The 131003-nt window shown below is 44.4% G+C and overlaps 1 protein-coding gene across 6 annotated transcripts; it reads left to right on the forward strand.

Moving 5' to 3' along the window:
* The first annotated feature begins 9650 nt into the window (after nt 1-9650).
* LOC114062413 (calcium-activated potassium channel subunit beta-2) lies at nt 9651-108018 on the forward strand. Of its 6 annotated transcripts, none has more exons than XM_027893778.1 (5): nt 9651-10219; nt 91478-91588; nt 97600-97770; nt 100095-100290; nt 105866-106885. In XM_027893778.1, the coding sequence occupies exons 2-5, from the start codon at nt 91533-91535 to the stop codon at nt 106148-106150; spliced, it is 708 nt and encodes a 235-aa protein (XP_027749579.1). In that variant the 5' UTR covers nt 9651-10219; nt 91478-91532; the 3' UTR covers nt 106151-106885. The 6 variants fall into 6 exon arrangements, with proteins under 6 accessions (XP_027749579.1, XP_027749583.1, XP_027749581.1 ...); XM_027893780.1 differs by lacking the exon at nt 9651-10219 and adding an exon at nt 35614-35625; XM_027893777.1 differs by lacking the exon at nt 9651-10219 and adding an exon at nt 57352-57859 and having other exon boundaries at nt 105866-108018.
* Nucleotides 108019-131003: the final 22985 nt, after the last annotated feature.

The raw sequence follows: 131003 nt of genomic DNA on the forward strand, positions 1-131003 counted from the left end.
CAAAAAAAATAAAATGGTCAGTGACTGGAATTAGAAGAGAAAGTAATGAAATTAAAACATGATTATTATCAAAGGCTCTAATAGGATACCAGAGTCTAGCTGAAAGTTCACACAAATTTGAACTTAGTGGCAAAGAAAACCCCACTTAATTTTCTCTGTTTCAAAAACAGTTTTACGAACCTAATAAGGAAATTTTAGCAAATCTGATTATGCAAGGAAAAAGCTCTTGTCATAATTAATCCAATTCAGAAATCAGATGTCAGCAAATGGGGAAATTTCCTTCCCATTTATATTCCTGTCAAACCACTGAAATCAGAAGGGCTTCAAGAAAGTTTAAGACTTCCTCTGTAAAACTATATTGCTTGACAGTAACTGGGCTCATACTTATATTAAGATCATCATACTCAAATATCATTGAGTGTTATTATTCAATGGACAAAAGATGTCTGGAGAAAAATCCTATATCAAGATTGCTGTTTTTGAAGTAAAATGCATTTGTACATCTGGAGACAGGAATTGTAGCAGACAGTAGTAGTTATACAGTAGAGAATATATAATATATCATACCAAATACATAAATGCAGAATCTTGATCCTCTATTTTTTTTTTTAAATGGCTATATTAAAAATTAATGGGGTGAAATTTCTTCACAGCATCTCAGATATTTCAAGGAATATTCTAGTAGCTGAAATATTGAGAGGCTACTAAAATAAAACACATGAATGACTCCGGGCAGACAATGTCTTTTTGTTCAGTGGCTGTGCTGCTCTTGACACAATAGAGCAGTCCTTGGAAAAGAACCCTGAAAGGACTGAGCTGGCCAAAGTAATTAATGCACATGATTGTTTTCTTTGCAAAAAAGAGGAAAGAAAAAGCACATCTTCACCTTTTGGACTCAGACCTGTATTCCTCATTCTGGTGTGTGGGAGGGACATCATTTGCAATCAGTGTAGTAACACTGGGTTCCTAGCTGGCACCAGATCAATGGTCCTTCATGTTCTCCTGCATTCAGCCATGCCAAATTCTGGTTGTCCCCACTAGCACAGGTAGGAGTAACTCAATCGACTGCTGGGGAGTTGCTCTGTATTTACACAGGTGGAGCTGAGAGCTGAATCATGTCACCACTTCTTTACCCCTTTGACAGGTATAATTTGGATTCCTCTGTCCTGAACTCCTACCTTGACAAATATGCCGAAGGGTCTCATCTCTGACCTCATACACAAACACAGCCCCTGCCTTGGCTTCCCCTGTGTTTCATACAGAGACAAGAGGAGCAGCAGTGGCACTGCTGGCTGCGCATCCTGCACGGGCACATACCCACACCACTGCCCACCAGGGCCCAGCTCTGCCCCCCACCAATTCCTGTTTGGAACTGCCTTTTACCAGATATTTTAAACCCTGAGACCTCTCTGCTCACACGAGCTTCCTGACCCTCCCCTATCACATTGAACCTGATCAGAGCAGAGGTTCTGCATCAGACCAAGAGGGACAGAGATACTTTGCTTGTTTGGTGGATTTGCTGCTGTCAGCATTAGGGAGACAGCTGAGGGCCTGTTATTCTATTGCAGTTATTCACTTGCACTCTGCAAACGGTACAATCTGCCTGGAGAGCCAGGCAAGCCCTCCAAGGAGTGGCCTTTCCTTTCCTGAGGGATTGCATTGCAGCTTGCTTCTGGAGGCTGAGCTCTGCTCAAGCCCAACAGCCTGGTAGGGGTTAATGATCCAGCTGGGAGCACCAGCCAGGATGGCAAGCAAGAGCCAGTGAGCAGCAAGGCAAGAAGGGAGAGGGATGGTTTAGTCATCTGTGCAAAAAAATAATAGCAACTCTGGGGAAAGAAAGAAAAGTAAAAAGACATGGTGTGTATGATAAAAGGGACCCTTGGGATGTTGTTCTTGCAATACCAGATCCGTCATGCTTCCCCCAAGGGGTATTGCATTTCTGGGGACTGGGGTTTTTTTTACTACTTTACTGCACCAAGAGGTCTTTGAAATCTAAGCTTGGAAACCAAGCGAAGAAAATACATCCTTCCTGCAGTGGCTGCGGGTGGGAGGAGAGAGGATTAGAGGAGCAAGGCAAGGGTTAGAGCTGTGGTGTGTGAGCCTGTGAGGTGCCTGTGAGGCACACCGGGGTGCTTTTATCTTTGAGCACAGGCAGCTGAGGCCAAAATGCACCCACAGAGCCTGGTCCTGCAACATCCTGCGGGTCACGCTGGAGCTGGGACATTAGTTGCAAAAGTACAGACTTTCTGGAACTGTTTTTCCAGGTTTGTTTTATTCACACTATGAAAACGTAGCTGGTTTCTGTGCTCTGGAGCTCCAGCTGGGAGCCCCTGCAACAGGCATTTGTTATTGTTGGACAAATTCTCATGCAGTGAGGATATGGCCCCTCAACCCAGTAGGGATGAACTCTATAGCTTGCAGTGTGTTCTCTGTGCCTCCCTTAAAGTCCACAATTTCAAGTCAAGGTTACCTCTAAGAGTCTGAAAATAGAGCAAGTACAGACACAAAAATTTAAAGAATCTTCTTAAAACTTTTTAGAGCAGAGAAAAGGTCAGATTACAGGTGTATTTATGGACAACATGTTCCACTTTTTTTCTTTTTCGGTTTTAAAAACTCCCAGAAGTGGAGAAATAAGGAAACATTACTTCAATAGCCCTAATGAGCATAAAATAATTTCAAACAGATGTAAACAAATACTGTTAGGTAATTAAAACCGGAGATAACTGACTGGCTAAATTCCTCTGGAGTCCTCTTAACTTCAGCTTCTGATGATACATTAATATTTTTGCATATGCAGAATTGAAAAATGCATCAGAGAGGATGGAAAAAAGGAGATTTGTTTTATCAATGAAAAAATGTGTGTTTATGCCAAAGGAGTATCCCTGTAGCCTGTCTTAAAAGCAAAGCTGCATCATTCTGCCTATTTCCTCTTGGAAAGCATCTGAGTGGTTTCCAAATACCATTTTTTCACCAAGCCATTTATTCATAAGCACGTTCTGTGTCCTCAGCTGCTGTGCTGATGGGGAAGAGGTGGCAGCTTTGTACAGGGGCTGTAAGCTTTTCTTCGTGGAGAAGAAATAACTCTGTACAAAACCTACATATATTTGAAGATGTATGTTCAGGGCCAAATGTTGCCCTCAGTGGTATAAACTCTGAACAACTCTAGTTCAGTAAATACAGTCAAATCCCTCTGGTCACTCCAGATTTACACAGGAAAACTGAGATTTTGAGCCTTGGTGAATTTTTGGTGTTCACAACCATAAATCCTGTGCTGGTAGCTCCAGTGGCAGCCACAGAACCTGAGCCCCTCTGAGACCCTGCTGCAGAATATAGATCAATAAAATTAAAAAGTGGCGTCTTGTGCAAGGTTTCTCCTGTCCCTGCCAGCACACATTTCCTGCAAACAGGCTGGGCTTTGAATTTAGCCCAGGTAATGTCCCTCCTGCTCCCTGGCTGCTGTGAAGCTGCCACCAAAATTCTCCTGCACCCTTCAAGCAGGGCTGCATCACCCTCAGCACTCCACGTGAGAGTCCATGGTGATCTCAGACAGAAGAGCCAGGGGACATTGTGCTTTCAGGAGGAGACCTGTGTGACCATACAGCATCAAACACCCTGTGCAATGTGGAGGCTACTTAGGCAGTTTTAGGCCCTTGGTATTCTGAATTTAAAGTTTATCAGCGAGACAGCAACAATACAAGCTTAAGAGGGCTGCATTTCAGTTGTCTTGCTTCAGTTCTCAGGCAAAGCTCACAAAAGACTTTTTAGAGGGAAGAGGATTACTCTTAGTTTACAAATGGGGAAACTGAGGCAGAGTGTAACAAAACAGCCTCTCCACTGTAGTGCTCCTGGACTGGCTCTTTACCTCTCTGCTTCTGCTATTGCTTCACTGAAATCCCCTCACTGGGGCATGGCAAAGTCCCCTTCCCTCCCCCTTTGCACACTCTCTCCACAACTTGATCTTTCACTCCTGGAGTGCAGAGCTCAGTATACAGTACCAAATCATCAAAGAAACCCAAATAGGCACCTCACTGATGCAAAGAACCTTTCAAAAAGAGAGAGGACAAAAATAGAAGCATGAGCTTCATCAGAGAAGTGACTATTTCACCAAAGCAAAGCAGCAGTCGAGTAAAGAATAAAAGGGAGAATAGATAAAAGGAGATACTTGAATCCTGAAGAAAGGAGAGCCCTGCATAGCAAGTGATTTGCAAGGGGTGGAAAAATAGTCAAAAGACTTATCTAGCAATATCTTGCTAAAGTTGCTGAAGAAGTAATATTAGCATAGGAATAGGAAAGCATGGACAGAAAAAGCAATCAAGAGTTGGAGAAACAGCCAGGAACTGTGTGTAAAATCAGAGAGCATCTAAGCGGCCAATTTGGTGTTTCTGTGAAAGTTGAATAGCACAAAACATTATCCATCACAATGCAAGGAAATCACAGTGGCACCAATTGGAGCAGTGCTTCAGGAAATTATTGAACAAGCAAAAAACAACCTCTGATCATGGCATTCCAGGAGAGGAGTAAATCTGGAGAATTGCACAGAGCTTAGACCAATGTGGCCTGCAAATGTTTGAGCAGTAATCCATTGCTTAACAAATGGGAAAGCAGCAGGCAGCAATTGCTGCTCAGCAGAACTGCTCAGAGCAGGAAACCATCTCTGCCCAAGAGCTGCGCACAAAATCAGGCTCTGAAAGCACTGGTACTGAGACCCAGACTGAGGAGAGTAAAAGTGCTGAAGTGTGAAATCCTCTTGGAATTAGTCAACGCTCGCACTGGAGACTGGTCTCAGCAGCTGGGTGTGCATCCTCAGATACATATTTTACCAGCCTTTAAGCAGTAAACATTCCCTGGGCCCAGCAAGCAGCATTGTGTAAGCAGCCTGTTTTGTTGGATTCTGGTTTGTTGCTGTTCAAACCTACAGTCAATCTTCAGTGATTTACTGAAGAGGATTGGGCACACCAGAAATCATTTTATTTCATCATCTCCCCCAAAAGAATTCAATAGTTTACACTACCCATTGTCATGAAAGATGATCTTCGAGTCTGGATTATCCCTGCAGGCAATTACAGTAGAATGCCTGACCTGTATCTCAGCAGAAAACACACCAAAGTCAGCGGTGTGGCCCCTGTTTGCAACAGGATAAGCAGTCTAGAGAGAAAAAATTATTTATTCTGATGTCTTTGCTGATAACTGTCTTAGATATATCCCATCTCTTCTGCTCCTCAATACCCCAGGACTAGACACTGTTGCAGAATGTGGAAGCTTTGATGTTTCTGAAAATTAGCTGTGCTTTAGGATATATTTGCTCTAGGTAACATGCTAACTGGCAAGCATTAATTAACTGGTACATCTAGAAGTGCAGGAAGACAGTAGGCTGCTGAAGATGGAAAAGAAAGTGAAGGAAGGGTTAACCAGCCTTTATTTTTGCCGGCAAGTATACATACTCTCTTCCCCATCCACCCCCATAGAGTATGAAATGCAGCAGATGTTTGGAGAACAGCTCCCCTGATCTATCAGCCTCTATATAAATGAAGGTTGAATTAGTGAAGAAGAAGGCAGAATAATGTTTACCAGAGAAGAGCAAGAAGATTTCCGACACCTGGGCAACTTAATGGTGGCAGATGGCAAAAGCTGAAGGCAAAGAGAGGGAGCGATGTGCACCAGCAGCTGGTGAACAAATGGGGAGGAGAAAGGCCTCTGCTGAAACTGCACAGGAAGATTTTAATACCAGCAGTTCTGTAAGAATGATAGCGTTAATATGCAAAGAGGAGCCTGTGTTTTAACTCAGACAACTATCGTCAAAAGTACCCGATGGATTGTCAGCCAAGGAGATTTTCACAGCAAGAAGCCATCTATTTGCATCAAATACTGTCAGCCTGCAAAGCAGCAACTTCTGGGTCATTTAACAACACTCCAGATGTAGTTATTTTCTCTTAGGCAAGTGGCTCAAAAAGAGCTGTGCAAGAAAAAGGCAGAGTTGGCATATAAAGGGGGACAATCAAGCAGCATGTGGAAGCGATTAGCTAGTCAGTGTGATATAACTCAGTGAAATGAACACTTGGGTGTCCTGTGATTCTCAGCACAAAGGAGACTGCAAGACTGTGGCCAAACACAGGGTTGCATTCACACAGGTGCTGCCTGCTCCACCTCAAGAAAAAACAAAAGGAAACCAGACAGGGCTGCAAATATAGGGACTGACATGAATGGTCTTTCTTGATAATTCTTTCATTTAAAAGACAGAAGTGGGATTAATGCATGTAGCCAAGATAATTGTTAGGAATTTATCTTCCCCCAGAGCGGTCTCTTTTTAGGAAATAGCTGCAAAACTTGGTTCTGAGTTCAAGCTTTACAACACCTAAGAGTATCTAGATGTGTATGAGAGAATTTGGGTCTTTTTGAAGGATCCTTTTTCTCGTTAGACTGATTTTCACTTCCACTGTGATTATACATACTGAACAGAACCTGTTACCTGCCCTGCACATCACATTTGTAGCTCTGCCAGGCTAACACTGCACTGAACACTGACACTCTACAGAGACCCAGCATGGAAGAGCCATCAACAGATCATTCCTGCAATTCTTTAATGCGCGATTCACACCAAGTATCTATGGATTAGTGAGACTACCTGCTGCTGTTTCAAAAAGACTCAGCAAGTGGGTAGAAGGAATGCTGTCTGATAGGTATGCAACTTCAAAATATATTCATACTGTTCCCAGAGAATTTGTGACCACGGTAGAAGAAAAGGTTATTGTAAGTGCAACCTGCAGTTTTAATTATATCATGCACTTCCCTTTGCAATTAGAAATGTGTATTTGTAACTGATAGTTACACTTTCTAGTTACATGTCTATCAAATTCATGTTATAATTAGGATGACTCACAATGAAATTATGCATTATTTCTCTGTTCATTATATTGTTTGGCTTACAGTCAGCATGCAAACTACAAATCTCCTAAATTCCTCCTGTCCTTCATCCTCCTTGGCCTTCTCCTAAGCAAATACTGGTCAGAAACAAATAGAAGGGCTTTAAATTGTTGTAACTCCCTTGCAAGCAATGGGTTTTCTCAAAGAGGGTCCACTACTGCACAGCTGAGCAGCAACTTCCTCTCCTACAGAAGTCAATAGGATTTTCTTGATGGAGGACAGAGTGAAAGCTCATGTGAGCCCTCTGTTTCCCTGGGCAATCCTACTTCCCCAACATCCATACAGTCCAGGAAGATAGCAAATTGCCATACCAAATCAGATCACAGCTCCATCACTCTGTGTAACTTCTTGCCATCAAGGAGCAGATTGGTGTGCTGGAAAAATGCAACAGCAGTAGAGCCACAGTAAGAATAGGGAGTACATGAGCCCCATCACTGATGGCAGCTGCTGTTACAGCTCACTGATCAGAAAAACCCTGAGGAAAGGGGGAGTACCATGGAATATTTCCCTAAGACTGAGCAATGTGGAACTAATTAGCCCCTATAGGATTTTTCTGATCATTCCCTGTTAGCCTACACCTACCTCACACCTAGAGCAGTTTACCCCTTCTTCAGTTATCACCCAGTATAAGAACATATCTACCAGTGTTTGATTTCGCAGCTCTCACAGACAGTTATCACCTGTTGGCCACCAATTATGAGCAACTTAAACTTACTGCAAAGGATTGAAGCCTTTGGGATCACTGTGGCAGAGAGGTCCCCAAGGGAAGGGGGAGCTGGGATAGTCATCCAGTTTTTACAGACCTTCTTATATTCAGCATACATAACTGAGGAACTGTGAGCATTGAGTGGCAATGATCACCTGCTTTAACCTGTCATTGAACACACTCAAAAGATCATCAGCAAAGTCAGGACTCAGACCTGGACATCCACAACAGGAGTCTAATGTCTCTTGAACTGTTGTGTTATCTCACTTACAAATCAAGAGCACAGCAAGACAGAAGTATATTGCTCAGGACAAGAACTTTTCTTACTTTTCCATTTTCTTTTTCTGCCTTAGGGTGAATGTAGTGCACGTGAAAGACACAAGATAGGTGACAGTGAAAAAATTCCTTAAATTATTCAGAAAGCAGGTATTGTTCTGGCAGCCACGCTAACAGTCAGTGTGTAATTGCCCACCCTGAGATTTCATGCCCACAAAATTAAAAATCTCCTTTGCTCTCACCAGTTCTGGGAGAAGCTTAAGCTGCTCATAATACCCCACTGTAAACTGAGAAACAAAACTGGAGCCCTGAGCCCTCCCCTCCAACACACTGACTGTGTAAGTACAGTGGGTGAAATGGCAAATACGGGCAGGGGAAGCACAGAGAGCAAAGGCAGCTCTGGTAGGAGCAGCATTGGTTCAGGGGTAAATGTCACACTTGTGGTACCCCTAAATGTCTCCACCAGCATTTATGGCTGACTTGCACTATCAACAAGCTTGCTTTAACTCACAGTTTCGATGAAGATCAATGCAGAAGGAGAGACCTGTCACCCCTGCTAGACACGCACACTGACACACTGTTTGGTAAAGCCCTTGGCGGTGGGGACATCTGGTGTGTTGGTGGCAGGATGGGAAGAGGAAAAAAAGAGGGGTTTTAAGTTGGCCACTTCTTCCCCTGAGAACAAGGCAGGACATACCAGCTTGTTCAGCACATTCTTGAGGCCTCCCCTCATGCAAGGGCAGCTTTCTCATTGTCTGCAACAGCCATCAGTGCAAAGGACCAACACAAACCTGAACCAGAGCTTCTCCAAGGAAAAAGGTCACACCCTACCCAGCCCTCAGGTCCCAGCTATTCAAAAACCTAATGCAAACCTGCCATTTTTTTAGTGCTGTCTTAACCATTTCATTCCCAGAGTGTGAGGGAGCCATAGCTGGGTTTTCACTGTGATGTGCTTTACTCCTTAATCTCTCCAAACATCATTCATTTCTGAGGTGTCTTCATGTATTTTCATCTTGAGCCAGGGGCTGTGAACTGGGTGCTACTAAATAACCAGGCAGGTGCTGAACTAGCAGCAAAAGTACTAATTCCCCACTTGTTGTCTCCCAGCCTGCCTTGGCACCAGGTTGCCTCTCCAGTCCTCCAACCGTGTGCCATTCTGCTGGCAGAGACACATCTGTGCTGGTGGCTTTTACTTTTGTCCACTAGGGACCACACTGAGATCAGCAAGACTGAACTGACAGCAGATGTTAACAAGTCCTGATGCATCTTGACCTGGTCTGGTTATTAGCTGACAACCAAGAAGAAAAAGGCTCCAAAATCTCAGCAGAGCACTAATATCTCTGACCTGGGTTTTGGAGATGTTCATGGTTTTACTGAAAACATCAGTGTCCTGTAGCATCCTCTCTCCTCTCCTCTTCCCCACAGCACAGACACTTCCAGTGCTGTGCATCGGTGTCGTTTCTCTCAGCCATCATTATCCCAGGTGCTGCTTACTGAGAAATTTAGATTGCAAGACCCTGGCATCTGCAAAGGGCATTTTGCCTTTCGGGAAGAGTAGTGCACATCTGTGGCTCTGTACATACAAACCACAGCTCGGTCCATACATGCCCGTGGTTCTCTTTGTGCCACATCTGCCTTTACAGAGTTTTAAGAACTTTCAGCTTCCAATCGCTACTTCCACCAACTCCTGCGCCAGCCTCAGCTTGCGGCGGGGGCGGATGCTGCCGGTTCATCCTGCCGTTCGCATCAGTCAGGAGAGCTACGGCACCTTTCGTTCCCGGGAGTGATTTTCCCTTTAGTTTCAAAACAATGTGTGAAACCCTGCTCTGCAGAAACAGTGGCCTCAGTAAGTTTAAGGATGACTGAAGCTATTTACTCTCCCAGGGAGGTTTAAAAACTACGGAGGGATGAATGGGGTTAGACCTATCGCTGCACTGCCAGCAGCCATCCTATTACAGCTCTGAATAAAAGCAGGAATGGCATGTCTAGCCTAGGTTAATAAACCCTACGGAGTGCATGCCTTAAAAGCACTACGAAACAGCCTTAAGTCAGCTGGAGAAAACTAATTTCAGGCATGGCTGTCTAGTGTGCCTGTCATTCCTATTGTCCTTCCAAACTATTTCAGACATTTTGAGCAGGGAGTACTAAGCGATGAGTTAGCAGGGGTTGTGACATTAATGGTCAAAAAAAGGTTTAAGCATCAGGAGGAAACGATGACAGCGCTTAACAACTGGTGGCAGTTCGGAGGATTCCGCTGGATCTCTGTTTAATAATAATTAGGCTTCGCCTCGGAGGAAGATGTGACAACTATCGGAGGTAGGATTTGCGTGGGAAAACAAAGGGAGTGTTGCTGTTTGGTGCCCGTTGTTTGTGCTCTGCTCCGCGGCTTTCCGAGCGCAGCCAGGTGCAGCCGGCGGCGGCGAGGAGGGGTCGGTGGGATAGGGGGAGAACCGAGGGTGGAAATACCGGGATAGTTCTGTGTTTTATGGCACAAATGCCTCGAGGACAAATTGGCTCAAATCTCTCTGCCTGCTGAGTGTGCATTCCAGGTTGCGCTTCCCACGGAGTAAAATACATAGAAGGTCGTGCAGAAAACACTTCACTGTTTTTCTGCCGAACCAGCCGGGCTTTGAGATGGGAGAAGGGAGAGGGGGAATCTGCCCTAAAATAAAAGGGGAAGAGGAAAGCTGTGGAGCCTTTAAGATGAGGGAGACATGCTGTTAATGTGTAAATTGTGCCTGGAGTGCCACCGATGTCATTTGAAAGGGGGAAAACAACCAAGGCTGGGGGTGGGAGGAATTTTCCGGGTGAGTTTATAACCTATTGCAAAGAAAAGGCGTGATGTGTCCATCCATTTTGCATTATCAAAGCTATCTCTGCACTGTTGTCATTGTTTCGCTGGACAAGAACTGTAGTTTCAGACAGAGAAAGGTATGGTTGCCTCCTGTGTCACTGCCAGCCCCCTGCCAACCTCCTCCCCCCGGGATACCAGTGTGGGGAAGGATCTATACGACCTTTAGTTGGATGCTGAAGGGGTCGTGAGCAAGGGCTGAATGAACACGCAGTAGTAGAACAGGAAAGCTTCCCCTTGATAAAGCTTGTTTTCCCCAGCCAGAAGTCCAAGAGGTGACAGGCAAAGTTTTTTATGGTGCGCCTCTTTAGCAACACTAGACAAGAAAATGTCCGAACATCAAAGATTCGGGTCTGTGTGGCCAAACAGGGCAGTGAGATCTGCACGGGGTCCTGGGCAATGCTGGGCTGTGAGTCTGTGTTTTTGTCAGTGCTCCTGACCCTCGCCAGGATGAGCAGTGGGAACTTGATGAATGAAAATCTTATTTCCATGCATATGCAGAGTTCTTATCATTCGGTGTGTTTGATCTGAGTGTGATGTTCCTTGTGCTGATGAATTGTTTCGACTTGTTCATTAAAATTTCATTTTAAACAATGGAGAGACTTCAGAGTGAGTGGTATTTAGCAACAATAAAATGTTCTGTTTGCAGAAATGCTCCTCACAGGAGCTATTAAAAATGCACTTAAAGAAGCTGATAGTCATATCTTGCAGTAAGAGGTATGGTGTCACTTGCTGTGCTAAATTTTAAAATTAGGGATATGATGCCATTTTAAATCTACTTTAATGTGGGTGTCATTAAGCATACTTTACAATACTGGTGTCAAAAGCTCACAACTGCTAGAATTCTGTTAGACTGATTGTTTTCATTAAATCTTCATTAAAAAAAAAAAAAAAAGAATTCCTATATATCAGGGACTTACCAAGTAATTTGAATTTACTCATCCTAAGTAATGTTCCCTTTAAGGAGAACTTCAGGGTACTATACTGCATTGTAAATAGGTCATGATATAATTCATTTAATAACAAAACACTGATGAAAACAACAAAAGTGCTAAATGCATTCAGTCTAAGTAAATACAGATTGTGCCAAAGAGAAGCAATATTGGATCAGGAATGGTAAGAACTGCTTTTAAGAAACATAAATATTCTCCTTTTGATCCAAGCAACAACTTTTCACTCAACTGCATTACTTTGCATTGCAAATTTTGGGGGGAAATCATTTCAACCTGTGTTACATACACTACTGAGTACATAATGATAACAGTGAAAACTTTCTTCCAAATAAATTGTTCTAGCTGTTTGCAGTATGAATCAAAGAGACATTATGCAAAGATATTAAATCTGTGTCAGGAATGAGCAAAGCACGTGAAAATCAAGTGCATGGTTTTTCTTCGCCTCACTTTTGTCCAGAGGCTTAGATAGTTTTAGTTTGTTTTACTTCAGTGTCTTTCTGAGGGGAGGGTCTGAAAGGGTAAAACCAGGAGGAGGTGGGAGATTGTGTTCAACCTGTGCCCAGCCACAGACTTCTCAGGGGGACTTGGGCAAATCCCCCAACCTCTTTGTGACAGGGGAAGGGGAATAGCCCTGCCTTGTAAATAAGAGGAAGAATAGTGTGGTAATGATGCAATGAAAATACTGACTTGTGGTGCTCAGGGAATGAGGCTGAAAACAGAGCTCCAGATAAGGCAAAATGCAGAAGGAGGTTAATATTTCAGGCATTTTCAACTATAAAGTAAGACATAACACAAATCCCATGATCCAAAACTAAATCTGCTTTCAAAACTATCCCAGACAAATTTACCTCTTTCAAAAACTTCTGCCAGCAGCAAATACCCATTTGTCTGAGAGCCTGTCAGAAGTGACTCCAAATCTCTCATCATTCCATCAATGTACAGCAGATAGTGAAGCAAACTACATCAGATTGATTCACTGTGCTGAGGAATGATTTCCCTGTATTCTTCAGAAGCTCAGTGAGTACTTTTTGCCATGAATCTCCCTTGCCTTTTCTGCTTATGAATTGTCTGTGGAGGTCATACAGTTTTCTAATTTATTTATCTGATATTATTTGGGGCTTTCTTCAGCAAATAACTCTTGGCTTATAGATCTTTTGGGAATGGCAAATGTTTGCAAATTCATGTTGCATTGCTTGGTTCAGTCCTGTGGTGTTCCTTGATTAGCTGATTCGTACAGCTAACTGGCAGAAAACGAATTGCAAATTTCACAACCAAGTATAGAGTTTCATACTGGATTTCCATCACACTCTGAGCAGTCAGGTTTAAAATTCATGTCTTGCAAGTAGTCATAGGAGCAACACATAAGCACTGAAGTGCTCCCACCAGACAGATGTGAGAGCCAGGTTAAACAGCTTTCAATTTCTTATGAATATTCATGAAAAGTGTTTGAATTCCTGCAGCTCTGTTAAAATGAATAGTCGGCATCATCCATCAAGCACTGCATGGGCCATTCTCCCACAGCATTTGCCATGTCCCCACAGTCTCCACAACTCCCCTGTGCAAGTCCACAGTGCCTGTGGAAACTATTTGTGCAGCCAATTTAGAAGGGAAAAACACCAGAATGGAAACTTCTAAATTTTCCAGATTGTAGCCTCTCCTGTTGTGCCCGTCTTGCACATTGTGTGACATGAAGACAGCCAACAGGGAGGACAGCAAGGGAGAATCAACAGTGATACAGGAGAGAAAACACTGAAAGAAGGGAAAAACAAGGATGGCCACCGGCAAGGGGGGATCAGCAGCATGTGGAGCAGGTACATAGAGATGAACATAGCAGGAACACGTAACACACAAGTACAATTTTAAACAATGAATCTAGTGAATTTGGATCATTAATTTCAAGGTTTATGGTCTTATCAGTCTCAGCCCACAGCAAGCCCTGGAGCTGTTGCTCCCAATCCCTCCCTGTGCAGGTGCTATGTGGGTGCTCACCACAAATCCAACCATGCAAGGGCACATCATGGTTTAGCTTTTGTCATGCAGGGGTCTGATGACACGCCACAGAGTTATGGAAGAGTTGTGAAAATAACAGACAAGAAGAAAACTAGCTAAGTAACTAATCTGATGCATGTTTTAAATGAAGTGAAAACCAGTAGGGCGAAGAATTCCTGTCAAATGTGTTTTTTTTCTCATGGGTACAAAAAAAAATTCAGCTGTCAAAACACCAAGCTCTTTTGACTCTGAAACAAATGAGGGAGAAAAGGTTATAAAACATGAATACATTTGCCTTTTGAATTATTTTTGCACTGTACTTATGGCATATCGGAGGAAATCTCAGGTCTCCCACTGAGCTCTATTGTCCAAATACTTTATACAGAAAGTCTGGTGTGCGCTGAATCAACAGCGTTGCTGTGACAGCACAGACCCAGCCAACAGTTATGCCCCCATTATGTGGACATTTTTTAGCTGTTCAGTGAATTTAAAGTCCACTGATCCTAGATACCTTTATTTATTCTAAAAATAGAAATGGGCCTGAATTGGAAGTGCCGTGAGTCACACAGTGAGAGTCACTGCGGGCAACACACGTGAGGTCACATTCTATCAGGGCACATGTAACACCACGTTAATACCGCCTGGGGAGAGTAAGAGAATGAGGAGAATTAGAGGAACTAAAACCAGAGCAAATACAGAGGATCTTTGCTAGGACAAAAATTGACTCAATGTAGTCTGGAATGAAATCCTAACTTGAAACTCTTTCTAGATACTGCTAAAATTCATATGAGGTCTTCAGATACCTTTTCTTTCTTAATTATAAAGCTGTCCTGTTACCCATTAACTAACCTCCATCTCTGCTTGTGCCAAATGGGATGCCCCAGCCAGTCCCAGGTACCCAGCAATTTTGCCTGAATTCAGTGTTCCTCCCACTCTGCGTGTCCTAAATCAACCACTGCCAGAAGGGTTTTGAAGACCAGAGGAGCCAAAAGAGCATTTGTCCCACTTCCCCACTTCTCTTTTAGAGGAGCAGAGCTCAGAGTGGGACTGAAGTTTCTGCTTTTAAGCCCAAAGTGGTTCATCTATCCAAGGTAGCCATCCTGGTGGGAGCCCTCCACATAGTACTGTCCTTGTGTGCCTGCTTAGGCGTGGTACCAAAGAGGGGACAAAATAACACTGCCTGCCTTGAAGAAGCGTAGCAGAAAACATTCAATATACTTGGCTGTGTTTTACTCATGGACAAGCTATTTTCCACCTCAGCAGAGTGGTACTCCTTACTGACAACCATTAGTTATTTGCAATTTTAGATAGGCCTTATAAACGTCAGGCACCTGAGTGAATAAATAATGTTTCAGAGCAGTAACTTGAAATAAGTCAAACTAGAAATGGTGAGAAGACCTGGAGCGTGGTCCCGTTGGGACTCCCTACCACTTCTAATTAATATCTGCTACTTAAAGCATCACAGCCCATGGTTAAATCAAAGTCAGAGGGAATAAAGGAATATTAAATCCTTCTGGAGATGTGTCCCTCTCCATTCACAGAAGATGGTGTGTTCCTCAGGGCTACTGCCAAATACACTCACTCTCTGACCTCAGTTAAGAGTTTATGGAGATTTTTGGGGGGACAGCCCAGGGAACTCATCAGCCAGGCTGCCCTTGCAGCTTGCAGCTTCCCTAGGGCTGGCTTTGCCCCTTGTTCACCCACTGCCTTCCCATTCTCATCCAGTCATCCCCTCATGCACCTTCCCAGTCTCTGCTGGCCCTCCAAAGAGACAGTTCAGCTCATGAAACCTTCTGAAAACTGTGCTTTGGTTTTGACTCCTGAGGGAGTCCAGCTGGGAGTCAACAAGCATGAGACCTGATGCAAGAAAAGCAGGAGAAGAGCATAGGCAGGTGTGAGGTGTGGGGAGCAAGGAGCAGTCACAGTCCTGGCACAGCTGAACAACCCTAAATTGCTCTGTCTTAATGACCTGGTGAGACTGCTGGAGAAACAGGCCTCAGACAACCAGATGTTGACCACAGCAAAGTGTTGCAGAGCCCAGGAGTTATAAAAGAACTGAAGGACAAAAAAGGACAACAGTTTGTCTGCATTCATTGGTCTCTGATCGTCAGGGCCCATCTGGTTATTGGTGAGTTGTTTTTAGGCTTATATGTGGAATTCCAGAGCTGCTGTTGTGGCAACAGGGAAATAATTGACTGGGCTGTGAAAAACAGTCCTTGTGGAGCAGGTGTATGGAGGAATGTTGTGATTTGGAAAAGTTTACTGATCTGGGAAATAAGAGTTGTGGAAAGAAAGCCTAAGTGGAAAACGTCAGTTCAAACAGGACATATTTCAATTCCTCCGACAAAGCATGTACTTCAAATCATAGGGAACAATAACCCAAGCAGGGAACAAAGGATGTTCATCGGTAATGATAGCCTTTTATTAACTGGAGAATCTGCAAATGAAAGGTGCCCTGACTTTTGAAAATCCTTGTTAATTGTGCCCCAGGTATACCAAAACCTTCTGACAAATTCCCCCTCTTTATTTGCTTCCATATAACAAGTTGATCTCTTTGAAAGCTCTGCTGCTTTCCTAATTAATAACTGCATGAAACACGTATTTCCCCCTCTTGCTAAAAGCAGCATGGGACACACTCTCTGGTTATGAAATATCCCAAGAAATCCCCAGCAAAATCTTTTTTGGTTGAGTTTAATTAATATGGGTTGGGTATTTTGTGTGCAGCTGATTTGGGAGGATTTTGTCACAGGTAAACAAGCTTTGGAAAAAAATTGCTTTTATCTCTCTTTCTGTTTTAGTCATATTTCAAGTGGATTAGTATAATCTTCCCTCGACCAAACTCCACGGCCAGTCTATTCCATCACTGTTCTAATATTATAAAAAGAAAATGACTGAAAGCAATTAATTAAGTCACTTCAGAAATGCATATGTGGATGCGCTTATTCACTAAGAACTCACAAAATAACTCTGCATTTAAAAACAATTTATCTGGTGCATTAAGCGTGAACAAGATGTCTTTGTTAGGTGCACCCGCCTTTTTAAGGTTCCCTACATGAATATGTTCATCATGTAGATATCTGCAGCAGCAGCTCAGCCAGAGAGAATCCCTTGTTAAACTAGGTTTGAGTTTCAGGTGGGTTTTCTTTTTTGCTGTGTGATAAAGTTGATTGATTTCAAGTGAAGAGTCTTTCCCTGCTGGGACCTGAACTGTCAAAAGCCATCACTGAACCTGCAAAATTCTGTCATAACACCAGAAGCCCGAACTCTGCTCCAGAAGCATCAGAGTTCAGGGAAAATTCCCAGTAATTGACAGCAGAAGTTTTCTTAGCAAAGATATTCTGCCAGACTGAGATTATTTTGTGAACATACAGGCACCCACCTGGGGGACAGTGCTAACACAAAAAGTAAACTCTATTGATGTGAGTGAATTCATCATCAGCAAGACAACACAAGTGGCTTCACACTAAAGCCACACTAGGCTATTCATAAACTCTTTAGGTCCTTCAAAAAGGCGAATTCCCATGTTGTGAAGCATATTTGATTTCTTAGGAATAAAATAAAACCTTTGAATTTCCTTGAATTCAGGGTGAGGGATAAGGAAGTCAGAACTCTTGACCTCAAAGCTGTGTCTGCCCTTAACAAAACTCCAGCACACCTGTGCTGTGAATGCAGATAAATGCTGGCATCCAGCACAAGGTGCAGAGGTTCTCCTGGCAGGGCAGGAAGAAGTTTCCTCTGCAGAGGAAAAGTGTTCCTGTGGTGAGTATTTATCCACAGAGTCAATGCAGCAGCCCTGCTAACCCGCAAGAACACTTCCCTGGCAATTTAAATATTCCTAGGGAGTTTCCTAGAAGATTTCACAAACTCCATTTCTTCTTTGAGCAGGAAATCTTGAACCGAGGAATTTTACTGTCCCTCTTCATCTTCTATTAAAACATGCTGTTTGTCTACTCTTTCCACTCTCTGTTGTCCTGTCTGTGTTTAAAAGCCTCACATATCACAGCCTGCTGGTCACTAGCCAGGTATCCAGATGGTACTTATGTACCACATTGATAGGTGCCTTAGAAATAGCAGGGAGAAAGGGGGGGGGTGGGGGAGGGGAATATCAGTGGGGACTTCAGATGCTCTTTTTGATAAATGGCAATTGTAGATCTAATTAGCCAGTTGCCTCCTTTGGAAAAGCTTTGGAGAAGCAACAACAGTTGCACAGAGCAAACACACCAGGAGACGTCTCTCACTGTCAGGTTTTAGCTTTCATCTCAGAGCAGGGTCCGTCTGTCCATCCCTCTTCTTTGAAAGACACCAGATTTTGTCCAGGTTTGAAGGTTTCCTCTCAGAGCCCATCACGATACTGCCTTAGCACCACTACACTGTGACAACTACTTTTACACAGACAACTGGTTTCTAGAATAAAGAGCAAACAGTGCTCACCTTAATTGTGTGAGTATCCCTCTGGCAGTAATCAGGCTAATTGCTTCTGTCAGGCCAGCAGGATTTGGCTCTAAATCAACCACCAAAATGATTATAGCATAAGTGCAGGAGTTCCTTTACAACTCCAAGGCCCTCTTGTTAAACATTATTTACATCTCAGAAATTCTGTTTCTTTTCTCTCTTCCATTTCGCGAGGAGAAAGGTAAAAAAGTGTCAGAACCCCCCGGGGCAGTGGGGGTCTGAGCCCTCCACGAATGCAATGGCAGGGGAGACAGGTCATTTCAGCCCTTGCTGAAATGCCATGAGAAGTCTGCCCATGGGAACTCCCAGTTGCATCATGTCTGGGGATCTCACCAGCATCTGCCCAGGTATGGCACAAAACTGCAGAGCAACCCCCAAGAAAGGAACCATTGCCTGAATCTGCTCTAGCTGCATGTTTGACTTACACCTTAAAGCATGAGATAACAGATCCTTGAAAATATGTAGCTTGCTAAATAAAACTAATAGATGGTCTCTTTACCTGCAGAAATTTCTAGGTGTTTTTTTTTAATCCTATTAAGCAATTTGTGTGTATCACATGATGAATATTTTAGCAGAATACAGAAGTTCCAGCAGATTCATTTTAGCACTAGGCACTGGAGGGGACAGGGAGTTAAAATCTCTGAAGCCAGCTGGTACATGGCATTGGACCCTCCCCTAACAATGGGACCTGGGAAAGGACCTGATAGGAAAGGCTTGAAATCTCACTTCCACCAAGGGATACATGGGACAGAACCAGCTCTCAAGGGTGAGACCTCCAATCTGTATTTCAGAGAACTGTGCCTCTTTCAATAGTGTTTTGGTCCATTTTGACTGTTTCCATGACCACCAGTCTTGGGAAGAGCCCCAGGCTGGGCTGTGGTCGGTCAGCCTGTCCCAAAGTAGATTGTGACCCTCAGCTGGAGCAACAGCTCAGGTCCACAACCCTGAGCCTCTGGGGCCTCCAGTGAAAATCCCAGCTTGCTTATGGAGTTTAGGGGCCCTGAGGAGGAGGTTAGTAAGGTGGTCAAGAGACCACATTCAGCACCTACAACCTGCCTTGGTCCTGCTGAGCTGTTCAAGTTCTCCCAGTGGAGCTAAAGCTTTTTCTAAGCAGTTCCAGTCCGTTGCCTCCCCTCTTACAAAAATCTCTACACGTCTCTAATCATTTTCTCTGTCAATCTCTGCACTCTTTTTATATCCATTAAAGACTTTATGAGATAGGATGACCAGAAATGAAAAAAGATTCTGAGGATAGAGCATGCCATTGATTTATGCTAATGGCCCTGTAATAATATTTTCAGTGTTTGATTTCTTTTTCATTCTGTACACAGCTAAAATGATGATTACTTTTCCATGCCTCTTTCATTTATTGAACAGCCACTTACGTTGGGCTCCACAGATTTGTTCTCAGGTCTGTCTCCAAAGCAGTTAAAATATAATTAATTTAAAATCCACCGACACATAAGGAGTTGAGGTGATTCTTTCCAATCCATCTTACTAGGATTCATCAATGAATTTCCCCAGCTGTCATTCTTCTTGTACATTTGTCTTTGTAAGCTTCCTCTGACTTCACTAGCTTTGACACATTTAACAACTGCTAATACTAAAAAAACCTCCCTCTCTGCAATTTCTATTGAACTACACCATAAGCCTTACAAGCCCCCAGATGTGCATGAATAAATATCATAGTCACCTGTGACAGCATCTTTAATGATTTTAACATTTTTTACTGTGATAACTTTCATCTTTTATGCATATGTCAGGGATTTAAAAAAGCAAAGTGTGCCAAGATATGTTGGAGTTTATAAAGGAAATCAGAGAATTTTGATTTCATAATAGATTCTGTCTTGAAATATTAGGTGTTAAATCACCTTACCCGAAAATGATTAGAATATGAAAAGCGTTCTTCAGTGGTGGAGGGGAAAAAAACTCTGACTGCTTTTATGATGGAGTTTGATAACCCAACAGAAGGGATTATACAGGACACTACCAACAATAGCCAGAGACTGAGCATAAAGAGGGTTTTATTCCTGTTTGTCAGCTAAAGATGAACAAAACCCAGCCCAATTCTCATCTCAAAGTTGATACAAAATCAAACACAAGTATTTCATCAGAGGTCTGACAAAGTCACTTCACTTTCTTCTGTTTATTACAAGGTGGCTGTGCCCTGCCTTATTCTGGCTGGTGGGAGACAGAAATACAATATCACAAATTTGGGATCTGCTGGAAGCTGGAAACACCAACAATAACAACACTTTATCTTCAAAGAGCTGCCAGAATTAAGGGCTAGATTTTTCAAAGCAGCTCGGCATCAAGAGTGCCTTCAGACTTCCTTGAGAAGCAGAGAACAGAAAACAGGGGTGCTGGTCTTTCATTTCCAGCCTACAAAACAACTAACAGCCATCACACCTTTGCCACAGGTCAGCAAGCAGGCGATTTGTGGGCAAGTGATTTTATGTGAAGGGATTTCACAGTTGTAAATAGTTGCATAAACCTGTTTTTAAGTGTCACCTAATATCAAAAGCCTTTATTTTTTTGTGATGAAACACATCATGAGCTGCTGCAGGCACAGGAGCACATCCCCAGCAGGAGGTCTGAACCCTTGTGTTCAGCTCATGAGACCGTACAGCAACACTGATGTACCTTCGTGCGTGACACGAAGCATAGCGGAGTTACTGAACTAATAAGCACGGTTTTAGCTAATTGACATATTTATTATTGATGGGTGTGACATGGTAGCTGATTAAAGCCTCGTGTTGTGCCAGGTGGAAAGCAAGCCTGTAGCCATAAAGATCAATTAAATGCATTTAGAGGTTGTACATGCGTGCAAGAGGCAGCCCGAGAGTGTGCTGGGCCATGAGCTCATGTGGGGCCTTGCACAGGGAGGGCTGCACAGACCCCAGCAACTCAACACACACTCACACACACGTTCTCTCTGGCTGCTTCACTTTCCTGAAGGCATATTTCTGAACTCTTTGCTGTGAGCAGCTGAGAGGAATGAAAGATTGGGACAGGAGCAGCTGCAAATGAATTGCTGTATCACAGGTACTGAATGATGATTTTGCAGCTCTCTGTAGCTGGATAGGTGATGACTAATACCCTGGGGTGGAGAGAAGGAGAGCAAAGTGGTCTGGCCAGGGAAGTGAAAGGTGGAGGGGTAGTTAGAGACCCCACCATTTTCTAGCTCTTTCTCTCTGGCAATTTTTTTTCTGGGTTGTGTATTTACAGCATCACAGTAACTGGACCATCAGCTTATCTTTCAAAGAGCTTGTTGCCTGCCAGTAAATTGCAGTATGTATAACAGCATAAATACAGCAGAATGACATTTTCATTCATGAGGTTTCATAGTAACTAGAGAAACAAACCTTCCCTCTCTGAAGCAGTATCTGTCTTTCAGATTCCCTAGGTCACTTTTCCTGGGATAGTACTTTTTTCCTATTCCCTTTTGTGGTATTTCACATGTTATATTTCTATCTTTCAACTTATACTTGACTAGGAAACATTGCTTATCCAAACAGAGTTCCTCTTCTTCTCTAACTCATCTTTTTCATCTATAAGTTATTTTATTGCCAGACACGAAATAACAGCTACAAATTGTATGACAGCATCTCCCCAACTCCTGAGATTTCAGACGTGTCTTACACTGTGGTATCTCTTTCAATAAATCTCTGTGAATAAGACAGAACATGTGTTGCAAAAGAAGTGTTTTATCATAAATTAACCCTCATTTCTTCATGTGGATTCTAGAGATATTGTCAAATTACTTCAACTTCTGCTAACTCCTGGCTGTCTTTACTATCCATCCGCACGATTGAAAAATCAAACTAACAGGATATTATGTGTGAAAAGATGTTTTTTAACATAAGAAAATGAAACATAAAAATAAATGCTGAAGACAATAAACTTCAGAAATTGAAAAGCTACAGCTGTCAGCCTTATCATCAAGAATGGCAGCAGCATCACAGCTAAAAATGAAAATCCTCAAATTCAATGTTCCAGGATGCCAGGTATTGACTGTACCAGCCCATAGCAAAAACTGATCCCTACTCAGCGAAGGGTTAGTGTTTCAACTGAAAAGGTGTGAGAAAAGGAATTGTGTTTTCTTATTTGAAAGCAGACGAGCGAAGGCACAGAAAAATTGCCTGTATTGTACAAAAACACATCAGAAGCCTCAAAGTTAGCAGCCAGTCTCCCAAATCCCAGCACAATGACTAAACCCCAATCAATGTTTCCTACTCCTACATCATGGAGTCATGCCCATTTTTGCTTTGTTGCCCTGGGTCAGTGCACCTGGTGTGAGAGCTGCTACCCAAGTAAGACAAATGCTCTGCCTAGACACAATCCTGTCTTCAGATCCAGCCAAGAACAGCCTTCCAAGGAAGCTACAAGAAATTCCTTAACTGCTAAATGCAGGATAATCTACGCCAACGGTGGTCTTATCCTGACAGAGATTAACTCCAAGCCTCAGAGCATGAATTTTTATGGGGTTCCAAAATTTAATTTATTAGTGCTAAGTATTATTACTCAAAGCAGTCTCACTGCCCACAGACATGTCCACTCCGTCTCAGGAATTGCACTCCCACGCCGAACTGTTAGCTTACCTATTTAATTAGTGCAATTATTGGTGATGGACGTTAGAGGATCATATAAAACCCAGAGGCTCAGCAGTTAATGAGCACCACCAGGTTAATGAAGGAGGAGAGTGGAGAGGAGCACAGCCTATTTTTGACTAGTCCCAGTATTCACGAGTAAGATCTTAGAGGAATGTAAATAACGCTGAAACGCTGCCAGCCTCGCTTCCCTGGATTTCTGAATTGCTTTCCTTTCCCTGTTGCCACGCCAAGTTTCGAATTTGCTTTGTGCCAAACTTCATACAAACAAATTTGCAGAAAATTCATTTCAAAGTCCGACTTACGCTAGTAGAAGCAACAACCAAACGTGAAAGGAGAGTGTCTGAGCAGTAGGGCTATGGCTGCTCTTTCTGTGATCACTTCAATGCAGAAGAAAAACAATAAAGCCAGATCTGCTTTTATCTCATCACAGCTAAGCCCTGGAATTTGCGTAAACAGATACCAAATGCACCTAAACCTCTTAATCAGCTCTTTTCCTTTTTTTCTTTTTCCCAAGCACACAAAGGAAAGTCTAGCTTTAGGGTAGGAAGAAAAACTTTTTTGTATTCTTATAGGAATACTTTGAACTCCCTTTTCAAGGTTCATTTTCCCATTACAGGTCCCAGAAACTCACATTATGCTCCAGTTGAGATCAGCTGCATCAGGCAGGCAGCTGAAAGAAACCTGTGACAAGAAACCCGTGTGGAAAAACCATTATTTTTATAGGCATGCTTCTAAATTATTATCAAACTAGTGAGAGCCAAAAGATTTTGTTTTTCCCCGAGTACCTGAAGTTACAAGGATGCCCAAAATGCTTTAGAGATGAGCAATGGGGGAAGCAGCATGCAGGTGGTCTCTGGCCACAAGTAGCAGAAGCAGCTCCTCGGGGATTAAATCATCCCTGTTTCCACTGGAGCCATCACCTCCTGGGGAAAGGCGAGGCTGGCCAGAAATCTTTAGGCAATTAGAGGTAATTAACACAGCTGGAAATCCATGCCAGGCTGCTATTAGTGAGATACTCAGGGGAAGGAAGGGACAATGAGTCCAGACTCCGTTTTTCACTTTCTTGAGTGGCTTACTCAACAGAGACATATCAGTGGGAGACTCATCTCCCCTTCTTCTCTCCTGGCTCAGGAAAAACTCCCCAGGGTGCGAGTCATCCACCCCATTTGCACTCACCCATTTCCTGCTGCTACCACTCCCTGTCCAGCTGCCTCCAAATATCCCAGATCATCCTTTGCCCTCTCTGCTGCCTCCCATGGTTTCACTAGGAGAAGGATTCCTCCCCTCAAGCCCAGGTTGCCATAGCCTGGAGAAGAGGAAATGTATGTCCAAGACCATGAACACGCTTTCTCTTAGGTACCTCATCAGACACATACAGATGTAAATCAAGCATAAAAGCAAGGCAAGGACTGAGGCAGGACTGTGGTGTTTCAGGGATACCCCATCCAAGGGAAGGCGAGCTTTGCTGCCAGCCACGTTTCACAGGTCTTAGAGAATGCGGCGCTTCACAGACCTCCTTTTTTCCCCACTGCCCAGCATGAAACAAAGCTGTGTGTCATTTACCCCAACAGCAGCTGCAGCTCATTTGGAGACAGACCAGTTTTTCAGATTTGCAGTTGCATTCATGGACATTTGGTCTTTTTGTAAACAGGTAACAAGTTTGGGTCAGCTGGGGATAGGCCAGGGCAGCTTCTTTCCCTGCAGTAAAACTCCCACTGCAATGAACTCAGGCTTGTCCTGAAACCAGCCTGGGCAGAGGGACTCCAAATATGATAACTCAGTTGTCAGTGCCTTTCAAGATACACAGAACTCCCAAAAATTTGTTGGTTTTTTTGGTTAAGAGAACAAAAATGGCACAATTCCCTTCCTCACAGGCAGTAACTTGACCTTGCTCCTTCAACCCCTGCTATGCAACCCTTCAGAAGCAGCAAACAATCCAAGAAAATCACTAGAAGCACCCCAGGCAGCCTCTTCCAGCATCTCCTTCACTGTTAGACATCTGGGCAAGACGATCTTGCTGCCAGCAAGGACTGGCTCAGCTTCCCCCCACAGCAGAGCTGGTGCCTGCAGTGCTGGACTACCCACCCTGGCTGTGATGGAGCCCAGGTGAGGAGCCATCAGGGCACGGCACTCACTGCTTCTCACTAACCAGCACTGTGTGATTTTGCCACAGCAATTGCTCTGCAGTCCAGCAGATAACGATTTTTGGGCAGTGCAAGCCATGCAGCTGCTGCCAGGCAATCACTGGTCATCGCTCTGACACAGCCAGGCAGGTCCTCTGCCAGCCCCTGCTTTGCCCCACTCAGCTGTAACTCACCTTGGCACGCACTTCTCTTCACCGTCCTGTCGTGCAGAGACATAGGTAAAGAGCAGATCACTTAGGTAAAATTATTCCTCTCTCCGTCCATCCCATTTTCCCTCGCTACATCCTTCCCCTGACCACAGTGAGTAGCTGATCTTCAGCAGCACGTGCCCTGCAAAGGCAGGCAGACATTTATAGTGCCACTCAAGATAAGTTAAGGCCTTTAATCTTTCAGAACAATTTGCCTCGCCAGCTGTTCACTATCCAAGTTTGCTCCAGCTAAGACTCTCCATTATCTAAATGTCTGAAATAACAGTGCACTTAAACCCTGTTCTTTTGCTCTAGTTCTAGATAGCAGTGGAATATATAAATATTTTCAGCCCTTCCAAAGTTGCAGGGAGGGTGTAGAACCACAGAGCACAGCAAGCCCAAAGGGAAACCCAAAGCCCACTTTCGGGCAGTGCCACGGCAGCCCACTGGCTGCAGAGGATGGGTCTGGGCAGTTAAATAATTCCTCTTTTTTTGGGCATCAGCCTTTCCTGCCCAACCAGCACCATGGAGCTGACCAGTGAGGAGCACAAAGCGAGTCCCTAGTCCTGAAGTTGTCCACACAAGAATAATTGCAAATATAGAACTCCCAGAAAATGGAGTTGACAGCATGAAAATGTCAATTCAGAATTCAGTGGGGGGAAAAAAAAAAGTGTAAATCACTCATTTTTAAGGACATGACTAGTCTCACTAAGAAGTACATTTAAAGTAAGATTATTTGGACTAGGGCAGAGAAAGGTCAGTTAATCCTTTTACTTGGAGCACGTAGTTATTCCCTAGGATGTATTTTTTCTTGTTCCATGCAAGCCTTCGTATCATAAGGGTCCCAGTCTTCAGCACAATTAAGAATTATTGAATTTTCATTTCCACTGTTGCTTTGATCTCACCTTGCTGGAGAAAATTCAGTTTTTAGCCCCATTTATCCGCAGTATTAATTTTTCCATTGGCTTTACGGAAGCCATCAATTTACTGACTGGCTTTTCTCATGATTTGAAAACATCATCTCAGTAACATTATTATCTCCCAACCATATTTCACAGATATTGTGAAACTGGTTTATACTGATATCTTACTTAGCATCTGCCTGACAGGACAATTGCAGGGAAATATTGCCGGAGATATAGGGCCATTTTGCTATAAATAATGAGCTTTAAAGCTTAGAAGGTTGTTTTCCTTAGAAGGAATCATAGCAGAGTCCCTATGCACGAAATAGCCACTTGCCATACACAGGCTGAGGTACAAAGTGCCCCTTAATGCATGAAATAAATCCTAGAGAGTGACCAAACAACAGCTAAATTCTGAGCTGAAGTTTTTCATGGCTCTTTGAATTATCTAATTTGCCAGAAGTGAGTGACTGCTTCTGGAAGTGTACTATAGCTAATAATGCATTCCAGAGTTATTAAGGTTTATCATGTAAATCTTTATTTGAGTGCTTTTAAAATGCATATTACTTTCTTGATAAACTATGATGGCTCCTTAGGAGCCGTTAATACAAATTAGGGCGCATACCACATGTAGTAGAAAGCCTTATGGAAAGTACTTACTCCACATGCAGAGTAATCAGCTTTTAAATTATATTAAATACTGCAGCTGCAATGTTTTCCCCTTGTTTCAGGGATCAGATCACTTTTGTAAAATTGTTTTTTACTAAATTTCACTTCCTGGCGTAAAAGCCCAGTTTTCAGTTGTGCAGGCAGGAGGTGAGAAGTTGGAGACTGACAAATTGCAGGGAGGGGAAGATGAGCTCCTTTCATTTGCACCAGTTAGAATTCCCCAGACACTTTTTATAAATAATTTCCATAATCTAAAAAATATGCTGCCTTTGATCAGAAACCTCCCATGTACATGCAGAGCAGAGTTTCTTGCTTATTATTTCTACCTCCAGGTCCTTATATTTGGTGCCTTTTTACAACATACAACAGCTGCCTCTGCCTTGCACAGCAACCTCACTGGGGTAAATTTATTTTCCACAGGCACAGGGAGCTTGGGTGTCTATTTACCACACCATAGCACCACTGCAAACACCATCCCCATCTGAAAAACCCCACCCTGATGTATGTTAAAAGAATAGGATGAGAGAAAGAAAAGTTGCATTGACTTCATCTGGAGTCAGGTCAAATCACAGCATTTCATCACCTTGGCCTCCTTTGAGCTCCTTCAAGGCAAAATGAGGTCTTGAGCCAGGCACGCTCTGCAAGGCAAAAGCAGGGGGCCTGGAAACAAGAGGGCTTCTGGGGGAGTGCTGTAAACATTTAGCTCAGCTATAATTACAGATGGTTTGTCTAAAGGAGATCTTTGGCTTGAAGTAACAACTCAGAAAAATCTGAGTAAAAGCCCCAGAATCTGCCCCATGTTGGGGAAAACAACCTTGTGATCACTGTGAGTGGCACATGATCTTTCACAGACCAATTGTCACAGGTCAAGGGGGGATGTCTTTGTATGTGTATTGTGACACATAGAAAAACTGGATAAAAACTGTCTTCATATAGAGAAAAGACCTGAGGATGGGTTCTGTTTTGCTTTCATAATGGAAGAATCCCCAAACCTGTCCAGGAAGTGTCCTTGCAGCTCCATTCCCACACCCCAGTGCTCCCACTGGGAGCTGAGTGCAGGAGGCAAGCAGCCCTCCTGGCTGGGTATAGGATAATGTCACTTTGCAAACTATTCCTGGATCAAAATAGCCATGAAAAGTGGACAAGAGGGGAACATGGACGGCACTTGGGGAGCAGGAGAGCTGTAAGCTGCTGCTGAATTAACTCAACAGGATCTACAAAATCAGGGAGAAAACTCTTCCTCTCTGGCAAATGCTGCCTTCTGATCATCAGTTACAATTTTTGCAGGCTTCTGTATTGTCACAACTTGGTACCAATTACGCATTTGAAGACAACCTGCTGGCAAAAAGCTGTTAGCATTCCCTGCCATATTTCTGCTCATTAGATTGCAACAGGTAGCAAGAGACTACGGAAAGAGGGTTTGTTTATGTCTTAAACCTGCAGGTATTCATCTACAAAGCTCCTTATTCATCAGTGATATATCATGCAGGTCTTGAGCACATCCTGTTCACACATATAAGATCTTCTTGACAGACTAAGACAGGCAGGATTTGGAGAGAAATTCTGTTTTTTAAAAACAACCTCAAGCAAACTGCCCGTATCAGATTCAGTTTCCATTGCTCACATTTTTTGAGTCCCATCTCCATCATTATCGCATTCTGACTGAAACCTCATGGTTTTAGACTTTGGCAAGCTCTGTTGCAGGCAAGATAATTGAAACGTGTTAAAACCTTTTTCAATGGCTCCTTATTCTCACACGATCCATGAGGAAATATCTGGAGTGTTTTCCTTCCCTGAGGCTCTCACCTCTCATTATTTTCTTTCCTATAATGAACTAACTTGCTCCAAGTACAAACTTTTACCTTCCCACAACCTTTCTGTGAGAGAAGTTTGGCTTTACTATGGCAACCGTGTGCATCAAAGGTCGGATCCTTTCAGACTTACATTTCAATCTCTGCTAAAGGAGAGAGAAAAACAGACGTGCCAGCAAGATCCAGTTTCTACAGATGTTGGTGTGACCTGTTTGTGTATTTATGAGGAGGACTGGACAGAGTAGGCAGATGCAGTGTCAGATCAGCTCTGCCTGTCTCACAGATGTGGGGCAGACGGCTCTGGACATGCTCCAGGCACGGGGCACTAAACAGAATGGCTGTCAGAACGATGTTGCACTCTCCTTGTGTGAAAAGCAGTGCGAAGCACCAGCTCCCTCATTGTTTCTTGCACGGTGAGGAGCAGCACTCAGAGAGATTATAGTACAACTGGGAAGTATAGATGAGGTGATAATTTATATGGTAATGTCCAATAATAACATATGTGCCCTCGTTCTCATATATGCCGAGACACTCTCAGAGTTTATCACTTCCTGCACTATTTTAGTCGCTGCACAGTCACACTCTAGGGCCTTCAGTTGCCAGGACATATTGACTTTTTTTTTCCTTTCTGTTAGACTGAGCAAGCATTTGAGCCGTGTTCCATTAACCCAGGCCTGGGAGGTGGATTTGGCATAGGATGCTCCTGTTGCTGCCATATCCAATGCCTCCAGTCACTGGCACCGTGCCTGGCTTCGATGTGGAGCGGGCAGCAGGGCTGTGTGAGGCAGTTGTAGGCAAACAGACCAGAGGGCTGTAAAACGAACACCTAAGTGGTGGGGAGAGCATGAAAGCTAAAAATACCCGCTCTGTGCCCACAGCCGAATATGGAGCTTGCATCAGGCAGACTTTTTCCTGTTGTTCCTTACCCCAGCTCCAAGCCATCTCTTCCCAGCACCTTAGCCAGCCACACTCAGCCACTGCCCTGGTGGTTTGGGAGGGTCACTGATGCTCCTTTTTATGGTCCTCTCAAATGGAGGTGGCAGACAAGCAGTGCAGCTCCAAGGCTGTTGGCAAGTGCAAGCCAAGAGTGCTGATAGGCACTTTTCCAGCACTTTCCCACCTTGCTTTCTAGACCCCTCCAGGTAGATCAGCAACAGACTGAAAACACTTGAGTCCCACTTCCACACAGTTCCAAGAGGATAGGGGTACTGGAGAGAACAGCAGAGGGAGAATTACCCTGCAAAACATCTAAGATGATTACCATTTAATATATGCTGTTCTGCTAGAGGGACTCACCACTGTGCAATGGGCTGTGCTCTCCCAAGAACGTTTTCTTTAAAGTGGATTTTGTAACCATGAAAGGGCAGAGATGGGTGTCCTCCCAACTGTTTCACACAGTGACTCCATTCAGCCACAGCAGACGGGGAAGAGAGGTACAAATTCAAGCACAGGCAGAAGCTAAATTTCATACAGAGGTGTCCTCAAAGAGCTACCTGTTAGGGAATTATTTTGTTTCCTTTCTCTGCAGTGCTGCTGTGCCTTTCATTTGAAATTATTGAGAGGTGGAGTTAAATTTACAAGCAACAGGACATAGGAAAAGTTGATAATAGCCATGGGCTCAATCTATAGGGATTGATCCTGCCAGTGATTGAGCTGCCTTCCATTAAACAGCTGAGAGCAATGCTGGGTGTTCAATTCACCCTTCCAGTGTCAGGGTTTTTTTTTTACACAAACTTTCTCTCTGCCCTCTCCAGGACTGACAGAATATCTGTCCATATCATTAAAGACTTAATTTCCTTGTTTACTGTAGCAATCCAACACACTAATCAAGGAGATGCAAAAATTTCTTGAGCAGACAGTCATGGCGACCACAATGTCCCAGGGGCATTTCTGATGAGACTGTGAAGCCAAAGAGGTTTTCCACTTGGTTTTAGAGCTCCCAGAAATGATCTCAAAATGTTAAAAAATTCTCCAGACCTGCTAGTCACGGCAGTGCCTGGCAGCCTGCTTTAATTTTCCTGAGTGGGTGAGCTCCATTTCCAGAAGTGCTCACACAAATTCAGGTTGCTGCAATAGTCCCTGAAGAGATGAGATGGTCTTTCAGGAGGACAAAGCACTCTCACTTGCTATTACACATGATTTTTCCTCCACCTCAGACCTCTCCTGTCAGCATTGCTATCCCCATAAAGTCTGGTCTCGTCAATCTACCTGAGGTATTTCAACTTCTCTGACCTGTTACCAATCAATTAACTAATTAAGAAGTTTCCTCTCAAGCTAAAAATCAAAAGCTCAGCAATTATTTGTTATTTTAAACAAAACACCAAAACAGATCTCCTGTAGCCTGTTAAAACTTCCCTGAGGTTTCAAAAGACCTTCTTTAAAAGCTGTCACTCATCAGAGATTGTATTTAACCATCTTCAAAGCAGTGTGTCCTCCAGCAGCAGCTCACCAGGTGTCATCCCACAGCCACATGCACAGTGCTTGGGCTGGAGGAGGATCACATGTGTTTTAAACCACACATTTACTCCCCGGTAATGAGGGGTGCAGTGAAATGCAGCACTGAGAGGGGGGAAGGCAGGCTGAAGTCACTGCCTTTTGGCCAAGAACATGGGTCTGCTGCATCTGGATGTTGGCTTCAGCCCCCTTTTTTGTAGCAATGAGTGCAGGGAAATGGTGGGAATTGGATCACAGAGAGACAAGAAATTAGTAAAATCCCATGAACAATTGGGACCAGGTATATCTCTGAAAAACACCTCTCTGAGGTTAGCACTGGGTAGCTCCAGCCTCACCAATCTCAGGTGATATATGACTGAAGTCTGGTGTGCAAGGCAGCCAGCCAGGAAGGGGAAATCATTTCAGCTCAGGGTTATTTCTATTTTTAACCTTTCTGTGTTTATTTCTGCATTTCAAACAAAAATGCAGTGCAGACAACTGAACTGAAGGGGTAACTGCAGTTACCAGGAGTGGTTTCAGATGCAGGTGAAGCTGCAGGAGGAGACATTTCTTAAGTGGAAAAAGTCAGCCATAAGCAGTGAAATTAAAGCCCTTTTACCCATCTGGTAAAACCCTTTCCAGGCAGTTCTGGGACAATTTAGCAATAGTTAGGAACCACAGAGGTGCATTAGGGAACCTGCGTTCCATCTGATACTTTTTAGGTCAGCTCTTGGAGATTTATGTCAGAAAAAGAATTATTGGCCAAATATAGCTATTTCCCCCCCACTTTTTTAGCAATCTTACTCCTGACTGAGGAGTAGCTGGCAAATGAAGCGGGTACCCTCCTATCCATGGGAGAGGGTTCACCCAGGCAGTTACTGCAGACAACTACACTGTAGCAAGTAGTTAGCAGTAATGAATAATTAATGAATAAATAATGTATTTGTGTCTCAATACCCCAAGGTCTTTGGGCACCTTCACAGAAAATAATTAAAACAATAGATTACAAATAAGATGACAAGTCCCCAGGCAAGTGGATGTACATAAACCCACAGTAAAAACAGAGAGGACGTGAAAGCGATGCAGGAACCAAAAACTTCTTGTACTTTGTTCTGCAGACTGCACAGTTTCTGATGGTGCACCGTGCCCTGCCCTGGGGTGGGAAGAAGCCAAATCCAAAGGCAAATACCAGCCCTAGCAAGCAATATTCATAAGCCTTACTATTAAAAAACCACCTAAACACTAAAGAATGATAACTAGGAAGGGAAAGCCTGAATCCATGAATGCAACCAGTGTGAGATGCAGGTAATTCCTGGTTGTGTCTCCTGTGAGGGTCTTTTTCAGCCAATCCTCCAGCAATTCAAACAGTTTAAGGGGCAAAGAGCAATTCTTAAGTATTTCCAGATTTGTGCCTCTTACACGGTATTACAACTACTGTCCACGTATTACAACTACTAATAGATGGGCCAGACACCATCATTAGTGGAGAGCAGCCCAGAAGCAGATTATATATACAGACACCTTTGATCTTCGGGGTAGTCAGAGCCATCCACAAGCACAGGCTGAATTGGGAATTAAAGCGAGCAGCCACTTCTCCCTGCTGTATACAAACACACAAACTGTTTTCAAAACCCTTTCACACCTACTTGAATAGCAGGAACTCATTAGCAAAACACAACAGGCTAAAAGCATGTTTTTCCAAGCAACCCGGTGGAGTCACAGGGAAAGGTTTCCAGCTACCGTTTGAGAAGCCACAGGCATTACATTTGAATAAAAGAATTCACTGATCTGAATGGTTATGAGCAAGCAAAATTATTCTGGAGGTTGTTAAGTCTCAGGGAGCAGAAGGGGAAAGTGGTTGTTTGCAATCTGGAACACCTCTGTCCTTCCTGTGCAGATGCTCAGATACCTCTTCCTAGATTTTAATTTCTCTCTTGACGGTGCAGTATAAAGGTCCCTGGAGGCTAAAACTTAATATTAAATACTTTCAGTTACTTATGAGCACTGCAAAACCAGTATTTCCCCTCTGGAGAGAAAGAAATATTTGTCATATATGCCCCTATATCGAACCTACAGCATTATCAAATACCATGTAACACTTTCAGCTGCACAGCAGTTGGGCAGTGCTGCCACGTTACTTCATCTTAAGCATGAGAAGAAATCTCCCACCGACTTAAGCTCGGTGATCCACCTGAAAACTAACCCCCCCATATCTCTAAAGGCAACTCATCTTGCCACTCCTTTAATGGTACTGGGTGAAGCAGCAAAGGCTGCAGAGCCAGAGGAGGAGGATGGGGCAGTTTCCTTCAGCAGTGCCCACAGTTAGTTCAGCTCCAGTCAGTCGGGAAATTTCACCTTGGTTTTCATTGCTTACCTCATTCCATTCCCTATTACATTTGTAATTCTCTCAGAGAAGCTCATCATTAGGTTTCTCCATCGTTTCTGAACTGGTCCCTAGGGCTCAAAGCAGTGATGGGGAAAGCGTGAACAACCTCATGCATTAACGTTACACTTGTCAACATCAATGCTTCCCCACCTCCTGAGGCAATGGCACTTTATAGAGGGGAGAGAGCTGCAAGCCTGAAAGCCTTTGCAGAAAAATCAGGACCCAGTTTCATGTGATCCCACAAAATTAGCAAAGTCCATTTAGAGACACTGTAGTGTTGGTGGGAATTGTATGTCACTGCCTCCCATCAGCCTCTTCCTGGATTTGAGGTTAGACCTCCCTTGTCCCTCAGCTGGGGAAACCTCAGGGTTTATGTCCTTCCCCTTGGTGACACTAAGCATAAGTGGCAGGGCAGGTTACAGAGCAGCCTTTTAGCAAAGAACAGTTACTTTTGGAGAACAGACTGCCTCCCTTCTTCCAGTGAAGCTCAGAGTAATTGGAGCAGTTATGTTTCTGGGCACTGTTGATTCCACAGATGAATTTATAAGACACTAACTGAACATTTAGACATGACCTATGAAACCAACTCCAGCACCAGCAAACATCATGGCATGGCAGGGAACTGGCTCCCATGCTTATATTCCCACCTTCCAACTGTTCGGAACACTGATGAGCACCCCAGTCACCTGGAACCTCACCCAAAACACATAGAAGTAATAAGAAATGCTCCCCCTTACGTGAAGGCAAGCATTAAGGTTCAAGGCTATTATAGCCACTGCTCCTTAGCCTTTTGTACTCCAAAATGTCCCATTCTACTGTTTTGGGAAGTTTTCTTCCTAGTTCAGCTCTTGCTGAGGGTCTGAGATGTCTGGACCATCTTTACTTTAGTTGCACTGGCAGCAGGCACAGCAGCAGTGCATGGTCTGGGGCACTCTGGAGACTCACCTGACCTAATTGCTTTGAACTACACCATCCTGTGAGAGAGGTGATGCAACAACAGCTGGGGCAAGGCTGCCCCTTTTCCATGCTTTCAGCTGCTGAAGTCACTTTGGTGGCAGGTCAGGGTCAGCCAAGGCTGACCCCCAGGCACTGGTGCTGGTGGAATCATTGGCAGAAGGCAAGGCCGGGCAGGGGATCAGGGACATCCCAGACCCCTGAGGCCAGCGGGTGTCTCCTGACATCTCCACATCAATCACCACCAGTGTACCAACAACTCTTTGTCATCAGGTGAAGTTTGTGGCCAGTTTCAGCTCTCCAGCCTCGTTTAGGACGCTGAACCTTGGCCACAGCTCACTGCCAGCAAGGGTGTAGGTGCAAAGTACAGTCCCAGGAAGGTTGCCATGTCCTTACACTTGCCAAAATGTAAGCTTGGGGTGCAATAAAGCACATCCTGTTCAATTTAGAGGTTCTCCTTCACACCTGAATGTTGTTACTATTTTTAAATTATTGTTATTTTTTGTCCATTGCCTGGAGAATTGGAATCAGTATGTGCTATAGCTCTGAAAGGCATAAATAATTACTGCTTCAGAGTTGCTCAATCAGGCTGCCTCCAATCGGATTTTTGGTGAGCTTTTTGTTGTTGTTTTAGTGTTGTGTTGTGCTTTGGTTGGTTTTTTTAACAGTAGATTAAAGGGTTATTTCTGTTGGAAACAGACATCTCAGTAATGCTGAAAATGAAATGTCCTAAATCAGAGCCTAGGAATGCATTATTTCACGCACTAGCTACTGAATGATGAATTAATAACAGTATCTCAAATACATCTTCCATCAATATGCTTATTCAGATTCCATCAGCATTTAATTAACATAAATTATATGACACGAGGGGGATTCAGGCAGTCATCAAAAAGAACACTTCTCTTGTAAGCTGCTGCGATTCTTGTGATTTCTGCAAGGCAGCAATTTTTATTTTTATTTTCCTCTAGAAATTCATCACAAATCAAATGTTTTCACAGCAAATTTAGAGCCGACTTTTCCTTGATTTTCTGAAGATAGGATATTATATCTTTGGCTTTGTTTCAGGTCATCTCCTAAGTTTTATGCCAAGGAGTAGCAGTTGTACAAAGGAACTAATGGCAGTATCTAACTGCAGAGAGAGGTTCAGCAGTCCTTATAACCCCACAGTGAGGTAGAGTATCAGTGTACTACACAAACCATTTTTCATTTAGGCATCTAAAGTCAAGGGAAAATAGTTATGAGTGTCCTGAAAAGACTGGGTTTGTTTGGTGGGTTGCTTGCTTTTTTAATCTCATAACAATACAAATTGTCTTACTGTTCTGCCTTCAAAAAGGTGCAAGGAAAAGCACAGAATCCAGGAATGGGAAAGTTCAGGTATGGGGTAGAAATGTCAGCCAGGTGACCAGAACGATGAGGAGGGAGAGAGCAGCTGTAGTCCCCCATCGGGCTGAATGGCATCCAAATGCTCATTTGCAAAAAGAAAGGAACTAAGCACAAAAGACAAGAGAGAAATACAGGGACACACAGTCTCCTGATGTCAGAAATGGAGATATCAGTTTTTCTGTGTGCCTTTCCAGGGCTAAGGGAGAGACCTGCGGGCTTTAACCTCCCACAAAGAACTAAAGGATGAGTTAAACCAATGAAAAGTTACTTGTGTTAAGTATCACTTGAAAAGCATATTTTGCTATTGTTTTTGTGGCCCTTGCTTTTATTAAAATGTATTCCTTTTTGTCCTTAAGTTTGCTTCAGTGGAAAAGTTTATTCCGAAAAGGTGTGGCAAACCAAAAATGTTTTATGCTGACAGACATGGTTATTCTTTAAACTAGGACAAGGGACTGCCAAGAAGTGTTCAGCTCCCCAGCCTGCTACTCCAAGAAGGGCAGATGCACCACCACAGATGATGCTGTGAAAGCCAGGATGGTAGAGCTGCATATGTGCACCTGGAAGCAGCTTTTCCAGAGACTAGAAACAACTGCAGAAGCTTTCTTGTGCGTAGTAAAGAGCAGATCCTAGCCCCAAAAATCTTTGGGGAGTTTGTAATGGGAGGCTGAGTCTCCTTTGCATCCCACGAAGGAGAAAGAGTGGCAGTATAAATAAATGGAGTTAATGTATACTGCAAGTGGTGAGGAGAAGATGAGCCCTGCATTCCATTACACCGTTCTAGTCCATATAATCCACTCCAAATTGCTTAATAGAAAGCCTACTCTGCAATAACCCTCCGTGCTGTTGTTATGAGTTGCCATATAGTAACGGCACTAAGCACCCAGCAATCCTGCAGCAAGCAGCTGCTCCTTCTCCAGAGCGTTCACAAGGGACCACACAAGCAAAGGAAAAATAATAATAGCACAAAGTGTCCAAGATTAGGCAGCAAGTCAGGAACAGAGCCCATGTCCTTCCTGCCCTTCTGCACGGAGTGGGCTCCACATCACTTAGCTCTGCTTGATGTAAGATGCTGTGCTAAGACTCCAGCATTAATAACCATAGTTTCCTTAAGCATCATAAAGGTCTGTACAGGCTGACAAATAAACCAGCAGGCATGGAATAGTACCTTGAGCAGGGCTCTTCTTCCCTAGGCTGGCAGATGATGTGTGTCACCATAAAATGATCAAAGATACACCCACATAAAAACCCCATTATGAGAACCTGTTTTCAAAGTGTGCCTCATTCATACCCACAGTTAAAGTATCTGTGAATGTTTGTGAAGCCTGCAAACTCTGGTCAGAGAATAAGTCTCCTGGGGGTTTTCCCCATTAAAGCAAATCACCTGCCAACGTGTTTGAACCTCAGAGCTTGGAAAGGGGAACTGCAGGACCATCATTTTTATATCACCATTCACTTCCATCCCATCCTTTTTCATACCCAGAACTGAAGGGCTCAAGTTCTTAAAAAATAGTAATAGTGGCCCTTAATCATCCTCCCACCTCAAGATACTATTAAAAGTGGGAAGATGAAAATATCGACCCTCCTTCATCTGCACTGCAACACATCCTAACTCTACGTTTACACTACCTACACATCTTTGGGTACACCTTCACAGCACAAAATACTACCAGGAGCAGCTCCGAGGAGCAGAGGGAACAGCACAGACAGGAGATTTGGTACCACCGAGGCTCTGGCATTTTTACAGCAGTAACTGATATTTTCAAAGGGGAAAAGAACTGTCCAAATCTGAGTTTTGTGTGAATTAGACTCCCAACCTCTCGAGTCATTTTTTAAAAACATCCAGACCAGAATTAGTAACAAAAGCATTTGCCTTTTTTTATTCCCCATTTAGTATTGCATTTTTCATTACATGAGTGTGAAGCAATACTGTACTATGAGAAGCAGTCAGAGCTAAGCTGAAACACCACTTCTGCTCTAATCCCTCTCTTTCAGTTGCTCATTTCCCTTTCTCATGACGTTCTTAGAAGGATTATTAATAACAACTGGGGAGAGAAATCTTTTCCGTCTCTTCACTTTGTAATGGGTAAGTTTTCCCCGGAACATGTTACTGAGGTTTCTTCTCCAGATATCTCCCCTGCCATGCCCCACTCCTCAGGAGCAGTGGTATTTCCAGAAATTAAGTTAGCTCCACTAACTGTGTTATATCCTCCATTCTTGACAAACCACCCTTCATTGCCTTAATGTTCCCATTATGTTTGATACATTGCATCACTGTTCATTTATTATAGCGTTTTAGCTTAGGTTCACATTATATATCACTGGTGGAGCTCCCTGGGATAAAGGGCAATGAATGTTTTAATTGCCTGATAAATTATTAAGGACACTCCTTTAATTGGGTAATGTGGTGTTTACATCTTTGAAGCAGACACTTATGGAATCTGTATGGGTGCAGATTTTTGCTAAACACACAGCTACCAGCCGCTATCTCGCTTTGAGAATAATACTTTTATCAGGCTATTAAAATAAACACCACGCAGGATAGAGTGTACCAGATGCCAGGCAAGATCAGCAGCTGGAACAAAGAGATGAGCCTCCATCAAAGTCAAAGGAGGTACATTGATTTACATCAGCCAAGGGATTGGTCTTCTGCAACCAATAGATTTCACTCAAAGCGAGGCAAAATAGCAAAAGACCTACATTTTCCACTGCTTTAGCTAACCTAGTTCATTTGAACTGAAATGGGTCACCGTGTACCCACACAAGGAGTTCAGCAGCAAACCTGAGTTCAGAGGGAGCACAGGGAAAATGCAGCTGGGGAGAGCAAGTGCGTAATGCACTAAACAGAACCTGGCGTGGCAGAAACCTGGTCTTCTGGCTGCTCTTGCAATGCAGGTCAAAAATAAAATATCCCCTGGAAGGACACAGCCTAAGCAGCCCCTTACAGCCCGTAGGGAAAAGATGGGACAGTACAGCTGGGATGAAGCACAATCCTGCCTGGAACCTCACTGCTCCCAGCTTTCTCCTCTGTCTGTTCATCTCGGTACTTTGAAACTGGGATTTCTTGAAGTTTTGCAACATTCTTTCTTTCCTGAGCTGTGTGAATGCAAAAATATTTGCTGCATTCTTTCCAGCCAGATGTTATGCTTCTTGCTTATTAAAATAGAGAAGAGGGAGCAGATTGTCTAGGATGAAGCTTTGTGTTGCTTAGAAGTATTGAAGAAATGGGCTTTTTAAGATAAGTTAACATTTCAAAGGTGTTTCATATCTATTTGTTATCAGCCTTTGGTAACCCAGTGAGGCTGAGCTCAGCCCCTGCATACAAAATAATTCATTTACTGAAATGAATTGTACCTTATCTCCCTCTGACTTGACCCTTGCATGCCAAGCTCTGCACAGGTTCAAGGTAAAGAGGTTCTAAGCTTACAGAGGACAAAGCCACTCTTATTTTTGTAACTTTGCAGTGGCTCCATCTACAGCTGGTTTTGGAGCAGATTCCCCAGGATTTAGAACCGTCCCCTCCTGAGACCACTGGGGCTAAGGGGCAAGCAATGGGCAGGAGGATGGGGAAGGTGAAGACAGGGGAACCAAGACCATATTATTGCCTGTTTTAGCAATTTGGGCACAGATATCCACTGTTCTCATTAGAGGGGCCTGGCAGTGGCAGACAGCCACAGCAAAGGACAGGTGTGGTTACACCTGAATGAGAATAGCTGGAACAGGGGCGGCAACATCACTGAGCAGATGCAATAGGGAGCCTCTTCTATAAGCCTCTGGAGCACTTTATGACCTCCTTCTCTCCCCCAAAAATGTTTTTGTTTTGTTGTTTTTTGGGTTTTTTTTACCAGAATTGCAGAACTTAAGGCCACCTGGCATTCATTTTATTTAAGACTCCACTCTGACTCCTCTACAGCCACAGAGCACAACAAAGAAATTTGGTAAAAAAATATATACACACCATATACATTTACATGCACATCTTATATATCTAGACACATCACTTTCCTAAGAAAAGATGAGACTTTAGTGTCTTTACCTCTCAAGAGGCCACCACGTTTTGTGGGTGTGGGAATCCAGCCCGCTGGATGTGACGCCACCCAACCCTGCTGCACAGCAGTAGCTGGGTTTGGCCCCCTTTTCCTGAAGCATTTGGGTGAAAATACAATTCAGCCTTAAGCCCTCTGTCCCTTCAAGGGCTGCTGAGGAAAATGCAGTCACAAACCTACTGCTTACTGCCAGTGAATCTCAATAACAAAGTCGAATTAGGTGAAATCCCAGCTGATGTTTCCTTACAAAAGCTGAGGCTGAACCAGTGCATCCAGAAAAACATCTAATTCAATACTCAGATCTTAAGAAAATCAATCCCTGTGAACATACACCCAAATGAAAACAAGTGTAGATGGAGAAATTCCTCAGGTTAATGTTTCCAAACAGATCAATGCACAAACTCCTCTGGATTGATTTCCTGGAGCTCCAACTCCACATTAGTTCTTCAGGACAATCCTAATCAGCTGTGGATCTATGAAAACATGGAGTGGAGCTATTACACTTTCTTGTCCCTCCTTCTCCAGTTGTTCTTTCTGCTCCCCCCAGATTCTGGCTGCTCAGTCACCTGCTCCAAGAGAGCCCAGGACAGCCATCCCTGTTCCCTCTTCATCTCATCCTCCACCACGCAGCAGTTCTCCCAGTTCTCCCAATCCCAGAGATTTCTACCCCATCTAACTGCTTTTCTACTGGAACTTGCAGGGCTTGCAGCAGAGAAGAAGGCCAGTATAATCAAGAGGCTGGGCAGGAGCAAGGCCCAGAAAGCTTCCAGAGAGGGGTCAGTGAAGTCTAGATGTGCAGAAAAGAATCCCTTTCCCCACCCAGCTGTGGAGTGGGAATTTGGCCTTTCTCCCAGCAGCTCTTTGCAAATTTAACAGGAGCCACTTCCAACTTCAGCACCAAAACCTCTGCATTTTGTCCTGCTTTTGAATGACCATGTGCAACTCCCAAAGCTTTTGACCTGCTTGTATTTTATGCTCTCTAGGTCTGTTGTTCTCGTTTTCCCATTAGTTTATCGCCATCCTCTCCTAGTTAGCATTTTACCGTACAAAATACAGCAAGAATAAAGCAACTGCCTTGTGTATCTCCGAAGAAGATCCTACACAAGAAAGTGCAGTAACAGCCCATACAGCACTGCACCAATTCACTGGCTTTAAATCCCCAGTGCTGGGGTCAAATCTAGAGGACCAGGGTCATAATTATACAAAGGTCTTGTTGGGAACATGAGGCTCCCTGGGACTCAGGGTCGCTCCCTGGGGGTTAAGGTGAAGAGGACAGTGGAGAAAAGGACTTTTCTTCCTGGAGAAACATTTGAAATGGAAATCCACTTTCAAAGGAAAGGATCCCATTGTGTTTTGCAGACCCCACCACATCCGTCTTGGCAGCTTCCTCACCTGGCTGCAGCCTCAGTGGTGTGTCACACAGTTGTAAAGTGACATAAAGACAAAGAAGAGCGCACATAAAACCTGTTCTGAGTCATCATAAATGCTCTTGAATGCTATAGGCTGACAATAATGCAGACTAAAGATAATACAGAGTTCAACTTGTAGTGCTCTACAAACTATTACAAACAGGCAGTAGGAAAGATTTTCTTATTTCCTTCCCTCTGCCTCCAGGCGTTTCTTATCTGTCTCTGCTGGGGTGACCATCTATCACATCTTGTTGCATATCACAGAGAAAACAGGCATGTTGCATCTGATCATGCTGCTTTTTCTCTACCATTGTTTTAGAAGCCCTTCCCACTTTGGTTATGCTAATCTGATAACTTATTTCTGAGCAAGTTGTCTCAGCACAGGGGCTGGACGCTGCCAGGCAGAGGCCAAGTCCAGCCTAATCAAATATGCTACTTTGGTATTTCAGACACTGATTTCAAAGAGTACAGAGGCAAAGCAAAATTCAAGCTTTCAGAAGAGTTTTTGGAGGTGACAATACTTTTAGAGCAGGGGAGATGGGAAGTTCTCCATGTTGTGCAGAGGGGAAAGCATACCAAAATTTCTCCTACCAGGACCAAAGCTGCCTGAAAATATGTTCATCTCTCCTTGAAGGCCAGAGGAGTTTAAGTGGTTTTTGGCCTTATCTGACCTTCACAGCCCCATAGCTGTGGGGAGCAGCACCCTGCTTCCTCCTGAACCCAGCAACTCTGGCATGGGGGTTGTGCATCTGAGCTCCTGCTCTCTGCCTGCTCCTGCACTGGCAGCTCCAGCCACAGCAGGAACTCAGGGACCAAGAAAATTACTTATTTCCACAACTACATCACTTTTAATGTAGCATTAAGGTTCCCCCCAACAGAGGGTCAGAGGGAGTGGATGGCACTTTTGCACCAGGGGACCAGGGCAGTGTCAGTGGGCACAGCACAGATGGGAGCCCTGCAATGTGCACCCAGGAACACACTCTCACAACAAGGCTAAATGACTCCACTTGCTGCAGTTGAGTAATTTGGTTCATCATGTTTCAGCAATAAAAGCAAGAACATTGTGGGAAACAACCTTAGATAACCATATTGGAACTGCAAGCATCAGAGCACTCAGGCTCTACTTCCTTGGCATCAAAGCTGCTCTGTCAGGAAGAGCAATGCAGTTGTGTGCCGAAACATCACACCTCTGCTGCAAAACCCAGCGGGGATTCCCTGGTGCAATCTCTTCCCTTGGCCAACCCAGCTGTGTGCTCTCCCATCTCAGGGTCCAGGGTGGGCACTGGCAGAGGCAGCACCCATTTTCAGAGATCAGCATTTCCATTTGCTGAGAATCTAATACCTCTTGTAGGAACGGAGAGATAGTGGAGTTTCCAGACTGATGGACAAAGCAGGTCAGAGAGGAAAAATTTAGTTGAAGTTGATCCAAAAAGGACATTTTCCATTTAAATAATAAAATCCACATTTCATTTCAAGTCTACTTTAAATGTTTTAAAATATAGCTCTTTTTTAAATTGAGGGACATTTTAAAACTAGGAAATTATTTTGAAACAGAGTCCAAGAGTTTAACTTTGAAAGTATTGAAAGAGTATTTTGTGAGCTTTGAAACAATGAATTGACAGTTTCAGAAGCTCTCCTATCTGCAACCATAACCATCACTCTGACTTAAGACATTATTGTGAAAAGTTTGAGCACTTTGAAGCCAAAAAAATTCCACTGAGGTCATTCAGCCCTACTGCTGGAGATGTCAAATGGAATTGTACTTTGCCTAGACCTGCACATCCACATGATGCGAGGGAGCTCTCACAAGGTAACAAATCATTTTGCTGTGGACCAACAGGATAATTTTGCAGTAAAGAATCCTCAGCTGGGCAACTTACTTATTACTTTTTTTTTTTTGTCATTTGGATGTACATCCTAAGAGAAAGACATTTCCCACCATGCTCCTAGTAAGAACCAACAAGGAAAACCAGGAAGGGGAGGGGGATATCAGCTTGTTCAGAATCCAGCCCTTTGTGCAGAGCTGCCAGTCTGCAGCTCCAGCCCCATCACACACCAGCTCCCATGCAAATACTTTGTCTGTATGAGCCGTGGGGACAATTAGGCTAAATTATGTGGTTAAGACCAGAGTTTGGGAAACCCCCAGGATGCTGCTTTTTCTGCCACATTCAGGTTATCGAATGGAGGTTTGTAACACTCTTGATGATGTCTCCAGTAATAATGTCAGCAACGAGGAGACTCAGCAGCATCACCATCCTCCCTGTGGCAGTGGTGGGGCTGGAGCAGGCACAGGTTGCACTGCTCTGTGCTTTAGGGGACTCAGAGGGAGCTGGCATACCCTGGCAGTGAGGCTGCCAGAGCAGGCATTGAGTTGGGCATACCAAATATCTGCAAGGAAGAGGGGATGCTGGACCAGCAGAGAACAGCACTTGGGAAGGGTTAGTGACAATCTCTGCAGCCTGTTGCCCATCCTTCTCTTCTCTGCACTGCTTCACAGGGAAACATACATAGAAGGGTTGACAGCAGAAATGTGTCATCTGCACTATCTGCAGGGATTAGAAAACTGGTATGAATTATCTTTTTCATTAATTACTTGATCCTACCTAATCCCCAGTAGATGATGTTGACCTCAATAGACCAAATCTAGGTTTCTTAGCCTACAGAACCCCTTTACACTGTTTTCTAGCTCCCATTGCAGAGCTACTTTCCAGCTCTGTTACATCCTGGCTTGCTTTCACTGTGGCTCAGCAGATCCATGGCAGATCCACTGCAAGCCTTACCAGCTGCTCTGGGCAAACCCAAGCCCTTCTGCACCACTCGGTGACCTGGGTCTGTCTGTCGTACTGCCCAAAAGTATCATAAATGCTCCAGAAGGGACAAAGGAATGTTTAAGATGTCTACCACCCTGGAAATTCAAGGAGATTTACATCCTTCTGCAGGCAAAATTTCAGCCAACCCTGGGCTCTTGGACATCCCAGGCCAAGCCAATACCAAAAGAAGAGCATGAAACTGCAGCGTAAAGTAGGCAGCGCTGTGGATGATCCCAGGCTGGTTCTAAGGGATATCAGTACTATGGCATATACAAATTGATTTTTCAGACTAAGCTTAGAGGCTATTTATCTCCAATAGCAAAATTACATTCAATTAGATTTGCTAAATAATTTATGGAAATATATTTGACATGGTGGGAAGTTCCAGCAGCGAATTGTCGGTGTTTCACACTATTGCCATGACGGTAACTTGGATTATTTCTTACACAAAGACATCTCTCATTATACCATCCACACCCAGATTCTTCAGATTATTACCTAAGGCTGCACTTGAAGGGAGAAAAGTCATCTGCAGCCCTGAGGAGAAGGACTTGGGGGTGTACCCATGAACTACCACAGTGCGTGATTCTTCCCCTCTACTCTGCTCTCATGAGACCCCAGCTGGAGCACTGCATCCAGCTCTAGGGTCCCCAAAATAAAGGATCTGCTGGACTGAATGAAGAGAAGGCCACAAAGATGCTCCAAGGGCTGGAGCACCTCTGCTATGGAGACAAGCTGAGAGAGCTGGGGTTGTTCAACCTAGAGAAGAAAAGGATCTGGGGAGACCTTAGAGCGCCTTCCAGTAGCTAAAGGGGGCCTACAAGGAAGCCAGAGAGGTACTTTTGACAAGTACATGGAGAGATGGGACAAAGGGGTATGGCTTTTAAATGAAAGAGGATAGGTTTAGGTTGGATATTAGGAAGAAATATTTCACTGTTAGGGTGGTGAGGCCCTGGCACAGGTTGCCCAGAGAAGCTGTGGCTGCCCCATCCCTGGAAGTGTTCAAGGCCGGGTTGGATGGGGCTTTGAGCAACCTGGCCTAGTGGAAGGTGTCCCTGCCCATGGCAGGGGAGTTGGAACTAGGTGATCTTTAAGGTCCCTTCCAACCCAAACCATTCTATGAAAAAGAATTGTTGGTATTGGGGTTTTTAGTTTAAAGCAATTTAATCCCTGGAAGCTGGATTTACTGCTGGATTTTTCTCCAGCACTGAAACACTTTTGAGGCTCTGCAAATCTTTTGTAATTAAGTGATGCAGAACCACTGCTTAGTCATGCAAACAGAATGAGAGTTAACTGAAAAGCTTTCTGGGACCATGAACATTCTGCCAAAACTCAAAGCAAAAGATTTCTATTGTCAATCCAAAGGCACAAACAATTAAAACTGTCTTTTGTGCATGTGCATTGTTGAGAGAAGGGCAAACGAGACAGAGTAAATATTTTCTGCAGCCTGTGAGATACCCAGGGTATCAAATATTGCTGGAAGGACACAAATAGTTTAAGAAACCTATGAACAGATACACGGCATTACTACTACAAGGTGAGGGAAGAAAACAATTTTCCTTCAGTCACTGAAACGTCCTAACCTTTACCAAATCCGTTCTTTTGCACTGTCCTACACAAGACCAGAGCTGACTTTCAAAGAACAAGACTTTGTCAAGCAAGCTACAAAATTCACTCTGTTCTGCTTTGCAGTCTGAATTATGTTTTCTCCCAGGGCAAACCCACTATCACTCCACTGAAACCTGGGGAGCAGTCCCAGGCTTGGCCTGAGACAGCCAAAAACAAGCTGACTCCTGGACTCAGTGACTTTCTGCTTTGGCATTTGAAAGCCTTCTCATTCATTGCTCCTTATAAAACATATATTAATACACAGGGAATCTGGAAATAGTGGCTGGAGCATATGTTGCATTGGAAACTAGGAGGTTGCAACTGTGCCTCCTACTAGCTGGATCATTTTGTTTATTTGTGCAATTGTTTTACACCCTCCCCCATATAGGTTTGTAATTAAAGTCACCTGGAAACTTGTAGTGGCAGCAAACCCACTAACTCCAGTCCTGCAGGAGAGTATATTCCTCTAATTCTTTTACATCATCTCTCAAACACAGCCTAGCTCCATCTCTGCTCCCCAAGAATAGGTAAATATGTGGTAACTCTTACCCAGCTCCACTTTCTCCTCAGGAAATATCGGGTGCTGTGCCAGCAGTGCTGGCCTTCAGCTCAGAGCACCCACAGCATTTCAGAGTCAGACTTTCAAGGCACCACAGACTCATACTTAAAAACCCAGAAGAGGAACAGAGAAGGAAGGAAGCCCCACACACATTGCACATGCAGTGCTTTCCTCTCTGAACTGAAACATGTTGTAAACGTTGTTTAAGCGGGTTGTATATAAAATCTGATCTCTCTATAACCCTAATCTTAGAGATTACTAAAGGCTCTTGAATTGCTGAGGGATCAAAGATGAATAGCTATTTCAGCCTGTGCTTCCACAGCAACTTTTACAACATTAGATATAATGACCAGGTGCTCAGCTGGTGTAAACTGCTGCAACTTTATTTTCTCCGCTACCAATAACAGCCTATTCACATCATCCAAGGACTTCTTGGAAGGTCAGTATTAGATAAAACTGATACAGGTCTCACTGAACTATCTAGCATTTAGTCTTTTTTCCTGTTTTTATGCCAAGATCTCCACAGATGCTAAACAACTCATTACGATACTGTCTCTGCTGCAGACACTTGTGTTTGTTGACATGTAAGAACAGCAACAGATATTCTAAAAGCAGAAATATAAAAAAAGTCTCCCACCACTTGCTAGAATGCAGCTGACACAGTGGGGCTAAGATCCACTGGTCCCACACAGCACGTGGCAAGGAACGAGCACTAGTCCCAGGTACAGGTCAGCTGTTTCCAAATTCCCTGCTTGTCCCCATTTTCAGAGCATGTGTCCTGCATTACACTGTGACCAGGGAAACAAGGTCATTGTCCTCATGATAGCAAGCAAACATCACAGCTGTGGACTCAGAGCCTCAGGCTGTGGGTGTCTCCATGGGACAGACTGTGATGCTCAAGAGATACAAAACTGGTTGGGGGTGGCTCAACATGCGGTAGCATCCCCTGTAATGAATGAACCTGCTGTACTCCACACAAAAAACACAGAGCAAGGCTTATCTCTAAGGCTTCAGTTCAGTCCAGAGCTGCAACCGGCTGTGAAAGCCAGAGAGGAAGTGCAATTCAAAAGCTTTTGAAAGGCAAAGATATAAAACAAATCATGCAGGTGCTCTAAGAACAAAATGTTACCTCAGTCTCTGATAATGCAGCCAGGTAACTGCAGCAGGGATCACATCCTGCAATGAAAGCAGGCAGCATCCATCATAGGAGGCTAAACAGCAGAGGTTAAGGGATACATTGTGGGAGCCTCTCTTGCATTATAAAAGAGTTTTTGAATTAGTCAGAGAGATTGGCAAAAGACAGGAAAGGCTGGAGAACACTTGAGCCTGATGCCAAAACCCACGAGCCACTGAACGGCTCTGCTGTTTCTCAAGCTAAATGGCTATTCACACCATTAGGACTAAGAGTGACAGCACTAACAAGATTTATCACAGAAATCTACTCTGGACTCAGTGAAGAATTGCCCCAGTAAAAACCTGCCAGCTCTGCTGACGTATATTATCTTTCTTAGAAAAGCCTCTCTGATAACCAAATTCATTAGGAATTTTAGCAATTCATTTCATCGTAAAAACTTCTGCGTATGAATTCGGCACAGACGGATGCAAAGAGGAGCTTTGCAAAGACAGCATTATACTAACTCAGGGCTTTATTAGTCAGTGAGTGTAGCAAAGAGGAAGGTTTTAGGTAGTTATTTTTCTGCAAAGCACATTTATAAGTGAGATGGTATGTTACCAAAGAGCCTGTGTTACTACTGGAATTTGTATTTAGCCCCTTCCTTAGGCCCAGTAAGTCAGATGCAATATGGGGACAGTGATGCCATTGCCCCCAGAGTGCGGTAATTAGTGTTCTTCCTTGTTCATTTTTCTTGACCAAAATATACACGTATTCCAAATTAGACACAGAAACAAAAGCGAGAACTTTCCTAATGATAAGTCAGTGAGGCAGGATGGAGCAGGATTCGATATCCCTCCCTCTGAGTTTTTCCACCAAAGCTGTTGGGTCAGGAGATGGCAGGCTTGGCTGTAACAGTGAGTGCCATCTCCCTGCCAAGCCTTGGTAAGCAAGGATGGGAAACCGCAATAATTGTCACCTCCATTTTCTTTCCAACGTGACAGTGCAGAGGTATGAAAGGAGCAGTTTGCCCTGGTTGCCCTCCTGGGGCAGAACAGCCAGATGCAACTTCTGGTACATCCCTGGTGCACAAGACCTCAAAGTGCCTCCACATTCCCAAAGCCTATCCAAAATTTGGCTTTATGATTGCTGCTTCGCACAAGCACTGCGTGAGCTCCAACCTGGAGCAAAGCAGGGCTGGAAAATAAGCAGCAAAGAGGTGACTCCTGTTAGGGTGCAAGATTCCCCAGCTGCAACCGTCCCAGCCAGCAAAGATGCTGCTCTAGCTCAGGCACACCTGATGCCTGCAGTGAGGTGTTAGAGATGGCCATGGGGACAGGGTGAACCCCCTCGAGCACATCCCTCCACACTGTGAGGCTGCCCTATCCCTGGGCAGTCCTTAGACACTGCCTGTATTTATGATATGGGCCATGGCAAGAATTTTTGGGAATGCTTTCCCAAGCATGCAGAATGAAGCACTGGGTCCCACAGCTGCTCATTCAGCAGCCTCAGAACAGCAAATATTTAGAGTTCATGCACAAGTTCAGTGGTATTCCCTGGTGCTGCAAGATGAAGCTTTTAGCAGCAAGGTCACACAGAAATTCCCAAGTTTGCCACGCAACATCATCCCGTTCCCACACAGCCTGACAGGGCTCTCACGAAAGGAAGCAGCATCTCTTGTTTAAATACGTGTGCATTTATGTTCTCAACTCTCTTTGTATACTCAAAAGGTCACACCATGCTTTAAAGGGTCAGGAATGGGGAGTGCAAAGCCTTAGACTTCTGACAGCATGTTACTCCCTTAATCCTCACAGCAGAGATATTCAGTGTGGTGCTGAAGGCCTAACCTCGTTCTGCTGCTGAACTAGAGAGATCATTAAATGAAGAGGGATGCACAATACTAATAAGTCATGAACTGTCAATCTGACTGCTCCCCAGTCTCTACCAAAAGCCACAGGTCAGCGTTTCCCAACCCTAAACCCCTCCTTTTCCTCAGACAGGGCTGAGGAGGCAAACACGCTCAAAACAGCAGCAAGGTATGATGAAATAAAAATTATAATTTCAGGCCTTTAACCTGTGAAGAAATGGGTTCAACCTTGCAATGGTATTAAGACAAGTCTCACAGTAAAGGCAAATGGTGACTTGATTTTGGTAACATATTTGTATCCCTAGATGGCCAGTTTTGATAAACAGCATGTCTAATCCTCCAGAGAGACAAAGACCAGCAAAACTTGCAGCATGTTTTTATTATTACAATGGACAGGGGAGGAAAATCACCATAGAGGACCCAGGAGCCCATCCTACGCAAGGGAAAGGAAAGGGTCTCAGAGGTAGCAAGTGTCACGGTGCATTTAACTAAAACTGCTAGAAGAGGAGGAATAAGGACTGACAGACCTGTTTTCCTAACAAAAAGTTCATCATGGTCTCTGTGGAAATGGGATGTCCTTCCCTGTGCTGACTAGCAAACATGAAGAGACAAGGTGAGCGGGTGGACTGGAATCCCAATTGCATGGCACCAGGCTGGACAACAAGGGTGCTACATCCAGCTTTGCTACAACATTTCAGCCCCCTTCAGGGCCAGTTTTAAACAAAAGGATAAAAAATGCAAATCTCATTTCTTGCAAGCTAGAAAAGAGAATTTTCCACATCAACCTCTGAAAGATTGGGCACGTTATTGTTAACGCTGTGCAAGAAGTGGACATTAATTAATGCTGAATTGCAAAGAAATTCCAGTAGTATCACATATTTCACTCCTGCTACTGCAGCAATGAACTCATTATGAATAAAGAAATTAAAAACATATATCAGAAGGCAAAATTAATGATCATTCACTGATTATTAACCATGAGCAACATACACCACTAGACTAGAATGAAAGAGGAGGAACATATCTCAGCGTTTGTTCCAGGATAAGATCACAGCCCAAAGCACATCCTTTGCTGCGAATGAAGTGTTTATCAAGTGACTTCAAAGATACTCGCTGTGACCTTGAGCCAAACGTTTAATATCTACCAACCAGTATGGTTTTTATCTACAAAACAGTAACAGCAGCACTTACCTTCTGCAAATTCAAAGTTTCAGGTGTGGGGATCATGTTGCTGCTCCGTCCTTGCACAGGGATACTACAACAGTTGGGGGCACCCTTCAGGGTCCTTCAGGTACAGCAAAGGGACTGTGAAATCACATCTTGGGATAGTATGGGTGGGGATTTAGGAGCAGCCTAAATAAATTTAGTACCAGCCTTCTTGTGGAGGAGCTGGGGGAACCAGATACACCTGGCAGCACTAACCACCTCTTGCTGGGCCTCTTAGAGTCAGTCAAGAGAAAATTGGGGTCAAAGGAAGAGCCAGAGGTGAAACAAAACCAGCTGAATGGGATGAAGCAGATCAAGCAGTGTAGGATCAGTCAATCAAAATTGTGTTTGTGCTGCCAGGAGGGAGGTGAGGCTTTTTTTGCAAAAGCATAGGATTGCACAATCATCCTTAAAGACAAGCGCCAAAGCCACAGCTGCAGTAAGTCAGTGATGCTCCAAGGACACCTGAGAGTGGCTCAGCTCCATGAGCAGACCTGGCCCAGGGACACCAGCTCTGTTCTTCAGCATTCGCCTGTTCCCAAGACATCTGTCACCCTGCAAATTAACCCGGGCTGACACTCATCCAGGCGCATCCACAGCTGCAGTGAACCTTCCCTGCAAGTTCCCATCTCAGATATTTATTTCAGTACTTCTTGCTTTCATATCTTTACTATTTTTACTGCTTCCATTAGTCTTTTTGGCTTGAACTGTGCAGTTTTCTTTCACATCATTTCCATCATTGCTCTGACCGTATCCAATACATGTGTCAGCGACTGAAAAATTCCATGAAGCTTAGCTAAATCCATGTTTTCTGGTAAATAATAACAGCATGTCCCCTTGTTCAAAGAAAATTATGAGAGATTTGTTAATGTAGCATCAGACGAATTTCTATTCTATATAATTATGCATTGAATTTAAAAAGACACGTCATGAAGGTAATATTTAGAGTCATAATAGACAATCTGTAAGAAAGAACAAAGGAAAATAATGTTAATAAAACATTATGCCCTAAGCAAGAAATATGCTTCATGTATCATACATGAGTAAAGATAGTTATTTGATGTAAAATGGAGTTGTGACCTTGCTGCAGAAGCGTTCATTACCTAACACCGCAACAAGCAAATTAGTGGATTTTGGAATGGTGCAAATAACAGTAATAACAATAGTCATTTTGGTTCCTGGCATTTGCTTGCTGACAGACAGATTTAGCAGCAAGTGGTTTGTGTTATTTTTTTTTTATGAGAGGGACTGCAAATAGAATTCCACATAACCCTAAAGACATTACACAAAAGCATGTGTCTAGTGCAAGAGTATTACACATGAGGAATCAAGGTTTTGCAAATGCTTCTAAGCCAAGGAGTGGAAGCCCAGAAAGAAAACACTGGCTACCAGAAGAGCATGTGCTTTATTGCACGGACACATAGGTGCATGGTACTATCAAGTGTGCAACATTCTGGCATTTGAATCCCTGCCTAGGATGGTTATGGTTACTATGGAAATTACCCTCGTGATTTCATATGCGCTATGCTCGTGATAAACAGTTGTGTGATAATTAGTCTGTGATGTTGTTTAAGGAAACTCTAGCACTGCTGGGAAGTGTAGAATTGGCAGGTTTGGACATAGTCCTCTCTACAGAAAGTCTCTCCCTTGCTGAGTGATAAGGGCTGTTCTGAATTACCTCCTCCAGTAGGTCCCAGTTCAGTTCTGGCCCTTCTGAACTGGACCTGCCTGAGCTCCGCTTTTGGCCATGGCACCACCTCAAATTATCAGCAGCAAATTCTGTCTTTAGCAGCTGATGAAGGACTTTTACCCTTTCCAACCCCTCAGCCAGCCTGTCTGCAGGGCACCGGGAGCGGGCCACAAGAATGATGTGTTATTCCAAGCGAAAATTTACTGCAAGAGTGACTGCTGCTCCTGAAGGGGTTGGACAGACAGGGAAAAGCTGATGGTGTTGCAGTGATAGAGAGAGCACTGAAGTGCAGTGCCCCAGTTGAACGATGTGCTGCCAAAATTTAAGAAAAGGAGCAGAAAACACTGTATTGGGGGGGGGTTTACCTCATTAAACCTCATAAAACCCAAACTGAGCCTCAGGAGCAGCTTGTGAGGGAGCAAGTATTCTGTGTGGAGCTGGCAGGATTGCCTTTGTTTTTCAACAAAGATCACAAATAGGTTTCTAAAACACTTTGATGTGTTTAAAATGGTGAAGTTACTAGGCAAGTAGGTACAATAAAAGAAACATCTCTGCAAATGGAAAACCCCCAGGCATATAGGCCTTCCAAATGCTGTTGAAATTTTAAACCCTGATAATTGCTTTGTAATGTAAGCAATTGCATTAAGAGCATGAACACTACAGCCCGTGAATCACCACCTTCAGCTCTGCCTTCCGAAGTTTCCCTCCCTCGAAGTACCATCTGATTGCAATAGGATTAACTCTAACTCGTGGCACAGCTGATGGCACGTGCTAAAGTGAGTTTTTTTGATGGACAAACCTGGTTTCTCTGTTCAAGACTGGCAGAGGCAGGAATCCCTGTGATGTGGGGCAGCGCTGGGCACCGGCTCCAGCGCTGCCAGACGGGAGCCTGTCCTGGCATGGGAGGAGAGCTCTCCCAAAAGGGAGGGCACCAAGCAGCTTTTGGTGACTACAGCCATGATTTATTAGAAACCACTAGAGCAAGGCAACTTTTCTAACAGAGAAAATTTTCCTCCTCAGAGTGACACGGATTAAAACGGAGAGGGCTGAAAACAAATCCGGCTGCACCCTTGCAGGCTCTGAATTTATCACCTTCAGAAGCTGCATGTGAAATATATTCAATCTTCCCTGGGTTCTAGGTATTTCTCCTCACCCATTGCTGCCCAGGTTGACGTCTGGGCACCCTGCAGTGCAGCCCAGGTGCCCCATGCAGCCTTCTTGCCCCAGAGGTAGCTGCCAGGGCAGAGACAAGGAGCTGCCTTCCCTCTCACCACTTTTTCTAGGGACTAACACGCAGAGTAAACCACCAACAAGCAACCAAAAAGCCCCGCCCTGTATCACGGAGGGAATGAAATGAGCAGGGGAATTGCCTGGAGTGGTTGGATTTGGTGCATGGCAACCAGCAGCTCCCCAAAGCTGGAGTAGGAGCTCCATGCTGCTGGGCTATAGGTGACCTTCCTGTAGCTGGCAGGTCTTCCAAGGAGCTATGCTTTTCATAGAACTCAGGCTGGAAGTGTGGTAGGTGCCTGCTGCAGACTTTCAGAGGTGAAAAATTTCACAAACCAGCATCATATTTTATGAGCAGTGGGCTGGAGAGGAAATGCTGTTTTGTCTACATGAAAGGCTCTGAAACGTTTAATTGAAAATCTTTAGCAACGCTGTACTTAGGAAAGGAGCCGGGAATTTGGCAGTGGGGTTTTGGTGTTAAGAGTGTGCCTTTTGCAATTTCTGGAGAGAGAGAGGAGGAAAAAAAAAAAATCCCCAAAACCAAACTGGCCAAATTGTGACCCTATCCAGCGTTACACATAACTCAGTAAAAGAACTGTTCAGACATAGGTGCCCCCGGTGCAAGGGCTGCACTGGAGCTGCCTGATGCATTCCCACAGATCCCAGCTTGACAGGGGATCATCCACACTTGGGATTTGAAACTGTTTTAACCACACCTGTGCCCATCTCCCAACCTTCTGGCCATGCTGCAGTTGTAACCATTATCACTCCTGAGAGTGTTGCAATTTTCTGTAATTTCAGTTCCTCAATCACATTGATTATCACATTAAACATTCCTGGTGCTAGAGGAACAAACTAAAAGTAATAAGCTTGTATCTTCCTAATACAAATGAAACCCATTTGTACTACTAAGAGTGTAGTGGGCTCATTGTTTCACTGTAATGAAGCTTTCATCTCAAGAGATCCAATTCATAAAAAATACTTGCCAATGCTCCACACGTTTCTTTTCTTTCTTTTTTTTTTTTTTATTGCCACTAACAGTCCTTTAAGTTCATATCTCATCCAGCATTAGGCCAGCATATGAAATAAAATGGAAGAGACACAAAAAAGCAAAAAAACCCTATATGTCTGATGGCAAAGGCCCCCTGTCGCCCTCAGGCAGACAGCCCTGTGCCCATCCAGGCTGTGGGCATCCTTTGTCATGCACCTTCCCCTGCTATAAATAGCTGCAGCCACCTTTGCTCCTCTTCCCAAAATAGAAACACATTGCAAAGGAGAGAGGAAGAGCAGAACGCTGTACATAAGCTCTTTTTTGTGTATATATATAAATATGAATTTGTAACCAAAACCACACAGGGTGGGCAATAGCCCTGACAAGGAGATGTTGTCTGCAGGCTTCTGCAGGGGAATCAGTTGAAGAATGCAGGCACCAGGTGAGGGATGAGGAATAAGCAGGTTTTGATGCTTTTCCACTTCTCCCCATGCCGTGGTCCAGGTCACAACAGCGTGATTAAAATCTATAACATAAAAATTCGTATCTGACTGCTCCAGAGCTTCAGCAAAGGTAAATAGTACATCTTCAGCTCTGCCCACTGCCTCCATGGGGCAGGACAGGCTGCCTGCAGACATTGCTCCCAGCAGGGGCTTCTTCTGCCTCACCACTTCCCTCCAAGAGGTATGGGCCCAGAGATCTGGTAGCAGCAAAGGTTCTGAAGCTTCAGGAAGAAAACTAAAATGCGGGAAAGAGGCAGAGGAAAAGCTTCTTGTATTTCCTTTCAGGTCTGAAGCAGCAGCACCAGACCCCACCCAGCAGGGGCTCACCTGCCCTCCCCAAGCCTCAGCACCCACAGTGGCAGCAGGAGAGCAGGAAGGAGAAGGACGAACATCAATCTTCCCTTTTCCCCTGATCAAGGGGGGGCAGGCAGGCCTTGCTTATCACAACTTTGATTATCTAAAAGCTCGTCCCTTATCCAGAATGAGGTCGTGTTCCTGACATGTTCAATTGCATCAAAAATGAGCTTGATTATCTCAACCCCCGTTTATCAGAACCAGTGTATTGTCACCCATATTACTTGATAAATGAAGGTATGAGCACTTTTGGCTTTCCTGGTATGGACAGCAGATTTACACACAAGCTTTTGCCTGCTAAGATTAAACAATCTGCTACCACAGGTCTGAACCTGAGCAGGTCTGGATCGTACCTTCCCAAGCAGAGTATATCATCCTGTGCTTCTCCTGCCCAGACATCAGAGATGCCACAACACCTTATGGGAACACAGATTTTGTCTCAAGTCAATGATACCCATGGTGTCAATAGCCCTGCTGCCAGAGCTGCCTGCAGGAGCCTTCTTCCAGCTGCTGGGTGCTTCCCAGGGCTGAGCAAGCTCTCAGAGTGAGCTCAAAAGCCTCTTGCAGAGATAAAAAACCTCACGAATCTGCTGCTTTGTTGCTATTTGTTGTATCAATTCAGAGGAATTAGTGCCATGGGACAGAAAGTGCATAAGGCCAATGAGAAAATACGGAGAGGAAGGTGACTTGACCAATGCTCGGGCTGTGGATCTGTCTCTCTCTCCCCTCTCCCTCTCTTTGCTTCTACCAAGAGTCAGGGCAAGAGCTGCTGGCTGGGTTTTGCAAGGGAAATCTAGGAATGATTTTTGATTTCTAATTTATCTGGTAAGAAGAACTGAAAGCAGCTCAGCTGCACTCATTTGGAATTGACTGTCCCCTCCTCTACCCCGGTGGGCTCAGCATCACAGAGAGCCCCACTCAGAGCAGCACAGTCCTGTTGGAGCAGGCACAGCATGCACAGGGCATCAGAGCTTTCTGGCTGTAGGTGCACCAGACATGCATAACATGAATACTCATTTCTAGCTCTGTACCATTGCCTCATCCTCTAATAACCCCAGGCAACTCACACAGAGCTTCCTGGCCTCAGGCATTCATGGGTCAAACTCTTCACTTACACTGACTTTCTGAGCACAGTTACTCACTATTTCAAACACAAAGTGTTCTTAGCCTCACTTTGGATCAACTTTTCCAGCAATGCTGGTTCTTAGGGGAAAAAAAAAACAAAACAAACCACCAACAAAAAAACCTTCCCTAATCTTCAGTGAGCACCTTCCCTCTGACTCCAACAGACACCAGAGCGCAGGCAGCACTTCGCTGTGTGCTGAGGAGGGGGTCAGGCAGCAGGGGCTCATTACCAGAGCTAGAGGGCAACCAGGCAGCATCAAACACACCAGGCACACCTCCTGCAGAAAGTCACCCCATCCCTGAATCTTTGTACTTGGCAATCAGTCCCACGCAAGGCCAGAAATCTGGCTTATTAAAGCATGAACTGCTGAGCCCCTTGTTAAATGCCAACCTCATCTTCTCCTGTGGGATTATTTACCCTGCAGATGGGGTTACTGGCCCTGGAGCAGCAAAAAGGATTTCTGGCAGAGATGAGGCAGCTGGGGCACATTTGCCATCCGTAGGGTAATACTGTGCTGTCTCACAGGGAGGCTGCTTCCCACACACGTCAGAAAATATCCAGTATAGCTGCTTGCACACAAGGCATATGCTTCTGTATAAGGTATCTATATGGTGTAGCTCCTCTTTCTGTTTCACTGTATTTTATCTTTAAATTGGGAGAGTTTTTTAGTAGCAAATCAGAGAGGAACAGCTAGTTACCAAGGAGATTCTCTGATGAATCAGAGACTGACTGATATAAGATCGAGACAGGCTGTAGCTTCTTAATTTGTGAGACCTTACATTTTAAACAGTGGGAAAAAAAGTCCAACTGTGGACCACACCAGCAAAAGCAGCTTTTATTTTTGCCATAGGAGCAAACAGCAAATGCACAGCGTGGGAAATCAGCAAGCAGCCGGAGACGAATGGGAATGTCTCTCCGGCATGCTCTTGACTCAGAAAAGCAAATACCACCCAAGGACAAAGTGATCTGATGGAGGTGACTGAGGGAAAGGCTGGGAAGCCCCTGATTTCACACCAGCACGTGCAAGGGTACACAGGGATGAGTGAGCGCTGGAGAAAGAGCTGAACGCCTGCTTCTGCACAGCCCTGACATTTCAGAAAGTAAAGGTTGGCCAGGAGAGGTGCTGCCTGTCTGTGCGCTGGCCACGGGCTCAGCACAAATATCGGGACTGCCCCAATCTGAGCTCACTTTTCTGCCTGACTCCTGCAGTGGGATGAATTTTGGCAAATGATAGCAAAGGCACCGACTCCACGCCGAGCATCCTGCCCTCACGGGAATGGTCATCATGTCCCAGAGGAGCCCCGGCAGCCAGGGATGCACAGGCAGAGCAGATGGGAAGAAGAGTTTTTATAAAGGTGGGGATAAGAAGGAGCTTCGTGAAATAAAGTTGGGAGAGAGAAAGCTCAGCTTTTTTTGGGCTGACTTTATTCAGAGGGTCTTCACACCCACTTCCTTCTGACGTCTTCTTTCTGTACAGTTACTGAATTCTGGTGCTTCGCCTCTATTTAAAAACAAAGTAATTAAAACCGCCTGGAAACTACAAGAGCAGCAAGAAGTATTTGAAGATATTGAGAGACAAGATATATGGAAACCTTCTGCTTGTAGATAGGCTGTTTTCCCAAAGGTGGAAATTACAGAAGTATGTAGATGAGAGGTAAAGTCTCCCTCTCAGATCCCATTGAAATCTCCATTCTGGGCACTGCTGCTCCGCTGCTGCTAAGGTAAACCTGATCCTTATGAGGGGGAAGCTGCAGGATGGGCTGAAGCATTTGGATGGGGATGGTACTGAGAGCTTAGATGGGCTGCCGTGAAGTGTTGGGGAGCAAACATTAAAGCATGTATTAGAGCAAATTCAGGCTCTGCTGCTAACTGCACACTGAAAAAGTATTTCCTAGAGTGATTACATCTGAAAAGAGGGTGGCACGAGCCAGGCTTTAACTGAGGAGTCAAGTGAAGGACATTTTATTAGTCAAACAGTTTCAAGTGCTGTTTTGATTTATAAATTACACTTGCTCTTCTGAGGAACAAATTCGCTGTTGGTAGCATTTGTGGGCTGGAGTTAGAGGCTTAGAGTAATGTCTAAGTGATGCATATTGTGATGTTTCACAAGGGGACAACTTAGAATACCCTATGGACCTCATTTGGAAAACAAAATACTCCAGAATGATGCAACGGAGACTGAAAACAGCATATGGGGTAGGGAAGGGACACAAGAAACACTCCCTGACAGCAAGCTGCTCTTGGAACCACAAGGAAAAGCTGTCAGGAAAGTCCAAGCTGTGGTTCTCAGCCAGCAGGTAACTCACTGTCCGTCCCCCTCCAACTTCACACACAGGAGCTCACGCAGCATTCACTGGCAGCACTTCCCAGCTGTGTCAGGCAAACTGAAGGTGTAGAAGTAGTAAATTAAAACATGCTGCCAGCTTTAATACACTTTATTGGGCTTTTGGGTCTTATTTGACTTCATATTTATGATCTTTATTGACTTTAGGGGGAATTGGAGTCGTTTATGTTTGCATTTAAAGCAGAGAAGGACTGAGGACTTGCACACAAACTTCCACACTGCCCAGCTTACAGACATCATGCTGTACCCACAGCAGTAACATTACTCCAGCCCTGAGCTGATTTGGAATATCCATATTCCCCAAAATACATTCAGAGTCTCTTTTTCCAAACATGTACAAGAAGCAGCAGCTGCTAGAAGAGGAACTGTATCCTACACAGTAATTTTGATCCAGGAATAGCAAACAGGCAGGTTAGGGACTTACAGACATAAAAACTGAGGCAGCAAGCATTTAAATAATTTGGATAAAAACTTGCAGCTGAATAGGACAAGTGTCCAGATGGAAACTTTAGTCTTCACTTCCACATAATAGCAAGCTGGAAAGTCTTGGAAATTATTTGCTTGTGGTTTTTGTTGTGCAGCACAGTTAGTCTGAGCACAGGGACCAGCAGTAGCAAAACCCCTTGTAGTGTGGTCCCCGGGCTGGAGCAGCACTTGCATTTGGCCTTTGCTTGTGAATTTCATCTGCTGTAAATGAGTAGAGGATTGACAAGGGTCTAAGCAGCTTTGGAGTCAGGTTTGTCATGGTAGGAGTTAGGTTTACACATGTCTGTGTAAACACCAAAAATAAGGTCAAAGAAGGAGGTGGAGATTCACAAGAAATGTGAGCTGCCAGGTGAAGAGTGGCCTCCACCAAACTGTGGTGCTTGACAGCACATCTAACCCCCCATATTAACCTGGTGTGGGAATGGGGAGAGAGGTTGTTAGATAACACTAAAATACAAAGGAACTGACAGAGTTTGCTCTAGACTTCCACATATTTTTACATGGTGCTTCTGAGAAATCAGTTATTCTCAGCACATATAGTGTCTGTTGCTGAGCACAGAGTCCAGGCACTGGGGAAACTTATGAAACAGCCATACAGATTAGCTCTCTGTCATAATCTACTCCTGCCTTTCCCCAGGAGGGCTTCATTGCCCTGCTCAAAATCCCCTCATTTTCTGGCAGCCCCTTGGCAGGTGGGCTTTGCCTCAGAGGGATACCCTGTCCTAACCTCCATCACTGACTTCTCGCCACCCAAAAAAAAAATGGGTAGCCAGATGCCACGGGGTATTTCCCTTGTGTCTCCAACATGGTGTCCCAACATTGCCTAAACTCAGTTAGGACCCCAGGGCTGTGGTGGGTTGGGTCAGACAGGTTTAAGAACAGGACTCAGGATCAACCCAGCACCTGTCATGCCCTGTAAGGCAAAGCTCAGGGCCAGCACAGCAGGGAGGTGTAGGATCATGCCTGACAACCTTCTCTGAATGACCCAGATTGCACCAACAGGCTCTGGAGGGAGCCTGCAGCCAGCACTCCTCCGATGGGAGCATAGGATTTACAACATGGGGCCCAAGAGAGACCAGGAGCACGGCAATGGGAAAGGAAAGCAGAAAGCCTCAGCATCCTTCCCACCTTCAAAGCTGGTAAATGTTTCTTATTCCCCTTTCTCCTTCTTCTTTTAAGAGAGCTGGAGAAGTCACCCCCCTTCTCTGTGCTGCTTTGCATGCCAAGTGGCAGGCTGCTGGGAGATCCTGACACCAAGCACTGAACTTTCCAGGTCCAGTGCCTTCTAGGCTACTATCCAAAATGCCAGAGGCAGCCCAGTGTACTGGAACTTTGCATGTGTCCAGAATGGCCCAATATCATCGCCCTTAATATTTAAGGATCATTTCCTAGATCAGTGGACCCATAGCCAGATGCTGGATGTTGTGCCAGCAGAGGGGCAGAGGTAGCAAAGGAGTCTCCTGGCTTTTGCATGCTTGTTCAAGGCTGCAAACACAGCAGTACCGATGCTTGCAACATCTCTGCAGGTGAAGGGCAGGCAGAGGCAGCAAAACCCGATCAGCAAAGGGGTCTGCACAAACTTCCTGAAATGACGCATGGAGGGACATGACGGAAGTCCAAAAGTTTAGAACACTGCAGCTCTGCAGTGCCTCTTGGGCTGAGCAATGCCTTTTGGGCCATATAATCTACTTTGAATGCAACAAGCATCATCCCCAATGCAGGTACAAGCCACAAGCACCATTATTCTGGACGTACAAGCCACTTAAGGCAACACTGCCTCTCTTAATAGAAGAGGCATCACAGCAGTAACTACACCATGGACCATTAGTTTACTGCCAGGCAGATTGATCCTAGAGTTTAACATGCATTTAACTAGAGGTCTAGAGCAGAGATGTTGCAGTGCAGCTGTAGAAGGGCACTTTAACAGGAATAGTTTTAGTGCTGGCTGAACTGAGTGGCAAAGTCACTCCAGCTCCCACATGGCCAGGAACTCACTTCTGTGTGCCCAGGCAGACACTCTTGAGTGGAATATTCGATTGTTAATAAAGGTATGAGGCAGTGCAATTTCAATAGGGGTTTCACCAGAAATGAAGCAAGGTGGAAAGCAGGGAGCTGGGCAGAAAATTATTTAGGTGCCACTTATGTAAAGCTTCTCCAGTACAGAACTGAAGATCACTTCTGATGCAACACCACGGATTCTTGTGACCCTTGTGCTTCAGGCACACGTTGATAACCTTTGCTGGACTGGGTTCATATCAAGTTGGCTTTACTTAGCACAGCATAGGCACATACCTGCAACTTACTGCTCAAACATCACTTCGAAGCTGCATTGTTGGGGTGTGCAGGAGGAATAACAGGCCAAATTTCTATAACATCAGTCAGTTTAATTCCAATTTGCTCAGCAGAGCCTTGCCCATTTCTAAAGCAGGTCAGTTCACCCCTCAGTTGGTCAGCTGGTCTTGCTAATTGCTATGTGTCAAGCAGTAGTTATATTCTTCCTAATAATAGGGGAGATATAAAATTGCCTTTAATTGGAGTTTTGAAAGATCCCAGTTTAACAGCAATTAGCTTCTGTACTGGGTCCATTTGAATTGAGCAGCAGAACACCATACTAGAGATGTGACAAGGTTGAAAAACTGTCCATTTTTTATTCTGCTTTAGTTCTTAACTCCACTGCCAATGTGTAAAGGCTGTTAGGGAGACGAAACGTCTCCTGTGAGGGAAGAACAAGTAAAAAAACCTCAGAAATGGCTTAAGCCCATCTATGTCACACCCACGTGGTTACAGTTGGACTTATTCCACTTAAAACAGAAGTCTGGTCCCTGCTAATAACACAGTTAATTATCTCTGGGTGAAGCTGTGTGGTTTTGAGGAGCACTGGAAGTTTCAGAGTTGGGGGATCACGATGGGAAACACCCCAGCCCTGCCAGCAGACCTGGCAGGTCTCAGCACTGTCCCTGCCTCCCAGGGACTAGCAGGTCAGCATTAGGAGGCAAAGGTTGTTTCTGGGATTTTCTGTCAGCCCAAGGTCTTGGTGTGGAAGGAATAGAGATTTTTTTTTCCCCCCCCCCTCAGCCCATCTCCAGCCCTCTCTCCCTTTCCACTCAGCACATGTTCATCCTTCTGTGTCCCCCAGCTCTGTCATCCTTGTTAGATTTCCCACCCAGGCCTGTCCCAGCTACCTCCCCAGCTATTCTTAAGCTAAAGTACTACATCTGACACTGTAAATAGTCTTCTTATTCCTACAGTTTCTTCACATTCCTGTGCCCTGATCTCATGGCCTCCTGCCCCTCTGCATTGCCTCCACACCAGTTCCAGAACTGTCAAGACATGCTCTTCTGAGGGATGGTGTTCTTCTAGCACCTCGAAAGAACCCTTCAGTCAAGTTATTAAAACTATTTAATATCACTTCTGAGTGGTAGAGACGTTGCACTACTTAAAATAATTGCATTTCTTGCTAGTTAGAGATAAAACAGACCCTTTTTAATCATTTTTTAATCATTAAGATAAGGCCTGATGTGCATTATGAGATTATTAATGGCCCCATAAGTGAAAAACCAGATACAAGACCTAAAGCTAAGTCATAAGTGTTCTCAGATGGCTGTAGATTAATCATTTTATATCTCCATAGGAGGATTTCACCAAGGCTTTCCATCACTGTACAGTCTTGAAGTCAGGACAGCTCTGTTCCCAATTACAGCTCTGCCTTGACTGTAGGAGGCAGAAGTGGGAAAGGATAGCATTTGTTTGCCTCCAAATAGAAGTTAATGAAAAAAACTGAAACAGAACATGGAAATTTTGATTCCTTATTTTCTATTTCACTCAGTGATAAAAACAGTGCCTTGGTGTGTCAGCCCTTTACCATGATTATAAAATTCATGCTGCTTTTAAAGTGTGATTTTTCTTTTCTTCAGTTCTTTCTTCAGAGTGCACATCCACTCCTGATCTCATGGGCTCAAAATGTACTGTTGATATTTTTGGAATTGATTGCAGACTCCTGATCCACAAAAACAAGCACCACCACCAGCAAAACAAGAGCACAGGTGCTGCTGAAATGGCAGTCACTGCTCAGAATCTGAGCCGGCTCTTACACAGACTGAGAGAGAAACCCACTGCTCCTCCATGCACCACAGGGGCCAATTTCCCTCCATTTAGGGATTAAAGAGATGACCACATAGCAGTTTGTCTGACCTGTCTGTATCCCTATCAAGTGCTGTAAGTGCTCAAGAAGCAGCACAGCTTTGCCTTAATTGCATAAGCACACAGCTTGTTCAAACTCCACTCAGGCCCACACTCAAGGATTTAAAGTAGTCTTTAGAGCAGTCACAGCCTCAGATGCATTAGTCTCCCTCTTTTGCATACACATAAGGTGCTTGAAAGCCTCAGCTCCCATCCTTGCTCCTGCAGTGCAAATCATGACTGCTTCATTTTATGCTGGTGAATCAAAGAGATCAGCAAATTACTAACGTCAGAGTGGTCAGAGAGAGCAAGACAAAAAGTTTGAGCAGAAAGGCTCTACCAGAATTCACTGTAAAAGATGAGGTGTGTTGAATACATCTCCTTTGTACCTTTACAACCACACTCAACACAGAAGCAGCAAATTTCATAAGGGCACCAGTAAGCCACAGCTGGTTTGGAGCATTGCTCCCAGCCCAGTATCTGCAGGAGGGACCATCACGTCACACTCACAAGCACCCAGTTCAGACTGGACATTTTTGTTTGCACCTGATGCAAGTACCCAGCCACAGTCATAAGTCAGTCACAGCATCTACAGCTTCCACAGGCAAACTCATTATGTGAGACAAATGGGTCACTTTTTTCCACCATGGTTAACGGCCACGAACCTGGAGGCTGAAATTTCAGTTCATGCCAAGGAATGCAATAATCAACAATAAATTCCGTCCACAAATAACCAGAGAAGTCCTGAGCTGTGCAACAGACCAAGGATGGAAAGAGGACTCATTTTTTTCCCCTCAAATGTTTGTGATCACTCCAACACCACCAAAATTGGCTCCCTCAGAATTATATTTAATAAGTTATTGCTGTAGTCTAGCCCAGAACAGCTCCAGTGATATTGTCATTAGATCTGCTCTCTGGCACTACAGGCAGCTGCTCTGACCCAAAAACACCCCTTTGAGCTCACACTCTTGTTCAGCTAGAAGCAGTGGTTTCAGAGTTTAAGCATCAAGCCAAGACCAACAAGGTACTCAGGTTGGGCAGATAACCCCCTTAAAGACCCTCTAAACAGTCCTGCATAAGCTGTGAAGAAGAGTTGTTTATTTAGGAGAGGTACTTAGCATGGAGAAGGGAAAGCAAGTCCCTGATCCCTGATCATAAGTGTTATGAACTGGAGCTCCCTGTTGTGGGACCAAGGCCAAAATTTTGCTTCTCCAAGAACCTGGCCAAAATCCAGCCCCCAAAAGCATCGTCAATGGCATGTTGGTAGGTGTCCCAAGGAAGAAGATATTGCAGAAATATGGGCTATCATTCACTATTGCTGTCAATTTTATAGAACAAGTGTCAGCATAACACAGCCAAGGCCTCATGCTTCTGATGCCAACAGGAGCTCAGAGCCCTGGAATAGCAGGCCAGGCACCCTCATGCTGGGTGGGGACAGGGCCACAGCAGACAAGCCCTGCCAGAGGTCAAATCTGTCATTTTACGTCTTCTCCAAATTTGCTTTTTCTTCCATTAACCGAAACCCATGACTATTCTTTCCCCAAGGAGATAACTTGGTGCCCACATGTGTCTGCTCCTGACTGCACCCTCATGTTTTCCCCGCAAGCTGCATCCCCATCAGGGGTGTCCACAGGAGCCCTCAGGCTCAGTCTCATGCTACAAACCCACTCTCCCATCTGGTACAGGCAGCATCAATCAGCATCCCTCAGGCAAGGTTTTATTACCAACAGTGGAATTTTCCAAATATTGACTCATTTTAGCCTAAATAATCTCATTCTGATATTATTGCCTACAAAGCTGACTCCACCTTCTACAATACTTCAAAAGTGATTTAGCTGCATCAAAGGTAACTCACATGTAATAGCAGCAGAACCAGGTCAAGTTTAGAACAGTCCATCAGCTAAACTAAAACTCCAAGACCCCCATCTGCTCCTGTCAGACAGTGATAGGCATAAATCAATAAACTCATTTCTGCACACTTCTTCCATGACCACATGCCTACAGCAGGGAGGAAAGTACATACATTCAGCCTTACTGAACTTTGATGTAGATTACAGTGAACACAAAAAGTGGCACCTCGATGCAGTACAATATACACCCTTTACCCCCAAAGCCTGCAGTGCAAGGAGCAGAGATACTTTAAAAAGCAATGCACACAAAAATCAGAAATACTTAGGACTACCAGGCACAATACCTTGAATGCACAAAGGGCACTTTTCCACTTGTTTTTAAGCATTCTTCAAGCATTCAAACAGCTCCCAATTCTTTGGTCCAATATCTCCAAAAAAAAAAAAAAAAAAAAAACACTGAGATACTTTTCTTCCAACTATCTCAGCAGTAAGTACCACAGAACAATCCTGAAGAAACCATCCCTGCACCTTTTCTGGGTGAACTATTTATCTGCTCTTAATCTAGCCTTGATCATGAGCAGCTGGAACCCATAAACACCCAGCTCATCCTGGGCTGATTGCTCCGACTTGCCATGATTTCCTTAACTTCAACAAATCTCTAATGACAATCATATCAGCTGAGGACCCAGAAACTGCTTCTGTTATTTGTTTATGAGCCCAAAGTGTTTTGGAGATATTAGATTTAAAAAATTAATGTTATTTTTCTTATTAAGCCTGAAGTCGGGGCAGTAGCTAAAGTTATAACTTGCTTTCATGAGAAAGGATTTGCTTTGTGATACATTGATTCTACCTGTGAAATTCAGGTACGAGGTTTAGCATCAGCTTTCTTAGAACAACTTCAAGGAACAGCAAGCAGGAGGTAGAAGATGTTTTGGATGTTTTTCTGTGTGGCTCATGTTGCTAAGGAAACTGCCTCTGTGATGGCTCTGTGTTCACCACAGCTGGGTCACCTGGGCTTTGCTTCTCAGGGTAAGGAGTGAGTCATGGCTGGAGAGTAAACTGCACAAACTTGCTAAGGAATGCCTTTATCACATACTTCCACTCACAGGTGAAAAGATAGATTATTAGTAGTAGTTAATCATAAAAAGCACTATCACATCTGCTTAATACTTTCACTAATAGTAGCAGGCTCTGTGTTACCAATATATCTAACCCTTCAAATAGACACGGGAAAAATAAAACCACTGTTTTTTCCACACGCTTTTACAGGTCCTGGAGATTGTTAGGGTATAATGTTGGGATACATCATGCCAAAAATGTCTTGATGACACAACACTTCGAATAACACTGCTTTCTAGTTCCCCTCACAAGATACAACCAAAACCTGAGTTACTCAACATTGAGTCATTTCTGAAACTTTTACCCGAAGCAGATTTTTTGTGTGTGATGCACTAGTGGCAACAGTAGGTTTCAGTTCACTGGCACGGTGCTTGAAAAAGAAGAAAATCATGTGGTTCCTCTACACCCTTGTGAACCTGTTCTCTGAGAAGCCACCAAAGAAATACCTCCTCTTCCTTTATGTTTGTTTCAGGTTTTTCACACCTTGATTTTGTTTCTGCGAATAGTGATGAGCTTGACATAGGGCCAGGTGTTTTTTGGCTACCATGAAGTCTGGATTTTACAGAGGTCCATTAAAAGGCATTAGTTAATGCTAATAGATACTGTACATCTGCACATAAGGCTCCATTTGGATAATCATCCAAATGTTTAGTTGAGCTTTCAGAGCCTCATAGTTCTTCAGCATGGCCTCAACCTCTTCTAATTGATCATGGGGTGGTATGGGGACCAGGAGTCTGAATTGGGGCTGATTCTGCTCTTTCTTGAAGTTCTGAGCCAGACAGTGGCAGCTGCTATTTCTTATCTCAGTATTTTTCTTTGGCAGCCTCATGGGTCCCTTAGTTTGAGGAATATCTGTTTAGTGTTGCCCTGGAATAGATCTGGGGTGAATCCCAGGGAGCAGGTAACATTTCTGATAAAACAAATTGTACATCGAGCTGTACTGAACTGCAGAAAAGAGAATTCAGTGACTTGTGAGAATTCAATGACTGTGTGCCTTCCTGTAACGGATATTCCATCCACACTTCCAGACTTTTAGATTTGCCATCTGACACTACAAAAAGAAATTATCTAAGTGTTAAGGGCTTAAGCAGTGGGGGTCATTTCTCATGTCTGCTACCACACAGCACTGGGAAAGCTGGAGATGCCACATATGTCTTTCTTCTCCTGTTCCCTTGGCCAGGGGCTTGTTTCCTTTTCACAGGCTGTAGGAGCTCAACTGCCTATTTCTCCATCTTGCTTTCGGACAGCTTTGTAAGTGTCAGAAAAAGAAAATCCAAGGTACCTCTGGCAGTCACCCAAACAGAGGGAGCTGCTGGTTGGCATCTGCTGGAGCCCCCAGCCAGGGACCTGGAACAGGAGCATTTTCAGTGCTGGGATCTCTGGCTTCAGCCAGAGCATTTTGAGGCATTTTGAGGACCTTCATGAGAAAGCCAGGCAGGTTTTATTTTGTGAATGTAGAACACCATGAAACCATGGTGAGGGCTGAGTTCCTGCTGTGGAGCCTGAAAACAGTCAGGGTTTTTAGGGGTTTAGACTGCCTGGTCCTCTTTTGTTTGATTCCTCACCTCTCTGTTGTGGTAGGCAATGCAGGCTGATGGCTGTATGATGCCTTTCCTGAAGCATACGGCTGCTTTCTTTTAAACCCTTCTTATTATGGAATTTTGCAAGTGCCAATTTAATCCTTGAGGGCTCATATTCAACACAGTCAGACCATCTGCAGGGATGTTATTGAACTGGAGATCTCACCAAATGCAGTGGGTTTCTTAAGATCAAAGGTCCTCCACGCACCTACAGAGGCTCTACCAAGGATGTGTTGAATTTTTCAACAAAATTTTTTAATATTTCAGAGATTCATAGGGTCCCTTTGGTTGAAAAAGAACTGTAAGATTGAGTCCAACCATTAATCCAGCACTGCCAATTAATTAGTCCACCACTTAATCTCCCTAAAATATTTACCATGTTCCCTACTGCCTTTTTTTTTTTTTTTGAAAATGTGCTTTGACTAACACCATACCTCATTTACCTTTGATTTGATAGTCCTTGCCAAGGACTTTGCCCATATGCTATGTTAGGTGCTTCCATTTGGTCATGTAAGCTGTCGTTTCTCCAAACATCAAAACATTACTAGACCTCTATGTAAAAGTCTCTCAAAAGTAGAAGAATGAGTTTTAATACTGCTTCTCACTAGTTTAATGGCATGTTTGCTTGTTTTTACCCTAAAATCATTGCTGTTACAATTTATCAACCACACAAAGATAACAACCTTCCTATGGCTTGGATAGCAAAGCAAACTTCACTGTAAACCTTTGCAAAGTGAGTTGTAGTACCCCCTCTTAAGTTTGGGGTATTTGGCCTCAGGATTCCAAATTTTCTGGTAGTCCAAAGCCTGGGAGGTGAGATCAGTTAATACCCAAAGCTACCTCTACTCCTGAGGCTGCAATAACCCAGCGTTACCTCTAAACGGGATGTGATTCCATCTGGTGAACCTTGGCTCAGACAACTAATAAATTTATCTGTTGCTGCCAGCTGTGAAACAGCAGGATGCTTGAGATGAGTATTCCCCCTCATGGGCCAGGATGTTGCTCTTTGTTTCTGGATCTAGATAAAAATTTATCAGCCTTTAGGGAGGGAAAAGGGTGCAAGGGTTAATAGTACAACAATGCCACAAGCTGCTAGGTGACCATTCTGCCTGACATGATAGGACTCTTGTGGGAACTCTGCTTTTGTGGGATTTTCATTCTTTTCTTTGACCTATCTGCAAGAGAAGGACTAATCTTATGTGTTGTTAGCCCCACAGCCTCAGATGAGAGCATGTGGAAATGGTTTATTTTAGACCCCTGCAACAACCAGAATAGAATAGCTTTGGGTCGGAAGATTCAAAGTCAGTTCCTCAAAGACCCCTCCAAAACTTAAACCCAAGGGCTCAAGTGAACATTTTACTTGATATCCAGTGATTACTAATTATTTATAAAAAAAAAAAATGACTGATTTCTGAACTGTGACTTACTGAAGATTTAACAGCTTGGCATTTGAGCATCAGTGACTTTGTTTCAGTGAATTTTCCAATCCACTCCCTTAGCTAGACCTTACCTCCCAACACAGAGCTCCAGGGCAGTGAAGAGTCACCAGGCAGCATATGGTGACTATGGAAAAAGGCAGCAAAGCATTCATGTGTTGTTTGGCCACTGACTGCAGTTGTATGTGGCTCAGAACAAGCCCCTCTGCATATTGCATTATCAATACCTGCATCATGTAGCAGGCCATGGGTTGTGTCTAGGATGGCCAGAAAACTGAACCCAAAACCAGCCTAAACTCATTTGCAAGCTTTGTGCCTCCATACTCTACGATGTGACTCACTCTAAAGTTAATTCCATTTGTTTCCATACTGCCTTAAAAAAAACCTTCGCCCAACTATGACCTCAATCCTTCTGCTCCAGTCAGGGCTGAGAGAAGATTTTTCCTTAGGACTCCAGCACTTGTTAATTCTCTTAAAGAGATTACTCAAATCTCCTAAACAAATATCAGAATAGATTCTGGATTAAGCATGGGTGCTAAAATGACCTTGCTGATAAGATCAGCATCATCAAACCTCACAAACTGAAGCGGGAAGCCCTGGATGTAATTTTGACTCGCAGCTACTATCATGGTAAGTTATCGGACTGCTCTGCATCTCTCTTCCCCTATCTCTAATACTCTTGCAATGTTCCTTGAGAACCAATACAAGAAGTGTCAGATCTTCCAGATTTTTGTAGGAAAAACAATATACTGAGAGAGTCACTGGGGCACAACTCACTGTTTTCTTTTAGTAATGCTTATTGCTTTTTCCGTTTCATGTATTTGAGTTGTGTGGTTCATTTTGGTGTCAGTACAAGGCTGGTTTGCACAGCATCCCAACTCCTCTTCTAATCCAAGTGCTATTGATCAGAGGTGGGTTTAGCTTGGTGCATTTGGTGGGGTGCAGGTGCTGGTTGGTGCACCTTGGGGTCCACCAGGGACCATCTCCTTTGCCTGCCACCTTTGGGTGATTCCCGCCCCCGTGCAGCAAATACCCGGAGTTATTTATGTCCTGTGTCTGTCTGTGCAGTTTCCTTTGTGTCTCCCTCGGGTTTCAGAAATAATTAACTCTGCAAAGACAGTTGTGGATTTTGGCAGTTTAACAGACAAGTTCTTAAGAACTGGGACTGAGGCGGTGAGGTTTGTGTTAAGTATTTTTGTCATTGTGTTGTGGCCAGGAATGAATCCCAGAAATTTAACCAGAAATCTGTGATTAGCATTTCACAAAAGCGAGGACATTAAGTAGAAATTCCATCACTTTTAAACTACATCTCTTCTGTTGTTGTCCTGTTATGGTTCTTCTACAACCCCATCAGATTTCCTTGCAAAATCTCTAATGTCTGTAATGGGAATTTAAAATCCACTAAGAATTCAGAGGCTATCTGAAAAAAAAAAAAAATTCCTTGGAGAGCGAAGTCCATCACAGCTGAAGCCCTTAGGTTTACTTTCAAATCTCTTTACCCAATTTTCAGTTTAATTTACTCATTTGCTAATCCTAATTTTCCAGTATTGTGCTTATAATATCCAACTAAATATCACTCATGTGGAAACACATTAAAATTCTACAGCTGGAGAGTTCTAGGCTGGAACTTGTGGCCTCCGTATGCTTGTCATTTTGCTTCTCTACTGTCAACATGTAGTGGTGGGTCTGCCTTTCTCTGCTCAAAAGTGTGTTAGCTGCATTCCCTGTTCCCTTCCTGAGCACTCCAGAGCTCCATTTCACGGGCACTATTGTCCTTTATGGCAGAAGTATCCCACTGACGCTAAACCTCACTGATGCAGAAGTATAATATTTTCCAAAAGATTTCTTTATGTGCTATTAAAGAGGTTTCCTTTGTTCTTAAGTAATTTAATGTGTTTTTATTTAGAATTATGGCACTGTGATGTGTCACACCTAGAAATAGCAGACAATTGTGTTGTGTCAAAATATTGGGAAGAGCGCGATCTGTGCACAGCAATCAGAGCTGAGAAACTGGGAAACACCCTTGACTTCTGACAAAAAGGAAGAGCAGTCTGATTTTGTGCAAGAGCTGCCATTTGAACAGGCAGATCCAAAGGCTACATTTCCACCTCATGGCCCCTGGTTCCCCCACCCCAGATGGAGCGGGACTGGGAATCGCTTCTGCACAAGAACACATACAGGTGGGGCACAGTGGATCTGCCCCTCTGTGATCCCAGCTGGGCTCCCAGGGATAAAAGAGTCCATAAGGACCCCAAGCTGAGGCTGAAAGTGCATCTCCGGATGAGGCAGCTGAGAGTCGCTTTGTGCTCGGTAGTGCTGGCTCCCTTCCCTCCCCAGCTGCCTCCTTCACTCCCTTCAGGGGGTTAGCTTTCTGCGAGCTAATTTAAGGAGAAAAGCCTTTTTAATCCGGTATTTTACAGACTCAGAGTATGTATATTTTTATATTTTGAATAAAATATGAATATTAAGCTCTTTAGGCAGGGACTTTGTCTTCCAAGATCTCTTCAAAGCCCTTAGCATGCTGCTGGTATTACAGGTGTAAATACTACAAATAATATAATACAGTTTGGATCCCAGAGATCTGTTTCATTGGGAATGGGGTCACAAAGTGTACCTTTATGTTGGACAGAAAAGGCTCAGGCATGAAGAGGGCTTTCCCAGAAGTTCGTGCTGAGCTTTGACCTGGAAGAGCTTGCAGTCAAGAACCTGTTTTGATTTAGGGTTCCTCATAGTCCATGAGGCTCTTCTTGCTTTGGTTCCACCAATAAAAATGGGACAACTTGCCTAAGGGACAAAAGTACAGTTTAGCATACAGAGCACTCGTATGAGAAGTGGACGAGAGCTGGTTAACCCTGCCAGATAACAGCATGTGGTAGACAGGGAGAATGAGTTCTCAAAGCAGCTAAAGGCAAAGAGGGAAAAGGGACTTAAGAAAGAAAAACCCCTGTAGAAAAGAATATATTATTAACTGAAAAAGTAATTGAACTGAATAGTAATGTTCTCATACCACTGAGCAAATCTAATACCAACTCTGCAAATTTAATAAGATCGCTGCAAAGGCAGAGAAGTTCAATCTGAAGTGCGCTCTTTTGAGGCTGAGGCCAGTGTCCATTAAGTACAATAGAAATACTTCATCAGATTCAACACAAGCCAGATCAGGCATCCACTGGATTTGGATTGTCAGGGGCTCTTTTTGTCTCTACAGAATATTCCACTCAAACTCACCATGGCGATGGAAGTAACATCTAATTTCCACAACAATACAAGCAAATTCTCAATATAGAATCATAGAATCATTTAGATTGGAAAAGACTTTTAAGATCATCAAGTCCAAGTATTAACCCAGCATTGCCAAGTCCACCACTAAACCATGTCCCTACATGACACATGTGTCTTGATCTACATGATCTTTCAAATCCCTCCAAGGATGATGACTCAACCGCTTCCCTGGGCAACCTGTTCCAGGGCTTGAAAACCACTTTGTTGCAGAGGTTTTTTTTCCCAGTATCCATTCTAAACCTCCCCTAGCACAGTTTGAAGCCATTTCCTCTTGGCCTCTTGCTTATTACTTGGGTTAGAATACCTGGCCACAACCTCTTTTCAGGTAGTTGTAGAGAGCAATAACTTCACTCCTGAGCCTCCTTTTCTCCAAGCTAAATAACCCTAGTTCCCTCAGCTGCTCCTCAACAAACTTGAGCTCCAGATCCTTCCCCAGTTCTGTTGCTTTTCTCTGGACACACATAGTGAGGGGCCCAAAACTAAGCACAGAATTTGAGGTGTGGGTTCACCAGTGCTGATACAGGGGAAGAATTCCTTCCCTAGTCATGCTGGCCACTCTATTGCTGATACAAGCTGGGATACCACTCGCCTTTTTGGCCATCTGGGAACACTCTGACTCGTGTTCAGCCAGTTGTCAAACAGTAACCCCAGTCCTTTCCTGTTGGGCAGCTTTCCATGCTATAATCCATGTGGAATTCAGCAGGCTGCGATGTACATGGAAAAGTCTGGCCACGCAGCTACCTTGGTTTATTAGTTTTTGCAGGTCTCAGCAATGTCTCCCAGTTGAGCGTTCCATTAACTTTTTCACCTCTTATTTCTTAAAAAAAGCCCAGAAGTAATCTTAATCCCCCTTATCTGGCTGTACTATTATCTTGCTGCATTCCTGGTGCCTTCACACAAAGATTTTGTGGAGCTGTGTTTTTTCACTTAGCCCAAAATCGGTTCGGAGAAAGACAGGGCAGAGAGGTCTCTACTTGAACAAGCTAGAAATAGAAATTAGTCTTAATTTTGTGCCTGATTTTAATTCAGGTCAGATTAGCACAGGGTTTGTTTTACTGCAGTTTAAGAGAAGGGAACATTTCTCATGTCAGATGGGAGATTGATTCCTATGAGATTCTCCCTTCAGATTAGTCTCTTGGAGGAGTTTAGGTTGATCCACATGCTCTGGCCTGCTGGGAGCAGCAATTAACCCAACCCTGCCAACTCTGGAAAGAATGTCACTGTAAAATCAGTAATGTCCTTTCCCTTGAGGAACTGAGGGTGCTTGTAGTGAGAAAAGGAGGTGTAAGATGGGCAACTGTTTAGATACAAATGTACAAAGGTACAAAATCCACTTCCTTTAGCATGGGAGTGAAGTAATTTTGTGGATCATGCATTTGTAATAGTTTGCTGTAATAATAAATTCAGTGCAGCAGCTTTCAAGTTTGAAGCAAGTCTCTTTAGTCTATTCCTTCAGAAAGTGCAGTCCAAAAGCTATTGATCTATTTGTACAGATAAGCAACCCACAGAGTTATCAGAATCAATGCAAACACTCAGGCAAAGATTCAATACAAATAATAATAAATAAGTACAGGTACAGGAAATAGGAATGTACAATTTAAAACTGATTGAAATGCTGACCCACATAGCTGTTTGTGTGCATTTCTGCAAAGGCAGTTCCAAGAAAGGGAATGAGGATGCAAAAAGTAAGTGATCATTTCAGAGGTGTCAGACAAGAAAAGAGACAAGCAACATCCAGCTCAAAGGAGATGGGCAAGGGATGGGTAGTGGTGGAAGCTCCACTGGATTTTATTCAATTTTTTTTATACGTATATGAATTTTTAAAGACTTTGTACAAAATGAGACCTGAGCACTGTTAATGAAATCTACCTAGGGGAGAGTAAAGGAGTAGCATGGGTACCTGCATACATGTTTTTCGTAGCTGGACAGCCTAATTTTGCACCCATGTTCTTTTTTTTTTGAGGTCTAGAGAAGTTTTGACATGAACTCTGTTTGTGTTTTGCTGAGCCATTTTAATCTGCTTGGGTTGTCTCTGAAGCTGCCATGAGATGAGGTCAGATGGGGTAGGGTGTGCCTGGGCCAGCCACCACCACCAGTCTTTCAAAGTACATATCATCTAGTTCATCAGTTCAGGATTTTAGATGATGACTATATGGTAGGTTCTGGGTCATTTCTATCCTCCAGTGAAATCTTGAAATTATTATTTCAAATCTTCTTCAAGGCCTGGTGAAATCCAGGAGCCCCAGCTGCTCCATGCTGGGTACAGAAAAAGTAAAGAAAGGCTATTGCCAGAACAGAATAATTCACAAAATACTCTAGGTTCATTTCAGGTGTGGCTCAGACAAAAAAAAATTAAAGGCGGGTTCACCCAATTCAGTGCATTACATCTTATCCTCAGTGCATTACATCTTATCCTGCAAAGTAAATCCCAGTTGTGAACAGCCATGCTTTATTTGGCTTTAAGCTGAGGAATGGCAACAGCCTGGTTTTCCGGGGAGAAGTCACAAGACGTACAATTTCATCTCATCCACTCTAGTGTTAAGAGCTTGCAAAAAATTACAGTAATTACCAGCTGAAAAATAAAATGGTTTAGCCTGGGAGGCCAAGTCCTTCAGAAGTTCATCAGGTTTATCAGAAAGATTTAAACTTTTCCTAGAATCAGGAGAGAGGTTCCATTGCAGTCCCAATGCAGTAAAACAGACATATTTGTGCATTGTTACTGAGAATATCTGATGTGAAGCAGCATTGGCTCATCCCAGGTTGGCTCATCCCAGCTCATCCCACCTGGGAAGAGGCAGAAAACAGACAAATAGGAAAGGAGAAGTAGATTGGGAGTGACCTCAGATTGTAAAGCACAATATTTAAAAGAAACAGAGAAACATAAATAAATTGTAGAAGTTCTTGGCAAAAGACCCAGTGAAGGTGCCAATGGGAGATGGCTTGGAACAGAGGTTAGACCACGTCTTAAACCTGCCAAACACAGGATACCAGGAGGGTCCACGAGGTCCCACAGGCTGGTCACAGCCCACCTTGCAGCTTCGTGCAGGTCCACCCATACCTGCTGTTCCTCACACCCATCCCCAAGCACCCATCAGGAGGTGCTCAGCACCGAATGGGCTGGACCTGGGCTTTCACCTGGCACCACAGCTCCTAAAATACTTTCCAGGGTGGGCGAAGTAGAGGGCCAGGCACAGACTGATGTAATTCAGCTCCACAGAGATCACACCAGACATGAGGATGAGGCTAGAGGACTGCTGAACACAATGCTGGGGGCAGTGAATGCCACTGAGTCTCGTACAGAGCCCAAAGGACACTCAGGGGAAGATAGAGAGAGGTGGGCTAAAGGTTTAAAAAGCATTTTGATAAAAAAAAAAAACCAAGATATTGTCAAAAAGTCAATCAGAAGCTAAGATTTGGCCAGATCTGGTCTTATTTAACCTTCAGCATGGGATCAGGTCTCAATCTTTCTATTCTTGGTAACAGCTGATGAACTCAGTGTAACAAGGTATTAATAAACATCTGCCCAGCTCTTAGATTAATATGGAGAAGAATTAATGGAGGTCTTAGCACGTTCATATTTTCTAATTATGGCAGATGACTTTATTTATAGAAATAATAGAGAGAATGGAAATTGTCACTGACACCATGTCAATATACGTAATGAAATCCAATCATTTAATTGCATTACATTTGGCTAAGGAGTCACATCAATAAAGGGCCCTCCTTGGAGCAGTTCAGTGGTCGGTATGTACTTCATGTTAGAAAGCTATTAAGATTAATGTTTTTTCAATGAATCAGGGGGAAAATAAGTCATGTCTGACACGTCTATTCCTGTGCCTCAGACCTCGAGAGGGACAGGGCTGGGGGCAGAGCTTTCCACCCGGAGAGGTGAAGGCCACTGCCCTCTGTGTAGCTGTCTGATTTTCATGCTCATTCCTGGACACCCCTTGCTTCCAGTCCCCAAAGCATCCAAAATAATGAGGTATTGCCCAGACTGAAGCCTGTGCTATATTTCAGCTGTCACTGGCCATGGCTAAGCCAGCTCGTGTATCAGCTCTGCTTCATGCAGTGCCCTCCTCTCCACCACGATAAAGTATCACCAGTGCTTCTGTGGGAATGATAACATGCTATACCACTGAGATAAATAAAGCACAGTGTTAAATCTTGATGTGTTTACACCTCCTAAGAGAGGGGGAGAGGCCTATAAAATTCCTGCTAAAGGAGACATGGTTGTTCAGATTGTTCACAGCTTGATAGGTAAACCCTGCAGCCAGTTTTTATTGAGAGCTGCTGGCATTGGTCTTAGAGGGCTGTTGGAGTTTAAGAAGGTTTTGGATGACTACTATGGCTGTTTCTCAAGGTTTTGAAGTGTATTTCATAAATGTTCAGTTCAGGCAGGCAGCTAGGGAAGTTTGAATCCCTCCTCCCAGAAACAGGGAAAAGTAAAACAAAGCTACAATTATGGTGGCAGATGGTCTGGTACACACAGAGCATTGCTGGTGATTTTGTTCCTTGCACACTGAAGAAGGAGATCTGGAGCGATACTGAAAAACCAAGGAAGTCCTCTAGTTCTCTCTTGTTCTTCCAGAATGTGTTTCCTAATCCATTCTGGTCTTCCAAAGCTATCAGTCTGAATTAATGAAAACAGAGCAAGGGAATGGTACTATTTCTATTAATTATAGAGGCAGGTTTGTGCAATAAACAGAATTCATATCCCTACAGTGCTGCTTAAGTACCTATAATTCAGCTGCTCTGCTCCCAACTGCAGCATCTTCTTCACGTTGTTTTACAAATTAGCAAACCTGGAATCAGCAGCTGAGTACAGTGTGATGACATTCAGTTTAACTACGGGGGATCTGATCTGCTGAAATCCACAGGTGGTCTTCCAGTGCCGCCTTTCACCGTGATTGAGTTACAGCTCCCAAATTAGGTGCTCCTAGATCAGCTCCATGTTTTCCGTAGAAGTGAAAAGACAGAGCCTTAGGAAATGGTGTCAATTACTTATGGTAACTGCTGGCACTCTTCCAAGTACTGTCAAAATAACATTTGGGGAGATGCTCCCTCAGAGAGGGGTGGAAAGGGGGGGGCAAGGGCACTCCCAGGGTTAGGGAAGTCACTCTTTTTGAGGGGGTGACAGACAAAAACTAAAATTCCCAGGGGCATAAAGGAAAGCTGGAAAGGTGATAGTCATTCTTGTTCCACGCCAGCTTTTCCCTTTCCAGAATAATTAAACTTTGCTTTTCTCTGCACCTGAGTGAGAGGAAGCAAATTGCTGATTCCCAGTTGCCAAATGCATTTGATAGCAGAGCTTCTGCTGCGAGCCCAGAACTTTGCACCAGCAGACTGGTCAGACTGGGGAGAGCTCTGGTAAATTAAATACTCCAGTAGCAACATTTTCCAAAACCTGTAAGGTACCAATAGCAGATCACTTCAGGTCACAACGTGTTCTGATAGCAAATGACTCCACCAGGATAAGAAAAAAAGGAAAAGGTATTTCTCTAGGTTATAGACCAAAAGGTTGATTTTTTTAATCAACTGCTCACAGTGCTGCTGGTGTTACATTTTAAGCATCTGATTCAGGCATTTGAGAGGAAAGGCGATAAAATCCTTGACTTTGATTGAATTTCCATTGTGGCAAAAAGGGAAAAATAAATACAAAAAGCATGAAGAAATAAAAAAAGTTACTGTTGGATAAAACTTTCCCCATCATTTTTTAAATCTGTACAGATACTGGAAAAAAAAATCTCTTTTTTTGTTTGTTTGTTTGTTTGCATGAAGGTCAAAATTGAGCTTTTAAACATTCTTTCGGCAGGGTTTATGTTTAAATACTGAACTGCCTGCCAGTTTAAGGAGCACATTTCTTCAATTACATCCAGCATTAGTGCAGCTGTTAGGATTTCCCAAGGGACCATTGCAAACTGAAGAAATGCCTTTGCTGTGGTGCTGACGGGTTCTGTGGCATTGCCCTACCCTTTGCTTGCTTCTGCATTCAGCTGCTGGCCTCACTGATGTAAATAAGGAGAGAATCAAGAACCTGGGCTCTTCTGAAGTCCATATCAAAGAGCATTTAAATGACAGACTTCATTGCTTGTACAGCAGCTTTAAAAGAAGAAATTAAAAAAAATAAAGCAGTTCCAGTGTAAGGAAAAGGAGTAAGTGGGGGTGAAAGTTAAATCTTACGCCTTATCCAATACAAATGCAGCCCCTATTACAGAAGCCTCTGATAATATTTCCTGTAACTGAATTACTACTATGAAATCAATAGGGGAGAATAACCCTCTGAACACATTAGGAAGAGGACTACCAGCTTTTATTTACCTACTACACTGTTTTACAGAGGGAGGCACACATGTTACAATTGAGACAGCTCAAGTCATGAGTATGGAATTACCTTCTACCTTCACAAGTTTTCCTACAGGTATATTTTTTTAAAAGGAGGTAAGTGGAAGAATTTGAATACCAGGTTTTAGGAGCAAGATAGTGTCCTGAGAATATCTACCTATGAGAAACATTTTTGGCTTTTCTTACTATGGCAGCCTCCTCAACCACAAGCTCTGCTGTAAAGCACCTTTATAATAGAAATGGTCTTCTGGATTTCAAGGTCAATGTGAAAACACAGATTTTCTGTATTTTGATTCGAACGTAACTCTCATAATTACTGGGGCTAAGGGATTTTTAGGAGAGATGGAGGCAGGAAGAACTTTCATAAAAGCATTAAAATGGGTGAAAATTAATGTGTAATTGTTAAACTGCACTAAAGAGCTGAGAATACAGACATAATACACATGGTGTGATTTTTACCATCTATTGGCTTATTTCATGAATGGCAGTACCAAATGCTTAGTAAAAACCTTTTGTTGTTTGGAAGAAGGTGGTTGGGAGCTGGCTAAATGATGTCCACCTTAAAAACAAAGACCAAGGAAGGTGAGATGGTGCAGGCTGTATCTGTGATAATTATTTGAACAAATCCCATCTGCCTGGCACTCCAGAGTAGAGGCAAGCTTTTACTGTCTGGGCAGGTCTCCCATGTGTCTCCAGCGCACATTTTAGCAGCCAGAATTTGCTTTTAATCTCTCATGTGACATTTGGTGTGTCAGGACGGTGAATTCTGTCTTGATCTTGATAGTTCCTGTCATTCAGCAACTGCTGGGTGGCAGCTGGACGGCATCAGCAGCACAGCCCGGAACAAAGCCAGCAGCACGTGGGGATGATCAATCCCAGGGAGGTGCCACAGGGCCCTCCAGCTTCAGAGTGTCCCCAAGACAGAGATGGGATGTTCACCTGACTGTCATTCCTTGATGGTGAGGAGTTTTGAGCCTACAGCAGATGAGCCACTTCCCACTTTGGGGCCTCACACATCCACACACATGGACATGCGTCATGTCCTGGATACCGCCACGGTGTCAGGGTGTGGGATGTGGGTGGGAAGCCACCCACCCACATTAATCTACCCGTGCACAGCCTTGCAGTTCTCCCCAGCAGCAAGAGGAATCAGGATGGTGCTGAAACAACGGGATTTGGAAAAGATTTTGAGGCCTGAGTTAGGACTCCTCCTGGATCTGCAGCCTGCCCTGGTCACCAAAGCTGGACAGTTGTTCAGTGGGGTGGTCAGAGGAACCCACCTGTGTAGGAGAAGCCGTCCAGTGCCAGATCTCTGACTCACTCCCACAGAAAGGCAATTCTCACTCAGTATTTTGCACCAGAATTTCAGTACTGAGATGGGTATCTTCCAGGGGCTAATGCAAAATAACTTACCACAAATGGCCCAGCAACCCAAAATCTATTTCCTGCAGCCTGACAACTTCAGTGTGTTGCCAGCTCACAGCTTTGCTGCCACCAGTTCCTCAAGGCAGTTTTACCCAGCACTGTTGAAAAGGAAAACATTCACTGTGCCCTGGGGGAAATGAAGCATGGAAGTCCCGTTATCACTGACAGAAGTTTTGTCTCTAATTCCCCATCTGCTCTTCTGAATGTTAACCTACAGTACTGGCACATAACTTAAATGATAAATAAGGATTTCAAATAGGAACCAGAAAATATTAGTCAGATAGGCTGGTGGTGTCTGCAAAAAATGTGGTGTGGACACTCATGTTTCAAGGAAGTGAAATTAAACAAAAAAATAATGTTGCATAACAATCAAGGGAAAATGCTAATACAGAATAGGACAAAGTGGTCAAAACTGGATTAATTTTTTTTTTCTTTAATCCATATAGGATCCTGCACAGCTCCTCATTCCTATTCCTATTGTTACTTGTGGTTAGCAGCTGAATAAAATAGCACTCAAGGCAAGAAAACTGGGAAGAGAGTAATAATGTGATGCATAGTGTTAACTCGCTGATTTTGGAAATATCCATTTATCTTGGTTAAATAAAAGCTTAGCCCAAGTACTAAGCCAAGTAATCATGATTAGGGAGAGAAAAAGACATTCACTTCCTTGGAAACTCAATACTCTTCAACAGTAATAGCACTGCAGTGACATTGTTCGAAGCTGGACACTTGCAGTAATTAATATAGATTATTGCCATCTGAGGAATGGAAGTATCTGTGCCTGCTCCTACCATTGTTTTAATTTCAGACCAGTTATGAGACCAAAAATACTTTGTGTTTTTGTTTCACGGACATGGCCCCTTCACTGTTCAGGCTCTCAGAGGACAGCAGAGATTTTGTTCTCTTTATTGGTTCAAAACTGCATAGAGGGCATATGTACACTGTTCTCAGGGAGACTTTGCCTTTGTTCTTTCTCATTATCTTTTTTCCTGACTCTCAAGAAAAATTGGTTTTATGCTAAAAAGTGTATTACAAGAACACATCTATTAAGAGATTCATGAACTCTTGAGCTATTGTTTTTCTAAGGGTCTGCATTGTCCAGTGCATCGTGCACTGAACTCATCTGCAAAGCAGGTGCTTTAGTGCTAACACTGATTTCTGACCTATTAACCTGATGCAGCACTGCATTAACCTGAGTGCATCAGCCTCATCTCAGTAGTCAGTCAACTCTTCCACTCACCAAATTCCTCACTCACCTCACACCACTTCTTCCGTGCATTGCATTACTACCTTGCTGCAATATGCAGCTGTTCCTACTCTTTGTTGTGTGGGCACATCACCACTCTCTGTGTTGTGTTCCCTGTCTTTCTAACACTCTGCCTTCATGTGACCCACTTAATTTCTAACTTTCTCCCAGCCTTGCTCGTTTTGACTGGGTTTGATCTGTGTCCTAACCATGAAGGACTCCATTAGAAAGGCTTTCTTCTTGCCCTCTTGCAGAGGAAATGATCCTCTGGGGCACCTTCCCTGTAGGAATTAGGATTTTGCATTGTTTTTCTAATCAGCCAGTTGACTTCTGTCCCTAGTATGTGACTTGGACATTCTTACCCTCACTCCACAGACTATTACAAAAGATATCTTGTCATGTATCAGCAGGAGTCCCCAGCTGGTGAGCATTAGTTTGCTATGCTATGTTTAGGGGTCGTTAGAAATATTACTACCACACTATTCCCACCCAGCTGTTCTATTTTGCTGTGAATAGCAGAACTAATCAATGGAGAGAAATCCCTTCCATTCAGTTCATATCTTAATATTGAGCTCATTGTTAAAACAAGAGTTCCTCGCCACTAATCAGCAAAAAGCAATCAGGCACAGCAAACAGGGAGCTCCAGAGGACACATGCACGAGTTCAAAGGTCCGCAGAGCAGTGGCCATGTTGCACATGACTTAAACGCACGAGCCACTAGGCAGCTGCACCTGCAGAATTAAGTCTGAAAAAATAAGGACACTAAGAATATTAAATTCTGTGAAAATTACACAAAATGTATGCAGGGGGAAAAAAATATGTCTGGAGCTTTTCTACAGCCCTTGGGCACAAAATTTTGCTTTGTGAATTTGACACAGCAATTGATCATATTCAACTAAGAGGGCTACAGATGGTGAAGTCTGTGTTCTGAAAAGATGACAAACCACCACAGAGTGCTTATGATGCAAAATTTACCCTTTTGTAATAAGACAAAGAGGAAAGATGCTCATGAGAACTAAACTGGATGTATGCTCTTACCAGACAGTTGTTTATTTCACAGCTCCATGACTCGGTATCAGTAGTATTGTGGTATTATATCTGTCTTTTCCTATCGAGCTCTTTCCTTAGTTTCAAAGGAGACAAGTAATTTCTACTCAGTGTCTGTCATAACCAGGTTTCTAAGCTGATGTGGCAGGACTATTCACAGCCTATCTGCAGACATCCCTCTGCATCCAGAGATCCTCAAGCAGGTCCCAGAGACCAGTGGTAATGGAACATAAGTGCCAGCCAGCTGGAGACCCAAGCTCGTGCTCCTCTCGATCCTCCAATCCAGCAGCCTCTGACATTTAGATCTCAACAATCTATTCCTTGCATATGCCAGCAGATTTAATACAGCATTGTTCACTGACAGCCAGGGAAGCTAAACCAGCACAGTTAAATAACTTGTTTGAATTTCCAGTTCATGTTGGAAGGGCAACTCCAGGTCCTCTTCCCTGGTCACTGTTTTGGATCAGATCTTTTACGAACTGGTCTGCACGAACATGGTGCAAAAGCAGCTGCCTGCAGTGGTGAAGTAGCTTTACACCAATACCCAGAGCAGAGAGCCAACCTGCTTACTGGGGGAGCAGTGTGGGTTGGAGCACTTGTCTGAACCAGGGGTGAAGCCAGGGACGAGCTTTTTGCAAAGCATGTCCTTGCTCAGCCTCTCTGTGTCACACTTGTCCCTTCGCAGTTTTAACACGGTCATGGTCATGACCTTTAGTAAGATGTGACATGTGAAACCTCAGCAGTGGTTTCGTGTTGGTGCTGACTGCCCACCCATTAGGAGCTCACATGTCCAGCCAGCTGCACTCTGCCAGACCCTCATAAAAATTAACAAGAGGTCTAAATGCAGAGTGCTGTATTTTGCCACAGAAAATAAAGTCAAACAACAGCTAAAACTGGGGAGGGGAGGAGGGAAAGGGGAGCAGAGAAGGCAGACCAAAGGCAACATAAGAGTTGTATTTATTTTCTAATCCCATCTCTTTTAGTGTCCGTGATGAGCGCTGTAACTAAAGGAATCTAACTGAATTAGAATTTCAATATGTCCTGAGCAGATTGGAGCTGTTTCCATTCATGAGCAGCACGTCCCAGCTGTAATTGCCTGCTCGCTTATCCACATAGCTCTTTACAGCTAATCCAAATGCAGACTCAAAAATAAATAGTGCCAGAGCATTCACTTCCCGCTGGGCAGTAGTTTTAGCTCGCCTCTGCCTTTGCTTTGTTCCGAATGGTGCTCTCGATGGCAGAGGGACTGACTCAAAGGAGATAAAAGATGATTGACCTGCTCAAGAAAAGCTACTCCTGCTGTATCTGCCCTGCCTGTTTTGTGTTTTTCCTCTGGGTGCTGCTTTGTGTCTGTTTATCTTTCTCTGCCCTCACCTCTCTCCCAAACCACATCACTCCTGCAATCCATTTCTCCTTCGTGGCTTCCCTAAAAGCTGCTGGTGTCCTCCGTGTCCCCAGAAGCACATCACCCTTCCTGTCCGTGTGCTCCCACCCGCAAACACACCACCAGGATTTTAGCACTGAAATTAAGCTCTCTCTTCAGGGATACTTAAAAGCCATGTTCTTCTCAGATTAGGTCTTCTCTGGAGGGGTGTAAAGCTGAGGCACAGTTGCACAAAGCTGGACGAGGTGTCCCCACGGATGGGACTTGGCACAGCCACAAAGCAAGGCTCTGCCTTTGCTCTCTGACATGGGAATCTGTACGTGTGTTGGCTCTCATCCCTCCTCACTGTGTGGAATGGTGGTTGTCCACCACTTTTCAGGCTGTTTTTTCCACTACAACCACCCCAGACATCCTGGGAGCCTTTGACCAAGTCTCAGCAGCCTCTGTGCCTCTGTCCATCACCTGTACAACAGCAGGGCCAACACCCTATTGCTTCACAATTTGTGGGGTAAATCCCAGGTCCCTGAGATGACAGTGGTGCAGGGGCATAGCACTTGAGTAAGAAGCTACTTCTTGTGTGTCCAATCCCACAGTGGAACCAATTGTTCTTAAAAATAGTATTGTTAGTGTCCAAAAGAGCCTTGTCTAAGATTTAATCAAGTAGGTACCCACAAAATCTCAGCTGGAGAGAAGGTCATTCTCTCCTGATGGCCATCCAAGAGACTGATCTCAGCATGGAGCTAGAGCTAGAAACACCTCCCTGGGAGCAGAGAAGCCATGTCTCCACCTCATCTCCTTTCTCTCCCTCCCTCTCCATTTCCCACTGGTTTATCATGGCATGACCACTAACCACAGAGCATCTTCACTGCCACCCACATGCTCTTAGCCAGCCAGCCTGGTCCAGGGCCATATAGCTCTTCTGGTGCAGTGCAGTACCCAAGGTGATATATCCCTCTGCAAAGGTAGAGAATTGCACTAAGATTTAAAGGAGAGCACCAAGTGAGGTACTGCAGCACTTTCACTGCCTTCATCCTTACCCCCAGGATCCTTCTCCATACTACCTGGTCTTTGTCAGAGCAGATCTCCCTATAAAACTCTCTTGGCTCAATTGGATAGGAATTGCAAGGGAGTGACCCTCGACTTGCCACTGCTGCACCCCCTCCCAGAGCCAGCCCATTTTATGCCACTTTGTGCCCTTCTCCGAAGCCAGAGAGCAGCTGAGATGATGAATAAAGTGCTTGTCCAATGTGTCACTTGCTCCGTAAATTCAAATTCAGCACAGAAAGCTAAAAACGTTTGCAGAATCCTGACAGGCAAAGGGGACAATTATCCTCAGCTGCTCCTCACAAATGTTGATCCCCGTGACTGCAACATGCCAAGGGAGTCATTGCCTCGTGCTTGGATTGCAAACTCGCCAGCACCAAAACATGAGGATGGTAATAAGGGCTGGCTCTTCCCCTGGGTGCTCTGCTACCTGGAGATGGCCTGGAAGTGTCCTCTGCCAGCTGCAGCAGTGGGACCAGCACAGCCCTTGTAGAGATGAGGAAGCTGAGACCATAGTGTCAGACTGCCCCAAGGCAATCAGAAGGTCACCAAAGAAGCTGTGCCTCTCATTCAGTGACAGATAGTAGCTCCCTCCTTTGTAGCTGACCTGGAGACACGGGAATTTCTTTTAAAAGTCGCTTTTTCAATCAACTAAATCAGAATAATTAAGACTATCTCAGTGTGGCCAAGGTGAGTGAAACGAGCTGTCACTGGGACAGTAACATATAGGAAGAGGCACTGGGAGGGAGAGAGGGGAGGAAATAAATAAAAAAATTAAAAAAAAAATAAAAGAAAATTTGAGAAAGAAGGTAAAGTTAAAAAGATCAGGAAGAATAAAGACTATAAAGTCTACAGCCATGCTGGGTGGGCTGTTTAGACTCATAATAGGAAGGTAGCTCTTGGGGAAGGGGAAGCCTAGAGATGAAAGGCATCATTAAATGGCAAGGGTTGAAAGCTTTTTAAAAACACAGAAAGTCAGCACTGGAATGAAAAACATCATGAAATGGAAACCTGGAAGCTTCAGAGGTTACATTGGAATATTTAATTGTGAAGTGTGAACATACTGCGTATTGTCATGTAGCAGGGAGATACAGATACCTCAGCCTTTCTGACTATTTCTGCTACTCCTCTATATGCTGGGGAGAGGGAATTAACAATTGTGAAGGATGACTTCACATTTAAAGAAATTTTGCCTTTGAAAAAAAAAACAAATGCCACCATTGTGTTTTACACACAGCTTTCGTTTTCACTGGCAGCCCCATTGTCTACCTTTGGACAGGAAATGTCCCAGACATGCTTGTGACATGGGAGCTCAGCAAGATCACACTTTGTCCAGGATGTCTCCCTCATTCCACTAAAAATCTAGATGGAGAGCTCAGCTCTCATCTCTGAGTTCTAGGGAGATTTAGGAGAAGGGTCAGAAATAGAGGTGAATCATTAATGAAGCATCATTAGCCATCAGTCCTCCTAAACTCTTGTCAGTACATTAACACCAGCTGCCCATTGTCCACTTTCCCCTTGCCATAATTAGGAACCCCAAATTCAAGGTCATTTGCCAGTTGGATTAGTCAGTTAGTGCAGCTGGAGCTCCTGAGATGCTGCAACAAGGACAGTAATTTATGTCCCTCTGTCCTGCACTGGGCCCATCAGCCTGGGGAGAAGCAGAGTCCAGTCACGAGGCAGAAATACACCATTTGATATTGCTGTTGCTGCTACACAATTTAGAGCTGCTGCTGCCAGAGCCTTAAATGTTCCCTAAGTGGTGACTGTCTTCTGCTAATGCAGATGCATTTCTTTTGTGAGTCAGCTTATTGCTGTTCTTGTTGGTCCGTGCTTGCTGTCCTTCCATTTTGGATGCAGACAAGGGCCCTGGGTCCAGCTCTTTCATTCTGTCAGTACCAGGACTGGAAAACTCCCCTGGATCAACTCCTGAATCAGACAGGATTGCCTTTGAACAGCAGTTACCTCCACCACTCTGCCTGGGAGATTGTACCATGCTCTAAGGCACTAAATGCCAGATTACCCCACAGTCAGGCTACACTTTACATCAGAAATACAGCAGACCACTTCATTTACTTTCCTATCCTTCATCACACAATACTTCTCTCTGTTTCCTGGCTCATCAAAACCATAGGAGAACATGCTATCATCAGACATAGACATACTTAAGACCTATTGGGACTTAAAGTCTAATTGTCCATACTCAGTGAATTCACCTCAAAGTGAGCCACCATCTCCTTGCAGGCTGCCTTTCATGCTTGGTTTCAGTCTCTTCCTTATCCCATGGGTGATGGTGGGTGGGACCACTCCAAAAAAAAGGTCTATCCAATCATGAGAGAGATCAAATATCTCCCATTCCTCAACAACAGCTGGTCTGTCTGTCCATGAACAGGCACAGGCAGCTGTGTGGTGGCACTGGGAAAGGTTTGTAAGTGGACTAGCAGGACAAACTCTGGGGTTCACAGAGAGCTGCCTTGGGGTTCAAATGAATCCCCTGGCTGGGAAGCTTTCAGCATCCAGAGCACTTGTCAGCACAGACAGTGCTGGATGTGGGTGTATTCAGACCAAGCTGATGTGGTCAGTGATTATATCTTTAGGTGAATGCTTTTGTTGCCTTTTGATGACTCAGGGTGTCTTTTATGAGGTAAAATTAATGCAAGTGCTTCTCTTTTTACAGTGGCCACACTGTCCGGGAAATGAAATGCCATAAGGGGAGCAAAGCTCATTAGTTTGGTGCCGTAAATGGTTCTCCAAGGTCTCAGAAACCCTGTGATTAACAGAAACATAGACAGAGGCAATTACCAACAAACATATCTATAAAACCCAGCTTTCCATATAGAAACATGCTCTGCAGTATCCCTCTATGGCTGTTCACAGGTGTGGTGACCTAGAGGTGAGGGATTTTTCATACTAATTGTGGCAAAAACCAAAACCTGAGGAAGGAGAACAGCCAGCTCAGGGTGAAAGCAAGGACTACAGAGCGCATAACACCGTTCCCAAGGTACCAGCTAAGGGATCCTGCAATTCACCCTCAGAATTACATCCTTTTTTGGAGAAAATGGAAGCAAATCCTGTCCTGGCATGTTTTCTTCGCACTGAAGTTCTCTCAGGCAGTTGGTCTTGGGTGGACTCCTTAGGACAGGGCAGAACAATTCTAATCTTATAAGAACTATCTCAAGTCTTGATCTTTCTATAGCTGGAAAAGAGGAAAGCTTGTCAGGTTTTCTATTGGCTTCCATGAGATCCAGCAGAAGGTAATGTTCAAGAGGAGGACGAGAGCAGGGGATGAGAGGAGGGGGTCAGCCATGGGCAGGCTGTGACATCATTGCAGGCCCATGGATTTGTAGGACACTGTGCACTTTTTACTCTATGTTTCTCTCTTTAACCTTCTGTATTTATTCAGAATAGCCCCGAACATGAAGAATGAGGTGTGTTTTGTAAAAACCAGAGCTTGTTCTCCTGTGTCTGTGGTAACCATGGCAAGAGACAGTTGTGTTGTTGCCACATGGGTAAATAGCGAAGGAGACAGATATGTTTGGGCAAAGTCGGGGAGAAATCCCAGAGTTCCAACTCTAACAAAAGTCACATCAAGCACAGGAGTTTATGGATAACCTGCCCTATAGGAATATCCCCCCCACAGATTCCTGATAGTCAAAAAGCAGCTTGAAGCATCTCCTCGATTCTGTGTTTAACAGGTATTGTCATGACTTGAGATGCTCCGTCTGTTCAAGCAACAGCACAGTAGGCTCTGAATGTGAGGCTGACATCCTGCAGTAATGAGTTTCCCAGGCTGATTACTTGTTGCATGATAAAAATAAGTTGCCAGCAGCTGACTCGGAGAGGCAATGGAAAAAAGAAAAAAAAAAAAAAGAAAAAAAAAAAAAAAAAAAAAAAAAAAAAAAAAAAAAAAAAAGAAAAAAAAAAAAAAGTAGTGCTTTTTGTTTTCTCAGAAAAGAGAGAGGGGGCAGGGAAGAATAAAGATTTACAAACCTGCCCTGAGACTAACCCAGGGGAGGAGAAAAGCATGGAAGTTTGTTAACTGGCCTGGTGGGGCAGGACATGGTCATGTGGGTTGCAACTGTGTAAGTTACATGTCCTCCAAAAGTCTTCCAAGGTGGGCCTTGGGGAGTTTGTGTTGTAACTGGTCCACAAAAGATTCTTACCTTTCATCTAACCCCTGCCTAAAGAACCATAGGCTTTAGTCGCTTACATCTGACCCCTGGATTAGCTGCTATGATGTCATCAGTGTTACAATTTTACACAAAATTAGGTGTGCAATTGTGTGTTAAATAGTGGTAGTTAGCTTGGATTGCCCAACTAATGAAGCAGGCAGCATTAATGTTGTCACATATGGACTGCTCCAGGGCACTGGCAATATAAGGGAGTCTGAAGTCACTCCAACTTAGTGGGAAGAGAGACATCCCTTTTTCTCCTCTGGCATCCCCTCAGTGGGACAGATCCCTCTCACCCACCTCTCACCCCAGCAGTGCTCCAGCAATTTGCTCTGGACATTACAAATCTGCCTCCCTGCCCAGGCAGTCTTGCCCAGGTGTCCCTGTAGGCTCAGACAGGTGGCAGAAGCTGATGATCATCTCTAACATGTGTCCAAGTTTTGCTTAATTAAGAACAGACTCTCTAATAGCATTCATCACCATCTTCTGATGGCTCTGGGACCACTCAGAGTGTGGCAGCACAACCAGCCAGGCTTTCCTGTCGTGCCGTTCGTGTGTGACTGGAGGGTGCAGTTGCAAGTATGTAATTTTATTTTGCAGCATTGAGGGACTCAACCTGGGACAGACTCAGTCCAGCATCTAATCTGGTCTCCAGGCCCTTGGGTAGTTGCTCTGAGCCCTCCTGTGTGTCTCTGTGCAGAAACACCAGCTGGGTGGTCACTGTGGTGCTGCCTTGGGTAATGTGGGTGCAAATCTTACCTACCAGAGTGAGGATTAGACACAAGATCTTACCACTGACATTTCTGACCAATATCACCGTGAAAATATTTAGTCATTGGCTATACTGGTTAGATCCTTAGCTACTTCACCTTCTAAACTATGCTATTTCAGAGAGCAAGTGCTTTATCTTGTTTATTCCCCAATACTTAACTACACTCGTAAGGAAAGAAGAGTCTTTTTGGCTCTCAGGCTGCAGTGATTACCACAGAGTCAGAGAATGGGCTGGGGGAGATTCTCCCCCTTTCTCCTCCCTTCTTTTGGACCATTTTCTGGTCCAATTTGCTGCTCACAAATGCAGTACAAAAGCTTTGTTAAATATTTCCACTTCTTATTTTAAGTAAATCCCAGTCCCAAGACAGCATTTCTGAGCATGGCAGCAGGATCCCAGCAGGGAAGAGGTGACAGGGCCACTATTTTGGCCCAGCCAGCTGCCCAACTGGGGTGTGAGTTTGGCGTGGGGCTGCACCAGGGATCCTGAGATGGGGCCCTGGGCTGATTCCAGTTGGAAAGCCCAGTCCCTTGGCACCCATCAGCCTGTCTGCATACAGATGGATTTTGGCTCCCATCCATGTCAGTCTTCCCCTGCAGCCACCTCTACAGTATTTAAGTATTCTCCTGGTTCTCCACTATGCAAATATTGAAATTAGCCCTTTGCATGATTATGTAGATAGTGACATTACAGACTTCTTCAGATCATGTGCCTTCTCTGCTGACAGCATCAACCATCAGGTTTATTTTTCAGTGAGTTAAAGAATGGCCCCCAGTGTATAAAAAACTTCAGCACTGAAGTATTTGATATCTGGAATATTTTTTTTTCCTTAAGCTTTTATCTGAATACATTAAAACCACAAAGTGCTATGCTGTGAAATAATGCAAAACACAGCCCTCACAGGAAGGGCCTAGTTCTCAGAAATGGAGATTTTAACTGAGCCTCACTAAAACCAGGAGGAGATTAGGAGAGGCTATGAGGGGAGCCACAGCCTCAAAAGCGAGTCCAATATGGCCTGAGACCCTGAGAGAGGGCAGTAGGTGTCACACCCTGCAGTGAAACAAAGATGCCCCTGGGCAGAGATCTAACTGGTCTGGCCAAATGGCCTCAGGATAGTAATTTCTCCATGGGAAAAGACATCTTTGTCACATCAGTCACATTTCCACAGAATGCTGCATTTACATCCCATATTTGTACCTCATTCAGACGCCTTCCCTGAGAGCCTCACCTTACTGAGAGCTGCAGAACAACCAAAACCCTGTAATGAGTGTGTATGTGCTTTAAAAATAGCCATTTTCTTCCCCAGAAATACTGCCATAAGAACACTGGATGCAGCTACTACCTTTTCTTAAACTCCTGATGATTTCTTGCCCACTGTGTGAATCCTTTGCAGTGTGGAGCACAGCTAAGCCCGATTAGCCAGCCTCACCTTTTAACAGTGGGGCTAATGGGATTTATTCTCCATTCTCACATGCTGATCTCTCATCCCCATTAGTTTACATCTCACCTTGAGTTAAAAAAAAACAGTCCATCTTCAGAGCACACTGGGCATGGCCACGGGGGATTTGGCACGCTGGGTGTTACGTGGTCTGCCACGTTGGATGGGCAGTGACAAAAATTATCCCTCTTCCCCCCAGGTCCTTCCATCGTCCCACTGCAGCGAGCAGAGCCAACACTGGGCAACCCTCTAAAATGTTTATTTGGACCAGTGGCCGGAGCTCTACATCTTACAGACATGATGAGAAAAGGTAAACGGCACCTGTGCTGATTGTCTCTTACGGGTTTGAATCTTCAGGAGTGCGGCCCGTGGCTCTTCCCCAGTGGTGGCACTGGAGAAGGAGGAGGGATGCAAAGGGTGTCCATCCTGTGCCTCACAACCCTGGCTGCTGCTCCACTGAGCAAGGGATCAGCCAGTGAGTGCCAGGATTAACTTGCCATGCCAGCATAGGGCGGAGGGGCAAGGCCATAGCCATGGCCAAAGTTTTCCCTGTTCTCACACATCAGCAGCACACCATGACCATCTCTGAGGGCAGCACACACACACACACTAATCCCCAGCCCTAGGTCTGCAGTCCCAGTTCCAAGCCCTGTGAAGCCTTCATGCTTTTTGCAGGTGTCCTTCCTGCTTCCAGCCATTGGCCACACCGCTCCTGCACCCTCTCCAGACAGCACACACACGCAGTGCCTCCTGCCCCCCAGCCAGATCATTGCCCCACATGGCTTTTACACACCTGGCTGATGCATCCAGCTGTCAGAGATGTTTTCTGGTTATGCAGACACATGCGAGACGATTGCACAGTAGCTGGAGGATGCTAAGCTGCTTGAAAGTGAACTGGTAGCTCATCAGCCCACTTAAGTGGTGTTGCTGGAGGGAACAGGCTGAAGGAGACAGCAATAAATGAGTTACTGATCTCCCAGAGGAGCAGGGAAATACACAAAAAAGAAGGAAAGGCAAGGAGAGGTTTGAAGTGCACAGACAAAGGCAGTGCTCCCCTGGGAATGAAAGAAGTTAAATATCATTGATGAAAGAACAATTGTCAGTAATGCTCAGACTCATCCTTCCAAAATCTCTCTCCTTTATAGTGGGATTTGCTGGACAGCTTGTCTTGTCACAAGGACACATTTGCCTTTCTTTTCTTTCCTTTGCCCCTTCCCTCCTCTCCTTCAGTTCCTCTTGCATTCACTATTACACACAATCCCAAAAAATCAGGCTCCAGTGAAACAAAAGCAGATATCAATGCATCTACAGTGCCAATTAGCAAAACACACTCTTCAGTTATTCTAATGAGACATTACTGCTGGCATCTGCTTGGGAAAATGAGCTCCTGAATTCAAGCAGCAGAGCTGCCCTCAGGACCCTGAGATTCTTTGGAGAATTGGTCCATTTGCTGAACTTTTCTGCAAAGGCTGCACAGTTTTCAGCTCTCTGGATCATCTGATCCCAAACAGATATTCTGAAGACCAAAAGGCCAGCTTGGAAGCAGGCTTCCACGAACTTCCAGTTGGAGCTGGTTATCTAATTGCCTCCTATATTTCTGCAAGTCTCTTCTTTAATTGAATTTTCCCCAGGCTAATGTTCTCCTGCATTAAAACACTGTCATGGTCCAAGGTTAGACACTTGGAGGAGATATCTGCCCACACTTTGGGCTGGCTGGAAGCCAAGTGCTCCTCATCAGCACTGCCTTTGACTCTCACCGTGCCTCGCAGTGGGGCTGATTAACCTGGGCTGAGGGCTGTGCTAAACAGGGTTCATTGGCATTTGGTCAGCCTAAACCCTTGGCAGAGCTCATCCCTGCCTGCCTGCAGAAACAGGGAGCAGGGAGCAGTATCTCTATGCCTACACATCAGCCGTGGTAGATTCAGGTGCCTTGTCAAGCCTCCGGGTGGGTTTATTTCCCAAGCGGTGCTGTAGAGCCATACAGAAGGAATTGTTTGGACCTTGGGAGCGATTAATGAAATGCAGGAGGGAAAGGGAGGAAAGGAAAATGGAAATAAGAGAGTGCTGATGGCAGCCTGAGGACTGCAGAGGAGAGGTGTGAACACAGAGCAAGTGTTGCCAGTGGGAGACACTCATCGCCCAGCGTCTGGCAGGGATTTCAACACGTGTAAGGTCACCAGCACCATCATTACATCAAACAGGTGGTGCCTTTGAGAGAAGTGACTTGCCTTAAATGACCCTTTCCTAGGAATTTTATTCTTTAAAATTCAGACAGGAAGGTTGTCATGTAGATGAGCAAACTTGTCACCTAACACATGCTGCAACCACAGACTTTTGAGGGATTGCACTTTAATAATAACTGTGCTGTAATGAGTCACTTGCTGTAGAGGAAAAATCACCTCCTCCTGGGTGGAAGGTATCTCTCTCAGGCATTTTTTTTGTTTTTCAGGATCAGCACCAAAATATCTGTATTTCATTGGTGTTTTAACCATCCACAGTTTCCCAGCTGCGAGGTTTTCCACAACACTGTAAGCTTGGGAAACCAAAGCACTGGTTTTTTGGTTCGGTTCAGTTTGGTCCAGCTTGGTGGGGAAGAGGGAAGGAATTGAGTGAACAAAATCTGTTAATATCAATAGGAACCCTTCTACAACCATCACCGAGACTTTTCTGAGACCTCCAGAGAGATTTCCTGTTGCCATAGGTCTTGTAACAAAAACTAATGCAGCTAAATATACCTGTAAAGAAAAACATAAGGAAATTGGCTTCTGAGCAGAAAAGTCCCTGAGCACTGGGAATTCTGCAGGTAAGATGCAGGGCAGGTTTTTTGACCACTGCATTCAAGGGTTTGTGATATCAGTAAGCACTTCACCCTGCAGTAATTTGAGTGAGATGTGCATAACAGCTGTGATATCAGAGAAGTGAATGTGACTTTAAAGTCATTCTGAATTATTTAGACAGGCAGGCACCTCCATCTGACAAGCACCATGACTGCATGGTGCTAGAGGAGGCAATGCCTCTCTCAGCATCTCACCGTGGTCCATTTGCAAGGGAAGGGGCTTGAAGGTAGGCAATCTGTGTTTATTTGGGGAAAAAAAAGAAAAAAAGAAGTAATTGCAGATGCCTGGTTATTGCTATTTTAGCTTTCCCATGAGGAAGCAACATCCTTTGAAGAGCTCCTATATCTACTTATTTTGGAGTGGGAGATCACGTAAAGATCTGCTGACCACACTGCAGAGGGATCCCTGCACTGCTGCTGTGCAGAGAGACACGGAGAGGGAATTCTCTGCTCTGTCCCCAGCAGGCACGGTCACAGCTGAGGTTTCCTCTCTGGCAGCTGAGCCTGGATAGAGCAGCCAGCCCATATCCTCTGAGCAACTTGGCAAAAGGAACGTGGAGATTTAGCAAGGGAGCACTTCATTCTGGAAACGATCAAGGGAGAAAAGACCTTTTGTCCTTGGAGGCATGCTTCCTATTAAATGTCTTTGCACAGGGTAGAGAATAGTGTTCTGCCACTTGGGACTTGTATAAAAGCAAGCAGCCCCCCTCAGTGTCACATGTGGGGAGTTGTCACAGGTAATCACAAATATTAGATGGAGTCACCTAGATGAGTAGTGTCTGGCATGCAGTGATCTGTACTTAAACACCCCACAGCAGTCAGCTAAACGTGGCTGTGCAGCTCTGGGATCCAAAATCAGCCAGCTGAGCACGGCATTCTTCCAGCTCACCGAGCAGAAGGAGGTCCCTGGGCTGTGCCAAAAGTTCACAGGTACACAAAATCCACACCCAGGCAGCAGCACACACACGTGTGCAGGCCCTGGCTCCAACAGAGGAAATGCTGAGGCTGCTCTGTTGGCGGCCAAATATTCTGCACAACTTACTGTGTTCTCCAAACCAGAGCTCTAATGGGCAAAAACTTGAAGTTTGGTAATAGTAGATGTTCATACAGAGAAAACTGGCATCTCCCCATGCAGGTACGTGTGTGTGGGGAGGTGGAGGGAGGGTTACTCGGCGTGTCTCCTGGGCTGTGGAACTGGTGTGTCACACACTGACACGTGCCACACCACCACACACCTCAGTGGGTGGTCACCAGGTTGATGCCTGGCAGGGATTCAGGAGATAAAGCTCCTCAGAGAGGTGCACCAGGCTACCACTTTGCTGTCGCCTGGGGCTTTGAACAACAAACATTTGCAAAAAAGCAACTGAACCAGGGCTCCGAGCCTGACCTCAGAGACAGAGCTTTCTTCTGCTTTATTTACTGTGGCAGGTGAGCATGAACGATCCACCTGGCAGGTGGTCCCCACACACTGTCCCCTTTGCCAGTCCCCTTTGCCAGATAGCTCATTTCTACCACATACCCTTCAGCCCATCCTTTTCTTACCTCTGATGGCATGTTTCTTGGCTCGAGGCCGCGTGGGAAGTATTTGCAAGCGTCCTCAATTAGCTATTTGTTTTTAAATTGTCCATTTGTATCCCTTTTATGTCCTAGCTGCTCCGATGGCACCAGTGAGCGATTGCACTGTGCCTGTTTTATGTCTACGCGCCGACATAAGTTATGCTGTGTGATGGGTTAATGTGCTGGAACTGCATGACAATCTCTGCCTTCCTGCCTGCTTCCACTTGGGAGCAATGCAAATCCTAATAGCAGCTCTCAGAGTTAAATACAGTTTGATAAATAATAATAGAAAAGTAACATTAGATTATTACTCTACATTACTTCTTTGAAGGCAATTCCATCTGCCAGCTCACAATATATATATATATTTTTCCCCCCCCGGAACACCAGAGAAAATTTTGACAGGCTGAATTACCGTTTCATTTCCAACTAGGAAAACATTGACAAGCTTTAAAGGATGGTTTTGAAGAGAAACCATGGGCATCTAAATATGTAGACTACTGGATGGAGAAACTTCAAGGGGTCTTAGGTACAGGAGACTATTGACTGCAGTACCATCGCAGCAAGATTTTTCCTATAAAACCCCACACCATATGTGCTTTTCCTGACTGTGACTCATCATCTAAATACAAATTCAATTCCAATCTCAGGGAGTCTATGATTAAACATATTTCTTGTTGTTGTTTCTACTGTGTTTATGTATGATTTTATATCTGTCTTAACTCTATTTCTTTGTCCTTAATAGTCGATGTAAGTTATCTGGCTGATCTGACTCAGTGTCCTTTTCCACGGTTGAATGAAACTTGGTGGTTTCAGCTTAAACGAGTGGTGGGTTTGCCAGAGCCCAAAGTGATGTTGATGTTGCTCACCTGCCATTTTGCAGACAGTAGAAGAGGAACTTCTTCCACGTGTACTACTGTGTCCATGTTATGGTGGTGCCAGGGCTCAGAGGTGTGCGGTTCACATGCTTCGGGTGCTGCCTGGATGATTCAAAAGAACCATAACAGAAAACACAGGAGATTTTGACCAGCCTCAGGTCTGTAAGTACATTTTAAACCCACAAAGTTTGAGTGTGTTTGAAATGTACTCAAATATTTCCTTCTTCACCATTGTGTCCTCATGACCCATTGAATCATCGAAGGCGTGGAGATAAAAGAAGGACTTATGATTAGAAAATGCAAAGGACTCTCTGCTGAAGGGGGAATGGTTTGTTGTATCTTCTTTTTTTTTTTTCTTTTTTTTTTTAAATCCCAGAACAAATAGCTCTGGTGGATAATTTTCTGTGAGGGTTTTCACTGTAATGAGTAAGTGGGTTTCCAGAAATAATATTATGAATACAGTAAATAAGCTCACAATCAAAAAAACCCACAGAAATCAGTTGCAAAATCCCCATAGTGTTTCATGACCTTTGAGTCACTCAGGGTGGAAAACTGCCCATACCAGTAGCCTGTAAGGAATCAAAAGAGAACGTGGTTCTTTCAGATAATGTTAGTGACAACTTTCCTTCAGGTTATTTCCTACATGTGGTAACATAAGACCTGTTGCCATATTCAGCTGAAGAAAAGACACCTCATACACCTGAACACCTTCCAGTGGCCTAAGAAGGCAATGACAGGTCAAATGCACCTATGGTATAATTCAACTGAGCCAAAGAGGTTGTACCAAAGGAGGATTTACTGAGCTGGCACAAGTATCTAACCTTTGTATTTGCTGTAAGAGGTTTTTACCTTTTCAGAAATGGCTGTAATTTATTTTGGAGATGCATAAGTTTCCACCAGGTCAGAGTGAATCCATTGAAAAAGGACACCTGAGGATCCTTAAGCCTTTCTCTCCCACGAGATGGGTATGGAGGTGGAACTGCCCACCCTGTAGAGGCTTCATTGATTAAATATGAACTTCACATAAGAATGTATTATTTTCAACCTCAGAAATATTTACCAAAAAATCAGGGATCACGACCTACTGGACAAAAGGAAAACAGTCACAGCCCTAAAAGCTGGAGAAGACCGGGCCATACTCCTCGGGCTGGCCATGATGGTGTGCTCTATCATGATGTACTTCCTCCTGGGGATCACCCTGCTGCGCTCCTACATGCAAAGGTAATTTCCTGATGCTCCCTGATCTCACACTCCCTGCTCCAGCTGACTTCACGTGGCTTATTCTTTTGACTCTTTTCATTAAAGTTTTATAATTTTTCCTTTGGCCAACATAGGCAGGCCTGGCTGCTCTCCCTTACCTTACCCCAGAATAAATTAGGCACAACCACAGCGAAAGCAATTCGAGTAATACCAGCATAAAGTGAGGGGAGAATTAGATTCCTGTTTGACAAAATCTTGATCCACAGGCTTTAGACTTGGCACAGCTTAGCACCAGTATAATATCCATATCAGCTGGTCAGCAGTATGCTGAACCCTGTAAGCTTCTCAGGGGTTGTTGCTGCAAAGCCCAAACTCAGGGCAAAAAAACCCAAAAATATTTCACAGCCTCGAGAAACAACACACTTTCAAATGAAGGATGTAGAATTAATTTGGGAAGGAATTCAAGCTCTTTGTAACATGTAGTTTTACATGTCGGTCATTACTTTCATCTTAACAAGTGAAATTCTCATGAAATGTAGTAATTTGCTGAAAGCGAAAGATCATCTTTCATCATTACTGCCCTGCACTTAAATTTTCTGAGGCTTTCTCTGGCTTCCTCCTCTGCCACCGAGCAGAGGGTTTGGCCTGTGATTCATTAGCAGCATTTGAAATCAGTTTTCAAGCACCAGTCCTATTTAAAACCCAGCCCAGACTGTAACAAGGCTGCCAGTGATGTTTTTTCTGCCCTGATTGGTGGAGTTAGGAGAATTGTTGGTAGGAATATCCTCAATTATACTGGTGCACCTGCAAGAGAATATTCCTTCTTGATCCTGCAATGATAAGAAATAAGTAGCGATGAGGATGAGCTGTACTAATTTGCAGCATCTTATTTATGCAATAAAGTTATTTGTCCATATTCAAGTCCAGACAAAATTTAGATTTTGAAAACTGAGATCAAGACCTGTTAAGTATCCAAGACCATTTGCTATTCCAAATTGCTCTCCCAGACCTTTCAGCAATATCAGGGTCAATTGCAGAGGCTGCTAAGGTCAAAATAACTCATGTGGAAAGAGATGATTTATATTACAAGCTATGTGAAAAAATTGCCAGAAGATATCAAAGCACCTACAGATTATCAAATATTCCATCTTCACAAGTCTGTGGTAGGTAGGTGTTACTTTATTACCCCCTTGCATGAATAAAACAGCAGCCAGAAAGGTGAAAGTGAGGAGAAGACAACCCAGGAGTCTTTGCTGTCACTTTTCCTCACACAGCCAGATGTCCTCAGGGGTTATTATCCTTTACAGCAATACCCCTCCAACAAATACTACCCAGGAGGGGAAAAAAAATCTTTCCACTTGATTTTCCCCCAGAAATCACAGCATAATTTAATATAAATGTAAAACAGAATACACAAGCAGAATTACTGCCAAAGAAAGCAACAGGATTAGTCAGACATTTTTGATATCTCTAACTGTGTAAAGCTTTTTGTAGGTTTGGTGAGGGGCAAGCAGACCCTCAGCCCTTCCGTGGTAGGGCAGGACAGCCACACTGGGGGTGATCTGAGGGGCTGAATAGGGTTAAAGGGGATGCTTGGATGAAACCTTCCTCAAGCCCATGAAGGGCTTTCTGCAGAGCCCTCAATGTGCCCTTTCCCCAAGCGAAATGCAGCAGCAGATTTTTAAATACATATCAGATACCCAAGTGACCATTTCTGGTGCACACCCAGCCTCCATCATTGCAGTTTTAACCTTTGGTAAATTGGAGATAAGCTGAAATTCCCCAGAATGATTACAACCATTGGCTTAGCTTACAGAAAGCAAGCTGCCACTTGAAAAAGCTTTCCCATAGATTGAGCTGCATGGGGTACCGATTGTGAGTTACTGTGTCTTCATGCATACCCTGCTAAAATTGTCCAGGTCACTTTAAATTGACCTGAACTTGGTGGTTAACTCTCAAGTCTTAGTCCAGGGTGTCTTGTCATGCAGCACTCTGTGCTCTGTGCCCTCCCCAGGGAAAGATGCTCAGTTTTCTTCTATCTCTCTGCTGATACCCTTTCAAATACACCTTTTCCAGAGTCATAGTTGCAGTTCCCTTTTCGTTTATACATAGACATAAGTAAATAGGGTAATTTTGTGCCCAAAACCTGAACTTTGGGTACTATAGGATAAAACACTGTGATGTGTGAAGCGAGAAAGCCCAGACTTTGCTCAGAGCACAGAGTGCCACAGGTACCCCCTCCTACAAGATGCCTCCAGTACATCCCCGATGAGAAGCCTGAGAAGTGTTTAGTGCTTATTGCCCATTCCTGCCATGCTCTAATGTCTCTTTTTTTTCCTACTTAGTGTCTGGACAGAAGAGACTCAGTGCTCGCTTCTCAATGCATCCATCACAGAAACCTTCAACTGCTCATTTAACTGCGGCCCAGACTGCTGGAAAATCTCTCAGTACCCCTGCCTCCAGGTGTACGTTAATCTCACCTCTTCTGGCCAGAAGCTTCTACTCTACCACACCGAGGAAACAATGAAAATTAATTCTGAGGTAGGAGCACAGAATAAAATTTCTTCCCTAAATGGGTTTCTGGAGGGCTGCTCACCTTGTTATACACGCTCCTCACTTTAGAGCAATATAAGGCTTCCAGCTTCTGCTTCACTGGGAAATTCAGAGCAGAGAAAGCAGAAATTGGTGCTCACATGCCTGGAGGGGGCAGTTTTCCACCTCCATCCCGCGTGGGGAGCACAGCTCTTGCCACACAGGGTGTGGTCCTCGAAGGCTGGAGCCTCCTTCATCCTTTGCAAGTGCTTTACAGGCGCAGGGTAGCACCAAGCACTTGTCACACTGATATCCTTGTGGAGCTGTGGACAAGTCACTTCCCACCTGGGGATGGCTCTGCAGGGCAGTGAACACCCCCAGCAATGTGCATGGAGCATCCACAGTGGTGAGAGTGGAAATGGCATCATTACTGCAGGGCCAGCCAAGGTGGCAAGGAGAGATGAGAGCCCTGTATCCAACAGCACACGTGTCCCCACCTCCATCTCTGGTGACAAACTCGGCACCCTCAACATCTCCACCAAGGTCAGCTGTGCCACTGCTGATGGTGCAAAGATCCTAAAAGTTTGCTGAGTGGGGACTGTTGAGATAAAAGCAGCAGCATAGAAACAAAAGGCCTGGCTTCGGGGTGTGAACAAGCTGAGGAGTCGGCCCATTTTATAGCACAACTTCCCTGGCTCCAGACATTGAACCAAAAAAAAATATTTTGAACCAATCTGGAGAAGAATTCACCTCTTTGCTTCAGCGAGTAAGAACTCCAGCTTAACTCCATCCAGGTGGGATGGAGACAGCTCCAGTCTGGAGGCTGTAATGAGGCAGCAGATGCACAGAAGGCTTCTCCCAGCCAGCCACAGCCACAGCTGTGTGGCTGACGCAGGGTTGTGCATCACAACCCTGAGAGAGGCCGCCTTCACAGGTGGCTCCTTGCTCCTTCCACAAAGCAAGGCAGAATTAGACCAAAAAATGTCCCGCTCCCCACCTTCCTTTCTTCGTATCTACAGCGCCTGGGTCCCCAGGACTGCAAGGTGCAGTGAGCTGGGACACAGTGGAATCATTAGACTTACAGGTGCCAGATTTGCATTAACTGCTCAGTTATCCAAGGTCACTGAACCCCAAACTATGGGCAAAGCACAGCCCGGAACAGCAGAGCCCTGGTTCAACCTGCTGACAACGTAACCTATTGTGCTTCTATTTATGGCAGTCATTCAGTAGACCAAATTACTTCTGCATATTAAGATGAAGTGATATTAAAATTAGTCAAAGCACGGCATGGTTGCACTAGGCTGCTTATTCTGCTGGATAATTAACTCCTGTGGCTGAGAGGTGGAGTCCTCTGGATGTGAAGTGTGAAATGGAGAAGAGTGCCCCTTTCTTCCCCTATTCTTAGGCATCAGTACAGAAAGAGGCACTCACTGCCCATGAAGCCTGAGGCAAGTTAGACCCCACTTTCTGCTGGGGCACAAGCAAAATCATGACACTCACACTGCAGGTTGATTAGGACAGATCAGATAAATATCTGTGCTCTGCTGATTCAAATAAATCAAGAGATTTGGCATAAATCTCCACATTCTGCTATTGATGATTTTTGCTTGCTGAAACGGACTTTGAGATTCTCCCAGATGCCATCTTCTCTTAATTTCATGTAGGCACAGTTAACACTTCTCCAGACCAAGGTTGTTTTACAGGTTAAGCTCTGCTCTCAGGAGGATTCCCAGGTTTTCCTGACATGCTGCTGGCTATGTGACCTGAATCCAAATGCAGTTTTGAGTGGAAGTTTGCAAAAATAAAATACCTGGCTTCTCGTGCCTGGCTGAGATCAGCAGAGTTTCCAAGTTCAGATCAGCACAGCCCATCTCAGCATCCTGGACAGGAGCTCCCTCTTCCCTGGCCAGAGAGCATCCCCATGCAGTGGGATGAGCAGTCCTGAGCAGCACTGGGTAGTGATGCCCCAGTTGGGCACTAGCTGTGTCTTTCCATCCACCTGCTCAGATCTGTGTTGCCCATCTTTCTCCTTGCTAAATAAAAAAAAAAATTAAAAAGCCATCCCTGGCTCACTGAGCTTTGACATTGCTGGAGATGTTGCAGAGCACAGCTCTTACCCTCTGAGGCCAATAACAGAGACATTCAAAAGGTCAGCACTCCCTCACCAACCTCTCTGCCTCCTGACTGAGCACCACCACACATACACAGCAGCAGCTGGAGCCTGCCTCTCTCCTCTCCCCACCAGCCAAGGTGGATGGAGCAAAATCCACTTTGATTTTAAATAACGATTTCTCCAGGAGACTTGCTGTCTAACCTGGCTGTCAACTCAGAAGGGGTAGGTGCAATTTATACTGAGATCTACAGCATGCTGCTGCCAGTCTCTGGTGGGAATCAGTGGGAAGTCTGTGGATTCCTGTCAAGCTGCTCAAGTCTTTCCAAGAAAAGCACATGAGACTGTTCATGGTTTTCCATTGCTCTTGCTGTGCATACTTCAGCCTTTAGGACAAGCCCAGCCCCTTGTCAATACTACAGACAAAATGGTTTAAATGCTTCCATGGCTACACTTTCCTTCCTCAGCTTCCAGAGGCTGTAACAGCCTCTGGTAAATGGGCCAGTGTCTCCTCGTGCCTGGACCGCAGAGCCAGGCTGTCCCCCGCGAGGAAGGGCTATGGTAGTTAAAGCAATTAGAGAGGCCTCATTTTGATCTCATATTATAACATTTTGATTCTTTTCGTGTCGTCGGAGCTGCTGCTGATTTATATCTGTGCTCCATAAGGGAGATAACAAGCAGGATTTAATCACCAGAATCAGCTGTAACTGCCTGAGACTCAGAAATGATGGGGGTTCTCAGGGTTTCTCACTGAAGGTTCAGGTATTTATAACCCAGGGAGGAGTTTGCCTGGTGCAGGGAGGGGGAGCAGAGGTGTTCAGCTCTGGATTCCAGTAGATTCATTTCTAGGCTGGGACTGGAGAGTTCTGATTGGAGTAATCAATATCAGGCCAATGCAGAAATGAAGCTCCTGCAACCCTTGCTCCAAACCTGTTTCACTTGCCAAAATACATGTAAATTGACATCCTGACCACTGTCTCACAAAGATGCGCTGTGCCACAGTGCCACAGCACATCCTGTCTAAGTTTCCATGCTCAGCAAGGACACCAGCCCCAACCTCAGATGTATGACAAGTGTCATGTATTTCACTGGCCAGCCTCAACTGGGAGCTTTTCTCGCAACAGCTTTTTCAGTGTAGCATCACTGATTTAAAGAAAACTGCCTCCAGCTCGCCTGGAGAAGTTGTGTGATCTTCATCCTTGGAGATATTCATAATCTGACGGGACAAGTCCCTGAGCAAATCTGCACTGAGCAGGGCATTGGACTGGATGTGTCCAGAGGTAGTTCAGACAGGATACCTATCCAATCCTTTATATTAAGAAAGTAGAGCTGTAAACTTAGTGAGTTCTGTTTGTCTGGTAGGTCCTACTTGTGCTGAGACTGCAGGTAACACAAGAACCACTTCTGCCACTTTGTATCACAGAACCCTCACTTGAGGTAGAGCCCCAGACATTGTTTACTTGCAGATTTCCAAGTGTTTGACAATGCAGAAGTGTAATAAATCAGCACAGATTCAGTAGTCTACATTCACAGGTGCAGCATAACAATTGTGGGTATAAAATTCCCTGCCAGGCGCTGGAGAAAAATACTGAAGATCAAAACAAAGAAAACATCAACACATCCCGTTATTGTGTCTTTCTATTTGTTTATCAATCACCCGTGAAACACAGCAGAACACCATCATGGCAGGGCCCTGGTGCTCTCAAAATTGTATTTTGGCAAAAGTGGCCAAGTCCTCATTTAATCACCTCCCTCAAGGGACTTCCGGAAACAAAAAGTAACAAGGAAACAAAGTAGCAACAAAGTAACAAGGAAAATAAAAAGACAAAACAAAACAACACAATAAAAAAAAATTTGAAGATGAAATACTGCCGTTATGACAGTGATAGCACATAATCTATTAAAAGAAAATGAGTTATGCTTCACTGAGAAATTCCCCCTACTTAGTAGATTATGATGTGTTGAAGAGTCATGGGCACTGGAAGAGGGCTTGTGGTTTTGGACATCTGAGGCAAAACTGGTCAGAGTACAAGAGAATATCCTGGAGGGAGCAGACATGCACCAGCAGGGAGATGGATGAGATATTGCTGCTCTGATATTTTCCATCGCTAATTTCTAGAGCTCTATGAAATATTCATAATGGCAGTGCAGCCACGCTCTGCCATTAATGCTCCAGTCTGCTAACGCCAGACAATCTTTCTGCTGTGCTTCAAATCATATTCTGTGCTAATAACTTGCCAATGAATCAATCAAATCCTGTTATGAGGTTAATCCTTTGATCATAATTAGGACTAGAGACTTGTCACAGTATGTGGCAAAAAAGTCACAGCAGAGTCATGAAAAAGAGTAAAGGGACATTTTATAAAGTATGTACATTATAACAATAATAATCAAAAGCCATGGGCACATTATTGTAATCAAAACACATTTTTTCCTTTGCAAAACTCACTTTTTCATTAAGTTATCTGGAGCTGCTTTATGTGCTCACCAGGATGAGCAGGTTTGGCAGTCCCACCCAGCATGGTGGGTCATCCTGTAACTATGAGGGAGCAGTGACTTGCCCCCCCCCGCCCTCCAAGCATGTTAAACAAAAAGACAAGTAGCAGATTTCCACCCTTCATGAAGCAGTTAATCAAAATCCTGTGCAGGTGTAGAAAACCATCATGTTTGAAGGGGCATAAGTGCATGAAACGGAGGAGTGAGTGGCCCTGGACTGCTCCCATGGAATATCTTCAATTCATGGACTCCATAGGGTAGCTTTTTTAATTAACTTGCCTTTAGCGTTCTCTGGAACTCTAGGTTGCAAATGTGCTAAGTAGAGCCACCCCCAATTTTTTTTTTCCTTTGTGACTGAGATTGAAATTCAAGGAGCATCTTCAGAGAGAAGGAACTGTTGGACTTACGCTGGAGTCAAGAGCGAAAACAACACAAAGAACCATCCTGGTACTCAGGCTGATCTTCAGCTAAAGGCTGTCTCTAGTAGAGGCATTAGTCCCATAGGAAAATTTGTATAAAGGTATCTCATCATCCCTCTCCTGTGTGAGTGAACTCCTGTGCCCACTATGATCACTTTGATCTGAGCCAAGTGAGATCTAAACTACCAGATTTGTATTTACAGAGAGTCAATTACCCATCTAACTGCGAGCATATGTGTGCCACTTAAGATGAAGAGGTACTTCATCAGTTCTATTTTTGTATGTGTAAATTAGCAATAATAATATATTCACCTATCTCACAAGGCACTGTGCAGATTAAAGCATTAATGTTTGAACAGCACTTGGAGGTTCTCCAATGGGAAATTCTGTAGATGCGCAAAATATTGAGTTTTGCTGTGATAAATTTATTATTAGCGTAATAGTATTCCACTCTTGTCATGAAAAGCATAATCATCTTCAGATTTTCCCGCTTGCCACCTGAAAACAGACACTGTGACTGATTTAGAAATGTGTTTCTCTCCCTGTGGTTTCTTCTCAGTGTTCCTACATCCCCAAGTGCGGGAAGAACTATGAGGAATCCATGTCTCTGGTGAATGTCGTGATGGAAAACTTCAGGAAGTACCAACGCTTCTCCTGCTTCTACGACCCTGAGGGCGTTCAGAAGAACGTGATATTAACCAAACTGTACAGCTCCAACGTGCTGTTCCACTCCCTGTTTTGGCCCACCTGCATGATGATCGGCGGGGTCGCCATTGTCGCGATGGTAAAGCTGACTCAGTACCTTTCCCTCCTCTGTGAGAGAATCCAAAGGATCAACAGATAGGAATGAAAACTTCCCTGAAATTTAACTACAGTGAAAATACTGTTTTCTCATTCTTCACCAAAGAACCTTAAGTTTGTAATGTGCAAGTCTGTTATAAGTTCCTTACGATATTCTTGTAAGTAGAGCAATAATGCAAAAGCTGTTCTATATGCAAACATGATGTTATTATTATGCAGACAACTGAAGAAGTTACTGTTTTGTGTTGACTGTCTATATGATCGTTTGATGCTGGGATTAGTCCTTCTTTCTTTTCTACAGCCAAAATAGGGCTCAGTGTGACCATTTGCCAAGCCTATTCAATTGACGTTTTCAGTGTAAAGAACTGTGGGGAAAATTCACCACTGGACAAAGGGCAGCCAACCACTTGTGCATCATTGAGGTCTCACATCTGGCTCGGTCCATTCAAAGGATTTATGGCTTTGGCTTTTTTATTAATGGCTGCAGGGGAGGGAGGAAAGCACTGATAAAGGGTTTTGGGGTATTTTTGTAGTAAGATGGTACAAAAAGGATGCATATTGAGGTCAGGATAAGTGTACAGTATTTTCAGCCTCAGTAGGACTTGGTGATGCTTTGTGTTTGCTCCCACAGTTCAGAAGTAAATTGTGCCCTATGGTGTTTAAGGTCTTTTGGAAAACACTTTGGAGTTTTGTTGTGTTTTGTTTAGTGCTATGATTTCCTTCTGTCTTATTAACATAATCTTTGTCACTTGCAGAAGCTGTAGCCAAAAAACAAAAACCACCTTGTTCCATTTTCTATTCTATTCTGAGCCCTATTGATGGAGGTGGGACCAGAACTCCTTATGTAAAGGTTTATTACTCATTTGTCTTGTATTTGCTACCATATCATTGTAAAGAAAAAATAACACAATCAGCTATTTTTTCATTTTTTACTTCCAACTATTTTAGATTTTTTTACTTGATATATATACAGATATATATATATATAAAAAGAAAAAGCTATATTATATCTAGTTGTGTATTGGAACTTGTTTATGGGGGTTTTTTCCTTTGTTTTTACCCACTGGAAAATGAACAGTACAAGTCATGTATTTATAACCTTCATCCTTGGATAAACATGGAGGAGCAGCACTGCAGGATCTTATCCAATATTCATGATGTTGTTTCAGTCAAAGGTCTCTGTTGCTATGACATAGGAATTGACAAAAATCTCATCCAATTCTATGGCTCTATTAACTGAATTGTTAGATAATCATCATAACACATCTGGAAGTCTCTCCTGACCTTAACTCAGTATGCAGTGCTAGCTGACATGAATTATGATTTACAAGGCCCAGGTGCAATGATTTATTGGAAAAACTGAGAGTCTGACTAAAATGTTGTCCTATCTGTCAAATATTTACCACAGTATACTTGCCAGTATAATTTCATGCAAGATTTCTGTGTAATTTATTTTTATTCCCCTATAGAAAGCATTCCCTCTTATGTTTTAAAGACAGTCTCAGTTTCTCACGTTGCACCCAGCCTGAAGGACAAATGCAAGGCAGATCCTGGGAGCACACTGTGAACTCACTATCCAGTAGCTCAAAGAAACCACAGGCAGGCCTACTCAAACTAAGAAACCAACATTTTTCCCCTCAAAAAGACTGCAAAACAAGTATTTTGCCTATTTCATCTCTCTCTATATAAGTACCTTTCTGCAACATGGCATTAAAAATTTCAGGATGTTATAAAACAAGTCATGCAAGTGTAACGTGAGCTGTAAAAAAAAAAAAAAAAAGAGTTCTCAGCAGTGAAAATGAACCTGCAATCTTGTAATCAGTAGTACAATTTTCCTTAGGTAATTAAATTCCATGGGGGCGGGGGTATGATGAAGGTTCCAAAAATATGTAATAAAAATATTAAATTAAATCTTCTAGATTTCAATATTTTCTGCTTTCAGGACTGGCTTGTTTCATCAAACTGTTATCTGTAGCTTGAATTACCAAGAAACGAGGAGTGCTGATGCACCAGGGAATTCATAAGTGTTCATTTGCAAAAATGAAGCTTTGATCGATATGTTGGGGATTGCAGAAACCCTTGTCGGTGGATCTGGGAGCCTCAGCATCAGAGGGACTGGAATCACAAGGTCTTTAATGGACTGACAAAAAAATTTATTCGACCCACCCATTCTCCAGCATCCCCAGGTGGATGGGGAGATGGAGATGGCAGATCCCAGCAGTGCCCCCACTGCTTTCTGCACACAGACGGGGCTGTCGGGAGTTTTGGTGGTACCACCAGTATGGGGACTCAGGAATTCATTGCCTGGTGCCCATGATATGAGAGGCTTCAGGCTGCAGATGCTCCTTATGGTTACAAAACCTTATCCTGCAGGTTCTGCCAAGAAGGGAGTGTCCAGGTGAGGCCCCTGGAGCCACACAGCCAAGGAGGCACCGTGACCCGTTTCTAGACAGCCTGTGTGGCTCCCAGGTTGCATCTACTGCCTGTGTAAAGTTGATTTTCTCCCAAGCAGAGAGGTTTGATCTGTGTTCAGTGTTGTCATCCTTGGTTTTCCCTGTCCATCTCCCCACCATCAGAGCTCAGCCACCGATGCCAAAGGAAGGACAGTGCTGCCGATCGCGATTCCCGAATCAGAAACGTGGCGTGCTGGATTTTCCACACCATCACCTACACGGATGTTGGCCATTTACACAGTGATTTACGTGCCTTGTGATAAAGCAGCCCTTTAGTTGTGTGTGTGTGACATTTTTGGTGCCTGTATTTGTGCTTCTTTGTTCTGTGACAGGGAAGCTGATTGTTCCTGACATTTACACATCAAACGCTGTTTTCAACACATCGCGCCATAAAACATTTCAGCAGAGCTCCTGTGGGTGAAACATCTTGACGCTGTTGCAGGCTATAATCATTTTGTTGACATTAAGGGAGAGATCTGTGGGATAGCAAAACAACTTGAGTAATTGGATGGAGTGAGGTAAAACAATAATTTTGAAGGGAATTATCCATCTGATCCCTGGCACAGTTAACCCCCTACTAGAGAGTCAGCACTGCAGACGTGATTTCTGACAACTCCTGCTGCCCCAAGGAGAGGTGGTGCTTCAGTGGGGATGCTAGTCTGTGCTATTTCTTTCTCTGCTCCATTTTAATATCATGTTTATCCCCTGCAAGAGGAATTGAGGTTCCTGTAGGCAGTTCAAAGGACAGAGATAGACATGGCAGTGAAAATCAGCAATTGGGCAAATCCACTCTGGTTCCAAGACTGGTTCTGACTCTTCCCAGCACAAGCATTTCACCTCTTGATGTCCCAGCTGGGACAGCAGGGAACAATCTGTGCTGGAAAACCCCAGAATGGAGAGGTGCAATATGAAAAAGATTGTGCAGTATTCACAGGCATCAGAAGCCTATGACAGGCACCCTTGAGGGATTTACAATATGCACAAGTAATCCAGGTACTAAATTCAGATGGCCTTTTAGTAGTTGTTATTTTCTTAATTAGATTATTTATGTCAGGCTTTATTCTAGAACATCTAAATCTGCAGCTGAAGTGTGAAAATCTCTGCTGCAATACTCCAAAACTTGGCATTTTGCATCAGATTTACTAAATGTCACAAGCTAGGACAAGAGAGAGTTTATTTTGATTTAGATTTCCTAATTGAAGAGACATCACTTCATCTCATGAAATGTACCCACAGTAGAAGTGCACTTATGTCCAGTGTGAATTTGGGGGAATAGAGAAAGGAGAGAGGGCTCAGGAAACACAAGGGCCCAAATATCTTGAGAAGACTCAAAGGCAGTGATTGCCACAGAAGAGTTCAATGAAAGAAGCTGCTGAGAACGAGCTGGCTGGTGTGAGCCTGGTCCAAGAGGATTCCTGCACTTGTTTGGCTACACAAGCTTTGACCTTACAGCACTACAACTGTACCAGTATAACCTCTAAAGAGGATGGCAATTTCAAGGTAATACCACCTTAAAAAAATGTTCAGCTAATTTCTCTTCTCATGCTGTCATGCCCTTATTAAATTAGCTGCAGCCATTCAAGGGGATTGAACCAATATCTTTGCAGCAACACAATTTTTCCGTGGACTCAGCATCTGAGCACAGTAGCATCAGTTCTCCATTAGCTGCTGTACTGCTCATCATCCATCAAAGATCAGGGAAAAAAACCCTCACTTTTCTGCTCCACTGAACACTTGTCACTTCCCAGCACTCGATTTCGCAGAAGAAAACCACGCACGGCTTGTGGTGCACCCAAACATCTCACAACTGGATACGAGCTTTGCCAAATTGGTTTTTGTTGTGCAGGAAAGAGTGAAAAGCAGGGGTAAACATCAGTTATTTTGTTTCAGTGTTTTGAAAACAAGATGCTTCCATTTTTCAGTGTGAATTGATGTTGCCTTTTGGAACCCAGAGGTGTGGGAGGGTTTTTTATTAGGTAAACTTGAAAAATAAATATAATAGTCCCTCTGATCTGAAACAAAACTATCAGCAATAGCTCAGTTCAGTGAAGATTTTGACTTTTTTTTTTTTAATGCGAGGTTGACCAGCAAGATGTTTCCTTTCTTTCATTTTCCTCTCCCATCAGTGAAGTGCAGATTCCACCACACAGACACAACCAGCAGCAGCCCCAGCCAGGGTGCAACCAGGCTAATCTGTGTGATCATCATCTCAGGGATCATCACTATAAGTAAAGCAAAGCACAGCCCCTACCTCAAAGAATAGAACAGCTAGTGAATTAGGAGTCCCCAGGAAGAAGGAAAGGAATATTTTCCTGTTATCATTGCCTGTGTGGGGCAGCAGCCACCAGACATCAGCTCCTCTCTGGTGCAGGGGCATCCCCACAGAAGATGCTGCTGCTTCATAGAGCTGCTCATGTGCACGTGCTCTGTGCACTTTAAACTAAGCCACCTTCATTTTGTATAAATAAATAAATAAAAATTGAGCAGTGAGTCCTTGTGATTCAATTATCTGAGCTGTTGTAATTTAGGGAGGACGCTGCAGGCAGAATCCCTGGGCAAGTGGATTCCATGCTCTGTTAGCCCCAGGAGCGCGGCCACCACAGCCCATCATGAGTTGGGTCTGTCCTATCTTGTGTTTTGGCAAGTCCCAGATAAGAACCAGGAGGGGTGGGCTCTGCCCTCACTGCTCAGCAAACCTGTGCTGCCTCTGGCCATGTGCCAGTCCCCCAACAAGCCACTTTTTGTGCCTAAACTGCAGCTGATGAATGTAAAACAAATCTCATCTCATACAAAGGACTTCTACATCCTTCAGATATGACTTGTAAAAAAAATTTCAGCAATGTTGACAGGTAAATTCACACCAGGACTTTTTAAATAAATCAAATTTCTCCAAACAGTGGAAAAAAATGTGTTAACATTGGCAGAGCCCTCCATACAGCCTGTCTACATTTTACAGTTCTCCACTTTCATAAAAGGAGCTGGTAAGTGAGTATTTATTTTTAACTGAACTGCATTTATTTAGGTGAGAATTTAGTGTGTTTCATTGCCTAGTGATTTTATTGTAATATAGAGGGTAAGAGATACTCATTCTAAACTGCCCTATAAACTCTATTGAAACAAGGCCATTTCCAGGAAGAGGATCAGCAAACGACTCATAAAACACACGAGCAGAGATGGGGAATCACCTTTCTCATCCAACACACAGAAAAGGTTTTTTAACTTTGAAAGCTCAAGAAAAGCAGGTGAGAGTTGGAAGCACCTCCAGAGGCAGTCAGGCAGATCAGATTTTGGGGAGCATATAAATTTAGGTTCATCCCCCCCAGTACAGGACAGCAGGATCAGCCACTGCTAAAGTTTGGAAAAAAAAAAAAAAAAAAAAAAAAGTAGGCTTTTTAAATTCAATTTTCAGCACCTTTCAGGAAAAAAGGTTAGAAAACTACTGAAACACACTTTTTGTCATTCAGTGTACTCAAAACTAGCTTCATTTTTAAAGATACCATTTCTAGTATACCATTTATTTCAAAATTTGGAAAAAAATACACGAACAAAATCTATACCTGGAGTGATATATCACTATCCCACCTAGCCTTTATATTGACTCAACTTTATTTTCTTTCAGGTTTTTCCATTTGCAGAATACTTTGGAGATTTTCGTTTTTCATCCCATATACAGGGTAGGAAAAACACAGCTAAAATATTGTGGAATTGAAAGCCTCCTTCCCACTCAACTCAGGCTAAAATCTTTGGGTCTCCTAGGGTAGATTGGCTAATATATCATATTGAAGGTGTCCCTGACCATGGCAGGGGGTGGAACTAGATGATCTGGAAGGTCCCTTGCAACACAAACCATTCTACCATGTGAAAATGCGTATGAGGAAGGTGGGAGGTTTCATCGTCTCTCCCTAAAGTCTCCAACCTGGCAATTCTTTTGCATAACTGCAGATACTATTCTGTATTCGATTATGAAGCACTTTTCAATACCCAGCTACCTGCACACTTAACTCCAGATCACAAGCAAAGGGTCTCTCCTACCAGAGGTTGCTCAAGAGCAACTCAAGACCCAAAATCAGTGGGGCAAAAAGGAGGAGCACCTAGAAACCCTTGCACAGGGAAGGCATTTATGGTTTCAATCACCATATAAGCTCTGTTATAGTCATCACAGATTAAGCAGGAAGAAAAGTCTGATGTCTAAGCGGCAGCACCTTAATCGCTCCCCTTACAAGCAAGAGTTCAAAGCCATTAATACAGCAAGACAGCTGAACAATGCCATGGGAGGCTGTGAACACTGCAGAGGCTGCAAAACCTGACACAGAGGGAGTCTGGGTGTAATTACTCACCATTTCTTCAGCACTACTTCACCATATGCTCAAAGACATTGGGAAAGTGAGTTTGTACCAGCAGAAACACGTTCCCCACCGCCGGGCGTTCTCTCTCCTCCCCAACACATGCTGGGTCCCAGCCCTGCACAGGAGTTGCTGGGTCTGAGCCTCCAAATATTAGAAATTATCCCCCACCTGACAGTGAAACAGGCCAGGAAATCTGTCACAGAGTAGGTTATTTCATAGCATGCAAACTGCCATGGGAAAGGGCCATCAGTCCAAGGTTTCTATTAAACAGCCACCAGGAAGGAGTGGGAAAGACAGACAGCAAACATGAGTAAATGAGATGTTCTGCTTTGCTCAGGAAAAGTGAGGATCCTCTGCTCCCACACAAGGTTTTCCCAGGGCACGAGACATTCAGGGGCCTCACTCCTTGTGTTACATCCTGTTTGGATGTAACACTCAGGTTTTCATTTTGTGGGCACAACACATGGCCCTTCACAAATCTCTGCTCCCCAAGGAGTAGATGCTTACTAATCCCACTGAACCAGATGCTAAAAGTTTTGAGTATTCAGTGCAAAACTGAATTGTTCAAAAGCCATCTGGACACAACTCTGAGTAATGTGCTGTAGGGGACCCTGCTTGAGCAGGGGGTTGGACATCCCAACAGCTGGTAGGCAAGTGCCCTAAGTACAGGTCTTGTCAAAGGAACAGGAGTCACATCAGAAGCTGTGATGGATTTGGTTGCGAGTGGAGAATTTGATTAACCTCATTTAAAAACCTGATTTTCTGCTAATACTAAACCACACTCCATTTTTCACTCTTTAACTCAAAGCATCCTGTGGAAGGCATAGAAGCAGAGCTGACAGAGCCGTCCAGGAGGCTTTCCCCATGATAAGAAACACCAAAATTAGAACTGGCATTAGAGTGAATTCAGATCCTCTCCTGTCAAAGCCAGGAGGCTTTACATGATAACTCCAACCAGGAGGGTAATCTTGAGACAGGAGCCAGGAGTGAGGGACTGCAGCCCACGTTGCAGAGGGACACAACAACCTGTCCCCTGTCCCAACAGCACATGGTGCCTGATCCTGAGTGCCCATGGCTCTGTAGACATGGTTTGTGCACAGGAATTTGGGTGGCACTCATTGCTCCTGGTTTTCCAGTGTCCTGCCATTAACTCTGTTTCTCAGCAGTCACTTTAAGAAGAGCAAATATCTGCAGTCCCAGATTTCTGTTGCTGTCTCTGGCTGTCCTTCATCTTGGGCCAATAACATTTTGGCTGCAAATAGCAAATTAATGATCTAGGAAATTGGTTGTTCCCTTGTACCTTTTCAGATTCCCCTTCTACCCCTTCTGGACTCTCTCCAGAGAACTTGGCCATACTGATCAACACATGCAAGAAAGCAGGAGAAGCAAAACCAAAATGCGATCCACTTTCCAACATTAGAGCCATTTAACTGGATCAGCACTAATCCAAACTCAGGTGCTTGGGCAAGGAGGTCACCAGCCATCTGGGTTTGGTGCTGGCCAGCACCGCCAGTAGCTTCCTATGGACCCATCACCACAAATGACTCGAGGTCCCCAAAGGTGACCAAAGCATCCAGGGCCCTCTCATGCAGTCGCTGGCCAACAATCCTTCTGCTGAGCTCAAGCACATCCCCACCTCCCAAACCCTGCTGCCCTGCCTGAGATAACCCTCAAAGCTTTCTCACCTCACACCAAGACAAGGACAGGAGGTGGCAGTCCACTCCGGGCATGCCACCATGGCACTGAGTAAGTCTCAAAGAGCCATTTAGTTTCTTCTGTATCTGTGGTGCAGATATCTCGGTGGTGTTCTTTACCCCTCACATGCCCCAAGCTCACAAGACATCCTGCCCACTGCAGGGGCTGTGTGTGCACACCCATGGGTGGGCTTGTCCCCTTCTCCACTATGTGACTGGAAAAAGCACAGCCCTGTCCTTCCCTTGAGTCGCTTGACTGTTCAATACCAGCCTGGCAATTACTTCCAGCCTTGGATAAAAATCTCCTGCCCTGATGCTGTTAAATTATGTAGAACAAGATTATAATTACATCCTAAAAAAAAAAAACCCTAAACTCTATACTTAAAAGAACATTATTCACGTTGCAAAAGCAAGCACTCCAAAGTTACAGATTGCCAGAAATAGAGCTGCCTGAATAGCCTCCATGCTGAGCTGCTGGTATACATGCATTATGATACAGACTCTAACTATACAGTGATATACCATTTTCCACATCACCCCTGGCCCTGCCCCTAAAAAATGACCTTTATTTAAAGAGTTGTTCTTCAACATTTTTTTTTAACCCTTTTCATTCAGTGTGTGCCCTCGATGCCATACAGCACCTCTGCCAAACGCTGCTCTGCCAGCGGAACTGTCATGGAGAAGAAGTTAGATGTAACTCTATCCAGAGATAGCCACATAACCCTGAGCAGCCCAGAGATGGGCACCAGCAGACCCTCAGATTAAGCTGGTTTTCCACAGAGGATCATACAAAATTAGCTACGAGGGTGTGGTACCCAGGGTAGGGTCACACCATGGTTCCATATGGTCAGAGCGAGGGTGGGAGGGGGAGACAGGCCTGATGTCCTTCAGAGGAGAACACTGCTGTGATGTCTGTGATGGTAAGGAGGATTAAGTTAAGGCAGGCTGATAGAGAGCCTTCCCTTCCCCAAAATCCTGCTGATCCTTTTCCTGCTCAATTCTGCCAAGCATCGGTGAATTTGCTGGGCTGGTGCAATGCAAATACTGGGCTCTGCTCTGAGCAGGGCACAGCCCAAGCAGGTCATCTTACTGCTGGAAACAACTTGAAGGAAACATTCTGACAGCTCTAAATTGATCATCTTCAGACTCTTCTGGCCCCTGGAAGGCAGAGCCAATTTAATTTTAGTTTTTGAACTCCACTGTGTCAAAACCCCAGGAAAGTGCTGCAGGACAGAAGTCTCCACTAGCTCCGCTGCAGTGCCCTGGCATCAGGGTTTAATTTACCCCTTTGCCCTGGATGGCTGCTGTCAGCTGAGTGGCATGTCACCAAACCACCCACCCACCTTACCCCACAGCCAAAGGGATCCATGGTGAGGGGCTGCTCCCATCCATCACCCCTGCTCTGGGATGCCCACACATGCTAATTCCCCCACCTCTCCCCAGAAGGATCTGAAGGCTTGTTTCACAGCCAAGCAGATAGACAAGAATCAGACTGGTAAACAGACTTTCCCTGAAAATCCTATCTCTGAGTATTCCTCAAATAAAATGAAATCTGTTGACCCAGAAACTCTACAGCCACCACATTCTTCCAATTCATCCTGTCCTTCCCATATGCCAGGCCAAAGATCCAGGTGCTTGTGCACTCAAAAATGTCAAAACCAGCCATCAGCCCCACAGACAGAACAAATCCTGGTCCTCTCACAGAGGATTCTTCCCAGACCATCCCCAAAACAAGCCCTGAGTGCCCACCTGGATTTACCATCGGCTGTCAACCAGCAGCAGCCCTCATGCACAGCACCATGTTCTAGAAAAATGTGGTGAAACACGATAAGGCAAAGCAACAATCAGGAAGAAACGAAGCAAAACTAATTGATTTACCTGGGTTGTTCCAAAATTTTTTTCCCCTGGTAACTGCTGCATCACGGACAGTGGACATGGTGGAACAGACTTTCTCACTGGGCCTTGTTTTCAGTGACTTCACCTTTTTTTAACATTTGGTTTGGATCTGGCAAAGTTCCTGCTCAGTGACTCCAGAATAGCTCCAGCATAGGAAATATAAAGAATTAATGTAACCTCAATGCATAACTCATTTGTACTGTGTAGCATCTCCTGTTTCTTGTGAAGCAAATAAGCATACACAAGTTGCAAATACTTCATCTTTTTGAACTGAAAAAAAAGAGAAATTATACCTTCTCAATATGACATGATTCCATGGAAGATAAGACAGTCTAGATGGGGACTATGTAGCAGTTCAAAACTTTCCTATGTGTGCTCCTGACAGGAGATGAATCTCTGCAGAGTAGGAACTGCAGGGGATACAACCACAGAATCTCCGTATGATCCACAAGGAAGAAATTTCAACCCATCAGATAGAAGCAAATCCAGGGTGCACAAGGTGGTGTTGTCACGCCAGGCCTACTTGGGGTAACACATAGAGAAGATGAAGATATTTTCTTGGGAAATTTTTCCTTTCCTTTTAATTTTGAGGGTTTATTTGCAATGCCATTTGTCATATTACTGCAATCTATTTGTACAACATTCATCTCCTCACCAGTGATGAAAGGCAGTGCCCTTAAGGACTTTTTGCTGGCCTTTTAATTGAGCTGTTTAAACTGATAAATTCAGCTAGGGAAAAGCATCTCAGAAGGAGTGATGATTTTATTAAATGGAGAGAATGAGCATCTTTCAAGCCACAGCCAATCTGGAGGAGCAAGTGCTGGGACACAGAGCTGCTCTCCTCTACAACTACATTTCTGCAATGCTAAAGGTGGTGAGCAAAAGTAATGGGGGCACCAGCATTTCCTTGAACCAGCACCCTGGAAAGATGCAGCACCACACCTGCATGTTCAGATGGTTTTTCATAAGATGGACTGGCACAAGGACAGCCTTTAAAAACTGTAGTGCATTCCCTTGCATAAATATGGCTTGTAAATGCATATGCTTGTGCTAATGGGTAGAATGTCCCTCTTCCCCCACATTCAGGGACTCACTTTCATTGCTGGAAGGCGACTCAAGTGGCAAAATGCAGGTCCGCCTTGCAGAAGGGGCTTGCGGCTAATCATGTTGCTGCTAAAAAAGATTCTTTCCACAGGGTGTTTTATGGAAAAATTACGATAAGTTCCAAGTTTATCACATCATGGTTTGGACTAAGTTTGTCTTCCAAAGCCTGCTAAAACATCTGCCTGCTGCCAGAGGGTGTACCCAGGGATGGGTCCTGCCAAGGGATTCACCAGGCAGCATCCACTCCTTCATACGGTATCTTTGGCAATTAATAGCTGTAATCCAGGTTTTTTCAGCCTGCAGTGACAGCCAGGTCTGCTCTGTTCATTTGGGACAGGCACCAACACTCTCCAACTCAGTTTATCTCTGAGTTTTAAAATACCACATGAATTAGTAAGACCCGTAATACACTGGGGCTCATGGGACCAGCCAACAGTACAGCACAGACAGCCTCCTGGGATCCACAAAATCCCACTCAATCCTAATTTTCTTTCTGTTATTTTAGTACACTTGATGTTTTCCCCTGTAGATTTTGATCTCTTCTCTTCCTTTCCTGTATTTTCTTAAGTGTTATTAAGCATTCCAGCACCTCCCAGCCCAGATCAGACCTGCAGGTAGGTACCAGCTTCCACGAAGCAACGCTGCCTTGCTCTAGCAGAGGAAAAATCCCTCCTACTGTAGCCAAAACTGATACTCTAAGCAGAGGAATGCTAAAATATTGAGCTACATGAATATCAATCAACCTGAAGGGAAAAAAAAAGAATTCTCTGCAGGAGCAGTACACACTTCCTTCCTCAGAGAGCTGCTGATTAGCAAGGTTAATTGTGTACCTGCCAGCGGCAGCCGGCGCGAGTTCGCCCGTAAGGGCTTGTCAGGCACAAGAGCTGATAACAGCATCCTTGCTGTCCTTGGGTATCTAAGCACACTCCAGCAGCTACGAGCTCCGGCTCTGCCAGGCTGGACTGGGAATTTGTGAGCAGGAAGATCCAGAGCCGAGGCCAGGTAGCTCAGTTCACAGCCGGGCCAGCCCCGGTGCCTCCCGCAGCCTCTGACAGCGCATCCCCTCTGCCCTGCAGCAGCCCCGGGCACCTGCAAGGACAGCACTAAAGGTGTGAAGAGCTCGAGTGGTTTGTCCTAGATGAACAAAGCCTCTGAATATTGACACTTACATGGCTCTTACACGACAACAAAAAATTTGCTCTAAGCAGGGACTGGGCAAGTGGGAGTTCTCCCGTGTCAAACCACAGGGCCATAAAAGCTCAAAGAATGAGACAAGGATGGCAGCAAGTGAGCCAGTGGCACTGCCCCCACCTCCTCCCGGTGCCACACGCTGCTTGTGCAGGGTTGCACCCTCCACCTTGGCCAGGTTCACTTGGGCAAGTCAGAAGCAGCTGTGGCCTCATGTACAAACAATGAAAGGCTTCCCCAGCAACACATCTTTCTACAGGTGTCAGATATTTCTCGCAGAAGCAGAATAACTGATTTTTCTAGCAAAATATTTTTCTATCAGATAACGTTATTTCTTATCGCAAAATTTCCACAGTTGGGTTGTGACAGTACCGATAACGTTTTACCTTAAAAGGTACAAAAAAGGCATTTGATCTCTTCAGATGAGGATTTTCCCTTTGAAATTTAAAGTAATGTATTTCTTACTTTCATTTGCTTTCTATTGTAAACAAATCAAATGTCATTTGGTGTTCCAGGTTCCAGCTACCACCCTTAGAGCAGGTATTTCACACTGAGCACCCCAGAACACCCAACTGCTGTCAGGCACAGGGGAAGAATTTGGAAAGTTGCAGTCTCTGAGGATAAGAGAGAGAGCAGGGAAATCACTTTTGTATTTGGCGTGGGAGACCTGGGGACCTGAAGGACTTACACTCGCTTTTGTCGAGGGCAATTGGTTTTGGCATGGAGCAGAACTTGCAGTAGCAACAGCTCAGGAGGAAGAGCACTCCAGGGCTGGGTAATGACTTGGGCTGGAAAGCTGGGTCTGAATCGGGCTGTTTCAACCACCTGAGGGTTCCTGTGAGCAGGTCAGGGCTAGAGCTGGATGCTGCAAGGATGTGAGGGGCAGACATCCCAGTGTCTGCCAGAGAGCTGAGCCGGCCTGTGCGAGAGGGGAAGCTGAGGCACTCTGTCCTCAGCCATGGGTAATATGTATTTCTCTCAGTGAGGCACAGATTCAAACCCAGATGCTGAGCTTGTACCCTTGGAGTCACAATTTGCCCATGTCTGTTTGGAGATGGAACTTCTATGAGTATTTGAAAACATGGGGTGCCATGCCCAGCTCATGCTGCAGTGTGGACTCAGGCAATGAGACAGCCACGGGCCCCTCCTGCCTTGCAAAACTGCCTTAGAAATATCTCATGCATGCAAAGCTCAGGTCTTAGAAGAGCCCAGAAGAGCAGGGCCATGTTACAGCAACATTTTTAGAGGCTGCACTAAAGCCATTTTGGACATTCAGCCCCTGAATGGCCAACAGCCCTTCCAGAGCAAACAAACATTTTCTGAACAGCTGAGCTGTTCAGGCTGCGCCTGTCAGGCTGCACTGAGGCACTATGTGGGTTGATACCCCTCATCAGCAGCATCCCCCTCAGCCTCTGGATCCCAGCTGTGCTTGCAGCTGTCACGTTGCTGCCAGAGAACCCCTGAGCAGAGCAAGGGTTATGAGGCTCCTGTGAAGGAGGTTTCCAGTCAGATAACCTGGCCAGCACAGCACAGAGACCTGTGAAAGAGCTTGTCTTCCAAATCCAATCCATAGCCAGGGGGAGGCAGCACCCAGCACAGCTCTTGGAGGAAATGCAAATCTTCCAGACATTATTACTTTGCCTTTGGAGGATAAATAGTAGGAAAAGAGTTGTTTGAAAATATAAATTCTTAAAATATCCGTATAACTAATATTATTATAACTACAGCTCTTTTTTGTTGTTGTTGTTGTGTTGTTTGAAAGATGGATGCAAAAGTACAAGTTGAGCAACTATACCTAAACAGTTGGAATGTTGCACTGTATTAGAACTGCCATTCAAGAAGAAAATCAGCAGCAAGCTTTGCCCTTCAAGAAAGAAGTAACCCCAAGGCTAAGATAAAATTGGATAATGAGGGTCCCACGTGCCACCCATAAAGAGCAGCCTAGGACATAGATGAGCTTCTCTTAGTCTGAGTCAATCCCACTACCTTTCTTCTCTGCTTGGCATTGGCATTTGCTGCAGAGGAGATGCTGGAGCAGCATCAATAAAGCAGGACTGGGAACTGGGCTGTGGTTCCCCACATTGCTGCAGCATGTCCCAGGCCCTGAGAGCTGCAGATTAGCTGTGACATTGCTCATTGCTCAGAGCCCTTCACAGCAGAGACTCTAGGAATTTAATCTATACACCTCAGTCAACTTATCAAAAGCGTTCAAAATGTTTAGGTCATTAAGCAGCAATAGAGAACCATAGTAAAAAAAAAAAAAAATTAAAAAAAAATCAAGCTTGCATGTCATTACCATTAACTGCAGTGTGCTGTGTAGTTTCAAGTTTCCAAACAAATTGCTGCGTAGTGAAGCCAACAGAGGTGTGAAAAGCGGGGAGGGTAAGGTCACAGAGAAGGGGAGAGCAGAGTCAGGTCTGTCCCTTGGACCCATACACATGCATGACCTCTCCTGCAGCCTCTCTGCTCATTTACTTACTTTGGGGTGAATTTAGGCGGGAATTCAAAGTCCAAACAGAGCCAGAGACTCCAGCACCTCCCCAGACGCGAGCAGGGCTGATTGCCCAGGGCTGGCTGTGCCAGCACCCCTTGCTCCTGACCTGACATAGCCAAGGGTTTTTCTTGAGCAGTGATTGACAAGCTCATCCCATTAAAAACAAAACAAAACAAACAAACAAAAACCAAAAAACAAACAAACAAAAAACCATGCCACCAACAAAAAACAGAACTGCCTGGGAGAGATGACCCAGATCATTTGGGTCTGAATAATTCAGCTCTCAGCAGTGGTGAGCTACTGCATGTACTTATGCAAAGCTTGACCTCTCCTCTCTGTGACCTCAAAAGTGCCTCAAGGCTTCTCTGCCTTCACAGCACCTATCACAGTGGGAAATACTTGGGAAGGGCAGCAGCAGCTGTGAGAGGTGCAAACCAATGCACAGGACCTGTCTGGCCTCCAAAATGAAACAAAGTCTCTGCAACACCTGTCCAGGCAAAGACACTGCAGTGTGCCCCATGCTGCAGACTCGTCAGCTGGCACTGACACAGGCTCAGGCAGCTGAGAAAACAGAACATATTTCAACCCAGGTTTCCCTGGGTGAAACTGCAGAAATAAATTTCCTTTTGTGTCGGAAAAAAACCACTTAAAACAGATTTTTTGGATTTCATCCCCTTTTTCTAAACTGAAAGCAAGAATGTCTTCTGCTGACGGATCAAAAGTAAACCATCCTTTAATAAACAAAATGAAAACAAACTCCCTTAAATTGTGTTTCTTTCTTGTAAAATTTTGATTACACAGAAAAAAACCATGTCTCATAGGAAAGAAGGGGTTCTCATAAAAATTTTCAGCAATTCTGCACAGGACGCTCCAAAACTTTGCCATAGCCAATGTAGCTGCAGTGTATTGATATCATCACTTGTATGCCAAACAGCTGACATATTATTAAAGCCTTAGAGCAGATAGTTGAGAGCTTTGGTCCTAACCCCGGCCTCAGCACAGCACAAGCTGTACAAGTCACTGCCCTTCTCCCCCATTTTTGCCCCACAACAGGAGCCCCGTGGTCCCCACTCACCCCCTGAGCCGCCGTGGAATCCCACAGCCCCAGAGAGAGCGCAAGAGTTAACACGAACATTATGGTGTTTATTTTAAGAGGAGAATAAAAACCTGACAGGCCATAATTACAGTGTTGATAAGCTGGGAAAGAATATTTGATGTTTCAAACATCACATGACTAACTGGTGCCGGAACAGATGTGTGTGTAATTTGGTGATGCGTGCGGAGCGTGTCACGGGCTCGTGCAGCACAGCCAGGGAGAGGGGGCTTCTTCCTTCACACATAGTGCACCCCAGCCGTGCATCACCCTGACACCACCAGCACAGGGAGTGACCTTCCCCTTACTGCATTGTCAGGATGAATTAATAGAAATGTGAAGACATAAATGCCCATTTCTGCTCTCTGATTATCTTCTTGGACTGGGCTTCTCACCAGACCATCATGGATACTTCACAGTGATGCTGATATTTTTCAGTCATTGGGCAAGAGACCACTCAGAGAACCCTCAGAGGATGCCTGGGGCCATGTAGGGCAAGGTGTAGGCAGGTTTCTCTTGATGTAAAACCCACCCTCATTTCCACATTCAGCACACCAAATTTTCTTTTTTTTTTTTTTTTTTTTTGGAGCAATAAATAATAGCCAGTATGCTAGTGGCCCCTGTATCGAAGAGCTCCAGAAACACCACCCCCAAGCCCAGAAAGACAGGGACAAACCCTGGTGGCACCCCAAGCCTTCCTGCACCCTTCACAGTGTGTTGCTTCAAGCCAAAGTGAAACTTCATCTTCTGTTCTTTTTGCCCTTCAACATTTCTCCTCCCTAGGGGTATCTTTCCATGTCTATCCAGTTGAAATGCTAAGTGAGTTTAGGTATTTATTTAGAAAAGGGTGAATATATCATTGCTGTGAGTCTTCTTTCCCTCTTCCTTTTCTCTCACTGACTTTGTCTCTCCAGATTTCCCCCTCCAGCTCTCCTTGGGAAAGGTGTCCCCACCCAGCTTTCAGAAGGGCTAAGAAATCCATAGCCTTCTCTATCACACATTGCTTAAGAATGACTTTTTCCTTCCGTAGTCCAGGGGGAACTGTGAACTATTTTTAAACCAGAACTTGGTGTGATAAGAGCTTTTAATTACTAAATACAGTATGTGCATCAGGGTATGGAGTTTGACTCTTTTAAAGTCTCTTTGAGGAAGAATTAACATGTCTATAACTGTGCTCATGACCAAAAATTTCTGATGTTCACTGATAGGAGCTATTTGCCACTTGAAGGGTAAAGAGAGTGCAAGAGAGAGAGAGAGTAAGGGCTGAGTATCTGACCCAGGCCAAGCTGGGATGGGGCCAGTGACTTCCCACAAGAAGCTGCCCACAGCCCCACAGACAGCCCAGGATTCACTCCAGCAGGTTTGCTGATGCCACAGCCTCTCAGTACTGACCAGAAAGCCCAGTTCACAGCTAGATTTCAGAAAAAGCTCGTAGTTCTCTTCCAATTAAAAACCTGAGTCTTTTCACACCGTCCAAACACATGTGCAGATAGAACAAATGAGGCCAACACTGGGGCACCACCTCCAATGTCACAGACACTTTCTCTAGGACAACGTGACCACCTGTTAGCACTTCCATGTACCTACAACTCACCATTCTTCACAGACATCTTTGGTGGCATCCAGGGAACAGAGCTCCTCCCTACTCCCAGAGCTGCCAGTCCACCCACACAGCTCCAGCAGTGCCTTTCTCAGAGCTCTTGGTGTAGCCAAATACACCCAACAAAAGGCCATTGACAGACAAGTTGTGACCCATCCACCACCTTCTTCATTAATAAGCACATCTGACCTTCCAAGGAGCACCTCTGGACTACCTGACCACCCTCCAGGTTGGCTAGGACATCCTTATCTAGAGCCTTCAGCAATTGCTGATGGAGTCAAACCAGCAGCCTATAGCCACAATAATTTATTAAGAAATTCATACCTTTCCTGATGCATTGCCAAGAGACTCCTTCCTCATACAGCCCCATCTCCGAGCACAGCCACAGCACCGTGGAGATCATCAGGAGAAGCATGCTCAGAACTCCAAGCTCCCTTCCCCTTGCCAGGAATGTGGTACACACCTGAGGAGCACCCTTGGTAATGAAAAAACAAGACACACATGGCAGTGAAAGCTGAAACCTTACAAAGTCTACAACTGCCTCTGGTTCTTTTAAAGTCTAGAACCTTGAGAGCACCAACAAGCCTTAACCAACCTTATCACCTTCACCTGGGATCCCATACCCATACACCCTCCTGACTTTGCCCCAGCTGGTGTATTTAAGCTCCGTCCTTGGGTCTCTGCCTGTTTGCTTCTGGTCCTGGAGAGTGGATGAAGCTTTGTGGCCCCAATGTGGAATTCCTTCTAGAGCATAATGCTGTTTGCCCGTGGTCCAAGTTTTGCTTCCCTGGGGCACTCAGCTCCATGGAGGATTGTAACATTCTGAAGCTCATCCCTATCCCCCTCTTTTCTTGGGGGCTGGTGCTGAGGGGCGCAATTTCACCTCTTGCATTTTGCAAAGCTTGGTGTTTTATTGTAATTATGTTTTGGCTGCGAACTGCAGAAGAGGGAAATGATTACGGGTTTTACTATCTCTTAGAATTCAGCACAAGAGCTACAGAGCAGCTGTGGCTGAAATTATGAAGTATTTATACTGCTGTTTTTCTATCACAGAAAGCTTTTATTTTTTTTTTTTCCTGCTATGAAAAAAGATTCACTCACGTTGCACTAATACGTAAGTGTACATTGATTAGAGCTGCTGGCACCTGGTCCAACAGCCAAGAGAAAAAAACAGCTTGGAGTTCGTTCTCTATTCATATACTTATAAGCTCACCAGAGTTATGTGTGATATTGTTATCGTATCTATGACTCATTCAGCAGTAATGCAGAGGGGGTTATTCCCCCAATAATGTTACATCGTGATATTTTCACTAGTAACTCTCTGTGAGGTAGATCTGGATGTCCCTACATACGTTTGGGAAGGGAGAGGGAGTTGTTACTGTTTCATATTTTTATTTTTTTTATTACGTGGTTGCTGTACTCACCATATTTTTCTTTCCATCGAAAACCAGTAAATTTTTTGTAGGAATCATTCTGGAGTAAATCCACTGTGACTGAAGGTGAGATAATTTAGTACTTAATTTAAAATCCACTAATATTGATTCCTGAATGCTTTTCCTCCCCCACAGCTACAAATCAGGAAAAAACATTGTCAGGGCCTGGCAGTACACCCCTGTCAGTGGTCAGCATCTCTTCCAGACCTCAGCCAGGATCCAGCAGCCCTGAGAAGAGCCCATGGACGTGGACCCAGCAGGGCTGCTGTGGGCTCGGCAGCTCTCCTGCACCTTCCAGCCAGGCTTTGCAACCCTCCCTGCGAGTAAGGGGACAGTAACAAAGCAGCTGCTCGTTTGGTTCTGTTCATCCTCATCCACAGGTACCATAGATTGTATCGACTTTGCTCAAAGGACCACTGTAAGTCACTGGGACTGAGGATTTTGCATCAGCCTCGTTTTCCTGCTTCCTCACTCCCAAAATGATGTGTGTGCCCTCAGAATCTTGACCAACAACACCTCAGCTCCTTGTTCAGATGGGTGGCACTGACCTGCCCAGCGCTCTGTGCTGGTGTGACCATGGTCTGAGCTGTGCCTGAGAACTGCTGTACCCTCGGGGTACCCCGACCTTCCCCTGGTGTTACAGCCCGGGGCCATCGCTGAGCTTTGCTCTCAACAAGGGGCAGGTCTGACTAAAGCAAGGGGGAGCAGTGTCCCACATCCCTCGGAGCCAACCCGAGCTAATGAGAGTGAGAACAAAGGGCTCTCCTGACATCAAAGCATCTCTGGAGTGCTGAGGTCTCAACTCCCCCCTGTTACAGGGGCTTGGGGATGTGCCCTGAGCACTGACCTGCTCTCCTCCCATCCCCACTTATGGAACTGCTTGCTGATTCATGTGAGTAGGAGGAATGAAAGAGGATCCTTTGGGAGATTTTTTTTTTTCCCTCAGAATTAACCTTTCTCTGAGAGGGTGGACATCAAAGGGAAGGAAGTGGGCAGTAGGATAGCTAACATCTAAGACCTGTGGTGGAGGAAAAACTCAGCAAGAAGACACAGATGACAAATGGTAGTGAAAGATTTGGGAATGCTGCACCTCTACAAGAAAAAAAATAGGAAACGGAGAGAGGGGTTTTCCCAGGCCAAAAGCTACTCTGCCTCTTCACGTAGTTTGTGTAGCTGTCCAGAGAGGAGACAAAAGGGGCAACAGGATATGGAAGGTGTTTGTTCAACAGGCATATTTAATAAGCATCCCCCCTAAAAAAGAAGAATTCCTCGCAGCTTATGCTCTGCATTGGTGTCACTTTTTCACCAAGGGCTGTTCCCAGGAGCTGCCCTGGTAACCCCGCGGTCTGTGCCACAGGCCAGAGATTGTGGTAGTGGTTAGACTGGACTAACAGCAGGGCTCTTCCCTAGTTGTGATCTAATCCACTGAAGCTTGTGCAAGCTTAAGCTAAAAGTTAAGCTTGGGATAGTTTAGGAAAAGCCTAGACTGGAAGCACAAAACAAGCATCTTGAAAGCAAAATGAGGTTTAACTACAGCTGATGATCCAACTTTCAAGAAGATGAATTACTTTGCAAAAAGACTGGTGCAGCCAAGCCCCTTTTCAATTACAGAAAGCTAACTCAATCAGTTCCTATTCTTTTTAAATAGATCTGCTGCGTGTAAATGAATGTGCATAATATGGGGTCCATTTATTTCCAAGAACATTGCAGTGAAAGTTGCTTTATGGATTCACTGCAAAATCCTGAGTAAAGAAAAAAAATCAATAGAAAGTATCCACCTTCCTTAAAAATAAAAGCCATTTTTCACCCTAAAGTTCAATTCGTTTTGTTCTGGCACTTACTGACTTTGATTAAGACCCTTTCAATATTTGTGGAGGGGCTTTGCTCCAACCAGCCTGGCCAAAGTTTCTAATCCTTAAACCACAGGAGTATCTACAGAATTGGAGGGACTTTGATGGGGTGTGTGGGGAAGTCACAAAGCTGAAGCTCATCTCTGCAAGTGAGGGTGACAGCTGTTTTATTGTTCTCAACTAGGAGTGGGGCTGTCTGTGAATGTCCTCGTTGCTTATATTGCAGCATCAGCTCCAGCTGTCGTACTGTCCCCCAGTAGGAACAGTGAACAGCATAGATTTGGTAGGACTGACTCAGGAAAATTGGCCAGCCCAGTCCAACCTGTGGTCTCCAGATCCCTCTGAGCTTTCCTGCAACAACCTGACTTTGAGACATGCTCTAGGGTTTGGGGGTTTTGTGGACCCAGCAGAGCTTAGTCATTGAAGTGCTGGTGCAAGTCCTGAGGCAATGAGCTCAACAAGGGCCTTGGGAGCAGAACAATCCACTTGGTCTCGCTTGCTTAAATATTTTGCTTTGGTTCAGCTAAGAAAAGAGGCCCCAACAGTTTTGGCAGCATCTGTCACAACAATACTGGGCAGCACGTCTGTTGTTTGAGATCTAAGCATGAGTCACTGGCACTCTGGGAGGTGGGTGGGTACCAGCAGAAAGCAGGAGGCTCTGCCAGCTCTGTTTTATCTCTTTCAAGGACTAGCTGGCTCAACCAGAGTTATTGGCCAGCAGAGGGGACGGTTTTCATCGCTAGGCAGCTGTAAGCGGGTGCTTATGCTCACTCAGAAATAAGACATGAAATGGCAGGTTTTGAGGTCTCTGTGAGCTATTCACTCCCCTGTATGTTCCACCACGAGCAGGATGGCTCCTGATAAGGGCTGGGCTGTATGAAGGTGCAGGACCCTCATACAGGGAGGTAATGCTGTTTCTGTGTGTGCTGGGGTATCTCTGCAAGACAAGAGAAGCAAATAGTGAAAGTACCAAACAGATCCCATGCTTGTAGTGAGCATGACATTATCTTGTGTCTGTGTACAGAGTGAATGGAAAATGTCAGGTGAAGGCAAAAGCACCTGTATATTTACTTCATCCAGTTTCAAGTGATGGCAGATGAACCAGGTGCAGGCGAGAACAGCAGCATGCTTTGTGGACACCTGGCTCTTCTCAGAATGCTTCCATTCTTTGCAAGGAAAGTCACAAATAACTTCAGGTTGAATTAATATTTGGAGAGAAATATTTTACTAAATTTCTTGAGATTTCCTTGACTGGAAAAAAAAATCCACAAACTCAGTATTAAAAAATATACCTCTAACCTTTGACAGAGCGTTTTTTCATTCTCTTTTGTTAGTGTTAAGCAGGAGGTCAGAAAAGAAGCACAAAGGAGCAAATGATGTCCCAAGATGATTTACAAACCTGACAGCAAAGCTAAATATATAACTCAGATCATTTGAGACCCTGTCTATGTGAAAGTCAGTTGTCCACGAATTATATCAAGTAACTAATTAAACATTGCTCCTCAGCTGTTATAAATGAAGATGTAATTGTGTTTTTTAGTAACAAGTGCCTCATATCTGACAGGTAAAGCTATCTCTGGGGTTGGTGAGGATAGATGTCTCAGATTAATTATCAGCCAACTTGCAGATTAATGTGGGAAAGTGTCTACACTGGCCTTAAAAATGTGTGACTACTTTACATTAATTGGCAGTCAATTAAACTGTGGTAAAAAGTGCCCAGAGTGGACACACTCAGAGGAAAAGAATTCACTCTGCATGCTCTATATGTTAATTTAAAATCACTATAACAGTCATTTCAAAGCAAAGTCTTTCCCAGCGTGACTGAGGATTAATCTTCATTCACATTCCAAGGGGGATAAGTACATTGCTGTTAAATAAAGCGGTTTTTCAGTTTCCCGAGCTGAAGAAAGAGTTGTGACCTTTCTGTCAGAATATGTATCACAATTTTGGGTTTTAAGTGACCAGTCTTTGAAGTTCTCCTCAGGGGACTCCCCACCAGACCTTGCAATGCAACTGGAAAACCCTACTCAGGATGAGGATTTCCCCTCATCTCCCACCTTTCCTCTGGAAGGCAGGTGAGTTACTCAAGGTTAGAGAGGAAACTCTCTTCTCTTCCATGAGATGGCTTCTGAGCACCAGGAGTTCATTTTTCTCGTCTTGCTCAGAAAATTGAAAAGCTCAGCAGATAAAAAGTGTGAAATAGGAATTAACAACCAAACAAGGGGCTGTATATATTTTACTGCAAGAACTTTCATGGGGGCGTTAAGGGGTTTTTGCTTCATTGCGAATTGTTCTTACGTAAAATATATGGATTACTTTTAGACCCTTTTCTTCATTCTTTACCTCAGAAAAAGACATGCATTAACAATGCTCTCAGCCATTAGGGAATCACTTTGTATGTCTGAAATTAATGTAAATTGAAATCAGCGCTTCAGGTGCTGAGATGGAGTTTGAAGTTTTCTGTGATGTGAAGCAAAGAAAGCTGAGAAAGCACAGAGATACTCATCGAAATGGGCCATTTTAGCTGCACGGCTTTTTCTATTTTCAAAAGGCAGCAGAGGTGAGATTATCGCAGCAGTTAAGAGAAGAAAGTGAAGTTTCGTTGAGCTGGCACATCTAGATAAATTAAATCTGGTTGTGAGACGTAAATGAATAAAGACAGTAGAGATGCGGAGATGGAAGGGGTGGGTGTGTGGGGGGGGTGATTGCTGCTCCCTTTCCTGCTCCTGAATCTCCATCTCCTGTTCTGACAGGTGGTCCTGGCTAAATGTCCAGGTGAAACACAGAATGGTTTCTGTTAGAAGGGACCTTAAAGATCCCCTCGTTACAATCCCTCTGCCACAGGCAGGGCTACCACCCACTAGGTCAGGTTGCTCAGGGCCCTGTTCAACCTGGTATTGAACACCTGAAGTGGTAGCTGGGAACCGTTCTTGTATTTTGTGGCAGCTCACATTGTCTGTCCTGCAGGAAAAGTCCTGGTTGTCCATATTTACTGGTGTCCATATTTACTGGTGTTTTCCCACTGGACAGTGCTTGGGTGGCTGAGGCTTGTCCTTCAGTATGCTGTAAAGAGGTTCATAAATAAGACCGAGATTCCTCTCCAGCAGCAACATGGGTAAGCTCCATCACATTTAGATACTTCTGTCTTTTAATTAATGCTAATAGGTTCATTCTGGTCCGGAGCTGACTGCCTTACCTCCATGGACCAGCTGCTGGCAGTCCTTGAAAACCCTCTGGCAGGGTAGCATTAGCTGCACTCCTTCATCCAGATGCTCGCTGCATCCAAGCAAGCGAAAAATATAGATTAAAAGGTCACTTTTCCACATGGACAACTGCTATCCTTGCCAAGAGGGTCTTCTATCAAGTCAGATAAGGAAAACGGAGAGAGGAGGTGAAGTATAGAGCTCCAAGGGGAAATAATCCTCGCTCCCACGTTATGGGCAAAGAACAGGTTTCTGTCTGCCTCCGTTTCCCACATACAGAATTAATTCAAGTCTACCACGTGGGTGAAAAACACAGTAGTCTAGAAAATAGTCAGAAGTTTAAATAGTGCAAATGTAATATAAGCTTTGGGGACAGAGGAAGATGGGCGGCAGCCTGAGTTTGCACAGTAGAAAACAGACCTTTCAGAGGTCTTTATTAGATTGGGGAAGGATGTTAGGAGCAAACTGCCAGTGCTAAGTAATTTTCTGTTCTAAGGCATAGGAGGTTTATAACAGCCCCATGTGCTTTGGTTTAGATCATT

The sequence above is a fragment of the Empidonax traillii genome, unplaced genomic scaffold, assembly GCF_003031625.1.
Source record: "Empidonax traillii isolate 1590-97213 ecotype Southwest subspecies unplaced genomic scaffold, ASM303162v1 scaffold405:size801240, whole genome shotgun sequence".
In the NCBI taxonomy this organism is placed as follows: domain Eukaryota; kingdom Metazoa; phylum Chordata; class Aves; order Passeriformes; family Tyrannidae; genus Empidonax; species Empidonax traillii.

Excerpts from the sequence above, each read along its gene's own strand:
- LOC114062413 (XM_027893777.1), top strand. The coding sequence starts at position 57,786 with ATGAGAGGTAAAGTCTCCCTCTCAGATCCCATTGAAATCTCCATTCTG. Across the intron at positions 57,860-91,477 it reads GCTGCTCCGCTGCTGCTAAG|GTCCTTCCATCGTCCCACTG; the intron begins GTAAACCTGATC and ends TCTTCCCCCCAG. Across the intron at positions 91,589-97,599 it reads TACAGACATGATGAGAAAAG|AAATATTTACCAAAAAATCA; the intron begins GTAAACGGCACC and ends TTTCAACCTCAG.